General features: G+C 39.2%; 3 protein-coding genes across 4 annotated transcripts; 2 read left to right on the top strand and 1 right to left on the bottom strand.

Moving 5' to 3' along the window:
* The first annotated feature begins 33156 nt into the window (after window positions 1-33156).
* On the top strand, window positions 33157-47427 carry si:dkey-79d12.5 (maternal B9.15 protein). Of its 2 annotated transcripts, none has more exons than XM_017702064.2 (5): window positions 33157-33324; window positions 40345-40521; window positions 41087-41224; window positions 42627-42942; window positions 43599-47427. In XM_017702064.2, exons 2-5 carry the CDS (start codon window positions 40349-40351, stop codon window positions 43791-43793), a joined length of 822 nt encoding a protein of 273 aa, XP_017557553.1. In that variant the 5' UTR covers window positions 33157-33324; window positions 40345-40348; the 3' UTR covers window positions 43794-47427. The 2 variants fall into 2 exon arrangements, with proteins under 2 accessions (XP_017557553.1, XP_017557552.1); XM_017702063.2 differs by having other exon boundaries at window positions 40342-40521.
* Window positions 47428-49890: 2463 nt separating this feature from the next.
* On the top strand, window positions 49891-125394 carry kcnn4 (potassium intermediate/small conductance calcium-activated channel, subfamily N, member 4). The gene is made up of 9 exons (XM_017702062.2): window positions 49891-50448; window positions 78202-78297; window positions 87110-87564; window positions 93926-94061; window positions 103171-103281; window positions 111658-111779; window positions 119972-120041; window positions 121052-121218; window positions 124854-125394. The coding sequence occupies exons 1-9, from the start codon at window positions 50155-50157 to the stop codon at window positions 124855-124857; spliced, it is 1455 nt and encodes a 484-aa protein (XP_017557551.1). The 5' UTR covers window positions 49891-50154; the 3' UTR covers window positions 124858-125394.
* Window positions 125395-130993: 5599 nt separating this feature from the next.
* On the bottom strand, window positions 130994-142015 carry si:dkey-79d12.4. Its single transcript, XM_017702061.2, has 3 exons — window positions 141629-142015; window positions 139525-139641; window positions 130994-134567 (listed from the first exon to the last, which is right to left on the bottom strand). The coding sequence occupies exons 2-3, from the start codon at window positions 139630-139632 to the stop codon at window positions 131223-131225; spliced, it is 3453 nt and encodes a 1150-aa protein (XP_017557550.2). The 5' UTR covers window positions 139633-139641; window positions 141629-142015; the 3' UTR covers window positions 130994-131222.
* Window positions 142016-144179: the final 2164 nt, after the last annotated feature.

Genomic DNA, 144179 nt, shown 5'->3' with positions numbered 1-144179 from the left:
CAGCATATTCATATCCATTTCATGTAATAATTTCCTGTGATATATTTAATAGACATTAAACTCTTTAGACGTCAGGTTCCCATCACCACAACTGCCTTTCACTTCTGACTTTCCAGGTTTTTTTTTATAACTTTAACATTATGTTGAGCTTCTTGACAGTCCAAAAAGAATCTTCATGCTCACAATTTCATTTTGCAACTGGTGTTTTTTAAAGAACCATCCAGTAAAAGTTTCTATAAGAAAGTAAAATGGCTCTTCTATGGAGTCAGTCCTTTTGGGCACCTTTATTTAAGTGCACTTCAATTATGCATATTGAGCAATGAGCATTAATTATCTTCATTATGATTTTTATCTCTTTGCCAATTCTCCCAGCTCTAGCCAACTGCTAATAGCTTCGACCTTGTTGCAAGCACTGTCACAGCCAAGAACGAATCAAAGTTTATTTTGATGCTTTTATATATAGCAACTTTCAGGGTTTTGTAAGTCAAATGTAAAAACATTGAGCTGAGATAATTTGATATAAATATATAAATGGGCTTTTCTGGTCAGAAAAAAATTGACCAGCAGGGATGTTTCAGAACACTTGCTTTAAAACCCTACATACGCATGAGATCCTCTGGTGCTTTGGCGACCAAAGAAACCGCTTGTGTTGCCTAGTCAAATTAACAATGAAAGAAATGTGACTTGTATTCACAGCAGATGATTCTCATCCCTCTCCTTCCGCTCCTCATTGCTCACTAGCAGATCAACATAGAGTCACAAAGAGAGCTAACAGGATCGTAGTGCTATGAGATAACGTTCCACCAAATCCCTGAATGAAGATCTAAGAAAAATCATGAGTCACTGTTCTAAATTCTCCAATACCTCTAAGGTAGATCTACCTTTCTAGTATTCCATACTCCACAAAGGTGTGGACCACTTGATATGTATAGAATGCTAAGCTACAACTATCAGGATTTTGTCTGTTGCATTCTGACTGGCTAGCCACAGTGCCAGGTTTTAATCTGTCCAATGGAAAACAGTTTTGCAAATGATTGTCCACTCTGCCTGCCATGATGAGTCTTCTGGAGCAAGATGTAATTGATAGTGGACTGATAAACATGTGTAAAGTTCACTGCATCACATCTTTAAAAGTGTTCAGCAGTTTTCTTTTGTTTCTTGCGGGTGTGTTTTTGCTGTAGCTCCATTTTGAAAATGATCTTCCCCTACGCGTCACACAAATACTGCACTCAATCAAATGCACTCAATCATCCAATCATAATAAATTTTTGCTGTTATCTTGATTATTCAAATGGTCATGTAAACACCATACTCTGATCTAGAAATCCGATTGAGAAATCCAATAAAGAGAGCTGGATGTTAGATGAGTAATCAGATTTCTCAGTGCATGTAAACTCTTACTCTGATGTCTTTTGAATTTCTCAGTCTGCTCATGCGCTAGAATAGACAGCGAAATACCAGAAATAAGCAAGCAGCGTTGTCGCGAGATGGCAGCAAACGCTTTTTGAGCGGCAATGAAAACAAACACAAAATAAAAGAGTTAAATATTCTTCATCTTCAAGATGATGTATGTTCATATTTTCAGATAAAGTGTTTAAAAAAGGCCACGGCATTAAGTTTGAGTTTTACGTTATGTTTGTATCCTGTCTTCTTCTGTGAGTTTATTGGCTGGTTGCAAAGCAGAAATCTGATTACTGGCTGACTTATGTAGACTCAGAGTTTCCCCATTTCTCAAGTCTATGTAAACTTGTTGATCGTATTACTAACAAAATCTGTTTTCCTTCAGTTATCAGTTTATAAAGTGCATGTAAACATACTCAATGAGATGAGATGGTGGTTCCTCATCATGATAAAACGCACCATACTCTCTGGTGATAGGCACCCGGTCCAGCTTGTGAGACAAGGTAAACAGTCTAATCTAGTTACTTGGTTTTGGTAGTATCTTGTCTGAACAATGTAGCTAACTGTTCCTCCCAACTTAGGTTGCCTAGTGCCAAATGGAAGCCATCTACATTTCAAGTGCACTAGAACAGGATTGATAACAAATGTTTTTTGCCAATGGTAACTTAGTTTGTAGATAAGGTGTATTTTTTACTGTGGTGATCTGTGACTATTAGAATTAGGCCAAGAAAGCCAAAAAAGGTGAAACATCTATATGGTAAAGACAATGTCTGCCAGCGCCACTATAGGATTTCTAATTCTATGTTAGCACTATACATCTTTTGGCCATTGTAAAATAAACAAGGATATTTTAAGCTTGTAACATATATTAAATTAAATTATATAGCTGTTGTCAATTTCTGACAACTACCTCAAATCTGGTTAGCCTACCACACATATTCACCATCAAGCATGAATCTAAAAATTTCCAGAAGGCCTAGAGTGAGATTTTTCTTAAGAATATTTCTCCCATCCCTTGAAAACCAAAATGTGACTGGTTGATTCTCAGTTCCTAATTATACTGTAAGTTAAGCTCCTGATGGCCTGATCAATGGGAAATCTTGCTTGTATTTACTTAAATACCACAGAGAAAAAAAGTTCTCGTTGGACAATCTTTTGTTTCAGATTTTCATCTTTTCATTTCCAATCAAAACTTCACAATGGAATGAGAGGTGTACTACATTACTTCATGGAGTTTAAATACAAGTATATAGATTATATTATATAAATGTGAACTCAAAATACAGAAATGCATTTTCTATTTCACAGAAATTATTAGGACCTCTCTAGTTTCTTAATGCCCCTGGCTAGGATGCTAATGAATTCAATTAGATGAATGTAAACATTCACTTGATGTTTGTTAACAGGATATGAATGTAAAAAAAGCATTTTAATTTTACCATTTGAACCTGTGCAGCATCTGTTGTTTGCTGTGTCCATATGTTACATTTTGCCAATAGATGATGTTTTACAGTGTAAGCATCAATCTTTATACTTAGATACTATAAAACATTGTATTTACAATTCACACATTTGGTGTCATTTTAGATTTCCCTCAAGGTTTAGCTCTTATAGTCACAATGTGTCACTGCTAGACACATCCCCAGGCAGAGACCCACCAGACTTGTCATCGATCCTTGAGTGCACAACCTGAGACGTGAACATCTGTCCCCCAGTTTTCGGAGACGACAGCACATGGCACTCTTCTGCAACTGACGTGGAAACAGAACTGTGCACTATCTCAGCCAAATGCTGCACACTGGATCAACAACTACACTCCATACAAACTAATAGCTATCTTGTAAATGTTTAATAGCGCTGCAACTGACAACTATTTCTTTAATTGATTAACTTACAAGCATATGCAAACGTTTGAATAACCCAGATCCATTGATTTTCCAAGTGAAAAAAAGTTTACATATTCTCTGCAGAGAACAAACTTGAATACAGCATTTACCTGTGAATTTTGATGCATAATTTCTATTTTTAGATTTTAACATATTGAAAAGTCATAAAATAGAAAATGTTTCCGAACTTTTGAACAGACTAGTACAATTAATTTAGCAAATAAACAGTAATAATGCTTTAAACTTCGCAGAGGTGTGTCGAAGACATGTAGAGGATGTTTACTTACTTATTTTCACATGAAATTTAACCATGGCTCCCAAATTTTTGCATACAGCTATTTTGACTGTTACTGGATTAATCATTCAGTCTCGATTAATCTACTGACCATTAATCAACTAATCTAAATATTAGTTCAGTAAGATTTCTTTTCCAAATATTAGAGCTGCATCTAATGACTATTTCTAGAATCCAGGAAATTTAGCACCTGTCTTTTGGTTAGTTGACTAATTGAACAGTTACCATTGTTATTTCAGCATTGGGGCCGCAACTAATATTTTTTTAAATCAGTTAATCTATTGGCCCCTATTCGATTAATCGACTAACCTAAGTATTCTTTCAGTTATTACTCTTCTTCAAGCGTTAGATCTACAACTAGTGACCATTTTTTAATTGATTAACCTATTGACTACTGTTAGATTAATTGACTATTTCAGTAGTTCAGTAAGCTTTCTTCGCCAAGTATTAGGGCTACATAATTATTTCTATAATCCATTAAATCTAAAAACTACTATTTGGATAATTAACTAACAGTTATGTCAGTTTGCCCTGTTATTTGAGCATTAGGGCTCCAACTAATACTTTTTTCAAATGATTAATCTATTGACCACTACTCAATTAAACGACTAACCTAAATATTATTTCAGTAAGTTTCAGTTTTCCTTAATCATTTAAACTATTGACTACTGTTTAGAATAACTGGCTAATCTATTATTTTATTCCACATTCTTTTCCAATCATTAGAAATGCATCTCATAATGATTTTGATTGTTTTTTAAACCTATCTACTAATATTTGGCTAATTGAGTGCTCTAACAGTTAGTGCTCTTATGTAAGCACTAGTGTGGTGATAGCTTAACCAATCAACTATTATTCAGTTAATCTAAGGTGACTTTTATGATGTCTTTGGTTCCTCACCCTTTCTTGCCACCATTATTCAAACTCTATTCTAAAAGAGATTTTTTGGTTCTTTTTGGTGGTGCAATGGAAAAATAAAAGCCATATCGCGCCCAGTGTTTCCAGTAGTGTATTGCAATCTACAGAATCAGAAAAACTTGACTTTTTTCGTAATCGATACCATGTCAGCTAATATTTACAGGATGTAATACGTTGGTATGTAATAAGTCTCTAAACACACACAGCAGCACCCAAAATCAAGGAAAACAGTTTGAAAAAGTGGGATATAAGTTTTATGCCGTGTTGCTCTTTTGGAACCTGAATAATTACCACAAGGGTTCTAGTCATTTATCATTTGTTCAATTCATTCATCAGTGTGGCATCAACAGCTTGGGTGTGAGAATTTGGTGCCTCTACCAAAAAGTGTCCTGCTTTTGTTTACATCATATTACCCATCACTTCCTACCCTGCATTTACGGTTTACATAGAATTACGGACAGCACTTTTTGAGAAAGTCCAATCTCACACATTTGATGATGAATCTTGAAGCTACACTATGTACATTTTGAAGATCTCGAGACCTCTCTGGTGGAACTGTGTAATTGCATGCAACATATGGAAGAACATTTTGTAACATGGGTTGTGCTTCAGATCTCTTCTCCAAGCAGATGAATCTAATTGTTGAAAGAGTACTCAAAGAAAACCCAAAACTTGGTGAAGGTCATGTTTTCTGAGGATATATGTGAATTACCTACTATTGTCATCATCAAACATCAAACATCAGACCTTCTTTATAAGGCTGTGCATGTGACATTGATGTCTAAACATGTATCACATGGGCTGTAAAAATGCACATCATATTTTAGTGTGCATCTTCTGACTCAGTAATGCTACTTTTTACAATTTTAACCACAAAACAAATGGTCGAGATTACATCAAACTTCTTTTTGATTTTGGTATTGCTGATCGTAAACAGGATTAGAGAAGAAACCACAAGATAAGTCAAGGAAATGAGTGAGCTGAAGCTGACCCTGAGGCATGGATGGAACTGAGACAAGTCAAACAGAGGCAGAAAAGATGAGGTGTATTCATAAGCAGAGACAGCAACATGTGACAAGGAATACAGCCTGAAGGTCTAGTGGATTTCACACATGTAACAGAACACTCAAAGGCCGATACAAGACATGGAGGGAAAACATATCCATCTGTAAACAAGCAACCATGCAATTAAGGGTTCTAGATGAGACAATGAGTCAAAGGGACAGCCTTTAGAGGGTGTGCGGATCAACCCCACACAACTTGACAAAGAAAACTTAATATATTTATAAAAACATTTCCTTGTTACTTTTATATACACACTATATGAACAAAAGTGTTGGGACACCTACACATTACTCCTACATGAGCTTTTATGACAACCCATTCTAAATCCATAGGCATTAATAAGAAATTTGCTTCCAGAAAGAAAATAGCTTCCAGTTTTCTGGGAAGCTTTCAACAAGATTTTGGAGCCTTTCTGGAAATTTTTGCCCATTCATCCAGAAGAGCATATGTGAGGTCAGACACTGATGTTTGACGAGACATCTAGCTCGCAGTCATTATTCTAGCTTATCCCAAAGGTGTTCGATGGGGTTAAGGTCAGGGCTCTGTGCAGCCAATCAAGTTCTTCCACACCAAACTCACCCAGCCATGCCTTTATGGGCCTTGCTTTGTGCATAGTCATGCTGTAACAGAAAAGGTTCTTCCCCAAACTGTTCCCACAAAAGTTGGAAGCATACAAATGTCGAAAATGTCTTGGTATAATGAAGCATGAAGATTTCCCTTCACTGGAACTAAGGGGTCTAGGCCAAACCCTGAAAAACAACCTCATAGCGTTATCCCTCCTCCACCAAACTTTACAATTGGTACAATGCTGTCAAGAAGGTAATGTTCTCTTAGCATTTGCCAAACCCAGACTCGTCCATCAGACTGCCAGATAGAGAAGCGTGATTCATCACTTCACAAAATATGCTTCCACAACTCCAGAGTCCAGTGACAGCATGTGTTTCACCACTCCATCGGACACCTGGCATTTTGTTTGGTGATGTAAGGCTTGTATGCAGCTGTCCAGCCGTGGAAACCCATTGTCTGCCACTTCATGGCTCAGTTGCTGTGTTTTCTAAATGCTTCCACTTTTGTATAATACCACTCACAGTTGATCATGGAATATCTAGGGGGCAAGGAATTTGCAAATAGACCTGTTGGTACCATGGCATCTCTTTAGAGTACCACACTTGAATTCAGTGAGCTCTTTAGAACGACCCATTCCATCACAAGTGTTTGTAACGGCAGACTGCAGGCCTAGGTAAGAGGTTTGCCCCAATACTTTAGTCCATACGATGTATTTATCTTTATATATATTTAAATGCTGATACTGCAAATTTCAAATTTCACTCTAGCACATTTTTGCCTCCATGCTTCCACTTTTTAAAAAGTAAGATTTTTACACAAAATTCTTTCACTTAAGCCTACTCCTCTGTCTTTTTTCCATCCCTGATTAATTAAATTATTGACTATTATTTAACTGATCCAAGCCATCTAGGTATTATAGCATCTTCAGTTCGTCTATGTTTGCCACCAACATTATTCAATGTTTGCTCTGTGCAACAAGGGATTTCTTGATATTCCCACCTGTGCTTCCTGTAGTGTATTGCACTCTGTCAGGTTAGACTACTGAGGTTGGCATCATTTCGCAGTTGCTGTCATGTCCAAATAACAAACTCCAGGCTTAACTAGAGCAACGTATGCTGCCTTTTAGATGCCGTCTTTTTCAGGAATGTCCATGCTTAATTAAACATAACAACACCAAGCCACAATGTGCATAACTGAAGAATAGAAACAATTCCCCTTTCAAATCTCAGTCAGTTTGTTTCTGTAGTCCCCAAACGATTGTTAAATGTTGTTAAAAGGAAAGGTAATGTAACCCAGTGGTAAACACGTTCCTGTCCCTACTTTTTTGGAATGTAATGCAGGTATTAAATTTGGAACAAACACTTTCTTACAAAAAAAATAGTAAAAGTTTCTAAGGTAAAACCTAAAATATTGTGTTTTTGTACCGTTTTTAATTTAATACATGTCACACCAAATTTACTAATCTTCTGTTTATATTATCATTTCACATACTGTCCCAACCTTGGGTATGTAGCAATATTCTATCTGTTTTATTTACTTAATAACCTCATATTTCAAAAGACAGAGTGATATCTGGGGAGAAATGCAGGCAAAACTAAACATCCAGGCTTCGGAACTTGTTGGTCAACCACAGACTTCGATGGAGTGATTTTTAAAATTCCTTTTTCCCATAGACAAACATTTAAAAGGCTTGTGAACATGACGCAAAAACCTAAACGCTAATGTGAAATATTTTAATGTTAATTTTTCACCATCAGAGAAATCACAATTAATGTGCAAGATATTATCAGTTATACAACCATTTAAATTAATTAATTGACATTTGTTAAAATCACAGGAACAAGTCACAATTGTTGGTAAAGACCTTAAGACCCAGGACTCATCCAAATGCAAACGGCATACAAAAAGACAACACACAACCTTGAGTGTTCTATTACAAAATACATTTGAAAAAGTAAAGCAAATGTGCTTTAACTCTCTGGGGTCTAAGAGCCTTTTCTCAATTTTTACATATTTTCTTAAATTCATCTTTAAAGGTGCTTGCATATTGCATGATATGCATAAGTTTCATATCAAAATGCTCTGTTATCTGTTGCACCATTTCACATGTGTCTCTGATATCTACTGAATAAAGAATTAAGGGTTTCTGGTGTAATGGGTAGGTGTTCAGTGATTTCCTGAGTGCCCATTGGTCAGGTTCATGCAAAATGTAGATGGGCCCACAAATCCATCAGTTACACATGGCAAGAGACATGTATCTCAGCCCCTCTTCACAGCCTCATAACTCCAGATATGAATCGCATACTATTTACAATAAGATGGAATTGAAAGGGCGACTCCACAGATTCAGAAGTTTGAACTGTATTTCTGTGCTGTATTTTAACAAAGATAAAGAAACATATATAGAAACATTGAATTTGATATCCAGGCAATTTGTGGATCCCAGCGATAATACTGACAATTCATAGTTATCTCAAAAGTTATCTGATATATTAGTTTTATGTTTTTATATGTATACCTTACTGTGCAAAAGTCAGAGACCTCCCTTCATTTATTTAATTTCCAGTCAAAAGTTAAAGTTTTTAAGTATGAGTTATTCATTTTTCATTTTATTTGTGATATACATATAATAAGATAAAATAACCCACTTGCAAAAATGATACAGAGAAAATGGAATTCCTAACAACCATGCAAGACCAGGTAGACCACCAAAACTACCACCATCAGATAAACAGTACTTAAAGCTTTCATCTTGGAAAGAGAGGAGAAAACAAGCTCCACTCTTGCCTCAAATTTGAAGATATCCACTGGTGCTTCTGTCCATCCTTCACTGTGAGAAAGGTTTGAAAGGATGTGTTGCTGCCAAAAAGCTTTTAATGAGAGAAGGAAGAAGCTACTGGTATTCTCAGAACAATGGACTGGCCAATCCAGATCCCAGACCTCAACATCATCAAATGCAACCAACTTTTAAGACTGAACTTTGGGAGGTTTGGAAAAATTCCCCTGCAGATTTCTTCGAAAAACTGAAAGCAAGTCACCCCGAACAGAATAGTAGATGACACATGAACATGAGTCCACATGGACACTTTTTTCATCACTATGCTCAACTTTGTTTGGCTAATCAGTGCTCAGTGTAAAGACTAGCATTGTCAGTAAGTCTACAGTGAGCAGACTGAGTGAGGGAATTCCTCTGCTTCAGCAAGAACGCGACACTGATGGGTAAAATAATCTTTCCAATGCAGGCTAGCGGCACTGTGTGGCTGCTGACTTTTAAGCCTCTCTCAGTGTAGTCCTTGGCATCCTGCTGGGCCAGATTACTATATCAAAACGATGAAAATAGGCAGGCTCTGTTGACAAGAGCGGCCCTAAATTTAAAGTTACACCACGGCATAAATCATACATAAAGAGGCGCCTGACAGCGAGGATGAGCCATGCATGGGGCTGCATTTATAACACACACAGGAGCATGTACGTGTGCTCTTCCCTTTCACACCCAACCCCCAGCACCTCGCGCCTTTAAATATCTGAGCAGGAGAAAGGGGATCAGAAGAAGAAAAAAGAATAAAGGACGGAAATGAAGAAGGGGTGGTGTATGGGGTGAAAGCGCGAAGGGGTGAGGAGGCAAGGGAGACAGACAAAAGAGAGCGAGAGCAAGGCGGCCAAAACGTTCGTCGAGGCAGAGCTGTGACCTATTAATGACGGGCTGAGGAATTCTCCGTCCTGACCCGAAACACATTCCATTGGACTGCAGACGTTAACCCCTACTGTACCACTGTACGTTGGCATTCATACGTTTTATACCTTGTCATACACATGCAGAAACATGGGGGGGGTAACACGTTACATAGCAACGAGGGTAACATGCTACAAAGTGTTACAAGCCCCACCATCCCCAGCAACAGATCACAGTGTTTTATTCAGCCAATCTATAGAAATGTTAGCAAGTATTTGTCTTCATTAAAAGAACTAAAATCTGCAATTTCTTAGCATTTTAATTTAATTCATTACATAGTAGTAAATATGTTACAAAACTGATACTGTTCTATGGACACTTTTACCCCCAAGTGTCACTGGATCTTCCGAACAACAAGCTCATTAAGTTGTCAAAACGCCAAGATTGCTACATACATGCTATAAACTAAGCTAACCCCTGAAGAGTTAATTTGCATGAATAAGCTGAAATTAAGACTTTGACTACATAAACCAATGTTGTGGTCAAGACCTTGTGGTAAGGTGTTGCTAGGTTGTTGATATGTTATCCCAGGTGGTTGTCTAGGTGTTGCTAAGCCATTGCTATGTTATATCAGATGGTTGCTAAGGTGCTGCTAGACAATTGCTATGTTATCCCAGGTGGTTGCTAAGTTGATGCTAGGCCATTGCTATGGTTTCTCAGGTGGTTGCTAAGGTGTTGCTAGGACATTGCTATGTTATCCCAGGTGGTTGCGAAAGTGTTGCTAGGTCATCGCTACCCGTGTTATCCCAGGTGGTTGCTAGATTGATGATAGGCCTTTGCTATGGAATCCCAGGTGGTTGCTAAGGTGTTGCCAGGCCATTGCTATGGTATCGCAGGTAGTTGCTAAGGTGTTGCTAGGCCATTGCTATGGTATCCCAGGTGGCTGCTTAGGTGTTGCTAGACTATTGCTACATTATCCCAGGTGGGTGCTAAGGTGTTGCTAGGCCATAACTATGTTATTCCAGGTGGTTGCTAGAGTATTGCTAGGCTGTTGTAAATGTATGCAGAATGTTGTTAAGGCGTTGCTAACCCATTGTGGCATCTGGCAAAGAAGGAGATTTGGAGAACATAGCGGTTTCAAGCAAGGCTCTTTTACTGAACCGGCAGCAGTGGAGCACCCCCACCCAGTGTTAACTGAAGCGCACAGGAAGCAGGCAGGACACCAAGAGCCACACATCTCCAGTACAAGGTTGACACTAACAGTGCCAACAAACCCCACAGAATGACATGGTCAACCCTACTGCCACACATAATGTCCACAACGTCTCACTTGCTGCCCTGGTGCTTTCCCAGGAGGCTCTGCATGTCCATGGCCAAACAAACCAACAGCAAACACTACACTCTGTTATTCCAGGTGGTTGCTCAGGTGTTGCTAGGCCTTTGCTAAGGTAACCCAGGTGGTTTCTAATGTATTGTTGCTGCATAGCAGGCTGCTGCTATGGTATCCCAGGTTCTTGCTAATGTGTTACTGGGCCTTTGCTACATTAATCAAGGTGCTTATATGCGTTCAAATACACTGATTGGCCAATTCAAGTACACTTAGCTTGTATCTACACTCTTTGTCCATATTGTCAGCTCCACTGACCATATAGGGGCATTTTGTAGTTCTACAATTACAGCCTGTAGTCCATCTGTTTCTCTGCATAATTTGTTGAAACCCACCCCCCCTTACCCTGGATCATTCTCAGCAATGTAGTGTCATTGACACGGTGGTTGCATGTTAATGTGTTGCACTGGTCTGAGTGGGTCATGCACAGAAATGTTGCTGAAGAACACTGTGCCCACTCACCGTCCGCTCTATTAGACACTCCTACCTTGTTGGTCCACCTTGTAGATAGATTGATAGCAGACGATAGCTCATCTGTAGCTGTACTGTTTATGTTAGTCATCCTTTAGTCTTTCATCAGTGGTCACAGGACGCTGCTCACAGGACACTGTTGGCTGCATATTTTTGATTAGTGGACTATTCTCAGCCTAGCAGTGATACTGAGGTGTTAAGAAACTCAACTCTTATCAGCACAACACACACTAACACACCACCACCACATCAGTTCACTGCGATGTGGAGAATGATCCACTACCCAAATAGTACCTGTTTTGTGGTGGTCCGGTGGGGGTCCTGACCATCCAAGAACTATGAAACTATTCCCAAAAGCGCAAGCCCATTATTCCTAAATAGCCAGGTATTTTCCCTGTGGTTTAGTCTCTGAGCATTTAGTCTCAGTGTACCAAAATATTTCCTTTTCCACTTAAAATCACTCAGATTTTCCTTGTCTTGGTTTCTGAACTTGATACCGCAGTTCCTTCCGCCAAATTATAGTTCCATAAAAGCGGCTTATTGCTATGTCAGAGTAATGAACTCTGCTCACTCGCTGCACAGATTGCTGTAAGCCTCGCCTTTTGAAGTACAGACTGAGAAATAAAACTGCCGCAATATCAAGTTTAGCTCAGTGTTGCCTTTTTTGCCACATCAATACTAATGTTGTTTTGTTCCAGCCAGTCTGTAAAGCATCTTACAGTCCATTGTGTTTGGCGAATGGTATTAGGTTCATTTTTGGCTGGTTCCAGGTGTTTTAGCTGTTCTTCTGTCACAGCTGCCAACTGAAAAGCTGCTCAGTGGTGATGACAGTTTGGAAATTTAGTGTAGTCTCATTTTCAGTTTATTACCATAACTTAAGCCAATGGTCAAGCCTGTCCAACATAAAGGAACATGGATAGTTCTCATTTTGTGTTATTAAATAAGCTACCAAAAAAGGTATTTGAGTGGTGCCATAGAATAACCACATTTGGTTCCCTAAAGAACCATACTTGAAAAAGAGAAGGTCAGTGAGATGTGTGGTTGTGAAGAGCCTTTTCAAGGTTTAAAGGACTTTCGGATAATTCAAAGGTATATAGCAATTTAAGAGTTCCTCCTAGAACCCTACATTATGTGTTGGTTCTCTAAACCTTTAAAACGTTTTTTTTTTCACACATGGGCGTTTCAGCGTCTGAAGTGGACCGCTGAGTCATGGTGTCTTTAGCATATATGAACACGTAAAACAAACTCAGACCCCTCTAAACCGCCCCAAAAATGTTTGTAGTTCGTTTTGTGGTTCCATTAATTTGTGCATTGTGAAAACAAAACGGCCCCGGTCCGCTTTAGCTTTACTTTATGGTGAAGAGCTGGAGGCTCACCGTACACACAGCCACAGTCTTTAGCACTTTAGCAGGTAAAACAGACCAAGGATCATTTATAAGTTTCTACTCAGGATAAAGTCTGTCCGTGGTCTGAGACAGACAGCAGTGCCGACATAGTAAAGTGATCAGATGAGCTCGCGTGATTTTACCGTGTTAGAGGCTCGAGCTGGGCACCCAATGCAATTTCCAGCTGCTTTCACTCTGAATGCTGAATGAATGAAAATTCGCTGGGTGGAGCTTCAGTGAGGCGCACAGATGAAAACGGAGCCCACCACGGCAGACCCCCAGGGCCATTTTTCCAATTATGCTCAATGCACTTCGGCCAATCGTTTCAGCGAGGCCAATAGGAGAGCAGCAGGTGGGTCTGGTGGTTCTTCTCATCATTTCATAGGTCGGATTTATCAGAAAATGCTGCCCATTTGGCAAGCGCTGTGCTCACCGTGAGTGCTGTGAAAGGGGTCTGAGTTCTAATGGAACTGTGGTCTGAACAAGAAGTGGTCAGAGATCAAAGGACCAGAAAGGCAACTCCTCTTTAGAGCTCACTTACATTGTGAACACAAAAAGAACTGAGGTCATTTGCAGTTGGTTCTCTTCCGCGATCACTTCAACAGAACTTGGTTTGGTTCTTTTAAAATGAACTATATGTGCAAACACTGTTAGAGAACCATTTTTCAAGGTTTATAGACCCATCAGATAAAATAAAGGTTCTATACCAATTTCAGGGTTTATTCTGGAATTGTCCATGTAGAGGTTCTTTAAACATTAAAGAAGAGTTTATAGATGTTTATAAATGAGATGTGTGAGTAAGAAAAACTTTTTCAATGGCAAATATGTGAGAGAAGCTAGAGGGAAATTTATCCAATATAAAATTCTGGTATTATTGGACACCTTGTAGGCTCTTCAAAATAGGACTAACAAATAGTAGTTCATGTTGGAAGTGTAAAAAAAAAATGGGAGCCTTTTTGCATCTTATATGGGAATGCCCCATGGTTGAACCATTTTGGCACAGTGTACTGAAATTTTTGGAGACATGGGCAGGAGTAGCCCTGCCAGTATCTCCCCGTTTATGTCTTTTGGGAGATAAAACAGAAACTCCAACTCTAACAAAAAGGGCATGTTCAGTTCTGATGGTGGGGATAACCACAGCCGCCAGAGTCATATTAAGATATTGGAAATCACCCACATGTCCAACACTCCAAGAGTGGAAAATCCTAACGAGTGAGACCACATCATATGAAGAATAACGGGCAAAGGGCCTGTAGAACTGGGAATTTGGGATTATTTTATGGAATATCTCACTTCTGACTAACAGCATGATTGTGAGACAGGAACTAAGAGATGTTTGTATCTTTTTGATGGCTGGCCTTCCTTCCTCTGTTTTCTGTGTGATGTACCATACAAGCTTTTGTTTGCTGTGTTTAAATAAAAAACTTTAATTACAAAAAAAAAAGAGAAAAACTTTTTCAAAATTTAAAGAACCTTCAGATAATGCACAGGTTCCACAGCAATTTAAGGGTTCCTCCAATAACCCTACATTATGTAGAGGTTCATTAAACTTTTAAACAGTTTCTTAGAAAGGCATGTTTGTAAATGAGATGTGTGAGTGTAAAGTGCTTTTTCAAAGTTTAAAGAACCATCAGATAATGTAAAGGTTCTATACCAATTTAAGGGTTATTCCTAGAACCGTAACATTGTGTAGAGGTTCTCTGAACTTAAAGAAACTTTTTTAGAGAGCCATGTTTGCACAAGAGATGTGTGAGTGTGAAGAGCTTTTTCACAGTTTAAAGAACCATCAGATAATGTAAAGTTTCTGTACCAACTCAACAGTTATTTCTAGAACCTTAGCATTATATGGGAACAAGTCTCTTAGAGATCCATATTGTAAACGAGAGTTTGAAGAACCTTTTACAGGTTTAACGAACCTTTATACAGTTAACTATATGAAGCTTCTAAATCAACTGAAGGCTTTTTAAAAGAAGCTTAACATTATTTGGAGGTTTTTGAAACAAAAGGTTTCTTAGAGAACAATGTGTGTAAATGACATGTGTGAGTGTGAAGAACCTTTTAAAGGTTTGAAGGACCTTCCGATAGTGTAAAGGTTCAATACCAATTTAAGGGTTCTTCCTAGAACCCTAAAGTTATAACTTATTAATTTATTAAACAAGGTTCATACAAAACTGGTTCTCTAAAGAGCCATCATTGATACAAACAATACAAGGCGATTCTTCTATGGCAGTGCACAAAAAACCTACTGCATATCTGCAAAACAAACCTACACATGTACACGTACAAAGCATCCCAATCCCAATCTGCACAAACATATGTGTCAACATGAAAGTGAAAGAATTATTTTCTAATACCACCAACACACCCATATCTTCTGGCTATATGTATCACCAACCACCACAGAAAATCTGTGAAAAAAAGATCTTATGCTCAATAAACTAAAGGTCACAAAGATGGCTGTGAATATCTGCAAGCGTCTTACTGTGAAGAGTGTGAAACCTGTCGATGCAACTTTTAGACCAACCAGCTTTGCACTATTGTTGAGCAGCTCACACGTGGAGGAGGATCTCGCCTGGTGTTTGTGTATACAAGATATAGAAGACCCTCACGTCGCCTACGCTGACACTCATGCTCACAGATATTTAAGTTTGTTCCCTGAAAAGGATTACTTTAACTTAAATAAAATAATGCATTTCCACATGTTGCATGCAATTACACATTTCCACCAGGAGGGTCTCCAAATCCTAACAATTTATTGAATGTAGCTTTAGGTTCCAAGCTAAAAAATGGCACAACTAATCATTACTGATCATAGTGGTCACCAGAAAGGCTTACCTTCGAAGAAAATATGACCAGTGATGTTGCTGGAAGCACACACTTACATTTCAATACAGCTTTAGCAAGATTAAAGCTAGACTAGCCCAGAAATAATTGAGATCTGATGCAAATTCCAATTTAAATCGGAGAAAATGGCAGATAAAGCTGACTAAAAGCCAGAGAAATACTTGAAATTCCAAAACGGTTTTTAGGCTTAGGCTTAGGCTTTTGCCAGGTCTGAGAAACTGGTTCTAGATTTGCTGGGCTGGGCAGCAAAACTACTTCATTGCATACTATGACACTGCATTACTAGTGCTAGTTAGCAAGCTAAGACCTACAGCTACAAGTACATTTCTCATTGTAAAAGCCTAAACAGACAAACCAGTTATTCACAAAGTTTGTGCTTTTTAGTTTTTGCCTTGTCTTTAGCAAACAGACAGGCGTCATCATCATTATTTTCCTGTCTCTGATACATACTAGGCTTCACACCTCTATTCAAATAAACGAGGTTCTGTTTAATATGAGGGTGATGATGACCTGGGTCATTAACGTTTAAATGTGGGAATAAGTGAAGTGAAGTAACATCTCAGCTTAATTGGTCGGGCAGTTGTACTAAATAAGCAGCAAGGGTACTTAAAAAAGAAGTGATTAGTGATTAGTGGAGAACTTTGGCTATTAGAGCCAGGGCTTCGCTTTGGGCCATAAATGTCAAAACTCAGTCATAAAATGAGAAGAAGCACACTTTTACAATAAAGTTCCACTAGCACCTCTATGGGATTTCTGATTATATGTTAGCACAAAGCAAATTCCACACACATAAACATTTTACATTTATGGCATTTGGCTGACGCTCTTATCCAGAACGACTTACAATTTGAGCATTTTTATTTTCCGGGCATTCTAGATTAAACAAGGACATTTGAAGCTTGTAAAAGACACTCCATATGTTTTATCTGAAGCTTGTAACAAACACTGACATATGTTTTACCTTGCACATAATTGTTTTGCAGTGATTTTTACTGAAGATATTTGGCACAGAGCTACTGCTGCTGTTTTCCATTTCTAATAACTGGAACATGGTTAAACTCTGGGTCATATCCGCAGTCATATTCGCCCTTGCTCATCATGTTGCATAAGAACAGAGTTTTACAAACTACTCTGCGTCTGATGAAACTCTTTTTTTTACAATGTGGAAACAAGCAGAGACTCATGCGCAAATGATGAATCAACTTTACTGCATCCAGTACGTCATTTGCATATTATGTGCATGACGCATGCAGATGATTCGATAACCAATAAACTGAAAGCATTTAGTGGCTCATGAGACATCGGCTCTGCTTACAGTCCCAGAATGAGGGCACTGACCAAATTTTGAAGTGTCATAGTTTTGACGACTGGAAAAAATAAAATGCAAAATAAACAAAACGTCTTAGGTCTTTAAAATGGGAAAATGACATAATTGTGTAGTGTGATTGTTTTCCAAAATAACATATTTGAAAGCTGTGTTACTGCAGAGGATGGCATACTTCTACACTAGAAACATATGAATCATGAAACAAAAGCACACACTTTTATTTTGGATTGTCTCGTGCACAATTTGTTAGCATTATTATTTTTTGGTTATATTCTTATCAATGGATTTATAGATAATATTGACAATATAGTTGATATTGATAATATAGTTGTGGTTAGTTAAAGACAAACCAAGCCATTTTTTTAGGTTGTCAAACTATTAAACCCAGATTTACAATCACCCCTGCCAGATGTGAGATTGATTGTACATATACACCAAAGATGAAACTGAATATCAAAAATGCACGCTTTTAATTTAAGAACAAATCTAACAAATTTGATGTAATTCAAAATGTGATTGGTTGATTCCACATTCACTTCCTAATTATGCTGGTAATTCATCAGAGTGTAAGGCCTTCAGTCCAGCTGCTGAAGGCCTCACCAATCAGAGAGCCAGCTTGACTCTTTCTACTTAGATACCACAAGGAAATCCTGATTGGACAGTTTTCTTTTTTATAAGCATTTCAATACTGTTTTAGCAAGACTAAAGCTAGACTATCCCAGAAATATTTGAGTTCTGACAAAAATTGCTCTTTAAATCTGAAAAAATGGCAGATAAAGGTCATTAAAAGGCTGAGATATACATGATATTACAAAACTGTGATATATTTTAGGCTTAGGCTAGATCTGGGAAACTAGTTCTACATTTGCTGTGTTTTAGGTAGCAATTTATTTCATTGCATACACTGGCATGACTATTGCTAGTTAGCAAGCTAAGAGCTAACTAGCAACAGCATAAAAGAAAGACATTTCTCTGTAAAAGCCGTAAAACAGACAAACCAACTATTCACAAAGTTTATGATGTATAGTCGTTGACTTATTAAAATTGGCTTAGCTAGCCAATTAGCTCACTTAGGCTAGCCAAGGCAAGAGATTCCACATTCATTTCCTAATTATGCTGTTAATTCATCACAGTGTAAAGCCTTCAGTCCAGCTCCTGAAGGCCTAACCAATGGGAGGGCTCGCTTGACTCTATCTACCTAGACACCACAAGGAAATCCTAATTGGCCAGACTTTCCAACCAAAATATAACAACGAATTACAGATTGTACTACAATACTTAAAAGCATCACTGCTGAGAATGGTCAACCACCCAAGAAAGTGTGGTCAACAAAAGTCCTTTTGACAGAAAATGACTGATGATGAATGGGCTAGAGGACAGCCATAACAGATGGGCTACCATCTGTAATTGTACACCCAAATAGTGGATCTATAAGGTCAGTGGAGCTCATAAAGTGAGTGGAAGATGAAGGTTGATGCTTCTAATAATGGACGGTGAGTATACCCTTTACAGTTTTCTTTGGTGCATTGCTTGGCGTTGCCACATCTCCGAGTAACAGATACTTTTTTGGAATGAATGTGAAATGCTATTCTATGATCACTATAGCTCTCTGAAGAGGGAGTCAAGATTGAGCTTCTTTAATAAAGCAGCCCATTTGAAGGCTCAGTGCCACTGACGCAACTGGAACATCCATTCCTGTGGGATTTGCTTAACACGGACCATGAGAGCGTGAGTGCATCAAGCATGGTCACATGACAGTGGCCTTCCATGACGACTGCCATAGCCTTGAACACAAGCACCCTTTCTCCCCCCTCTGCCTTCCTTTCTTTCCTTTCTGAGGCACAACGAAACATCTTTGCCGTGCTCTACATAATTGATAGCCATTGCTGAGTAATGTTTTATAGAGTGAGAGACTGAAAGCATCCCTCGTTGCACTGCCACCTTGGTTCGCTCTGAATATTTTGCGTTGTGCCACGTACCGAAAAAGATTTTATGCTGTGGAATACTGAATAGGAATCCTTTCCATTCATCTTCATCAGTATTTAACTCTTTATCTCTGACTAATCCTGGCTTAGGCTTTAGTCCGAACAAAAAAGGAACCCAAGTTAGCAGACAGCAAAGAAGTTTATGGTTAAGTTTAGCGTTCAGGGAAACTGCATCGCTCAGGCCGAATTGGTTTTAAAATGCATCCATAAACAAGCCCAAGGCTGATCTTGTGCTACTGCAATTAGACAACTGCAGCAAACAGTAATCTGTTTATACGCCAACAGTGATGCTAATCTAGCATTAAAACCACAGCATGCAAACCAATCCGCTCTCCAGCAGATTAATATTAACCATGACGAAAAAGCTTCCCTCGCTCATAACAAACATGCACATGTTAATGCTGTGGAGCAGAAAACACGAGGTCCCTGCCAGCGTAGCATGGGAGTGGATCACCGTGGAGACAGGCCGATGGACAACAGAACGCTAAAAGAATGGTTTGGAAGCCGTCCACCTGTCCGGGTACGGAGAATCAGAATGATGGGAAGAGTGCAGGCAAGGGGAAATGGAATGAGAAGAGAGGGATAAAAGGATGGGGGGGGGGGGGGGAGAAGGCACAACGGATTTCTATGGCGGGAACCCCAGCTCAACAAACAACAAAAAGCGATGCAGACAGATTTGGCTGCTTTAAGTTCGAAGCGGAGCTGATTTTAACATCTTGCAGAAGGGTCACAGGGAAAGACGGGAATGAGCAGAAGAGTGTGGAGTTGAGGACGCCTCGAAGGGACCTAAAAAAAAAAATCAAATGCGCGTAGAAGTCAGTTCAGAAAGCTTCAACCTCCTTGCGAGTGCGCACGAAAACAAGCTCTTGAGAAACGAAGCTGACATACAGGGGTGAAAGTAAACCCTAATGTACGCCATCGCACTTTCCTTGCATCCTTTTTCCGGCCGTCTTAGTTTCACGGAACATTGAACTCAGTAAATATGTGTCGTTTATCGCTGACGTCTAGATCAGGACCTTTGAAAGATGCTGTCAAAGCTATTGCGCCATGGAGAGAAAAAGCAGAGCTTGTTCTTTCCTCTTTCCACGCTTGGGGCATAGGTGAAAGTGGGAGAGTAGAAAAGGAAGAAAGGGGGGAAGAGATAAAGAATGAGGCTCCCATGTATCCCATGTATCGTTTCATTTGCATGCTGTTAGGGATACAACATGCACCATGCTGCAACAGAGAGGGATAAGGGAGAAGCATGATGAAAGAGAAGAGGGGTAAGGGGGAAAAAGCAGAGAACAACATAGTATTGGTGAACAACAAATGGCTAAAAACAAGGCAAATAAATGGGACAAATACCATCCAGTATTGAAGCTGGCACCAAAAGATTGCGGCCAGTCGTTCCTCGTCGTTCCCCTTCTCTCGGTTCATTCTCCTTCATCTTGCTCGCTCATTAGTGACAGTTCTCTTCTCTGGCTCACCCTCTTTTTCTCTCCATCATCCGTTCTCGACAGACACCTCTCTTTCTCTGTTCGGCTTCCTTCCTTCCTTTACGGAAAGGGGGGGGGGGGGGGTGGATTTGGAGGGGCCGCAAGAGCAGGAGGAAATTTACAGTGAAAAAAAGAGAGAGAGAGACACGAGAGAGCTCTGAATGAGAAGCAGACTTCCCTGGTGTGGGGAAGATTGGGCAGAGAGAAAAAGAGGTATAGTGAGAGAGAGAGAGAGAGAGAGAGAGAGAGAGAGAGAGAGAGAGAGAGAGAGAGATTTGTTAATGTGAGAGCAGGACAGGAGAGAGAAAAAAGGGGGTGGTGGCTTCGGAAGAAATATCTTGGTGGGAGGAAAAGAGGAGGAGTGTAGCAGAGAGGAGGGGTGTCCACCCCCCCCCCATGCATGCTCACACACTTTTGCCATTCATTCGTTTCCCCACCCCAAATTTCCAGTGTTTTTAACCAGTTCTCATGTACTATGAGGATTACTCTGCCGTGTAAATGGCTCTAATTTCAGTCAAGATGTTTTATTGCATGTCCTTGAAACTGATACGTACATAGATGCGTAATAAATCCATAATGTGCAGTATGTAAAAGTTCTGACTGTGTGTATTTGGACCGGAAACCCTCTTCGGGGTCTGCCGCCCTGTGCTGCCCCCCCCCTTCCCGCCCTCCCTCTCTCTCTCTCTCTCTGCCACAATATCTCCAGCAGCAGACACAGTAAAAGCAAAAGAAAGAGCCTTTGGATCAGAATATGTATGAATATTTAGAGGAGAAAAGCTTTTTTAAAACATTTTTTATTAACAGTAAGGTTGGCTGGGCAGAATGCTTCGAAAAAGTAGTAATGGCTGAATGCTGAATCCACTGTTCTAAATGTATTCAGGAGCATATTCAGAACACATTTAGAATGCAAACTGATAAGGAAAAGATATAGGAAAACTCTGCTTTTGTCATTTTTATTTAATTTATACTGTTCCTCGCTGTTTCTGGTGAGCAGTTTTCTACATGTAATTCTTATGGTAATATGTTTCATGTAAATAGCACATCATCACATTGATTAATAGTCTACTCGGGCTTTAGCAGAACTCCGTAACACTGATATTAATCACTGATCATCACATTGATTTATCAGTCTACTCAGACTTTAGCAGAGCTCAGTAACACTGAGATTAATATCTGATCATAACTGATTTATCAGTCTACTCAGGCTTTAGCAGAGCTCAGTAACACTGAGATTAATAACTGATCCTCACATTGATTTATCAGTCTACGCAGGCTTTAGCAGAGCTCAGTAACGCTGAGATTAATAACCGATCACATTGATTTATCAGTCTACTCAGGCTTTAGCAGAGCTCAGTAACACTGAGATTAATATCTGATCATAACTGATTTATCAGTCTACTCAGGCTTTAGCAGAGCTCAGTAACACTGAGATTAATAACTGATCCTCACATTGATTTATCAGAGCTCAGTAACATGGAAATTAATGACTGATCATCACATAAATATATTCAGAGTATTGTCTTCACTAAATGTAACTTGGACTTAGTACAAATAGTTCATTTCTGCATTTTGAAGACAAATCCTCAATACTTGTATTTTGCTATAGCCAAACCCTGACTCAGAGTGGCTTAAATCAAATTTTTCTGCTCAAGGCAGTGTTTTCTCGTCATGCATTTTTGAGTTCTGCTTACAGCGAACATTGTCACTACCGAAACGTTTGGTAAAGTATAGGTGGTGCAATAATTGTTTTGTAGTGACAAAATGGAATGTTTAATTATTGCTTTAATAAAATGAACATAATTAAGGTACAGACAAAAAATTATTTTAGTCCAGAGTTCGAGCCAGGCAAAAGGGTCTTCAACTCTTTTAACCAATTCGACAGCATGATACATTTATTTTCATAATGAAAAATGACAAAAGAAAAATGTTATGGTAAAGCAAATTTTTACTTTTGTAAATTTTGTAACAGTCCTATTTTCCAATAAAAGTTGATTAATATCATTATAACAGCAATTTTAATGATATTCAAAACAAAATATGTATATAATAACATATCGCTGCTGTCGAAAAAAATGCATCTCCATTTTTAATGTTTTTTAGTTTTTGTTATAATTTGAAAATTCCTGTTGACCTTTATATTGTCTGTAAATTTCATGATGAATGGACCAAAAGAAACTGTCCAGAATTACTTGGAAAACTTCTGGTTACATTTAAAGTAAAGTATGTCTTTTTCTTCTCCTGTAAAGTTACCTTTTTAGAGATGCAATGTTTTGTTCCGCAGCGATATAAGTAAAAAGCTAGATTGTAAAACAACAAATTTATTGAAGAAATTTTAAAGACAATTTAAAATATCAAATCAAATCCCAAATCTTTCATTTAGGCTATTCAAATTGACTGTCAATTAAAGAGTGCAAAGAAATTGTAAACTAAAAATAATGTAGTTATTTCCAGCACAGTTTGACTGCACCCCCCAATTTATAAAAAGACTTTAAAGCCGCAGCTTCATCACACTCAGTTTTGTTTTGTTTTTGTTTTTTTGCCTTTCAGTTTATGTCACATAAACATCAGCACCAACTTCAGACCTCGCAATAGCATTAGCTTACAATTCAAATTTCGTAACTTGCTAACTGCAATCACACAGTGTTTATGCACTTTTTATTTATTTATTTATTGTTTATGTCAGTTTTCCATGTACATGTTTTAACAGCACGCCAAGAGAGTCTATCATAGCCACCTAGCCACAGTGCTATACTTTAGCAAATGCTACTGGTGTTTGGATGACAAATTCCTCCTGTGTTAGTCACAAACATACATACAACCACAGTTACCACAGTCACTTCCAGTTGAACAGCTCTATACAGCCTATCTTGCTTCAAATCATGGTCCGATCTCTGCCAGAAAATAAACGTTTAAGAAGAAAACAACAAAAGAATGAAAAGAAAAATGTTTGCTGCCATGGGGTTGGTGCTGTGGTTTACATCTTGTGCAGTCTGAATCTCACAGATTGACTTCTGATCATCAAGTTGCATATCTTTAGTGTTATTGAAAAAGTTTTGATATTTACAGTCAAGTTCCCAGCATTTTTCACAAGCTGACTCCAAAGGACAGAACAGATAGAAAAGGTGAAGGCATAGTTTTCTGTTTCTTGATAATACCACTCTTACTACTACTACTACTACTAATGATAATAATAATAATACTCTGTGGGATGAAAAATAGACTTGTTTTGCAAATTTCCCCAGGTCAACAGATGAATAAGTAGCAGGTGATCTGGGTATAAAAGGAGCATCTATCATGACTGGGTATAAAAGGAGCATCCACACAAGGAGGCTCACACAAGGAATTTATAGATTTCATCATCTGCTGTCCATTACATTATTAAAAGATTTTAAAAATCCCAAGAAATCTCATAAGGGGCAAGGCTGAAACCAGTACTGAATGTCTATGACTGCTCAGATGGCACTGCATTAAAAGCTGAAAATGATTCTGTAATTAATTAACCCCATGGGCCATGCAATACTTGTCTTGTAAGAACTGTTAGTTGCTACATCTACAAATACAAGTTAACCCCTTAAAATCCCAAGCTAATTGCCTATTAAGGCCTGTTATTCAGCAACTACAGGGACTGGCTGAGCTATTCTTAGGTTATAGAAGTATGTCACAAAACTTTGGGCCTGCTGGTGGGCCCTGGCCATTTAAACAGTTACGACTAGACTATGCAAAGTGGAAACTATACATCAGGAATGTCCAGAAACGCCGCCAGTTTCTCTGGGTTAAAGCTCATCTGAGATGGACTGAAGTGAAGTGAAAACGTGTGCTGTGATCTGGGCAATCTCAGATGAAAAGGACCTTCCTGACTGTTACCAGCGCAAAGTTCACAAGCCAGTCTTTGTCATGGTATGTGGGTGTGTTAGTGGGTAACTTGCATGTCGATGAAGGCATCATTAATACTGAGGAGATGCATTTTGGGGCAACATATGCTGCCATCTAAATGTCTTTTTCAGAGACTACCCAGCTTGTTTCAGCAAGACAATGCCAAGCCACATCCTGCAAATGAAATGACAGCATAACTGAGTCATAAAAGAGTGCAAGTAACTAGACTGCCCTGCCTGCAGTCCAGGTCTGTCTCCCACAAAAAAATGTTTTGCGCTTTATGAAGCATAATGTACGATTCTGGACCATTGAGCAGCTCAAGTGACAAATCAAGTAAGAATGGGGAAAAATCCACTTTTTAACTACCACTACTGGTGACCGCAATTCCCAAATGATTACTGAACATTTTTAAATGGAAAGGTGATGCAACACAGCGGTAAGCATGCAACTTATTTTGGAACACGTTGCAGGCCTCAAATGTTTTCAGTTGAATACAGGTCAAAAAAACTGTTATTATTTACATTTTCCCTACCGTCCCAACTGGATTTAGGTTTGTAATGAAACTCTGCATATAGAATACCATAATATTACATGAACTTTATCTGCAATATTTTTATTTACTGAAAAAAATCCTGTTATAAGCTCAACTGACTTCCCACAAAATGCCGTTTTAAACATCTCAGCCCCTGCCCTCACCAAAATGATGGTTATTTCCGACTCTATTTCAGCATGGTGTTCCACATGTTTATACAAGGCGTTTATTTATATGATGAAACCAATTACATGTAAGCAGACCGGAGGAGCGCTTAGCAAAGGAGCAACCTTGCACTTGAACCTCAAAATCAATTTGCCCGTTTCAGTCTCTCCTTGACTGCACTTAAACAAACTGGCAAGGACACAGGCCAGCCGTATTATCTCTGCTACCCACGCGAGCAAAGATGCAGATGCTCCAGCAGACTGGAAATACAAACAGCTATTGATCGGCATTAGAGGCACTAGCGGTGTATATGTAGAGAAGGGGTACAAACAAAAGGGATTAGAAAAAAGAGGTCAAAAGAAATGCGTGCTACAATCTCCTCCACCTTGCATAAAAACACCAAACTGGCCTTTACATACATAACCATATTACCCAGAGTGCACAAACAATCCCTTTAGACTCACTTCACTCCTAATGCAGACAAACTGCTCTCCAGCCCAAGGACAACTATTACCTGGGGATGGGGGTGAGAGAAAGAGAGACACAGAGAGAAAGGTGGAGAGAGGGAGAGAGGGTAAGACAGACAGAAAGAGGGTGAAGGTTCCTTCATTTTTCACTTTTTGATATAATTTGAAAATAGCTGCCCTTCACATTGCGTGAAAATTTCCAGTCCAACATTATTTACACCCATTTAAAGTTAAGATCTGTTTTTTCTTCTCCTGAAAAGTGGTTAAGTTTTTGGCAATATATGCGACGATATCAGTATTTACATTTATAGACTACATACAACATGTTAATGCATGTACATACAGTGCAAAAATCAGAGATCCTTCCTTTTATTTATTATTAATGTTATTATTATTATTATGTGACCCCTATTGGTCACATAACAGGGAAGTTTCACCTCCCCATTCTAACCCATCTGTGCAGTGAAACACCACACACACACTAGGGGGGGCAGTGGGCACACTTGGGTGGGTAGCCCTATCCATGGTGCCTGGAGAGCAGTTGGGGGTTAGGTATCTTGCTCAAGGGCACCTCAGTCATGTACTGTCAGCTCAGGGAAGCAGAATCAGCGACCATCTGGTCACGAGGCTGGTCCAGCCCATGACTGCTCTTTCAGTCAAAGCAACCATTTCTTTTTCAGCTTCAGGAAAAAGCAGACAATAAATGCTGTGGGTAACACTGTCACCTCGCAGCAAGAAGGGCCAGGGTTCGGTTCCCCAGCTGGGCAAAAAGGGTCCTTTCCATGTGAAGTTTGCATGTTCTCCTTGTATCTGTATCAGATTTCCTCCCACAGTCCCAAGACATGCAGTCAGGCCACCTGAACATGCTAAACAGTCCTTGCGTGTGAATGTATATGTCTGCCCTGCAACAGACTGGCGACCTGTCCCGGGTGTATCCTGCCCTCCACCCACTGACTGCTGTGGATGGGCTCCACTCCCCCGTGACCCAGAAGGATGAGCACCTTGTAAAATGTGTAGTGTGTCCACACAAGCTTTGTTACAGCTTCCATTCTTCTCAAGAGACTTATTTTCAATATGAAAGAAATCTGCAGGGATATTTTTCCACATTTCCAAATTTCGGTCTTAGACGTTGGTTGCATTTTCTGCTTCTCACGATCCAAATAATCCCAGACACATTCCCTGATTTTGTGGTCTGCACTCCCAGGTGGTCAGTCCATAGTTCTTAGAACACCAGGAGCTTCTTTGTTTGGTTTGCAAAGTTTCTTCTTTTTTGCCTGTTTCCTTTTTTCTCAGTAGGGGCCTCTTAACAGCTAGACATCCTTTCAGACTCACAGCGTTGTGTTGTCATCTCACAGTGGAAGGTTTGACACATGGAGCTCGTTTTCCCCTCTCTCAAAGATGAAAGTACTGTTCATCTGATGGGGACAATTTGGGTGGTCTACCAGACATTGCAGGTGGTTGTTAGGAGTCCCATTTTCTCTGTATCTTTTAACCATTTTTTGAACTCTAGTTTTGACTGTTCCCCTTCTTGTACAGTTAGGTCTAACCTCCTCACAAAATCTCCTGATAAATGAATAACTTGCCCTTAATGGCTGTTTTGGCCAGGAATTAAATAAATGACACACCCCACATTGTGGGGCACTGTATAAAACCAGAGTGTGTGTATGTATATGTGTGTGCGCGAGAGAGAGAGTGTCAGACAGAGGGCGTCTGTGTGTGTGGGAGAGTGTCTGCATGTATGTGTGTGTGTAAGTAGAGGTAAGTGTGTGAGAGGATGGTCCGCTTATCCTGGTGCTGATCTTGAAAGGGCATGACTATCGATCGCATTAAGCTCGCTGCAAACCCAGGAAATCAATATGTTTTTAAAGGCGAAGTGGGCTGCATGTGGTGCTAGCACGCGCAGGCTTTATTGATACAAGGATCCAGAAGTGGCCCATTTTGCTTGATAAAAAGAAGCACCATGCAAATAACAGAAATATGAGGTAGAACCAGCAATATGAGACTGCAAAGGCCTTCTTTAACTTATAGACCACAAATGCTAATATTATCTCAATAATAAAAAGCTTCCAAATCTTCTTTTGGTCAAATCATCAGTGGCTCACAGTAACTAAGTAAATGTAATTAGTTACTGTACTTAAGTAGTTTTTTCATGTATCTGTACTACAGGTTTTCCCATTTGGATGACTTTTTACTTTCACTCCACTACATTTCAAAGTCTAATAGTCGTTCCTTTTGGTTTCTGTGTGTATAAAAACGTAACATATCAAAACAAAAGAAGCGCAAAGCCAGAGCACCAATCAGGGCACAGCGGTCACTTTGTTTAGAGCTTGTTTTGACCTGTTGGTCATTCTGACACAGTGCAGCACACGGCACAGCGAGTGTCTGTTCAACATAAATGATGACCTGACCTAACTTTGTGTAAATAGAGCACAATATAGAAATATGTCCACATATGCAGTCGTGACTGACGCGGCTTTTTTCTGAATTTCTACAAACACCATTTCATTTTATAGTAAATTAGTTTGGGCTGGTTTATGTTTATGAACAGAGGCCTACAGATCAACATAGTAAAGGAGCTCATTTGTGATCCTGAGTTTAAAGCCAGTTTTTATTAAACTTAAACTTGGAACTAAGTTGTAAATAAATCTTAAACTGAAACTTTGCTTGTGTGTAAAAAGTGATGTCAGAGCCACTCGGTTCTCCCTGATGGAAACTGTTTGCCTTCAGTATTTTGTGCTTATGATCATTTTAATAGACATCAGTGTCAGGCTAATTAATGATATTCTATTAAACAATGGAGCAGTATTCTACCTTGGGCATCCCTACTTTAACTCAAGTACATGATTTGTGTACTTCACCCACCACTGCAAATCATATTTATTAAGTAAAAATAAGTCAGCATATCCTCTACAGGGAACAAGCCTAAATATATCTTTTGTCTGCAAAGTTTAGTGCAGCACTTCTGCATTTTCACTTATATATGAAAAAACATCAAATATAAAAAGGGCCATAGCATTTTATGTTTTATTTTTTTCCCAGTGTGTTAAATTCAGCAAATACAGATATCCATTAAAGATTTGCTATTGTTGGAACAAAACCTAACTTCACAGGAGAAGGAGAAAACATACTTTACTTTTAATGTAAGTCAGTGGAACCAGACTTTTTTCAAGGTCATTTTGAGCCATTTCTTTGGGTCTATTCATCATGAAATTTGCTTGTAAAGCACAACAATTTTCAAATTATGTCAAAAACTGAAAAATGGAGATGCAACAATATGTATATTTTCACATCAACGGTCAGGGGCGCCTATAACTTTTGCACACGACCATAGCTATAATTTCTAAAGCAAGTCATTCAAATAACCACTTGCAACTGTTCTTCTATCTGAAAAAAATGTTTTTAGGAGCTCCTTAAAAGGTCTTTCGTAAATGGCTACTTTACAAAGAACAAGCGATGGTGACATTGATAGTGAACGTTTTTTATAGTAATGCATGAACAGTTACATCAAGAACAAGTAAGTAGTTATTGTCAGGGAAATTAACTGAATATTACTGCAAAGAATTGTTTTATTTCTATTTTAAGGACAAGGGAAGCTAAGAACGAACACTGTTTACATACATAAACAACTTAACAATTCACATTAGCTAATGCTAACAACTCACCCAGAGCTAAAAAACAACACAATTCATCTAAAAGTAAATCTCCTTTTTGTGTTTAGAAAGTAACGTGAAGGTAGAAGATGGCATTTCTGAAAGTTTATGGCCTCACTGAGGTAAAAACTTTTGTTTTCAGACTGAAGAATATAGTGAGGCAGCTAAGTCACCACTAGGTAGCTAGCTGGCTATATCAGAGGATCCTTATAAGCTCTGTAACATTTGTAAACAAATAAATTTCACTTATTTAAACGAACATACCAAAAGAAATCCCACAGACCTGTGAGTACAAAACCACCTGAGTGGTGAGAGGATAAAACTAGCAACATTGCTACCTGCCACACCGCTAGCTTTCTGAGGTAAAAGAAAGCTAAGCTAACATCCCTGCTGAAAATATAGTCATTTTTGATGGTTTCTCGTGGTGTCCAATAGCCAGTAATTGTATTTTGTGCTTCCTTGATGGGCTGATATAACCGTGTAAAGGACTAACTGATTACAGATGTATTCGATGATTTCTTAATGGGATTTAAAGGTGTCCTACTGGAAACTAGTGGTCTTTAAGGATAGTCATTAAGTCAATTCCCATTAGAATGCAAGACCATCAGATTTTAATCCTAATGCTCCTGTCTTTTGTTCAGCAAGGACTACCTAGTTAGCTACTGTTCAAAAAATTTGGAATCACTTTTTATACATACTTTTTTGGATATTTTATGTACAGCATATCATTTCTGTTGGGACAAAACCTTGTATTTCCAAAATTATAATATTACAGAAGAAGGAAAAAGCCTACTTTACTTTTAATGTTTTTTTGCAAGTCATTTTTAGCTATTCCTGTTTGTCCATTCATCATGAAATTTACACACCATATAAAGGGCAACAGGTACTTTCAAATTGTCAAAAACTGAAAAACTTCAAAAATTGTGATATGAGGTATTTGCTCCAAAAGCAGCGAAATCCAGTTTGTTCTACTCTAAACCAGACAACAAAAGGTAATATTATATACCTTTCAGTATTTTAAGGTCTCAAATCACCATTAAACCAATGAAGATATGATGACAATAATAGATAATTCACTTATATCCCCAGAAGATGTGTCCTTCAACAATTTTAACCATGTTCTGTTTAAAACTAATTTAATGCACCCTCAATCATCGGATTCATCCATTCAGGGAAGGGGTCCAAAACTCAACCAGTGTTAAAATATGTTCTTCCACTTGTTGTGCGCAATTACACATTTGCACCAGAGAGGTCTCCAAATCCCCACAACTTACATAGTATAGCCTTAACAACAGAAAATACTCAGTAGGAAAGGGACACTATGAATAACTGTAGCAAAGAGGGGTGGGTGCCTGGCCACCTTCCAGCCCTAAAGCAGCATCATGCTCCTTCAGCCTCAATTGAAAAAAGCAGGCCAAATCATTTATTGCCCTTTGCCCAAATTAATTGCTTGTTCAAAGGCATCCAGGAAAATGCAATCTGTCTGCCTACTGAAGACAAGAAATGCACACCAACAAGAGATAAAAAGCCAAAGTATTATCAGGTTATGGTGGAAGATGAGGAAAAACATATAAGGTTAGACTTTTTAACTACATCAAAGGTGCAGATTATAGACTACATTTAGCAGAAATGTGAATCAGTCTGCATTTTATCAGGAACTAAGGTGTAAAAGGCTCCTCCAACCACCTCGGTGGCATCAGTTCCCCTTGACTTGGCATCTGGGACGTGGTCTGCGCTCTGCATGTGTGTTGTGAGGGTATCAAATGACAGACTGTTCATTATTGAGCTCTTGAGGTCATATACAGGATCTGTTGTGCCATCTGCTGTTCATTTGAAAGCATGCACCACATAGCAGTGTGGACTGACTTGAGGCCTGTTTTTGGCAGGGAAAGCATATAATGTGTATGCTGTCACAACACTAGATCATTAAGAAAGACAAAATTCACCATGTGTCCAAAAACATGTGGATTGATCATCACATCTACTTGCTAGGCATCCCATTCCAAAAACATGGACATCACTATGGTGTACCATAATTACCAGAATGACTTTCTGGTTTCATTGACTTACATTGAAAGTAAAGTAAGTTTTTTCCTTCTCCTGTAAAGTTACCTACCAATCTGGAGATATGAGATTATAGATAGATAGATACATTCTCCATCAATCTGAACAACCTTTTCACCCTGTAGAGCCAAGTAATCATGAAATTATTCTATTTAGCACTCATGAATCTATTGGGGCAAATGAGGCAGTCACAGACTGGAGGTTAGGGAACCGGCCCTGTGACTGGAAGGTTGCCAGTTAGATCCCCAGAGCTGACAGTATATGACTGAAGTGTTCTTGAGCAAGGCACCTAACACCAAACTGCTCCCTGGGTGCTATGGATAGGGCTGCCCTCCGCGCTGGGCAAGTGTGCTCACTGCCCCCTAGTGTGTTTGCTCACTAGTGTGTATGTGGTGTTTAACTTCATGGATTGGTTAAATGCGGATGTGAAATTTCCCCATTGTGGGACTAATAAGGGTCACTTAATCTTTATTAAGTAGGGAGGCCTCAGAAAGCAAGTGAAAAGCACATAAATAAACAATGGCTAACTGATGACCAGTCTGATATTATTTTGTCAGTGGATATCAGGTTCAAATAATTGGATATTTTACTAGTTGTATTTGTTTATTTGTAACTGAATTATGTGGAAGAATAAAACTTTTTGTAGCAACTTGCTCCCCCAAGTTCAATTACAAGCTCTTCACACAAATTTTGAAATTTGTGATCACTTTTGTGTCAGTGGGAGAAGCATGGCCCTGTTTATAGCACTTCCTTACTGTGCCCATATTTGGTATATTGCCTGTTGTGCATGTGGTCTAAGAGATTCGTCATCCTGCTATCTGCTCTAGCACAAGTGAAACAACCAACGCAGGTCATTGTTTGTTTTTCCCACCCGTACTCAGGCAAACCCCGCCTCCTGCGTTGAGACTGACAAATATATCAGCTGTTGGGACTGCGCTGAATACTGAAACTCTGGTTGGGCTGAAAATGTTCATTAGGATATATATATTTTTGGCCATTTATGCTTATATATCAGACGAATCAACCATATATTTCAAAATACATGTACATATATGTACATAGTATAAAATAACAAATATATATGTATAAATATGGATTATACATTATACTGTGTGTCTGATATATGTCTGAAACAAACACCAAAAGGATTTATAGATAAACTCGAAAATGAAATACACCTTAAATACACAACAACTTTATATTATAAAATATGAAGCTGGGAATAGGAATAATGCATTTTTTTATATATTGTTAAATATATATGTTACACGTATATGTTTATAGATGTTGATACATGTCTGAAAAATATGTCCTAAAATAGAAAATAGCCAACTTCAAATAAGTTGGCATATATATGTCTTATATGTCCGTATGTGTCTAATATTAGTTGGATGCAAGGGAAACCCATATATGCTGATACATGTCATATATTTGAAATTCATTTAGTGCCATATATCAGATTTCAGTATGAGCCTGTATCTTCATCATCATCATCATCATCATTGTTATTGTTATAATTATTACCATAATTATTATTAGAGGAGTCTTCACTATTCCCAGCAGTCGACCCGGTTTCCAGTAAGGTAAAGCGGTTCTCCGAGTTTCGCCAATCGGCTCACGAGTAGCCAATCCCAGCGCAAGTGGGCGGGGCTTCACCCCCAATACGGGTGGGTAACAATACCACGTTGTTCAGAAACTCGCACAAGGAAGTGAGTCACATGTTAATCACTGACGGGAAAGTAATGACCAACTTTTCTCAACACGAGTCAAACACGCACTGTAGACGAGGAAACGGTGTCGAACAATAAGATTTCAGGTGTCTGAAGAGTTGGAGGAGGAACGACAGGCATCAAAACAGCTGGGATTTAACACTAAAGACGGACGAGTGCTGTAGGTGAGTTGAGTCACTTTGATTCAAAGTAAAACAGCCTAGACTAAGTGTTAAATAAGTGAGGATGGATTACTGAATAAATGGTCAACAGAGCTGGATCCATTCAGCCTAAAAATATAATTATGTACGAAGTTTGTCTGTCTTAGAAAGTGTGCAGGTCAGTCCGAGTTAGGCTGGACTGTAGGACCTCGTGTGTTCTCACATAGCCAAGTCCACGTCAGTTCTATAAACGCATCTAGTGGTTTGGCTGCTATAATTGGAACCTCCATACATCATTAAGACTCCAGTTAAAGTGACAGAATGTAAGCAGAATGATATAATATGGGAAGAAAAGAAGAAAACATGGAATTTCTTTAGTTTGTCCTGCTGTAGAATTTGGATAGACCACACAAAAAAACAGCCAAAGTCCCATTCAGTCGAAAGTTTCTGTCTACATTTGGGTGATTCCTTTAAGGGAATTTCCTCTGACTAGGCGGAAAGTGTGCGGACGGAGTCAGACACAAAGAAGCGTGTAACCATAACGGCTTTTCTTTTACCTTTCTTCAAAGGACACATGTCGTTTTGAAGAATATTCATATATGTGTTCACCAAAAACTAGTCTAGTCGATATTTGTCAAGTAGACCCCGCTTTCAAGTGAATTTCTCCACAGCTGCTGTAGCCACATGTAGCAGTTTGTCAGCGTAGCTGAAGCGCCATGTGTTCGTGTTCCTCAGGTCTTTGTCACGGTCATGACGAGAAATGAGGAATAGAGCTGAAAGCAGGGTGATATATTGGTCACAGGGGTGGTCAGAAAAATAACTTTGACCTCAGTGAACTTTACTGAACAGTAGAAGTAAAAGTGGCCTCCAGAAACTTGGGTTCAAAAAGAGTTCAACACTGGAAGTTCATAGCATGTAGCACCTATCAGCATAGAAACTGAAGTCTGTCGTGCTATTTTTCCTGTTTTTGGGATTCTTTTGGTCCAAAACTGAAATGAAAAAGGCTCAAAGATGAGAGCTGAGCATTAGCAAAGCCGTCCAGGGTCTAAACCAATAGAAAAGGATGAAATAAAACACAAAAAAAAGAGACAACATATGAGTGAAGTTCTTTTCCTCACAAATATACTTGTTTTGATTAATGTTAGCATTGGAAAATCCTATAGCGTTGGAAAAGCAGAAATCCATTCAAATGTACTTCAGTACATGGAACAGAGTGCAGGAGCCTGAAACATCCTCAGGTAAAGTTATTTCAGTGAAATAATGAGTAAAAGTAGCCACCAGAAACCAACTTAAGTCCAAAAGTACCAGTGAAGAAAACTCTTTTGGTGACAAGCTTCAGAACTGGAAGTACGTCCACCATTTATAAGCATAGGAAATGAAGTTTGTCAGGTGCTGTTTTACTTTTTTGGGATCCATTTGGTCTAAAACACAGTGCGAAAGCTCAAAAGTGAGACGTGAGCATTAGCAAAGCAGTCCTGGAGCTAAATTACCTCAGTGTTATTGACTAAAATATGGCTGACTATAAAGGATCCTAGGGGGAATCCTAGCATTACAAACCAAAAATGTTATTTAAGTGCATGGACCTGAGTAAATGGAGCAAGTTGCTCACTTATAACTGAAACTGGTGACACGGTTGGTACAAGGCTGTAAACATGTTCAGTCAGGACAAATCCCCTTTTGTTGAACTGCTTAAAGTTACTGAAAGCCAGCCATCTGTGGCCTAAAACCGTTAAACGCATCTAATTCTGTTCCGTAGCTTTGCCTATGGCGAACCTTTCCGCTTGGTGCTAATCTGTCCCACTTAGTACAATCTGCTTCCTAATCGTCTTCTTATTTAAAGAGCTTTCAGTTTGGGATGAGAATGATAGTTTTCTTCTCATTTATAATAAAGATTAGCACTGAAGACACTCTACTGAGCTAAAGCTTTACTTCTGGGTTTGGGTAATAGCCCCTCAAATCCTGAGGTCACAGCTGTCTTATAACTTCAATTGAATGATATACACTTGTTACGTTGGCCTCCTGCAATGCAAATTACATGAATAAAGTCATCTGTCTGTTTTCTTTCTTCTTGTTCTTATACTTTCTTGCACAAATTTCAGGTGCAGACATGTGAGTCACGATAGTGTCATTCAAGGCTGTTCTCTGACTGAGGACTGACGCTTGCATACACTTTCATGGAGTTACTGCAATATTACATCATTTAGAGCAACTGCTAACAGTTGTTCTCAAATGTCTGGCTGGTGTGGACTGAAAGCGAGCCATGCATTCATAAGTGCTGTGTATTGTGAAGTCTATGTATCACATTAGATTTAAGTTAAATCCCATTTTTATTGCATTATAATGCTTATTATTCAATAACTACATGGAGTACCGTGCAAACTTGCTGAGTTATGCTTAAGTTATAGAGGTGTGTAATAGAGGTTTGGATCCGCTGGCAGGCCTTGGGGATTTCAGCAGTTCATTCAACTTAAATATTCAAAGAAACATGAAACAAATGTTGGGGCAAAACCTTTTATCATTTCACCTTTTTTTGCCCTTTGCGATGTGCCAAATAACAGTAACAATATAATAAATATTATCCCCTTAAAATGGCTAGGGGTAATTCTGCCAGTTTACATTATAGTCAATGTAGTTATTGGATAATAAGCCTTAGAATGTAATAAGGAAGGTGTACTTAAATATTCAAAATATTATAAATATTAATAAAGCTAAAGAACTGCAATTTTCAGAGCGCTGGCGCTAAAACAACATCTTACAGAAGTCTCTTCTGTTCTGTTTCTCTTAAAACTGCACCAAAAGGAGTTTACAAAGCTTTGTCAATATTAAAGGGATTTCCACGGATTTCTGTCTTGCATAATTCAGTGGTTGAGATGTAAACAGAGTCATTCAGCATGGTTTGATGTGGAGTAATTAATCGTAGATTAAGGGTTGCGGTGTCTACAACTTAAATATAGCCATTTTAGCTTTCAGAGGCTTTTCACTTGTTAGACGTCTGGTTCTTATCATGGTTCCCCTTTAACCAGACAGGAATGAGGGTTTGTTTTGAAAAGCAATATGCTATTGATTTTTATCTTTCAAAACAAGCCGCAAATGATCGATTTCTTTTCATTTTATGTTATTTATCAACAGTTCTAAACCTAAAAATCAGTGGTGTTGTTGTCAACTTGTATACCAGTATTTATGATATATGTACTATGCCCTGCACTATTTAATATACTATATTTAATACACACACATACACACACACCTTGTACCAAAACCTGCTATATCCTTTGTAGGAGAAAAAAAAACTTTAAATGTAAGTCAATGGAACCAGACTTTAAGTAATTTTGGGTCGTTTCTTTTGGTCCATTCTTCATGAAATATACACACAATGTAAGGGGCGCCTGGTATTTTCAAATTACATCAAAAACTGAAAAACCAACAAAATTGGAGAGATTTTGTTGAGATAGCAGCGATATATTACATTTTCATATTCCATAGCTATATTTAGGGTGTTATAAAAGGTTGTATCAAGTCTTTTAACAAAGTTCACAGTTGACTCATGATTTGCTTCTTGAAGCATGGTTTAAGTAAGTTCATGCCTCTCACGTATGACCATTCTAGTACGATCAAGTTACAGCGACTTGATCATCTCGGCCTCAGACTGATGTAAACACGCTTGCTGCAGTGCAAGAGGGCGAGGTTGGATAACACAACATGTTCTTGAGTTTTTTACAAAGTTTTTTTTTTTTACATTTTACAAATGTAGCTCATTTGTAAAAGCTGTAGTGCCCAATATGTTATGATCTAGCTGTAGCAGTCGAATGGGATCAGTATCGCCTGAGGTGGTGTTGTAATATGTTGCACAACCCTGCAAGCGAACGCACCATTCAAAACAAAAACATTTGCTATTGAAAATGTCCTGGAGGCAGAAATGAAGTTGATATGGAGCTGGGTGTGTCACGAATCAGAAGCAAAGTCTGAGACGCCAGTTTGCTATTTCCTGATGAACTAGCAAAACTTATAAGGCTTTATTTAAAGGGGTGGGTCTACCACATGGCTAACTTGCATAATAACAATAGTGTAATAAAAGGGTCATTTTAGCACATTTCTCAAACCAAAATCACTTCACAATAGAAGTGTGATGCAATCTAACTAAAGCTAAATCAGAGCTCGACTGATTTGACTGTTAAACTCAAATATTCTTAGATAAATGCACAATTTTTACAATTTAAACATGATTTTTAAAAGTATTTCATTTTATATACATAAAAAGTATACATATTTTTATATTTAAAATTTTTATTTTATGTTAATGTAACTCTTCTGGATTTAACATATTGGGCGGAAAACTAAACTGTGGATTGTGCAAAAGTTATGGCACATTTTCCATTTTGTTTTTTCCAAGAACCTACCTAAAACCTGTGCTCTAAAATTTGCACAAAAATTGTCATACGTATTGTTTTTCCCTGTAAAAGACATATTTTAGAGACATTTTTCACATAGAAAACCAACAAAATATGTCATTTGATGGAAGGTATTCAAACTGTTGCATACATTATACCATATTATACATATGGTACTTTATACCATAATAGAATTTTTTGGCCATACCACCCACTTCTCTGCTCTAAACTTGCAGTTTTAGAAAAACTATGCTTTACTGACAAATAAGATTGTCTCTTCTTAATGGTCAAACTTCTTAAACTCAAATAACCAACAGTAACTCTAAAAAATATTTAAGCATTGAGCATTGAGGGTAAACCTACTCAGAATTCTTTTTTTTTTTTCGTAATTCTTGTCATATGTTATTATGTTTTTCATGTTTGGTTTTCCAGTGTTTTATTCATGTTTTTCCAGCATGTTTTTGTTTTTCTAACTATGATGGTGGTTTGTCCCCAGATTCACCAGTTCAGCCTGCATTGCCATTATAAAGTTTCAAATTGGGTTCTAATCATTCCAGGTTTTGTTGTACCAATTATTGGTTTGATATCTGTAGTATTTTGTCCTCTACCGATAAAACCACAGGTCTTATATATGCTTATATATTACTCGGTCCCTACACAACCTATGAGGCAAACATGCTAAATAAATTCCATATTCAGTATATAAAACAAACAAATCTGCTAAGTAACAAAAAGAACCGCATGCTAAGTTCCAAGAATACACAGTAACTCTAATAATGATCCAGTTACCATTATCTGTTTAACAGTAATGCTTCCTGCACCTCAGAGTCATTGTTTCAGTTACAAGTCTTACTTATCTAGTGTTGTGTCTGTTGGTGAATGGCATTGATAGGGTATGTTGCCTGATATAGGATAAGGAATTCTTTGGAACATTTTGTAATGCGGTCATTCCTATGTTCTGTTCTGCTGTAAGGATAGAACAGGTCTGTTGTGTTGCCAACATATGAAGAAAACAAAACAACCTGGAACAGATTGCTTGCCGTGCTGTATTTGTTCTAATCTTGTGACCTCTGTCTTCCATGGCAATCCGTGTTGATTTCCATATTGTTCGCTCTTCATGTAAATTATGTCTGCACGCACATATTTAAGGACACCGCTACTTCCTCATGACAAAAGAAAAATTTAAAAGTGTTAATGGAAAACTTGAACAAGTTTGCTTTTTCGACAAGAGAGAGATTTCTCGACACACATAAATGGCTTAAAGGCCAATAATATAAAGAGACAGATAGATTGAATACATTTGGTGTACACTATGGGGCCAAAAGTATGTGGTCACCTGACCATCACACATATATGAGCTTATTGGACATCCCATTCCAAAAACAATAGACGTTCATACAAAGTTGGCAGGTATAACAACCTCCGCTCTTCTGGAAAGGCTTTCCACAAGGATTTGGAATGGGAGTTTGTGTCCATTCAGTCAAAAAGAGCATTTATGAGGTCAGGCGCTGATGTTGGACGAGAAGGCCTTTGCCTGCTGTGCTTCGTGGCTGAGCTGCTGTTGTTCTTACATGCCTCCATTTCTCAAAAATTGCACTTAAAGTTGAACGAGGCATAAATTTCATGACGTGATGTGACAGAGGTGGCATCACGTTCTATTAAACTCATGGAGTTCTTCAGTATGATCCATTCTAATGCCAGTGTCTGTGCTGTATAGTGCAATTATTAGCCACAATTACTCAGTTAAGCAGTTAAAAAATCTCTCAAATCAGATGCCAATTTGCATGATGAGAATGCATGTTTTAAATTCTCCTGTTGGTCTTTCTTACAGCAAGAAGCAGAGCCTAATGCACATAGTCTTTTATATGCATTTATGCAAGTCTCTTTAAAGCAGAATTCCTTCAATTTTTCAGAAGATCAGGATGATTTATTAAAATGTAAACACAGTCATTCAGAGTGGTTTGGTGAAAAATGGTCCATTCAGAATCGTTCTTAGAAAGTTATTACATGAGATTGTTACAAATACACCATCTGAATCCCAAGACATCGTTTTACAATAGTTGTGAGATAAGCTTCTGGCCCACAATATGTTTTATTTAAAATAGTCCCAAGCAAAAGCATAGCATATGCTTTCGGACTTATCCCTGTTTTACCATCATGAACGTTACATGGTAAAAACTCAGAAAACATATTTAATTTCACTGGTCGTTTCAGATAGTAAATAAAATGGTTAGTTTGCCATTGTGCACATTGTGGCTCCTGAGTCTTAGCACCACCACTGTAAAGAAATCAGTAAGTAATTTTCTACAATGAACCATCACACACCAAATCACTCGCAATGACAATTTGTAGCTCAATCACTGAATTATGCATGACAAAAATCATGCATGTGGAATTCCCCATTAATATTTACAATGACTTTGTTATCTAAACTCAACTGATTCATGTTGAAATGTTGAAAAGTCTGGAATTCCCATTTAATGGCTTCTTTTTAAACCTTTTCCAGGAAAGTAATTTGCTTTATTGTTTTTCAGTTAAGTGTAAAACTGACCTATACTATCAGGTCCTTGCATGTCATTTTATTAATCAGAAATTGCAATTAGATGGCAAGCAAAAAAAAAAAGTTGAATCCTTAATGCTTTTTTACCCCCAGCAGGGAGATGAAGAGGGAAGTGAGTGCTGGGGTCAACTTCCTGAAACGCTTGGCCTTGGAGCGAGGAGGCATTAATGAAACCAAAGCCACACTGTTCGCTGCAAAACTACAAGAGCTCCTGTGCAAGAAGTACATGGACCACTGGTATCCTGACAATCCAAACAAGGGACAGGCATACAGGTACCTAATCAACATTTAACATTTTTCTAACGTTAGATCACGATGCAGGCTGACAAAGCCATCCTAGAAAACCAGATGAAACGTAAAGATTTTTTTCACTGAGATATAAACAGGCAATCCGAATGGCTTGATCTGAAATTGTTCATTGAAGGGAAACCTACTCAACTTTAATGTGGTGGTGACAGGAACCAGAGTCTGCAGCACAAAAACAGTCATATGCAAAACACCCCCAAAGTTGTCCTGTACTAGACCCTAAATATGGCATTTTTCTGCTAATTTTGATGCAATCATTTTTATTTATTTGCTGAGTTTAACATTTTAGGAGTAAAAATAAAACATGAAATTTAGAATTTGATCAGGGGCACCCAAAATTTTGCACATGACTGTGGAGCCATTGCATTCACTATCCAAAGCAGCCAGACGACCTAGACACTGAGTTTCTCTAGAACGGAGCATTTTACATCAAACCATTTCAGATTACTTTTTGTACATCCTGACAATTATGCAGAAATGTTAAAAACTGTAGGATGTCATATCATTCTTCACACCCCTTGCCCTGTAACAGATGCATCAGAATAAATGAAGGTACGCCATGCGATGATTCAGTGCTCCGAGCATGTGAGGAAAGTGAACTGAGGGTGTCTGAGTTGGGCCTCCCCCGCGAGATCACACTATGGATTGATCCGCTGGAGGTGTCTGTTCGGTAAGTAGCTTCTTCACACAGGCATCCTTTTGTAGTAGAAACCAGCATCTACACTGTTAGAGAAGGTATTTAACATGCATAAAATACAAGACTGTAATAATGATTAAGTTACTGTTATCTGTTTAACAGTTTAACTACAGTATGGCAGTATTTCATCATATTGATGAATTTTGATGAAAAATTACTAATAGTTACTTACATCAGAACTGTAAACACATTCTAGCCAGCACTGCAACATGGATTTGTTATACAGTCTATGCATTTGCACACAACTTAAGAGATTAGCATGACATTTTAAGCATATTTACAGTTTGAAATTGACCCTTACACCTCTGTATTCGACACATCTTGGTAGGGAAAACATTACAGCAGTGGCAGCATTGATGAATGAGAATGTAAGGGACTCACATACATTCTTATTTAAGTATTTACTCATTTTTTCCATAAAAGATGTGATTCGTTTGGTTAGGTTCATTAGATGTGGTTCGCAAGCTACTGACGATGCTGCTTCAGCACTGGACACTCACACAGGACAACTGTGGATGTTGTACAAAACAACAATAATTGTTTGATGGAAATAAGTAAAAATGTAAGTTTAAATAATATAATATCACCAAAAGACAAAGAAGTATGACTGACTAGGTTATAAACAAAAAAACTAAGTAAATAAAGACATAGAATTTATGAAATAATACAAAAGCAAATTAACATGAACATTAGTGAATAACTAGTGTTTTGTGGACAAACTTTAAGTTGGCTTGACAAAGGTGTTGGTAGGCTGTTGCTACAGTGTCCCAAGTGGTTGTTAAGTTTTTGCCAAGCTATTACTGGTGTCCCAGGTGGCTTGCTAGGCCATTGCTATGGAATCTCTGGTGTTTGCTAAGCTGTTGCTGGGATATCCCAGGTGGTTGCCTTGGTGTTGTTAGTCTGTTGCTACACTACCCCATAATGTTGGCCAGATTTTGCAGGGCCATTGCTATGATATCCCAGGTGGCTGTTAAGATGTTGCTAGTATGTTGCAACACACCCCAAAGGGTTGCTAAGTTTCTGCTAGACCATCGCTATAATATCTGAGGTAGTAGTGGTGTTGCTAGGCTGTTGCTATGTTATTCCAGGTGGTTGCTACTATGCGTGTATCTACATGAGCTAATATTTATGCGAGTGTATTTGTGATGTGATGGTGAGTGTGAGAGATGACCAGTGTGATATCAATGGTGGCAGAATTTAACTTCTCAATATTCCCCCATTCATTTCCTTTGGGGAAAAAAGGGGTTAGAATGAATTCTGTACAGAAACTGTACATGTGATCGGATCAAAAAGCACAATGTTTAAGTGGTTTAAAACAGAAGAAAAGTAGAAAGATAACAAAGAACAGTGATAATGGAAACAATGTCACCAACAGATCAGGTGAGAGCTGCAGGCATTTCACAGTGGCTCGTTTCAGCGAGGCAGAGAAGGAGGATGAAGATAAGGAGGCAGGCCAGAGTCAAGACAGCTCTGATTCTGTGAACCTGGACACTTCGGACTACCACTCAGCCAGCTCCTCTGACTGTGGCTCGGCCGTGTCCAGTGACACAGAGGAGGAGGCGAGAGATGGCGAGACGAAGAAAGTAAAAGGGAAAGCAGAAGAGGAGAAGAAGGAGAAGGACAAAGCTTTCGTCATCGCAATGAGACCAAGACTGAGGGAGCCGAAGCCACGGAAAATTCCCAAGTCTCAGGTATGAGTCATCGCATCAAGGGGCTTTTGGTTCTTATCAGTGTTTTTACAGTAAACACACACACACACACACACACACACACACACACACGTGCAGAAATTCATTCTGTCTGTCTGGAGTGCATGTTATTCCACAAGTCTGGGAAAAGTGATAAATGTACTATAGTACTGCACGAAAATCAGAGACCACCCTTCATTTGTTCAATTTCCCGTCAAAATGCCCATCAAGAACAAGTTATTTATTTTTCAGCATCATAAAAGAAACAGTACATGTTTATTTAAAAGAAAATTACGGAGAAGAACTTAACAAAATATCAAATGTTTCTGTTTCAGCTGCTTAAAGACATTTACAGGGATATTTTTTCATACTTCCAAAGTTCAGTCTTAGAAGTTGGTTGCTTTTTCAGCTTCTCACAATTCTAACAATCCCAAATACATGCTATAAATATTTTATAAGAGACTTCAGATTATTATTATTCAGATCATTTAAACAATTATTTTCAAAAGCTTTGTTTTCTTTGCGAGTGAAGCCGTTAAATTGATAAAATCAATCAAACAAATCAGCCATCAAAGCAATTGGAACAATTCCTAAAAAGCTTTGGAAATGAAAGCCTTTGGAGTAATATCATTAACTGTACTGTGTGTTTCTTTTTAAAGCTCCCTGGGCTCCAGTACTTCTACCACCCAACACCAATGTGGCCTCAGTACAAGAAGAAAGGCCCGGTACTGCTCACCACCATTTGTACCCCTCCACCAGCCCCTGTGCTCGGCTACTACGTGCTCCCCAAACCTCCCCCTCAGTTCATCGTCCCCCATGCAGCCCTCCAGCCGTGGGGTGTCGCCAAAGGATAGACTAAAACCAACGGAGGTGACCTCCTGGTAGATTCTGAGTTTGTCTCTTGTTGAATCGTTCTCAATATTTAATCATTGAAATACTCGTAAATGATGAATTGTTGTATTTAAGTTTTACACTTGATCTAAAGGGAACATTGACCACTGATACCTTCACTGAACCAAGCAATACTGAACTACAGTCTTAAGCAAAGGTTTGGGCAACCCTGGTCAGATGACATGTTTTGCTTCTTTTCTAAGTAAAATAAAGTGCACATTGTCTGCTACAGTTATACAGTTGTGTGCAGAAGTATGTACACCCCTGGTCAAACGACAAGTGAAAATGTGTTAACACTTTCTCTACAGAGAGCACATTTTAAAGCACAGTTAATGTGTATTTGCTGAATTTAATGTATTGTGAGTAGGAGGGGCATTTATGGCTCATTTTGAATGCAATATTTAAGGGTTTAAGTGTTCTAGAGGATGTGTTCATCCTTGTAAGGATGTGTTTGACCTTGCAAATTAAACACACAACTGTATATTTGTTAAATTTAATCCACTGGAAAAAAAGGAAAGCCATGTTTTATGTTTTTTTCCCCATTATGTTACATTCAGAAGATTATGACAGTGTTTTAGGGCCACTGTTAATAAAAATAAAAATAGACTTTGAGAATAAAGTGGTAATATTTTCAGAAAAAAAGTCACAATATTTTGAGAAAAAGTTAAGATAAAGTGGTCGAACTGTAGAGTGGCTGTCATAACATGTTGGGTTCTCAGTTGCTGTACTGGGGCCGGAGATCCACGCACTCCTGTCTGCTTGTGGATCAATCATTTTGAAACTACATGCCCTCTCTGAATGGTACAGAGATGTAGTCAATACCAATAGCTGTGTAGACGGTCACTGCCTGTCATTCTCCTTCAACAAAACAGACAGACGGTTTCCTCCGAGTCCATCTGGTGCTTTATTCTAGATAAACACAGTTTCCTGCACAGCCGTTTCTTATACTAATAACAGGCTGGTGCTGATGTGCCAGGAGAGACAGGTAGACTGAGTATTTCTTTATGGCTGAAATCGATATGAAAGTATAGCTCCACCAACTCAACGCGCCTCATTTAACACAAGGAGGTGCTGCCTCCGTACGACTTTTGTCTCTAAATATTGTGACTTTATTCTCAATATAAATAGTAGCATATAAATAGAACTGATGCACTACATTTTCATTAAAACTGAGGTTGTGTCAACTTTTTTTTTTTTTTGACACAACACGTCATTTCATCAGGGGTGCCCAAACCTTTGCACAACACTGTACATGCAGCTCAAATCTTCTATTCAGGAACCACGTGATCTGGTGCAAATATCGCAGCTATGAAGCCATTCTGTGTCATTAAGAGATGGTCAGCGATCACTATTTAACTAGCAAAACATCTCGGAACTTGCATTTAATGGCGGTTTCTATAAGAAAGACAGGTAGACGTTTATTGATGATAAAAACATCACTGGACAAGGGAAACATTCCCCAGTCATCACCTTCTTGACTCAGGTATGTCGTTTTTTGTGTCATAAGTGGCTGTGACGCTTTATACAAAGTTGATTTCACGTTTTGAATCACAAGAGTGGGGACTCAAAATACTGTGATCTTTGTTGAAAGTGTAGCATAGTTAGCACTTCACTGTGACAAAACATTTCTCAGGATACTGATTTGACTGCATTCCTATGAAAAAGACATCACATCTGGTTATGAATCTTCCTAATTCTCGCATCGTTTTCTCTGAGTTTGTTCATGAGTGTCATTCGTTTCAAAGCCAGTAGATGATGCTATACAGCAAAAGCCACTGTGTTCTGTGTTTAGGGCCTGACCGATGTGAAAGCTTTGGGGCCAATACTGATATTAAGGGGCAAAAAATTCTGATAACCGATTATATTGGCTGATATGATTTTAAATGTGTTTTAATTAAACAGTGCTTTGTTGACATTTTATAACTATATACATACAAAAACTCTGTTACATCATGATATATAATACCAGTCAAAAGTTTAGACTTAGTCAAAGACAATTTGATGCATAGATTTGTGATCAAACACATAAAAAGTTGTTACCAACACAAATGGACAGTCATTTGGGCACCACTGGTCAAATGACATATTTTGTTGCATCTTTAGGTGGAATCCTTTGTGGGTATTTTCTCTTTTTTTTCCCAATATGTGGAACTGAAATTTTGCAGAAAACAATTTGAGTTTGTTCCCTGCTGATGATGATTTAACTTATTTTCAATATAACTTTAACCACAGGTGTTCAAACATTTGCATACAGCTGTAAATAGTGCATGTCATGCAGACACTTTCAGAAAAAAGGCTGTGAACTGTCTCTGGGGCAGTACCTCTCTTGTCACTGGGGTGTACCTTCAAGGTACCTTCAAGGGTACACCTCAGTACCTTTAGTCAGGGAATGTAATTGTCCCATAATCCACTGAAATTAGAAGTTCCACACACCCCGTGTTGTTCCGTTTTAAAAACATTTGGTTATGAAAAGGAACAAATACAGACTTTCCACCTGGAAAAACTCATTTAAGGTATACAATAAGACCTTAAAACCGTTGTTGTACTTTTGAGGGAACATTTACATTGTTTGTTCTTTAATGAGTGAAAAATCTACCTGTGCAGAACTTTTATTTCTTTATATATTTATATCTTTATATTAACAGAGTGTTTACAGCTGTATGCAAACATTCATATATGTGTATGCATTTATTTATTTCAAAACTGAACAGTTTTGCCCTCCAAGTAGCAGTGGCAAGCTCTCAGCGTATTTGGCCATATGTCAGGCCTGTTGTGAAAGCATTTCAGGCCACATGCTCGAGAGAATGCTCAATGAAGTTGACAAGGCAAGCCAGTCTCTTGTATTTCTTATTTTTCATTCATTCTTATCGTAAAAAAAAGGTCTTATCCATCATCATCTCATTAGGTTTGGACACATTTTACATTGTTGTTGTACATTATGTATTTAAACAGGGGTTGGTTTACACCAGTGGCACAACTGTCCGAAGTGTTGCCCTGTTGTCAGCAGGTTGTGAGCTCAAATCCCAGCAATGCCGTGACCAAAACAGGCTCTGTCGTTTTATTTCTAACACCGCAAGTCATCTAAACCATCGGCCTGCTGATATATTGGTTGGGCTCTAGTTCTGCGCTATGCTTATACTTCAGTGCTAAATTATTTATATTTGCAACACAACTTTTGTCTTGAAAATTGTGCTTTTTTTCACTGTGCTTTTTACCTACAAAGAACATTGCTTAGCTTTATATGAAAACCTGAGCTAAAATCAAGTTTTGATTTTCTGAAAACTTCTATTTTTATAATCACAAATGGCGCACTTTACAAATGTAGATAGCTTTTGACACTGGAATTGTAAACTTGTCTTTTTTATTGTTAGCGTTCCTCACTTTCCTGCTTTCACTGACATTTAATTCTTATTTGCTTTTTAATGTGGAAACCCTATTTATTTCTGGTTATTATTTACTTTACATACCAGTCACATCAAGTGATGCAAATCCTGTAAATATTTTTGCCTCAGTCTAACAGTTTTTGAGTGTTATTGTGATGTTTTGTTATATATTTCTCTGTGGGCATATATTTTATTAAAATAATACCAATAATAATACTAATCATTGTCATTTTTATATTATTTTTGTCCTTAAATTTCTTAAAGGGGGAACTTTGTGAATGTGCAGAGTTCAGTATGCCTGTCCAAATTCACAGGTACATGTATTTTGTAGTTTTGTTGTAGTTACTTAAATGTGATACAGATACAGGTGTAATAGGTTGAAATTGGCAATTCAGCTAGCCACAGCTGCCCTGTCCATGGTTTTTTGTAAGTGGGCAGACAGACCCATAGCTTTTTTGGAGACTTGAGTAGTAAATGTTAAAGGACCCATATTGTGACTGAATTTTCCTCACTTTCTTGAAATGAAAGACTTTGATGCCAAAATTTTAAAACATACCATTCACAGCCCAGTCCATAGAAAGAGCTTCAAGCTGCAAAAACAGCCTGTTTTGAATTCACTGTTTTTGTGACATCACAAACACCCCATCTATTCAAGCTTAAGTTATAAGATGTCTTTCAGCCCCGACTACTTTTTGAAGGTGGCATCATTCAGGGCAGCCGATCAGAACAGAGCTCATCTACATACAGAATATCACTCTTAAATGCACAGAAACAAAAAAAACAGCCTACATTTATTTCCAGAGCTATTGGGATAGACAGTAGGATTTAGGTTAGGTGTTGGGAACCCAAATATTAAGAAGACCCATTTTGTCCGTTCAACAAAAAATGACAAAAACAACATTTATGTCATGTAACGTTAAATGCATGCTGTATGTCTCAGTATGTGCTAATAGTGTAGGCTAAAAAATAATAATAACAAAAGACTTACTTTGCTTTTCTCCTATCTCCGTCAGGAAAGTTTTCCACAAAAGTAGACTAGTTTCTTGTAGAAATGTCATTTACGAGGGTGAAGTCGTTTCTCATTCACCAGCTTGTTGTTCGAATTTTCCTGCTCCACCTTAAATGCTGCCAGAGGCGCCAGAATGAAGCTACTGCACCATTTAAGGTGGAAGCTTCGCGACTTGTAATTGTTTCACAGGGTTTTTTTGCAGATTGAACGCACCAGGAAACCAGCTGGAGTGCTTATAAACGCCAATAAGTCGATTCGTCTCCAAATTATCGATGCTCGTCTTAAATCTTTCGACGTCTTTTCGTTAGCTTCTAGCTAGGCGTTTGTCTGCGTTGCTATGGTGACCAGCGGTCTGCGCGCCAAATTTGAGGGTTAAAGGTCAGTGAATTACCAGTTTAGTCCAACGTTTAAGACTATTTTTTTTGTTTGGTTTTGTTAAAAGTGAGTTTGAACGATCAGCAGAGCTTTATGTTCGTGCAAAAAAAATATTTTATTAGATTTTTTTTAAAACTAAAAATCTAATTGTGCTGAGGAGCCGCAGCAGGACAGTTAGACTTAGAGATGTAGTTCTGCGTTAGAGTTGAGAGTGGGCCAAAGAGCAGTTCACACAGTCTTTAAATAGGCATGCATGCCCATATTTCTAAAAGAGGAAATCCAATGTTTTTTTCCCTGCAGAATGAAATGGTTAAGATGTATAGAAAGTCATTCAGAGTGGTCTAATGTGAAATGCGACGTCTTTCTAAGGCAGTGAGGTTTTTTTCAGTGAAACAATGCAAAGCAAACGTGCAGTTTAAGTGAACAAAACCGAGATTTTCCATCAGCTCAACCTTAAAAACACTTCAAATCAGACCTGCCCTTATGTCGTTTGCACTTATGCTGATTTAACAGCGTTGTATTGCTTTATAATATCTATTAAGTTTATATTAACAACGTTTAACAGTTATATTTACCTACAGCTATTGAAAAGACTAGGGAATTATAGTTAACGTATATGAGGTGCGCGGATGTTTGGGTGGAGGTTCCTAAGAAGGCACCCTATACTCGCCTATTCAGAAGAGAAACCGGCAGCGTGGCGGTTTTGTTTTTGCTGCTTTTTGTATCTCCAGAGGGGGAAAATTGCTGATGTTTGCCCAAATGACCGCCAGGTGGCGGTACGTACAGCTGTTAATGCTCGGTATCTTGGCAATGTTGCGACGTGTGTTGCCTTGGAAACCGGTCTCAAACCAAACCACTTTAGAGGGTCCTTCGTTATTAGACAGCGCCCGAAAGCGCTGCCTTACAAGAGGCTGTTTCGTTGGACACTATTAAAAAAGTCTTGTCAGAGCCGTTCGCAGTGGTTTTGTGTGAAATGCTCCGTTCTAGAGAAACTTATAAGCCAGAATTGTTCACAGTAGTGGAAACACTTAATTACAGAGAATTTTTTTTAAAATGGGTGGAACACCCCTTTAACCCAGCAAGACGGCAGGCGGCCTCCTTTCCGTTTGACTCAAAACCTCGGAGTTTCCCGCGAGAATCCGAACTCCCCTACACAACGCCTGGCGTACTAAAGCCCTACCTAGTGCACTAGTCTTCCAGTTCGAAGCGGTTTGGAACGCGCCCTTACTACGACCGCCGTCTGGAGTGTTTTTAAAGAGGACTGCGGGGAGGCGGAGCAGCGCGAGCGAGGAAAGTCCGCTAAACTTCAGCGCGCGCGGACAGCCGTGAGCTGGCGGAGGGCTCGCGAGGGTTCGAGAACAGATGCGAACCACAGCTGTCTGCACAGGCAGACTCGGAGTGGACAGTGCACTGAACGGCGCGCTCTCACGCGCCAGTTTGCTCTCGTTCACCGCTCGACTCGTTCGTTTGTTCTGAGGACGGTGGGCGAGCAGTGGACGCGCGTGCTCCCCGTGCTATGTCCCGCTCTCGCGCTCGGCCAGCCGGAGGCAGGGCAGCATGGAGCTGAATGCGCGCGAGCCGCGGCCGCCCGAGCCCAAGACGGACGGGCTGGCGGTGAACTGCGACGGGCTCGCGAGCCGCAACGGCGAGCCCGCGGAGATCACCGTGTCGCTCTCGCACCCGGGCAAGCGCGTGAGCCCCATCGAGGGCAGCAACCTGTACCGCCTGCGCGACAGAAAGTTTCTGCTGGAGGACAAGCGGCGGCTGTGCGCGTGGGCGCTGGGCGCGGCAATGTTGGGCATCCTGCTGATGATCGCGCACGCGGAGCTCTGCCCAGCGGTGTACCAGCCGGTAAGGGACACGCACGCGGGCGCGAGCCAAACGCGCGCGCACGCAAAGGGGAGCGACATGGGGGGCGAATATTTCAAAAAAATGTCAGTAGATTATTTTGAAAGATGGAATTTATCGATATATGACGACTTTTATGTTTACATGTTTATTATATTGTTGTTTTAGTGTACTTAGAATTTGTATTGCGCGCGCGCGCGCACACACACACACACACACACACACACACACACGTATATATAAATATATATATATATATATTAACTGCTTCAACGGTTTGGGCAATATATACATATATGTGTGTGTGTGTGTGTGTGTGTGTGTGTTTGAACTGAAAATATAAATATTATAAACAAAGGTAATTTTACATGTTGCATTCAAAATTTGAAATCAGCAAGAATGTATTAAGTAATAAACATAATACTGTAACCCATTATAGTCATTTTCCTACCTTAAGATTTGATCAGCACTTTTTTTTACTTATTATTATTATTATTACTGTTTATTTTTTACCTCATTCGTGATGCTATACAGATTTCACTCCGAGTCATTTCAGAATGATCTACAACTCTGCGTACACCTTGATTTCAGTTTATAGCTTTGTAATTCTATGGCACGTATTTCAAATGTGTGAAATCGTGACAATGTGTGAAATAATCACACACCGTCACGCGCAAAGCTGGGAAAGTTTGAAAGAAATAGCAAAACATAGAAAATAAAGGGTGCCATAACTTTTGCACAGGTCAACATATCGCCGTTGTCGGAACTGAACGTCGAATCTCCAAAATGAGAACTTCAGAGCAGAAGCAAATAAACCTGTTTACCTTTACTGGAAGGCAATGGAACCAGACGGTTTTCCAAGTCATCTGGGCCGTTTCTTTTGGTCCGTTCATCATGAAATTTATACACAACATGAAGGGCAACGGGTACTTTGAAATTATGTTGAAATATATATATATATATATATATATATATATATATATATATATATATATATATGTATATGTATATATATATATCGCTGTGGTTGGGACAAAACCTCATATTTTTCAGTTTGTGATGTAATTTGAAAATACCTGTTTCCCTTTACATTGTTTGTAAATTTCATGCTGAATGGACTAAAAGAAATGACCCAAAATGTCTTGGTGGGGAAAAAAATTCTAGTTCCATTGACTTACATTAAAAGTAAATGAAGTTTTCTCCTTCTCCTCTAAAGTATCATTTTGGAGATAAGTGGTTTTGTTCTGACTGCAGCGAGATATATATATATATATATATATATATATATATATATTAGTTATACACTCACCTGCCACTTTATTAGGTATTACTAGTAAAAGGTTGGACCCCCCTTTGCCTTCAGAACTGCCTTAATTCTTCGTGGCAGACTTTCAACAAGGTGTTGGAAACGTTCCTCAGAGATTTTGGTTGGTTATTTGAGTTCCTGTTGCCTTTCTATCATCTGGAACCAGTCTGCCCATTCTCCTCTGACCTCTCACATCAACAAGGCATTTTCATCCACACAACTGACCGCTCACTGGACATTTCCTCTTTTTTGGACCGTTCTCTGTAAACCCTAGAGATGGTTGTGTGTGAAAATCCCAGTAGATCAGCAGTTTCTGAAACTCTCAGACCAGCCCGTCTGGCACCAACAACCACGCCACGTTCAAAGTCCCTTAAATCCCCTTTCTTCCCTGTTCTGATGCTCAGTCTGCACTTCAGCAAGTCGTCTTGACCACCTCTACACGCCTAAATGCACTGAGTTGCAGCCGTGTGATTGACTGATTAGCTATTTGTGTTAACAAGCAATTGAACGTGTACCTAATAAAGTGGCCAGTGAGTGTATGTAGTTGCTGTTGGAAGAAAATCTCGCACCTCCATTTTTGTCGTTTTTCTTTTTTTTTATACATATTTTGAAAAGGCCTGTTGTCCTTTATATTGTTGGTAAATTTCATGCTGAATTGACTAAAAGTAACGGCCCAAAATGATTGGAAAAAATTCTGGTTCCGTTGACTTACAATAAAGTAAAGTAAGTTTTCTCCTTCTCCTGTAAAGTTATCATTTTGGAGATACGAGCGATTTCTATATACATATATAGTTACTTATTTGTAACGAGAGACAGAGAAACAAACTCGACAATATCACTTTCAAGAATGTTTATTTCATGTGTTTGAAATAACAAACAACAAAAACAATGCATCATTTTACTCGGCTGGCACATCTTATTCGAAAACACATTATTTAAAATGGAAATAAATCAATATTCTTTGGTTAGCTGTTCTTTGCTTTGTAGTAAACAGTCTCCAGACCTCAAAGCCTCTGTGAAGCGTACCGTGTCGTCAAAAAACCTGCGGAAAGTGCCAGACAGGGTTCAAGCTGTGATTAAAGCAGATGGTTTGTCGATCCAAAAAAACCAAGCCATTCTGACCCGTAGTAAATGTTGGTGAAGAACGATGGCATCTTGTTTCGACAAAGACTGTATTCGTTTTCCATAACTGATGAAATGAAAACAGTTCTACAGCACATCTGATGAGCCAAGCAACTGCGCTATTGAGGCTGTTCCTAGAATAATAGATGGTAGCCTACTTTGTTGTTTTCTCCTCATTTTACGGGGCTCAAATTGATCGACTTGTAGCAGATATTTCAGCCAGTGCCCAGAGTCGAGTTCCTTCTCAGAGTGTTTATTTAGGTCCAGCTCGAATGGATATGAGTGCTTCATTGAACCATAGGTCTTTATTCAAGACTCTTTTCCATCGCTGTAGACCTTTGTTTAACACTTTAGATCTTTATTCAACCCTTTTAGGTTTTTATTCAACACTGTAGGTGTTTATACAAAACTTATGACTTCATTCATCATTTGAAGTCTTTATGTACCCCTTTAGGTCATCACTGAACACTTTATGTCTTTAGTTTTTTCTTAAACACTTTAGGTCTTCATTCAACATTTTAGGTCTTTTTTCAACAGTTTAAATGGATGAAGACCTCAGGTCTTCATCCATGGTTTTAGTTATACATTCAACACCTCAGGCCTTCATCCATGACTTTAGTTATTCATTCAACACCTCAGGTCTTCATGCACGGCTTTAGTTATTCATTCAACAACTCAGGTCTTCATCCATGGTTTTAGTTATACATTCAACACCTCAGGCCTTCATCCATGACTTTAGTTATTCATTCAACACCTCAGGTCTTCATCCACGGCTTTAGTTATTCATTCAACAACTCAGGTCTTCATCCATGGCTTTAGTTATACATTCAACACCTCAGGTCTTCATCCATGGTTTTACTTATACATTCAACACCTTCATTTTACACTTTTTAGATCTTCATTCTCCAATTTAAGTTGTTTCCAACACTTTAGATCTTTTCCAACCATTTCTTCATTCGACACTCTTCATTCACAACAGAGATTTTGCTGTCCAGTTTATATGTGGGGGTACAAAAGCATAATCCTATAGTATGTATAGCAAGTCTCAACCTCTGGTCCATGTAAGTTAGTCTTTTGCCTGCACCTGATTCAGCTGTTGATGGGATCAATAGTTTTGTGATTCATGATTTGTATTAAGGCAGAGAAAACTATGATGGCCAGATGACACAGCCCTACTTTAAAGTTGCCCTCAGATCAGAACTAACTAGAGGAAAACTGAGAAGTTGATTGATAGTGCCAGTGGAGGCTTCCAATAGTGAAACCTAAACTGTGTTTTCAAAGCCAAAAGCCAGAACCTCTTGGGAAGGAAAGAAGTTTTTCCGAGGTTTACCACAATGTGTTGTTTATCTTGTGGCGTGCGGGTGCCGAAAGTGATTTGTTTATGAAAGCGATTGGGAACAAAAACGCAGTGCCAAGAGATCGAGCCAAAGTCACTTGACCTTGCCGGGATCTGACCAACGATATAACGACCAGCCGCTGCAACCCTCAGCATTCTGTGCAACTCAACCTTATGCACACAAACTGATCTGCTGTCTACAGTGGCAGTCCAGCGAACAGTGGCTAACTCAGGAAACCAGATATCCTGAGGGCTGCACGTGTGTGTGTGTGTCTGTGTGTGTGCGTGTGCGTGTGTGTGTGTGTGTGTGTGTGTGTGTGTGTGTGTGTGTGTGTGTGTCTATGCAGGGGTTGTAAACATTTGTCCTTGTGATTGTTTGGCCAGGAATTAAATGGTTAGAGACGAAGAGTGGGTGATAGGGCAGAAATATAACATCCCAATACTTGTCACGATATTTGGTTTTCCTGAGGTTTGTTAACAAGTTGGAACAAACAAAATGCACCAGCAAAACAGCAGAACCACATTCAGAAAAGCCTAAAAAAAATTAGGGTATTGCTTTTTTTCTTGTTTTTTCAGTTTTTAAATCAACGTTTGCAAAAATGAGCGACAGAAATAAGAAGAAATACTGGGCTGACATCTGATTGGCTACTGGTGTTCTGTAGGCGACCCAGCCCGTCTTCAGTGATAGCAGAGAAAAGTTCAGCTCCTCACTGCTGGCCTTTAGTTACATTTAGGGCATCATACGCCTTCAAAGAGGGGCAATTATTTATTATCACCCACCCCTAATTCTTCAGTGATATGAAGCTGAAGTCAGATGTTCACCAGCTTCTTCTTTGAATTTTCCTGTTCCACCTTAAATGGTGCAGCAGTTACATTCTGAAAAACCTCTGTTTGGAGGGCCATGTAGCCCAAACACTTCGTCCTACCACTCTGTCTCAACAGATATTGGGACACCCTAACTCTAGACATCAACATGCAAAACAGAGGGCTAAGAGCTAAGTGGTAGGGTCAAGGGGTGAAATGGGATTGGGCCATAGTGTACCTCATTTCAGCTACACAAATAGACCTTAAGTATCAATATACCTTTAATGGCATATTTACATTGTGCTGTTGGGGACCTGTCCAGTACCCTTTTCTGACAGTATGCAGTTTATTAGGTTGCTATTCGTTGGTTGTTGTTGTTATTTACAGACTCTATAATCGGTGTATATCTGTTTTTTTATGATGCATACAGTTATTCAGTGTTCTGGAAGTTCTGAAACTACCCATCGTACATTCAGAAAAGGGTATCATGGTGTAATTTATCACTACAGATGCCACTTCTTTCCTTCCGATACAGTTCATGAAAATGAATGTCTTAACAAGCTTGCATTTCAACCACTACTACTGCCTTCCCACAAATACTGGCATTACAGAAGAAGTGTGGGATGAGCAGGTGTCTACAAATTTTTGGACATATAAGGGTACACCAGTGTTTAAATGTTGTTCAAAGTAGCATCATATTCCTGACTGTGCTTTTAGAAAAACTAAATATGTCATTAAATATGTCAAATTGAGCAAATAAACAGTAATTGTGCATTAACCCATTTCTGCGCAATTTTTAAAAATATATATTCAGTTCACTTTTCTTGCATAAAATTACATCTGATTATTAAACAAAAAAGTTTTAATAATTTGTCCATGGGTCCTTTTTGCAGTGTGTTGCCTGGAGGCAACATTGTGTGACAATGGGAAGAAATGATATAGAGTCATGCTACTTGAAGTGGTGAAACCTGGTTTGTGACTGGTTAAATTCATTCCACTGTTGCAAAATGTTGCTTCTAGGCAACAAACGTATTTTTGCAAATTCTCATAAAAAAAAATAAGAGTGTTAAAAGTGTCCGCTAAGAAATAGTAAGATCAAATCCCTGCTTTTTCTTGACTTGACTTGAACTCTTCCTTTTATTGTTAACCCTGTCATTGTTGTTAAATATGTATAACGTTATTGTAAAGTGAGGAAAGTGGGTGTGTTGCCCTGAGGCAACATCGTGCATTAGAGGGTGAAGATATGCATACGTGTGTTCCTTATAGAGGATGTACACTTACTTTTCACTTAGACAAACAAAACAAGTCATTTGACCAGGTTGTGCCTCAACTTTTGCATATGATTGTAATAAGAGATATAATAATAAGAGCATTTATAGCTCATATATTTGTTGTACCTTCATTTTGAAGTAGGCCCTAGTATAAATATCTCCTTCATTTGCAAAAAGGAGAGATGAGAAACATTGGGAGGCCAAGATGAATGTAGAAAAAACTAAAAGACTTGTCCTAAACCTTCCACCTGAACACAGTGTTTAGGTTGGGCTCATTCTTTCCCTATTGAATTATAAGTTAGGAGCTAGCTGAGAGATAAACTACATTTTAAAATACTTCGACTGTTTGTGATAATTATAACGTCTTCAGAGGTTGAAACAACGGGCAAACCAAGGATAGGAAAAGTTTTGGGTTGAAGAAGTGCCGCTGAAGGTGAACCATTGTGAATTATCAACACAACCTGATGGTAGGTTTAAGAAATTTGTAACAAAAGAAACACCTGCAAGGAGATAATAGTCATTCTTGGGATTACTAACAGTAAAAGGAATCTAACATCATCAATGCAAATAGTTCCCAGATATGAACCTAGCAATAAAGTTTTTTCCTCACAACACTCTGTTTGGAGTGTGCCTCTGAAAAACCTCCGTTTGGAGGCAAGCACAAAGAGTTTCTTATTTGGAAAATGTAGGGAATTCAGATGGAGATTTAAACAGATAGGATAGTTTGGTAGTTCTGAATTAGAATGCTAATGCTATTGCTGAAGTAGTTCATGCAAACTTGAGCCTCTCTTTCTGAAGATATATCCAAAGGAAGTCAATCCATATGGCGATATCCAGATTTCAAATATATGACATACCTGAGCATGTATGGATTTTCTCTTATATCATTTATATTAATCACATGCAGACATATCTTGACATACATCGCTTCTGTCGGAAGAAAACCTCGTATCTCCATTTTTGTCGTTTTTCAGTTTTTCACATAATTTGAAAGTACCTGTTTTCCTTTACATTGTCTGTAAATTTCACGATGAATGGACCAAAAGAAACAGCCCAAAACTACTTGGAAAAAAGTCTGGTTCCATTGACTTACAAAAACAAAGTAGGTTTTTTCCTTCTCCTGTAAATTTTGGAGATACGAGGTTTTCTTCCGATTACAGTGACATGCCAACTTATTTGAAATTGCCCATTTTAAAATGTGGGATATATATTTCAGTCATACATCAGAAAATGTGAGCATATATGTGTAGCACATCTGTTTAACAATATATGATAGAAAGTATTTTCCCTACTTGGATGATGTATATTACTCGTATATGTCAGCTTCATGTTCTTGTTGCATGCATGTTACTGGTGTATTTCACTTTAATTTTCTACTTTAAAACATCTTTGAGTCTTTGTATTAAACCTATATATCAGACAGATAATGCATATGTGTTCACCCACCTATCACATAAGCATGATATATGGATCACATATATACACCATATATATATACCGTCCATTTATTATGCATATATGTCCAGTATTCTATATTTCATAGTTGGATGAGCAGGTATTAAACTCTGCTGTTTGTCTTGGCTTTCAAGCCGCTCAACGTGCACATATGTTCAGCAGATATGTTTTTCTAAGATCCCAGTGATTGGCAGCCAATCAGCGGTCGCAGTGCGCTATAAGTTATCTTGATTTATCTTTTTTGAAGTTTCCAGCAATTACATATATCTTCTGAGCAGTTTAGAGCAAGTATCCATCTGCATGCTGAATGAACAGATATCTCCTCTCGCCCCTCCAGTTATAATCGCACATCTCCAGGAAGGCAGATTATGCAGGAAAATGAACAACATCCCACCCCCAGCCCCCACCAAAAAAAAAAAAGTTATAGAAGTTTTTCCACATTTAGCCTCCCCCCTTTGTGTCAGACTGCCTGCGGTCATATTGCGTCTTTCCACATCATTTAATGTATAATTAGTACTTGTTTGAATAATGGATCTGAAGGTTGACCTTCAGTGGTACATGAGCATAATGCTAAGTTTTCAGGTGTTGTCCTCTCCACCGCATACCACGGTAATTGAAGCGGGCAGAATTCTCCTGGAAACCTGTTTATGCAGGCAAATTGACTATTTATGGATGTTTTTCCACATTTCGCCCCCCCCCTTCACGTTCCTCAGGCTGCCTACGGTCATATTGCATCTTTCCACATCATTTAATGTATAATTAGCGCTTGTTTGAATAATGGGTTTCACAGGATGACCTTCAGTGGTACAGGCTGATTTTTTGGGTGTTGTGCTCTTGGTTTCTATGGCGATTGAAGTGGGTGAAACGGACCTGAAGGAAGGAATAGCTCGACCTGGCACGCCAAGGTGGCTAACAGCAAGTGGACGCTAAGAGGCTGTCTCTTGCATAATGCTACTCGGTGACTCCTTGCTTTCATTTATCATTAGCAACATCAGCATTTTTGACTGAAATTTTCCTTATCTTGCTTACCTGATTGTGTGATTGTATGATCTTAGTACATCAAGTTTGCATGCGCAAAACTGCTGTACAGACAAACCGGCTTTTGATGTCTGAAGAAGTTTTGAAGTCTTTGAAGTTGGCTATACAATCAACGCCCACTTTATTAGAAACAGCTGCACAATTTGGAGTAGTTAACCCTTGGCCTTTCACCAGTGGCCAGTAGTTGACCACAGAGCTGCTCTTGGCAAGAGAGTCTTGGTCACACTTTCTCTTAGTGGGCACTTTAAAACCTCTTTTTTAACATTCTGTATCAATTTTTTTGTTATGGGAATTTCTAGAAATATAGTTGTTGGCTAGAAGCAACATTGTGTGACAGTGAAATGGAATTGATCAATCACAAGCCAGGTCTCACCACTTCAGGGGGACATGGCCCTATATAATTTCTTCCCATTGATGCACAATGTTGCCTCAAGGCAACATACCCCAAAATGACTGCACAAATCATTTTATGGACCAAGAAAAGTGAATATATTTTTATTGCTCTCATAAAACATGCAGTAGGGGGTTAATTGCCATATAAATAATTGGGATTGCCAGTTTAATTGTCCTTGTTCATTGTATGCAACTATTAAAGTATAAACCCAAAGTGATGTAGGCCTAAAATTAACTAGTCTGCTTTTTAGCTATTGAAACCCTGTCAAAAACTGGAAAAAGACAAAGTTAGAGCTGAAATAAACAAAGCATTTTATAGATATTGTAATACCAATCAGAAGATAGAACGTTTGTTTTTTGTCACTATGACATAATCATAGATACATATATGTATATTGCTGAGATAGGGTCTATGTAAGTGTTTGCCATAGACTAGCATGAGATTTTAGCTAGATTTTTAGATAACGTTTTTTTTCTTAGATATGCATCAAATTCAGATGTAATTGTTTTCTCCATAGCACATCTGGTCTTTCATAATGTAATGCACTTTTCCTTTGAAAAGGCTTTGTTTTACTTGATTTCTGTTGTTACAGTAATGTAATTTTTACTAGTGTTTCCATGAAAAGTGCTATTAGTATTATTAGTACTATTATTATCTTTATTATGGGAATCAGTACCAAAGCTAACTGGTGTTAAACGAGGACATCTGAAGCTGGTAGGCCATGAATATGATGCTTTTCACATCGTATTGCAGTTTTTATTCATAAATTCTTTGGAACATATTTTAACTTGCTGCTTTATATACAGTGTTTATGATAGCACAACTTTGCCTGTTCATCTTCTGAGATATCTGCCTAGTTGGTCAGCCAAGACATAATTGAACTAAACCATATAGGTCAGATTATTAAGTGTAGTTTTTAGACATTTTACTTCATATACATGCAGTTTGTATCATTATTGTGATAAATTGTACACCAATATATCTCGGAAACTATCAAGGGTATGATCAATATTTCTACATTAAAGCTATACGCTAGAAGAGGGCGTACATTACAGTGATTTTATTGCAGGTAAGGGTTATTAAGCAAGGTGCAAAGCAGAGTAAAAGCCACTTACCCCTGATAACATCACTGTGACACACAATCTCAAGTGGCCTTTACAAACAGTTGACAGCATGAAATATAATAAAATACACAGTTTTGCAGTACATAATATATATTATGAATGATCAAGAAAAACGAGTATTCTGCCAAGAAATGCCAAGCAGCATCCATCCATGTCGTGGCCATTTCATTAACTTTTTAACCTTTTGTCATAGATCATAATATAATACTTTTTAATGCTTTATAAGTGCTTGCTGACCAAGTCAAGTCAAGTCAAATCAGTTTTTATTGTCAATACTACAATATGTACAGGACATACAGTGTATTGAAATTGCGTTACTCTCAGACCCCATGGTGTGGCAAAAGCATTAAATAGATGGTAAACAGGAAGCTAGAATTACAAAGCTTACATAACACACTGTTCAGCCAGGGTTTGAGGCTACATAATGTGCATACGACTGAAAAATGAATGTGTAAGACATTCAAGTGACACACTCTTTTATATATTGTTGGTTTTACAGTGCTTCATACAGTATGCACTTAAATTCAATGCCTGTGATATTAATGATGGAGTTGTTTAGCTATGTATTGTTTGCTGCTTATTAGCCTGTTAGCTAGCTGAGTAGCCTAGTTCTAGTTAAGAAAATAAGTTGTCAGCCACTTAGTTGAAACACATCTTCATAAATGCATTGAAGTATTGGTGTATTAGGTATCATAAATGCATTCGGGTGTCTGCTGACCCACTGGTGGTTAACAGTGGCACTTCCAGCCAATTTTCCAAGGTGTGGCAAAAGGTTGGCATTAAGTTTCAGCAGATATAATGCCACTGCGAGCACAGGGGTGGCGGTGGGGTTTGAAGGGAAGTATTTTATAAGGCTGGGAAGCTGTTCTGCCGATCACCAATAGACAAACGGCTCAACTCTTAGAGGCAAAGCCTGACAGATGAGACGATGTGAAAGTGTGAATGAGGTAGATGGCAAGGCGCCGGGGGATGGTGAAGTGTCAGAGAGGTTGACCAGTTGTTCTGCCGACCAGCAATAGCCAAGCTGCTCTCCCCTTAAAGGCAAATGTGAAAGTAAAAGTGCAACCAAGTGGGGGGTGGAGTGGAGTTTTGCCAGAGGGGGTCACTGGGGTGCCAACGATTGGTTAATTGTTTGTAATATTTGATTTGGTATGTTTTCCTTGATGAAAGGCTTTGTGCATTTTAAAAAATCTGTTTGAGGAAATTAAAATCTAGTTAAACCTTGCATGCAGGACAATTACCTAGGTGGTCTGAGGGGGGAACGGCAGTAGCAAACATTTAGCAGGGTGCTGACCTTATCATGCCAGCGGACCAATATATTCTTGCTTGCAGGGACGAGGATTTTTCGTGACTTTGTGCAGTAATGTAGAATTCAGTTGTTGTGAATGGCTCTGCCAATCAGATTTTAGGACCAGAACTATTCATTTTATAACACTGAACAACTGCACATGTAAAAACAGTTTTAATGAAGTCTCCGTGTAGCATAGCATTGTGTCACAGTGCAAAGCATAGTAAATTTCTAGCCATATGTGCCTTCCTGTACTCACAGTATGGCTTTAATTTAAAGCAGGGGTGGAAATGGCCAGGTTTTACTAGTAAAACCATAATTTTGAAAAAACTTAAATGCCTGTTGGAATATACCTTAAAATAACCTTTCCATTCTTTGATTTTTATAATAAGCCAGTAAATCTTAAATCTAGTGCACTTACTGCATTAAAAATACTAGGAAATTTTATAAGCTCATGGCTTGAGTGTTTTTTTTTTTAAATTTACTCACTTACATATACTTTTGACAAGCTGTTCCAAATAATCATCAATGCTTTGAATAAACACCAGAAATGTACTCATTCAAAACAGGTTAATTACAACTAAAACCTAAGTCCTTAAACTTTTTTATTTAAACTTTATTATTTTTAAATCTGTTTCTATAGTAAATCTCTATGGAAGCAGGACAGTGAACAGTCAGGAAAAGAAAACAAAATCTAGCTGTTTGAATGTAAAAAGAGGTATAGACATTTTTTGAAAATGAAACAGCATAACAAACACAACAAATATGCCCTAAACGTTAATAATTTTCATTCCAACCACTTTTAACTAGCAATACAACACGCAAGAATCCAAACATGCTTTTTACCAAGGCAGAGACTACAAAGAGTAAGTCAAACAGTTGTTGAAACAGCCACTACTACAACTTCATCTTTCTTCATGTGACATAGACTGTCAACAATATTCAGTCACTTTTATCTTAAATATACACTTTTATCTTAAATATAAAATGAATTTATATTTAGATACCTAGCAAGCTCAAAATAAAGGGCTGACATTAGCAGGCTAGTTAGCTCAATAGCAGTGATTACCTTCCACTCAACCCGCATTGGCTGATGTCAGTTTATTGCTAATTCAATGTGCTGACTTAGCTCACTCACTTAAATGTTCTATAATAAACATGTGAATCGTCAAAAAATGTCAATTAGACTAGACATCCAAACAAATGCCACCAAATTTTGATGAAGTCGGAAAGCGAACCACAATTTTCACGCCAACTGTACAGTTCATCCACTGTACAGTGCATCCATGTTCCAAACACATTGCATGGAGAATAGCATTTTGTCCCAATTCAGGGGCTGAGTCCATCGGCGGCTGCATTTGAAGGCCAACCGCATCACAGCGGCGTGGTTAGACCGTTTAGACCCATTTCAAAGGTGTCTTCATATGTACCAGAGAATTGTGTCATCCTTTTCCATGGCAAGAAAGGATCCATTGGGTAGATCCTTCGGCAGCCGACATATCCCGAGGTTCATTGTATGCCAGCAAGGATTCGAGAACATGGCGGCTTCTCAACAGTAAAGAGAAAAGCTTTTAAATATAGGTATTGGGTTTAAACTGAGGCGACTACCTAACCAGGCCGAAGGCTTGAAGGATCCACCCCTGAACTGAGACTCACTGTAGGTAGTTTCCCTTGGTTCAATGAGCAGTAGGTTGAAAAACTTCACTTCATGCACACACACTTTAGAATAGTGTGAAAATGCTAGATGTGGTCTGCCTGTTAAATACACTAGTCCATCCTGGCTTTTACTTCTAGAATGTGGTTCCATTGCATTGCAACCCGTTTCTACTAATTTAAAGTAGCAATAACAAAATGCAGGCAGTGTGGCAGGGAAATTGAGGAGTGCTTGGAGTTGCAGATCAACTTGGTGATCTTGGTGCCCATATGTATGTACGGTGTGTATAGAGGCCTTAACCATGAAGAATATGTAAATAACAACAAACTTCACATGAAGCACAAAACAAATGGGCCGAATGTCTTCAAGTGCAAATAAGGAGACCCTCCAATCTATGACACTGGTCTACCACCTATAACTCAAGATATTTGTAGACCATTTCGAGCCCCTTTGAGATACTGACCCTTTTGTTGTTTATGAAACAGTTTCTGTCGCTGGTACACAGCCAATTCATCATCTTGGTTGTCGCCATGCCAACACTAGAGACGGCCATGATTGGTCAGTGAGTTCATGTTGCTAGTAAAATGGTGAAAGTCAAATAAAATATTGCTGTTTGGTGCACAAGAAGTTATGAACATGTTCAAATTAATTTTTTGTCATCTGAATAAATTGTGCTCGGTGCACAAAGACCTAATCAGTTAGTTGATTACATGCCCATTATGACACCATCCTGTTTAGTTCAATTAATTTCAGTTGTTTAAATTATATACTTTTGTTTATGTTCCTGCTTAAATTGTTTGTTTGTATCAAAATACTAAATAGCCTCTTTCATGATGTGATCCACACTGTGAAAAACACCCAGTGTCCAGTTACTTTTCCATTATGTACATTTTTATTTATAAACCTAGCTAGTTCATAATGAATGACTGACCTTAGTGGACTAGTTGGTCGTGTATCAATCATTACCTTCCACTGGAAGCACATTGGGCCTCTTCTTAATTTATTGATTGACATGTTCAACAACACATATGAATCACTGAAAAAAATGATCTTTAGTGTCTTCTTAAACTGCTTCTTTTTTGCAAAGCATTCATTTAAATATCACAGTATTCATAGTTTCTCATGAGAAACCAGTGTAAGGATGCCAAAAATAGGAGTAATGTAGTTTTTCTTTGCCTGTGAGAAGGCAAGCTGCCACATTTTGACCTAACTGCACACAAGCTATTGAGGGCTTACTGACACCCAAATACAAGCTGTTGAAGTGGTCTAAGTGAGATGTAATAAAACACTTTCTAGGTCTTGGCATGACAGCAATGCCTTAATCTTGGCGGCTGATCTCAGTTGGTAAAAGAAGTGCCCTAACAATAGAGTTAACTTGTTTTTCAACCCAGACCTCAGGTTTGATAAACAAATAAATCTGTGTTCTCTGTTCTCAGTTATCTGTGTACCTTGGAATACTGAATAAAACATCTTGAAATGTAAAACATCTGGTATCTAACTTGTAGTACAGGGTTGCACCAATATTGGTGATGGGGCTATCAATACCTACTAATTTTTGTGCATGCACACCAGAACACTTGTACAGTGTGGGATGAAAACCAACCAATGGCAAAATCTATAATGACAGTCTTTTGTGGAAAGGCAGTAGTAGGGTAGTGGGTAAAATACCCAAATTCGTCCTAAGCTATTAGTTTTGCATATATGTCACAAATACACCAGGTAGTGCAACATATAAACAGTGTAAAACATGCCAACCTTAGTAACTCAACAGCTGAGCCATTGGTCTTTCTATGATCCCTCATCCCCTGCTGTGAACTCAGTTACAGTCTTTATATACAGCAAAACACAATATTTAAAAAGTGGAACTTTATAAATATCAGGGCTTATAAGCTAGTTACACTAGTTAGAGTTGGTATCGGCTAATACCTAAAGATCAAGTATCAATATTGGAAAGGAAAAAGTGGTATTGGAACATCCCTAATCTCAATCTGCACTGTATAACTTACTACTGAATAGAATAACAGCGCATATTAATATGACAAGTGTGTCATATGACAATAGAGGTGGTACAGTTTAGCAGCTCAGGTTGATAGAAGATGTAGGCTGCCCACCTCTGTCTTCATATGGATGTGAGCATGGAAGGAGTTACGTATCAGTAATCCAATAGCAGTATGGCACATTACATAAGACCAAACAGTGCCAAAGTGCTACTCAGTGCTACACAACACTGTTCAAGTGATGAAACTAGCGAAACGCTTAAATGGGGCTCGAATAAAACCAGACACAGATACAGAGGGAGAAATTGTGGAAAACAACCCAAAACAACACAGGTTGCCAATGCGCTCACACCAGTGAACGCCTGCTTCTTGAAGATTTTCCTAATTGTGCTTTACATCTGTTGTCCAACCCCTCAAACTATTAGCGGCTAAATTAATTCATTAAAACTTCCATTTACATCATCTCCGCTGCACCAGTAGGTCAGCCTGCGATCGCCTTACCTACACACTATAGCATTGAGCACATGGAAAACTGTTTTGCTGATACTGAATGAGTAAGTGTGGTTAAATTTAGCAGGTTCTGGTGTGGCTCTGGCTTGAAGCATTAGTCATTCTTTAATCACTGATTGTGATACTTCAATTGCATCTACAGATACATTTCAAATGTGCAGACAGGTTTGTTCCAAGCTGCTTTGACTTGACCATTGCATTTCACGTATACAAAAAATGCCTTCTTGATGCCAGATGATTAAGGAAAGGTTGGTTAACCCCTAAAGTGACCACGACTCAAAGTTGTATTAAATACTTCTTGAATGTAAGAAGAACCAGCCAGTTTGTACTGGAGTTCTTGTATTTAGTGAGTAATAAGCACACAATAATTATAGAATGGAGTAAATCTGGGATTTTAAGAAATTAACATCCACATTATCCACTTTAGTCTGAATGTGAAGTCAATGTGAAAATGCATCATTCATTCTGAATTGAAATAGACGTTCTTCATAGTTGCTATTTCTACCATTATAATTTGAGATTTATTACAATAATATTCTTATGCTATCAAAGTGTAAGCATTTAACTGTGTATTTAAGTACGTACTGAGTTATGAAATTAGTTGTATGTACATTTGTAAGACTGAAAATCACAAGAAATGTGTCCTTTTTGAGAGTCTTAACTAGCCTTTAACTGCTCTGGTCTTCTCAAATTGTCATTGAAAAGTAAGTTATACCCCCAGATTCACTTGTATTCGATTTGTCCAGTGACGGTCGGATCCAATGATGCAGCAAAAACAGATGCAACGATTTGGTTTTGAGTTGCTTAGTGTGGTGACAGTTAAAAGAGGTAAAATACATATAAATACATTAATGTTTTTGATACTAGTTGGTCTCTGTCAAGACCAGAGAATAAATTTGGTGAGACCAAAACAAATCTGAGTACAAATACTATCGAGTCCATGAAAAGTCAGAGGACAAACACTGTCAAGTCCAAGACAAGTCAAAGTATGAACACTATAAGAGTGCAAGCACTATAGAGTCGAAAACAAATCTGACTATAGATACTATAGAGTCCAAGACAAGTCCAAGTACAAATAATGTAGTAGTCCGAGTCAAATTCTAGTACAAATAATAAAGTAGTCCAAGACAAATCCAAGTATAAATACTATAGAGTCCAAGACAAGTCCAAGTACAAATAGTGCAGTAGTCCAAGACAAACCCAAATCCAAATACTATATAAAGACAAGTCCAAGTACAAACAAACAGTGTGGTAGTCCAACAGTATAGAGTTCAAGACAAGTCCAAGTACAAATACTATAGAGTCTAAGAGAAGTCCAAATACAAATAATATACAGTCCAAGACAAGTTAGAGTACAAATAATATAGAATTCACAACAAATCCAAGTACAAACAATGTAGTAGTCCAAGACGAGTCAGAGTACAAACAGTATAGAGTTCAAGACAAGTCTGAGTACAAATACTAGAGTCTAAGAGAAGGCCAAATAAAAATAATATACAGTCCAAGACAAGTCAGAGTACAAATAATACAGAATAAACAACAAATCCAAGTATAAATACTATAGAGGCCAAGAAAAGTCCAAGTACAAATAGTGCAGTAGTCCAAGACAAACACAAATCCAAGTACTGTACAAAGACAAGTCCAACTACAAACAATGTAGTAGTCCAGGACGAGTCAGAGTACAAACAGTATAGAGTTCAAGACAAGTCCAAGTACAAATACTAGAGTCTAAGAGAAGTCCAAATAAAAATGATATACAGTCCAAGACAAGTCAGAGTACAAATAATATAGAATTCACAACAAATCCAAGTACAAACAATGTAGTTGTCCAAGACAAATTCAAATACTACTATACAGTCCAAGACAAGTACAAGTACAAACAATGTAGTAGTCCAAGACAAGCACAAATACTATAGAGTCTAAGGGAAGTCCAGATACAAATACTATACAGTCCAAGACAAATCGAACTACAAATAATGTAGCAGTCTAAGACAAGCCCACTACAAATACTATAGAGTCTTAAGAAGTTCCAAGCACATTTTGCCGCTGTCCAAAGAAAAACAAGTATCTCCAAAATAATAATTTTACAGGAGACAGCAAAAATATTCTTAATGTTTAATAGAAGTTAATGTAAAAAGTTATGGATTTCACAGCCAGACATCAAAAATTCAACTACTGGGGTTATTTCTGTCACATTACATTACAGTATTTGATGTCAGTGATGTATGCCAGTACGTATGAGCTATAATTTGACTGTAGAGAATACAGATGCTTTCAGAAGAGCCTCTATAGAAGAAAATGAAGTTTATTTCTTTCTTATAAGAATATTTAATTACATGCCAATTCAGACGGGACCACACAGATTAATACTAGTCCATATTAGAGAGGTTTTTTTTTTTGCCAATTTTAGGTTCTAGATTTGTTTAAGTCTGCCTAGGGGCAATGTGCACTGTAAAATACTAAATATAAACAAAATAGAATTTTTATTGAGCAGTAATAATGTTACCTTGTTCATCCTTTAGCATTACAATAGTAGTATTGTCACACTGTAGATTGGTGATATTGCACCTAAACCAACCAAACCACCACTTCACCATGTGGTTAACGGTTAAGGTTAAGTGGGAGCTTTTATCTGTGTGAAAACGTCTGGTTTCTTTTATCAGTTATATACACAGTCTTGTTTAAGTGTCTGTTTAAGCTGCTGAAGTTGAATCAAAGCTTGGGTTAACTTCAAGGCTGCTAATTGGCTCTTAATTACATTCCATATTCATGTTATTAACATTGGCACCTCATTATTAGTCTGCAGTCCATTGCAGACCATGAAAATACCCTCAAACCCATTTCTGGTATCAGAAAAGGTTTTGTTCAGGAACTAAAGACAAAGTGTTGAATTGATGTTATCAGTGTTGAAACATTTTGAATGACACTCAGGTCTGTTCAAAACTGTAGAATCTTATATTTTTAATACAAACAGAAAGTAATGTAAAATGTACTGTGATTTTAAGATGTGCTACCTTTTGGATGCCTTCTTTTAACACCATTTGAAAATATCAGTTGCCCTTTACATTATATAAATATTTCAAATCTATAGAAATTACCTAAATTTACTATAGTTAAAACCTTGCTACATAAATGAATGTTAACCAGGAATTCCACAGATTTTTTTTCCAGTGGAATTCCCAGTTCCTTGTTTTGTGGAATTTGACAGATTTCTGTGTAGTTGTTGCATTTTCACCCATTTCTCATTGGATGGTAGATGTGCTTTTTGGTAGCCTAGGGCTCGTAGAGGTGAGCCAGCAATCGGAGGGTCATTTAAATCCTAAGACAAATCATCAGACTGAATGGAAGCAACCAGAAGGTTTTGTGTACAAATCCTAAGACTGAATGGAAGCAACCAGAAGGTTCTGGGTTCAAATCCTAAAACCGACTGGGATTAACTGGAAGGCTGTGGTTTCAAATCCCAAGACTGACTGGCTTGTGCCCTTGGCTTTCCAGTCCGGAGATACACACATTTCCCTAGCAGGATTTCTGCATTGGATGGCAGATCTGCTTTCTGGTAGCCTAGTGTTAGAAGAGGTGAGCCAGCAACCGGAGGGTTGAAATCCCAAGATGGACTGGTTATAACTGGAAGGTTTTGGGTTCAAATCCAAAGACTGACTAGAAGCAACCAGAAGGTTGTGGGTTGAAATCCCAAGATGGACTGGGTGTAACTGGAAGGCTGTGGGTTCAAATCCCAAGGCTGACTGAGTTGGCTTGCCAGCACAGGAATACGCACATTTCCCTAGCAGGATCCAAGACATTGTAATAGTTACTTAAAAATATATTTATTTAGATATCTTACTATTTTAAAATGGTTGCCTGGTCATTTTGATTAGTTTATGTAACGGCTAGATTTGCGTCATGGACACCCTTGGTTCCTATCACAACTGTAAAGAAACTTGAGTTTATAAGTTTCCCCACTGTGAACCATTAAACATCAAATCACTCTGGATTGCATTGTTTACATCTCAACAAGTGAATTATGGAGAAATTCTGAGAACAAGAAACTGTTTGTGAAAACAACATTGTGCTTGTGTATCTCAGCCTAAGTCTATTCTGAGGTTTTTACAGTTGAAGTAATGAGAGGTGTGCACTATTGAGTCCAGTTAAACATTAGCCAGCTCATTTCCATCAAACAGCTTTCAGTCATGCCATTTGATATTAGTAGGGCTGCCAGCTCGATATCTGATGATGTGCAGTGTAACATGAGCGTCATTCTGACAGTCTTGCATTTGACTTATCTTGATAAGGTGGAGTGGCTATTACAAGACACCAAACAGAAGCCGGTGTTGTTTTTTTTGTCTTTTTACTTTTTACTGACTGGGGATTCATGGAAACAATTTACACACAAGAAGTAGTTTTAATTTTTTGGTAAAATAGTAAAATGGCCTCTTTTGTTGGACCTTTACTCACCTTCAGTTTGTTAATTGCTCATTCCCACTTGCAGGTTGGGATCCCACTATATATGAACATACCATAAAGGTTCAAGTATAGTTAAAAATGTTTTTTTTTTGTTACTTGTTTGCTTCCAAATATTAAAATTATCTTATTGTGTCAAAAATAATACTTTTACTGATTTCATTGCACAGCTTGCCAAGTTTTTAGTGTTTAGTTATGTAGCTATTATAGTAATTCTCACTTCATTAGGATGTACTAAATATTCTTAATAATAAATTGATGTTGGGTTATTTATTCATTACGTATATATATAATATTTAAACATAGTCTTTATTTTTTCTACATACATCCTAATGAAGTGAAAATTACTATATATAAATACACACTTTCTTGCTAAAAGTATTTGCTCGTCTGCCTTCACTCGTATATGAACTTGAGTGACATCCCATTCTTAATCCATAGGGTTTAATATGATGTTGGCCCACCCTTTGCAGTTGTAACAGCTTCAACTCCTCTGGGAAGGCTTTCCACAAGGGTTAGGAGTGTGCTTATGGGAATTTCTGACCATTCTTCCAGAAGCGCATTTGTGAGATAAGACACTGACGCTTTCCTGGTTCCCCAGGAAAGCGTTACTTGGATTTATCACTGTTTTTGCCTTATCAACATTTAAAGCTCAGAAGACTTACTATACATTTACCGGTCAGTCTGGACAGTAAATTAAAGGGACACATTTGCGCCGTAGACATCGGAACTTGGTTCCTGTCACCATCACTGAAAAGAAAAAAGTCAATTAGTGAATTGTGCCACAATTTAAATAATCCCTGGAATTCCAAATGAATTCTTAGAAGTCGTAGTCACTAGTGATTACGAAAGCATGTGATTTTTTATTTTGTATTTTTATGTAATTCTGTTATTTCTTATTAATTGTTTCTCACTCCCAGCTTATAAAACCAGCATAGAAAATGTGTTGCAAATGCAGATTCTACACTTTCAATCCAGACCACATTTGTGTTGCTAACAAATGTGGAAATATTTATATTGATTTTAATTAGATGAAAGATGTTACTGGTAATGTTCTTGTTTTGCAGAAAGAAAAAAAACATTGTTACATTTTTGCCATTTTCTTTGTCATTTTTTAACATATGTAAGAAAAAATTGAAGGTGCAGTCTCAAAGTGATCAACACATATAAATTGAATGTAAATGTAATTAGTTATGTGAACAAACTGTATAATAGATGTGTAATTACATGTAATAGTGATGCAAACTGGCCGTAATAAGTCTAATGACTGTAATATAGTTCTAAGCGATAGAGAAACTGATAAGATCACCAAAGTGTTTATCTAAAGCAGACATAGAACATGAGAATATAAACCTGATTATGAGTGACAGACTGAATAGACATGAATCTCATAAATAGTAGCCATTACTAATGGCTCATTCCAGTTGTAAGCAGAATTGGGTAGTAACTGGTTCCATTTACTCATGCACATGTATTTAAGTAACATTTTGATGGATTACGTTCATTTTTTAGTAGATCTGAATGTTAATTGTATCTATGAGCAAGTACAGAACTGTGAAATGGAATCATTTAGTTCCTTATTCCTTCTTAGACTTTAATTCCATTCTCTTCCATTGGTTCAGCTTCTAGGCTGCTTTGCTATTGCTCACAACTGTTCAGTACTTTCCTTCAGACCAAAAGAATCCGAAAAGAGAAGAATAGAACTTAACAAACTTCAGTTCCTCTGCTAATAAATGATCTAAGGAGTTCCACTGCAGTTCTATAGGCAACTCAGCTCTTGAGAAGCATTTGGACCTGGACCAGCTTCTGGATTGCTTTGCTAAAGCTCACCTCACATTCTATGGAGCTTTAGCTCTTTATTTCAGACCAAAGGAATCCAAAACACGAAGAATACAAAGTAACCAACTTCAGTTTTTATGTTGATGGATGAACTTAGAAGTTCCACTGGAGTTCTATAGGCACATGAGCACTTGTGGACCTGCTGCTTGTTACTCAGTTAGTTGCTAGGCTATTTTTCTTTTTACACGGGTCATTACTTCTACTATTCTTTGACTTTAGGATGGGTTTAGGCTACTTTCCCCACCTCTAGTTGTGATAAGTTGTGAGCATTACCAGGAACTCTCAAATCAAGTCCAGTTTTCCAGAAGCACCACAGCATGTAGATCATTTTAACTGCCTTCAACGTGATATTCACTCGGCTAACTCTGCCATCTTTATGATAATCTTTGTGCTGTGACGCTTTTTGGGAAACTGGACCCCAGGCAAACCCCTCATTTCTCAGAATTTTCCTTCCACTGGTTTTCTATGGCTGCTGAAACGGGCGTAAATGCATCTGCATCTAGCACTCCATCATACGAGTTAATGACAAGCCAACAGGGAACAAGGAAAGAACATGAAAAAGGGCCAAAGGGGTGATTAGTAACACAACAGCATGGATCAATAAACTTAATTATGCATTACATATTAGCAAGTGTTTGAAGTTCATTCGTTTAAAAGTTTCTTCCAGCTTTAATATGTAGTGACAGTTTAATGTAACAGAATGTGCTTCAATATAAAAAACAGCCTTTGGTGGCACACCTAGCACATTTCACTCTCTAACGGGTCTAAAGTTGTTTACTGTACAGTTTTATGAACAAAAAGTACTGATACTAGTCCACAGTGATATAGTGTCTGTGAAACACTGATATTTTATCTGTAACTGCAGTGTTGGGAGTGGGGAACTCCCAGGGCCTTCTAGGCGTTCAGAGAAGACCTAATGGTTTCTATGAAACACAAAAAAAACTCTTTTTTTCGTTCATTTTTTTATAGAATCATTATAGTTGTTGTATTTAAGCCCTGCAAGTATTTTAATAATGGGTTAAAGGCGCAATGGAAAGATGTCCAATCAGAAGTAGTCTAGGTAGATACGGCCAAGCAAGCTCTCTCACTGGCTAGGACTTCAGAAGCTGAAGTGAAGGCCTAACGTAGTATCCACTGACATGATTAGGAACTAAGAGTTGAATCAACCAGCCACTGTTTGATTTCCAATGAGAGCAATTTCATGAAAACAAAAATCACTCTAGGACTTTTCAATCAAAACAGTGGTAACAGTTTTGACTGAGTTTTGACATTAATGACCTGAACTAATGATCTAGCTTGAGTAGTCACAGTTCACCACTGTGTATTAGGAAGTAGCACTGATTCTAACATCATAAACCATCACAATCCACCACATCTTTCTCTGTAATTTCCACACACTGCCATGCACCACACTTTCACTCTGAGAATATGAATGATATAAATGTCTGTCATATTTCTTTCTTTCGATATGGTACATTACTGTAGAGAACCAATTTCGTGAAGAAACAATGTCACTCAATCTCCTTGATACTGGTCCCTCACACTGCGAGGGCGGCTCTCCCATTAGCTTGGACTTGAGAAACTGAATTGCAGGCCTAACGTGCCAGATTATCTTTTCACATTATTAGGAACTGAGAGTAGAATCAACCAGTCACTATTTGATTTCCAATGGGAACAATTTCATGAAAACTATTCTCTCTTGGACTTATGAAAGCCTTAGATACATCACAGGTAGTCTGACCAATACAGTGCAATCATGTTTTAAATGGAAACAGTGGTGGAATCTGTCTGCCTTTTATCTAAGAGTTACTGTGAAACGGCTACAAAACAGTATCACGGTTGTCGAACGAAAACTTCATATCTCAATTTTTTACATTTTTCAGTTTTTGACATATTTTGAAAAAAAAACTGTTGCCCTTCACATTGTCTGTAAATTTCATCATAAATGGAGTAAAATAAACAGGCCAAAATGAAAATATTCTGGTTCCACTGACCTACATTAAAAGTAAAGTAGCTTTTTTGCTTTTCCTGTAAAGTTATCATTTTGGATACTAATGTACACTAATGTACCATATCGAAAGAAAGAAATATGAAAGGCATGCATTTAATTCATATTCTCAGAGAGAAAGCGTGATGCATGGCAGTGTGTGGAAATCACATGAACTTACAAAATTACAGAGAAAGATGTGGTGGATTGTGATGGTTTATGGTGTTAGCACCGGTGCTCCTGACAAATACACAGTGGTGATCTGTGACTTTTCAAACTAGATCATTAGTTCAGGTCATAAATGTCAAAACTCAAGTCAAAAACAAGGAAGAAATTTAATTTTACTGACCTCTGCTAAGAAACCAGCAGTATGTTAGCACTAAGCTAACAGCGTTTCACATAAACATTGTTCGCCTTTCTAGATTAATCATTATTTGAATCTTGAATCTTGCCGAAAGTATTGGCTCGTCTGCCTTCACTCACATATGAATTTAAGTGACATCCCAGTCTTAATACATAGGGTTTATTATGATATCAGCCCACCCTTTGCAGCTATAACAGCTTCAACTCTTCTGGGAAGGCTTTCCAAAAGGGTTAGGAATGTGTTTACAGGAATTTCTGACCATTCTTTCAGAAGCGCATTTCTGAGGTCAGACACTGATGTTGGACAAGAAGGCCTGGCTCACAGTCTCCGCTCTAATTCATCCCAAGGTGTTCTGTCGGGTTGAGGTCAGGACTCTGTGCAGGCCAGTCAAGTTCTTCCACACCAAGCTCACTCATCCATGTCTTTATGGACCTGCTTTGTGCACTGGTGCACAGTCATGTTGGAACAGAAAGGTTCCCACAAAGTTGGGAATGTGAAATTGTCCAAAATCTCTTGGTCTGTTGAAGCATTAAGAGTTCCTTTCGCTGGAGCTAAGGGGCCGAGCCCAACCCCTTAAAAACAACCCCACACCATAATCCCCCCTCCACCAAACTTTACACGTGGCACAATGCAGTCAGACAAGTCCCGTTCTCCTGGCAACCGTCAAACCCAGACTCGTCCATCGGATTGCCAGATGGAGAAGCGCGATTCATCACTCCAGAGAACACATCTCTACTGCTCTAGAGTCCAGTGGCGGCACTTTACACCACTGCATTCAATGCTTTGCATTGCGCTTGGTGATGTAAGGCTTGGATGCAGCTGCTCAGCCATGGAAACCCATTCCATGAAGCTCTCTACGCTGTTCTAGAGCTGATCTGAAGGCCACATGAAGTTTGGAGGTCTGTAGTGATTGACTCTGCAGAAAGTCTGTGCACTATGCGCCTCAGCATCTGCTGACTCTGCTCTGTCATTTTACATGGCCGACCACTTCGTGGCTGAATTGCTGTCGTTCCCACTTGCTTCCACTTTGTTATAATACCACTGACAGTTGCCTGTGGAATATTTAGTAGTGAGGAAATTTCACGACTGGACTTTTTGCATAGGTGGCATCCTATCACGGTACCACGCTGGAAATTGCTGAGCTCCTGAGAGCGATCCATTCTTTCACTAATGTCTGTAGAAGCAGTCTGCAGGCCTAGGGGCTCGGCTTTATACACCTGTGGCCATGAAATGATTGGAACACCTGAATTCAATGATTTGAATGGGTGAGTGAAAACTTTTGGAAATGTAGTGTATATATTGTCTTGTAGCCATTTTAGAGTGAAAGTGTGAAATTGTCTACCAGTTGTTATTAGCAAAGTTGAAAAGAGCCCCAAATGCCATGACCAGGGCTAGCTTCGGCTCAGTGTACCTCAGTAGTTTGCAAAAAGCATCACAATCCACCACATCTTTCTCTGTAATTTTGCACATTCATGTGATTTCCTCACACTGACATGCACCACACTTTCACTCTGAGAATATGGATAAAATAAATGTCTGTCGTGTTTCTTTCTTTCGCTATGGTACCTTAGTGTAGAGAACCAATTTCGTGAAGAAACAGTGTCACTCAATCTCCTTCATACTGGTAAATCCCCTTGAAGTCCTAGATACACCACTGAACTGAGAGGACGAGTGGTAGCTTGACTCATTTGTTTCAGTTAGGTGTTAGGAAAGGAGCAGAGCAGCAGCTAAGTTTACTGAAAGAGTCACTGTGAAACTGCTGCAAGTTAAATTAAATGGCAAAAATGACTGATACAGGTTTCAGATAAAACCTATGGAATGTCTTTGATGAGCACTAATAAGATCAGATATCCACATTTAATCCAAAGCAGCAGAAATGTGTATGTGAATCGCTGTTAGCTGAGTGCTAACATGCTAATGTCCTAGCTGAGTAAAGGGCAGTAGAGGTTTCTTCCAGTTAATATTTATGAACTGAGGTAAATGTCTAGCTACAATAGTCATGGTTTGGCACTCGGTATTAGGGAGGTGCACTGGTGTTGGATAATGTGCTAATAATGCTAGTTTAACACTGTTTTCATTGTTTTTGGGCCTTGCTAACAACAGCGAGAGTAGTTAGCATAGTTAGCGAAAAAGGTTCAGAATTGCTGGCTTCTCTGTCACATCCAGGTCTGTAATAGTGGCAAAGTACAATATTGTGGTAATCTCCATTCTTGTTTTTAACTTTTTTTGGGTAGCTTTAAAAATCCAGTTTGTATTGTGTTAAAATTTTATGATAAATGTACCAACAGAAATGCTACAAAATTACCTGGAAAGAAATACAGAAATACAGAAATACAAGTTTTTTTCTCCATTTTAGTGATACAATGTTTTGTTCCCAAGGTGATGATATAATACACTTACACGAGCAATAATAATACATTTTACAGAGCATAAAAATGCATGTTATGAATATCTGGGTAGTGGCTTCAGTATTCAAAAACTGGTTCCTCATGCTGTTCATGATATCAGTGGTTAAACGGACACATCAGGCGCTTGAAGAATTTAACCCCTTTTGTTTCCAACCAAATCATTATCAACGATATACGAAAATTACCGCAATATTTTAAAGTATAAATGGGTCATTCTACAGAAACGTCCATTTTTTTTGTCCCTAGCGCTTACAGATACAGTATAATACACTTGAAAAACACATTAGGGTTACAATTTATTTATATTTTAAAGTTAAACAATGCATTATATTAACAATTACACCTTCTTGAACCGTCAATTTAGCAATATTGTTTTATAAATCAAATATATAGAATAGAATAGAAGTGCTCATCCTTACGGTCATGTGTGAAGGGCGATGCCGTATTTTAAGGTGTTTCTGCCATTTTAACTGCAATAATCTATTCATGACTATGAAGTACATGAATTAAATGACACAAAGAAAACAAATGCCAAATAAAAATTATGAAATAATTTTTAGATTATGAAAGTTGTTGTCCCCAGGAGTCGTGTCGCTGGTGTTACAGTGTAACAAAAAAATCTCTTATTTTGAAATAAAAATCACACTGATGACATCACTTGACTTCTTTTTACTTATTTTCTGAGGATCTATGAAAAAAGCACATATTAAGTCCACTGTGTCGTTTCAGTTATCAGACATTTTGTCAGTTAGCTCATGATTTCATATGAAGTCACTGGTGTGACCTACTTACCATAATGGTAGCTTATGGTGAAAACATGGAATACAAATGGATTAAATTCCATATTTTAGTGGATATTCCATGATTGACATCATGTGGTCTGACGCTCTGTAGCAGACATTTCGTTAAATGCATTTTTTATTAAAAACGTTACCGGTGTTGCTGTCTCTGGTGTTCCCTTTCTTATTTGTAACACCAATGATGATAGGTAACACCGGTGACACCTGTGGACAAACAAAAAAGTGAGCGTTTCTGTAGAATGACCTAAATACACCAAGCATTAAGTAAAAATGAAAAAATGAAACTCTGAAGGACTTTAGAGCGTTCGTATTTGCCCTGTTGGTGAACTCTGGCCTATAGACTTTGTTTATCAGAGATCAGAGCAAAACTGAAAAAGCGAGCTGCTTACACTAAATGAAAAAGTGATTTTTTTAGTGAACCATTGCTTTTTGTCATTACAGTCAGTATTTTTTGTCTTTTTCTGGCAAATGTACAATACCGCCAGTGGAAAAATAGACAAAAAATGTGGAAAATGATACAAGCTTAGCTCATATCTCCCACCCTGGCTGTATTTCTTTAATAACATATTATTTCCTCTCCCTCCTTTGTGTTTTTCGTCAGGGTTCCATCTACGCCCTCTCCATAAACGGCCTCATCAGTGTCTCCACCGGCTGTCTGCTCATCCTCATCATCGCCTTCCATTATAAAGACATCCGGGTGAGTTCTCCCATTGGCTCTTAATCATGAAAGTAAAAAAAAACACAGGTTTAACCTCCTTTAATGATATACAAACTACTCTGTGTGTGATTCACAAACTTTTGTGTGACGTGAAAACAAATTTCAGTGTGTGAAATCAAGCGCCAGCCTACCTATACCTTATTTAGATATCATTTACATGAAGCACGTCCTAATTCCTGCAGGTGTTTCGCTGTTTGTGTGAGGCTGTGCTGACTCTGGGGGTATAAAACACTTTTATGGTTCTTCCAAAAAAAAAGCGAAAGCATGCAAAGGTGGAATTGCTTCAATGTAGGTCGTAAAGGGGTAACTGGCAAACCTAAAATCAGCTATGAAAGTCATAATTCCAATTCTGAAATCTGCCTGGCTGAGCTGCTTTTAAAGCCATTATTAAATACTTGAGATCTGAGCACTCATATCTGAGCAAATAAATTCTGTATTAATGCACCAAGATATTAAAATCAGGCACAACGTGTATCTGAAGTAAATGACCTGAAACCATATTAACCATACCCTGTTTAAGAACCTGGTTTTGTTTAAATTCATTGCCTGAAATTATAACATGTTCAAGATTATATAACCAAATGGTAAAAAGCTGACAAATGCAAAACTGATGGGTGACAAGCATGTATGAACCATTCTACTGGAATTAGTTTAAACCACAGTTTAAAACAAAAGTATTGTTAGATATTTAAAATTATGCTGTGATCTATTTAAAACCCAAGACATTAACAGAGATAGTAATAAGCTAAATATATACAAAATCATCATTTATAATGTACTTCCTGTTGGGAGGTGTCTGTCCCAAACCCTAAGCGCTAAATTTCAACTTGTGAAAAATTATTTTTACATTTTGTTGCATTTTGTTAAAAGTTGTTTTTAACATAGGTCGTTTTGGATTCAAGTGAAGTTGAACGTTTTCATGTCACTAGTGCAACAGAAAGCATTTTAGTCCATAAGCAGAGCCTTATTTTACTGTGGAGGATGAAATGCCTAAAGTCCTTGCAAAAACAGGCTGAGGATTCTGGAACATGTTGGATTCTAAGCTAATATTTGGCAGGTAACATGCTAACCTTCTATAGCAGAAGTCATTAATAGGCGGACCACGGTCTGAGTCCGGACCAAGATACTGTCCTATGCGGACCTGGACCTATAACCTACAAACTATGGATAATTATTTCATTTCCACTGGATGGTTCTATTTTAATCAGCATAACTTTCCTAGTCATTATGGTACTGGTTTAGCAGCCCAGGAAACTCACAGACCAATTGCGTGCTTTATAAATATCACATGTGACACTGCTCAGCCAATCAGATCTGTGCATAACAATGCGCACTGTGACATACACACCGGGAAAGGACGAGGCGAGACACAGCAGTCAGAGGAGAAAGTGAGCGAGATTATTTTACATGTCGTGCTCTAAAAAGAGAAAAATGACAAATGTTATTGAAAAATTACTGAATTGTACTTTATTTGATTTGATATTCAGTTGTTGACTGCATAAGATGTTGATATAACTACTAGGCTACTTCAGTTTACAGTATTGGGCACTGAAAAATAATGCAAGTTAGACATGATGTTCAGACCTTTGCTTGAGGAAATTTTCTTTAACTGGATTTTATTGAATTTTAATGAAATACCCCTGTTCTGTAGCATCAGCAGGAAGAGCACATCAGCGGGATTAACCACTTTCTAGCCCACATCATCAAACACATGCATGTACTCAGCTGTTAGGAGTATTTAGCTAACGTGATAAATGATAGTAAATGTTAGTTGCTAAAATTTTGATTGTTTTTTTTTTTCGTTCACTTACATTCATATAACATACTTTGTATAATGTAGCTCATAGCTCCTGTGAAATATGCCAATTTTGGATTGCAGCATTAGATCATAACTGACTAGGAACCACCACATTGGCAGATTTTTAGGAAAAATGTTAACACAATGTAGCAGAACTTTTCTAAAGTGACTACTTAAATGATGAAGAATTACTGTCACACTTCTGTCACCTCTTGGCTATTTACCTGCAGACCCTACAGACACAATCTTTTGTACACAATTATTTTTAATGACCTTTGTTTGTTAATGTTGATATAAACTCAAGATAAAATATTGCAGTGATGGCGTTAAATAATGAAGAGGCAAAGCTGAATGTAACGCGGAGTGAGGAGTGCTGAGATAAGCGACTTTTATTATGGGCAAATCCAGGGTCATGGTCAAAATGGTCCAGGTTCATATAGCCAACACGGATCAAATGGGAGACAGACGTGATGAAATAAACAAGAATCAAACAATAAACAATATCCCAAACAACAAACAATCAGCATGATCAAACATACAAACAAAGACCAACACAGACCAGGGCAAACTCAGGGCTTATATAACAGAGCCAAGACTAGGGACAGGTGGGAAACAGGTGGTAACAATCACGGGTGGAGTCAAGAAAACAAGGGGGCCAGACTGGGAGGAAACCAAATAAAGAAGCACATGGACATGTAAACAGACGCACATGCAAGACCAAAACGCAAAGCACATGGAGGAGTGGGAGGAGCCAATCGTGACCCTGAACATGTGGCTGTTTATTAGGAGGAAAATAGCATGGACCCCAACCCAGGCTAAAGTGCTTGGGAAATGGAAACTGAAACTGGAGAGCAGTGATGCTGTGATAAACAGAATAGGCCTCTGTCACAATATCCCTAACCTCCAATATCCCTATAACTCCAGTTAGTTTCGGCTTGATCTTTTTCACATTGATCACATTTCCTAACTTGAGATAAGATGCTCTAATTTGTGTTTCCTAAATTATGATAAAATTGGCTTCTACTACGAATTTGTAAAAATTTTATCTGGACATTGTCAGATCTTAAATTAGGACAAAAGATAATACATTTCAGCAATAGGGCCCAGGTTGCTAGGCTAAATGCTGAAACGCAGCTATACTACAGTCCCAAATCGTGTCAACTTTGAACATTTGTATTCAAGTGTGAGAAGTTGATGTTGTCAAAAGCGGCCATGAAACTCTATATACTCTATACTCTCCATATTATTATTTGTTACTATATTAATATATTTATATAGTATTTACATAATGTATGAATATATTTTTATTTAAATTGAGTGGCGAATGACTATTATAAGTGATTATAGGACCAAAATCTACAAATTTCACCAAATGACTGGAGTATATAATGATGATCTACTGAAGTCCTATATTCTCAATTTCTAAAATACAATTGCTTTGGCTCAGTGGACCTTAGTACCTCTTGAAAGCCGTCGCCATACTCCACATCCTTCTCTGTAACTTGCACACCAATATTAATTTGCTCACCCGCCACATATCACATTTTCTCTCGTAGAATATGGAGAAAATAGGCCTCTGCTTTGGACATTGTTTGGACAGTGCTTCATTGTAGTTACAGTTGCTACACTATACACTATATAAAAAGATACATGCATTTTTTCTCACTGTCTGACATGAAGTCAGTGTAAACTTTTCCCGTTGTAGGTCAATTAGGGTTACCAAAATTATTTCTATTTGCTAAATACCAGAATAATGAAAGAGGGAATGTTTAAGGCAATTTTTATTACTTTCTTCAAAGTCAAAAGTTTAAATACACTAAGATTACTATGCCTTTTAACAAATTGGGACAGCCCTTATGATGATGTCGTGTCTTTGGAAGCTTCTGATAGGGTTATTGGCAACATCTGAGTTAATTAGAGACACACCTGTGGATGTATTTTAAGGCACACCTGAAACACACTGCTTCTTTGTGTAACATTGAAAGAAATCAGCCAAGATATCAGGAAGAGAATTGTGGACTTGCACAAGTCTGGTTCATCCTTGGCTGCAATTCCAGATGCCTGAAAATGCCTCATTCATCTTTACAAACAATTATACGCAAGTACAAACAAGATGGGAATGTCCAGCCATCATATCGCTCAGGAAGGAGGCAGGTTCTGTGTCCCAGAGATGAACGTGCTTTGGTCCAAAATGTGCATATCAACCCAAGAACAAAAGCAAGAGACCTTGTGAAGATGCTGGCTGAAGCTGGTAAGAGTGTGTCATTATCCACAGTGAAGCGAGTACTGTATTAACATGGGCTGAAAGGCCACTCTGCCAGGAGGAAGCCATTACTCCAAAAGAAACATAAAAAAGCTATATTAATGTTTGCAAATGCACACAGGGACAAAGACCTTAATTTTTGGAGACATGTCCTGTGGTCTGACAAAACTAAAATTGAACTGTTTGGCCATAAGGACCATCGTTATGTTTGGAGGAAAAAGGGGGAAGCTTGCAAGCCTGAGAATACCATCCCAGTGGCAGCATCATGTTGTGGGGTTGTTTTGCTGCAGGAGGGACTGGTGCACTTCACAAAATAGATGGCATCATGAGAAAAGAACATTATGTGGAAATACTGAAGGAACATCTCAAGACATCAGCCAGGAAGTTAAAGCTTGTGCGCAAATGGGTCTTCCAAATGGACAATGACCCGAAGCATACTGCCAAACTGGTTACAAAGTGGCTTAAGGATAACAAAGTCAATTTGGAGTGGCCATCACAAAGCCCTGATCTCAATCCTATTGAAAATGTATGGGCAATGCTGAAAAGGCATGTGCGAGCAAGGCGGCCTACAAACATGGCTCAGTTACACCAGTTCTGTCAGGAGGAATGGGCCAAAATTCCTGCCAACTGTTGTGAGAAGCTTGTGGAAGGATATCCAAAATGTTTGACCCAAGTCATACAGTTTAAGGGCAATGTTACCAAATACAAATGAAATGTATTTAAACTTTTGACTTTGAAGAAAGTAATAAAAATTATTCTGGCATTTAGCAAATAGAAATAATTTTGGTAATCCTTATTGACCTAAAATGGGAAAAGTTTATTCTGATTTCATGTCAGACAGTGAGAAAAAATGCATGTGTGTCTTTTTATATAGTGTATGTAAACTTTTGCTTTCAACTGTATGCTCTCTCAAAAAGTGGTCACTGTTTTTAGCTGCATGCTTCATTTTTAGTGCCATCTTGAAGAACCAATTGCTTTTTGCGCCAAGAAATGTTGCTCAACTTAAATAATAAACCTGTCTAGTCACATAGGAACTGTTGTTTATTGGAAATGAAGCATTTCTTTCAACAAAGCATTGGTCAAACTTTCGGTTGTTGGCTAATCATTTATATAATTATGGGCCATTACACCCTTTAAAAATTAGACTTGAGATGCTGTTCATTTGTTAGCCAGGTGCTAACCAAGCTTGAAACTGAGTGGCTGGTATTTTTGCAGGGATATTCCATTACATCTTCTGTAAGGCTTCCCTTGTCCATTTGGTATGTTACAAGAAGAAACTAATCAAGTATGAGCACCAGTTAAGAAGCTGTATATTGATGCTGACCTATTACATGTGGGCAAACACTTGAAGTATGTTTATTGCCCATGAATATCATGCGTACTTGAAAAGCCATCTCTGCTAGCTGGGACTAGGTCTTAGTGGGACATTAGTGATATGGTCATTTTATTTTTGTCAGCTGAGTAGCGGCCAGGCAGTGCACAGATAGATGTGGAAAAGTGAGCGTAACATTATACCTCAGGCTGTGTCTCCAAGTCCAATAGTGCCTCTCACTTTAGTATTAAATATCACTGCTGATGCATAGAGGCTTCAGGCTAGCTTTAGCATGAAATTTCCATGCAACTTTATTTGCTTGAAACCAACATGAAACCTAATTGCCCGACTTGCTGTGCTTCTGGCATAGGACAAGCCAGGCATCTGGTAGGCTACCTGTACACAGAGCACAGTAAAAACCTACATTATTTTAACTGCAGTCTCTAAAAAATCAGTTTTGAAAGAAGTAAGAATTCAGATCTGGTATATTTACAAGGATTATGTTATGAAATATTTAACTACACCATAGGCATTATTGGAGATAGTAATGAGTTCAATAGATCCCAACCCATAACTACTAAATTTCATTCAAAAATAATTTCCTTTTTAAAAAAAAATCAGTGTTGTTTTTTAAATTATATTTATGATTCTTTTTAAAGTTAAGTTGAAAGCTGTATCATGAGTTTTATTTTTAAATTTAAAAATGGCTTATTTTAGCCAAACCGCTGCAGTTTAGAGCAGGAGGTGAGACTACATCCCTGTCACTCATGGCCATATGGTGAGCAGTTAAATCCCATTGTTTTGAAGTAAATATATCCCAGAGTCTGAAAATCAGTGAAAATAAAGAATTGTCACTAACGAAACACATATTTTTCTGTGGTTAAGTAAAAATTTTGTGTTTTATTGAAAAATATTACAGCTTTATATGTGCATAGCACTAGTAAGGTACTGGTGAGCATTTTTGAGTTATGCCCAAAATGAGCTAAAATCGTCACTACCGAAACAGTTACTGCCAAAAAAGTCACTGCCGAAACATATCGGAAAGTTCTGGCAGGGATTTGATTGTTTTGGCAGTGAAAAAATCGAATGTTCAAACATTTATTTTAATAACATAAACGTAAATAAGGTATAGGGTCAATCAAAGCAAAATAATTATTGATCTAAAATCTAATTGTTTTTTAACTTTGACTTTGAATCTATTCCGTATAATGATCCATATAGTAAAGAACTCTAAATAGATTTGGCAAACCAGTAGATGACCTTGATTGGTTTTGAATTGCTTTGTTGTCAGGTTGCTCTGAAATGATGTAGCAGGCAATTATTATGTTAGAAACATAAAAATGCAAAATGATTCAGTTTAGATCACCATGATTCAGTTCAGATCAAATTTCACTGAATGCACAAGTGTGACTGGAGGAACTATTTATATAATAATAATATAATAGCAATCTAATCAATATAATGCTATATATTATATGAAACAATTTATATAACAACAATAATAATAATAATAACAATAGCAATATTAACAACACATCAAGCTTTTTGGGCAAACAAACAAGAATAAGACTTTATTGAATATTATTATCATTGATTGTAACAATACAATATCATACACTTATAGATCAAGCTTCAGGAGATGTAGAGAAGCTTGGACGGTTTGCAGAGACTTTTCAACCAAAAAATGAGTAGATTTCAGGAAGTCTATCAGAGCAAAATGATCTGCAAGTGCAGCACAGAGATAACAGCCATGAGGTTAAGCATGGGAGGCTTATCTCACCTCTTGAAGCAGTGGATGGCCTCCATGCAGTAAGCAGCATGTTGCTAACATTTGCTTTAACATTTGTAGAATTGCTACAAACCAGTGCAAAAACTGACACGTCATCTTCCTTATATCTCCTACGTACTAATCACAAATCTGCAGCTTTGCCTGACCTTTATTTCAAGTAAAAGAGAGTGAGAGAAAAGTGGTATAAAAAGGGGAAGGTAATATTTAAATTCACTAAAAAGTTGAAGACAGAGAGGCACACTGTCAATAGGGCTTCTCAGTGCAGTGGAACATTACAAAATGGTGTCTTGCTTGTCATCTGAACGGCATGCTTAAGAGACCCGGGCAGTTGGCTCTGTGCCTCATGCTCATCTTGAGTACCTAAGCACATGTCGCCTCTGGCCAGTCCTGCCAAGATATCATCTGCTTTTACTCGATCCCACCCCAACTCTCAGCTTGTCTTGCACCCCCTTCGCCTGATCCACCTTTCTACCCACTTACCCTCCCCCTCATTAACAACTGCTTCTCATTGCTTGATCCATTCCCATGGGGATCATGTAACCCTTGAATAGGTAAACAACAATGCCAACTCTTCAGGATAATTACAAAAACAAAGCCAAATCAACTCTTAGAAGTCTAAAGTTGGAGACAAGGAGGTGTAAAGTTTGTTCATTAGACACCAGTTCATAAGCCGGAGTCAGAGAACAAGCCAACAAGGAGGAGCTACAGTCAAAACACCAATGACGAAAGACTAAAAGGGATTCCGGAGAGGACAAGCGGAGACGGAGCCAGGATGAGGAAGAAGTAAGATGGGGAGAAATGAGGCCAGGGATATCACGACCAAATCCTCACACTGTGCAGCTCCAAGGCATGGAAATTAGCTCAACTGAGGGAGGCCTATAGGCTGAGGTGGGAGCCATTAAAGTGGGATGGCGTGATGCAGGACTGGTGGCAGGGGAAGGGAAAAAGATATAATGTGGTTAGTAGACTGGGGTTCAGTCCTCTGCTGGGCAAGCACACTACACTATACCAATAAGAGTCCTTGGGCAAAACTCCTAACACTACCTTCACCCACCTGTGTAAAATATAAAATTGTAAGTCGCTCTGGATAAGAGCGTCTTTCAAAAGCTGTTAATGTAATAGGAACCGGGACAAAGACAAAGCACTACTGTCGACTGGGGGCTTCACTTGGGACAAGACTGGGAGCTTAGTGCAGAACAGGAGCCATTTGTGGGACAGGGAAAGAGACTGGGTCAAGGCAATGGACCAGGACAGGCCCAGTGAGAAATGGGGATGGCTCAGCATTCAAAATGGAAATGAGGCAGGATGCACATACTTTATTCTTTAGATTCCAAGCCTACTGCCTATAATTTAATCTATTTGAGGGGAAATTTTGACCTATTTTTCAAAATTTGTGCAAGCTGAGATGTAAACAAAGTCATTCTCAAACCACTCACATCTTAACATTCAAAAATCATTGGAACTCTTTTTAACTCCTTGATGAGGCAATGTTGGCCTCATTATCCTCACAGCTAGCTCAAACTCTAGAAGCAGACTTCAGACACTGGGATCGGCTACATTTAGAGTAAGGTTAAATTTGTCTAAAGTACAATCACTTGCTTTAATATGGTGTTCTTCTCTCTTGCCTAGCTCTTCATCATAGACCACAACCAGGTGGACTGGCGCATCGCCATGACAACCAACCGGGTACTTGGCATCTCTCTGGAACTGCTGGTCTGCGCCATCCACCCAGTAGCCTCGTACCTGGGGCCCGATGTTGGGGTGCCATCGCCCGTCCTCACATGGAACTCCTCCGTCCCACCCATCTGCCTATGCCAGAGCCAGAGGCATACATGGATGGAAGTGGAGCTTCTACTATCGGGCCTGATGTTCCTGCGCTTGTACCTTGTGCATAGAGCCATCCTCCTTCACAGCAAAGTCCTTCTCAGCGCCTCCTACAGGAGCATCGGCTCTCTCAACAACATCAACTTCACGTTCCGCTTTGTGCTCAAGGTGCTCATGAACAAGTACCCAGCGCGCACCCTGCTGGTCTTCATCATGTTCTTCTGGCTCTCTGCTGCTTGGATGCTAAGGCTGTGCGAGAGGTATAATGCATTCATTCATGCAAACATAATAATTGTTTTATTTATAGGAGCACTTTTCATACCAGTCACAACTCAAAATGATTTACAGACAGGTGACAAGGTATAACAGTAAACTTTATTAATTTTTTTGGTTTATTAATGTGTGTTACATCACTTTTCCTTTTAACAGCACTTAATAAACATTTGGAGACTGAAGAAACCAATCAGTCCAGTTCTGATTGTGAACTTTTTTGCAATTCTTTAGTTATACAAGCCTTCAATTTCACAAACTCCATAATGCGCCACACAGTCTAGAACCCTTTTTTCCTGATTATGCAGCCATGCTGTTGTAACTTAAAAAAGGCAGCGACTAAAATGTATAATCATTAGTGGTGCTTTTACAGATGTGCAGGTTACCTATGACATAAGTTCTAATATACCACAACAGACCTTTAACTTTATTCTGGTAACAATCTAGATGGTTCTTTACTTTTTTGGCCAGAGAACATGAGATCCAGTATTTCATAAACAGTCTGAGAGATGTCCACTGTGCATCAGCCCATTTTAGAGGAGCTCAAGTCCTGAGTCAGACGTTATGGCTTCCACTAACTTGAGTTTATGGCGGGTAGCGATGAACAGTGTTTACTGACAACAGTTTGTCAGAGGTTTCCTGAGCCAGTGTGGTGATGTTCATCACAGAAGCATGCTGCTTTTTCATGCAGTGGAGTCTGAGTGATCGAAAATGACAAAGACTTGTTTTTTTTCCAGGCTTCCTGAATATTTTGATGAGATTCAAAGATTCACATGCACTGTAAAGGGTGAAATACCTAAAATCCTTACAAGTGCTCATTGAGGAACATAGTTCTTAAGCAGCTGGACTGTGTGCTGATGTACTTTTTGGTGAAATAATGAGCCTCAACCTGTCCTCAGTCATAAAGAATTAGACCTTTCCTGGATGCTCGTTTAAATCGGAGTGAATACATCACCGGTTACCAGCATATTTTGTTAGGATACTTGCTGCTGCATTTTGTACAAGTTGGGAAGTCCAGTAAAAAGAGAATTACAGTTATTAGCTTTGCTTGTTACAAATGCATGAACGTTTTTCTACATCACTCTAAGAAAAAAACAAACTTTTGCGTATGATAAAAAGCTGCTTTAGTGACTAGAGTTTAGAATCAAAGACTATGCTCACTGTCAAACTTCAGGTTTGGTACACAAAGTAAAAATGTATAGTTTCTCATAAAGTATTTTTATTTAGTTGTAGGAAATGTTTTCTATAAATTTTCTATAAAATGTCTTATATACAACTGACAAGCCTGTCAACAGATTCTTGATATTAAGAAGAAATGGAAATGTAATGATGACATAAACTAGAGGCAACATGTACAAAGAGAAAAGCAAAGGCCCTAAAATAGAGCCTTGTGGCACTCTACAAGAAATATTAATTTGATTAACATTTTTACTGAATCCTGTTTCAGAAACTACAGGAAATATACAGTATAATAAATATTGATGTGTCCCATAGTACAATTTTTGACAATTTGGTTTCTTTTTACTGGGAAATATATCACATTAACAAAGAAAAATGCCTTCTGATTTCCAATTCACATTGACTTTAATGGATATATTCCCAAATGTTCCCTTTGTGTCTTGAATGGTTTATGTATATTGTTTTGCATTATTTTTTCTTTGCATGTGTTTATTTCTGTAGGTACCACCTCTACTGTAAGTAGAACTGCATAAACTGGCCACTTCATTAAGTACACCTCCTTCAGATGCTATTTGTTGCATAACTGTTGTATTACTGCTCCTTCATTGGTAACTATAGCTGTGACATGATAACCAACTGACCAATACCTATAGGTTCCTTGCATATACTGTCCATTATTTATGAAGAGCTTTGAAAAAAAAAAAAATCAGGGAGCCAAGAAAAGAAAAGGTGTATACAATTCAAGATATATCTGAAATTTTTGACTTGTCGGGCAAAATGTATAAAAATCTAATGATGTAATTTACGTAAAGCATGTTTATCTCTGTACGTCAAAATGTAAAGGAAACGAGCTGCCAGTAGCATAATTTTATCACTTCAAATTGCCAGCTGAATACACATCTGTACGTGTTTCCACTTAGAAGCACGCAACCACCAGGCGCTGATTCGTTTTACCATCACCGTTGATGGTCAATTTGAAGTCTTAATTTGGAAAATATATTTAGTAACAGATTTGTTATAAATAGGTCCATTTCTGGAAGTCTGACAAATATTCCTTTATTTCTTGCCAACTGGACATAGCGTGTGAAATTGAGCACCATATGCTTCCGTTTGTTTTCGGGAAACTTCTTTATTGCGGCCCAGAGAGGAAAAGGTCATTTCCATCAAATACATGCAACGTGTAGTAAGTTTTAGTGGGTGGTCGAAAGCACTTAAATAAGCAGGGTGAATCTAGGAATGTAGTGAAAAGTCATTTGTAATCGGAGTTGAGTAAACTGGGGTAAGTGTGTGCTTGTTGTTTTCAGGAATTAGAATTGTGTTTAGAATTTATTTATTAAGTTATTTCATATTGAATATTTCATATTGAATGTGAGCTCGACCTGCATACTTTTAGCTTTAATTTGAGGATGTTTACATCCAAGTGAGTTTGACACTGTAGCAGTCACATCCATTTTCACACACAGCCTGTACATAGAATGTTATTCCTTCTTTATTTTACTGTAAAAAGACAATGAAAACTGCTCAGATGATTCATATGTGGCTGCCAGAGTCTCACTAGGAGTAAAAGTTGGGAACATAGAGTCACAGAATAGACTTTAAGTTACTATCACTGGTCTATAATCGTTTCATGGTACAGGACCAGCACATTTATCTGATGTGCTACAGCGATATAAGCCAAACAGATCTCTCAGATCATCAGGAGCTGGTCAGTTAGTCCTGCTGAAGGTAAAGACTGAACATGGAGGAGCAGTGTTTAGCTACCATGCTGGTCTTAAATGGAACTAGCTGACAGACAGCATTAAAAGAGGCACCAGCATTTGTGAATCCAGGCTGAAAACATTGCCATTCGAACAGCTTTCAGCTCAGTTTAAAACTTTATGAGCTCTGCTGTACTTCTCTCCTTAAAGGGAATGTTGAATCATGTTTCATATTTCTATTTTCCTACATCTTTTTACAGTTTAATTTGAATTATTTTTGCATTTTCTCATTTGTAAAGCACTTCGAATGACCGCAATGTGTGAAAAGCGCTACATACATAAAATTCCTTTGCCTTACAGTCAGACAGATACCAACCAATTCCAAATGCCACACTTGAAATCAAGACCTTGTAAGTGAAATAATGAGGGACTGACACACACCTGGCCATGGAACAGCTGAGCAGCCCATTGTCCAATTACTTTAAGTCCCTGAAAAAATAAATGTAAAATAGCAGTCTATGTCCAAATGCTTATGGACCTGACTGCATGTACAATGCATAGCTTGTGGCTTTGTTGGCCTATTTGATAACACTTTATAATTATTGCATTATTAGTCATAGCATTCTGTTCTTAATAAGTACAAATGATTTAAAAGGGTTAACTGTTCATTAACATTTATACATTTATGACTTAGTAAGATTTGATGTATTTAGTAATTAGTAATTGGGTATTCTGTTGAATGATTAAGATTAACTGTGTACTAATGGTGTATTACACCATTAATGAGATGACTAATGTGCTTATATAAAGAAGTAACATGAGAACTTATGAGTTATGATAATTACGGATTTATTGTTATTAATTAAATACTACTTTGTGTCCCTCCCAGTAATGAACTCCCACTATGAATTCATCATTAAGTCATGGGCCGGAGGTTAGGGAACCAGCCTTGTGACTGGAAGGTTGCCGGTTCGATCCCCTGAACCAACAGTTGAGCAAGGCATCTAACCCCCAACTGCTCCCCGGGCACTATCGATAGGGCTGCCCGTTGCTCTGGGCAAGTGTGCTCACTGCCCCCTAGTGTGTGTGTGGTGTTTCACTGCAAGGATGAGTTAGATTGTGGAGGTGTAATTTCCCTGTTGTGGGACTAACAAGGGTCACTTAATCTTAATTAAATAATCGTAATTTTAAGACTTGAATAGTTCCAGTATTTTAATGTTTCTCTACTTATGTTTGTGTTTCTCAAGTAAAGTGGAAAAAAACACTGACATTATTAACGTTTATTCTAATTAACTCTATAATTATTCTAATTAACTCTATACTACAAGAAACCAAACAGGAAATAAGAGAAATTAAGTTTTTATTATACTAAAATGAGTCCTTCACACATCTCCTTCAATGACAGCTTGTTCAGTGACAAGAGTGGGTTTTCCATGGTATCACTCCAAAAAGAACCACTTTGGCATCTTGAACTTTAAGATAACAAGATAATATTATGACAGATACTGTAAATATGTGCATATTTTATTTCATTCTTTGAGTAAGCAGCATGTATCGTATTTTATTTTATCACATCTCTCAAGTGCCATATCGCTGCTGTTGGGGGAAAAAAACAGTTCAGTTTTTGACATAACTTGAAAAAGCCTGTTGTCCTTTATATTGTGTGTAAATTTCATAATAAACGGACTAAAAGTAATGACATAAAATTACTTGGAAAAACGTCTGACTTGACTTACATTACAAATAAAGTAGGTTTTTTCCTTGTTCTGTTAAGTTACGATTTTGGAGATACAAGGTTTTACTCCGACAGCGATAAGTGGCTGTTCTATATCTCCCAAGATCCATACATCGACTGTACAGTGGATATTAATTATATGAGTTAACACACATGCAATAAGCAGCAGTTAATGTGTAAATAATGCTTGCATTACATGACTTATTAATGATGCAATCAATCTTTAATTTGCTACCCTTAATGTAGTATTTAGCAACTTCATAATTCATGCATAAACAGGCTCACGTATTGAAAATCAGTAATTGAATATTAATGAACGGCTTATGTCAGCATTCACAAGATGACATAAGATGTTTTATGAGTGGAATACATTGACGTAGAGGCTCTTAAACTAAAGTGAGGGACATTTCTTTCTTTTAAATAATGCTGTTGTGAGGCAGGTAATAGAACTTACAGAGCAGAGTTCTGAAAGTGTATCTGTAAGAATATCAGTTCTATATGTTTCTACTGGAATTAAAGCCCCTATAAACATGGTTTTAAGTGTTTAAACAGTAACGATACACTGCGTTAAAAGCATTTACCAGGTTTATAGTCAAGAAATGTATCGTCACCGTCTCCATATTTGGTTTCGATTTTTATTTCTTCTATTTGATTTGAGTTCAGCAGCTTCCCGTTACAATGTCTGAAAATTTCATGATGACATAAATGCTGCCTACTCATCAGTGGTGGGCAAAGTACACAAATCATGTACTTGAGTTAAAGTAGAGACACCCAAAGTAAAACATTACTCCAGTATTTAGTATTTGCCTTCAAATGTACTTAAATATCAAAAGTAAAAGTACTGAAAGATGTATTATGGCTCTAATGTCCTATTACTGTTTTCTGTAACAAGACTCTTACTTACTGAACTCATTTTAGGTGAAAGTCCTCCAGCGTCTCTCTTGGTAAACCAGTCTTTTAATAGAATGTCATTAATTATTTTGACACTGACGTCTGTTACAGACATTGACAGCTGAAGATTGGAAAAACATATCCGGTTCTAATGAATAACAATTTCTGCTTAGGCACACAGATAGTAGGGTCAACATTTGGCACCAATAGCTTGAATCCATGGACCCAAACTGTTTTGTATCAACAGTCCAGGCTGGTGGAGGTGGTGTAATGGTGTGTGGAATGTTTTCTTGGCACACTTTGGGACCCGTTAATATCAATTAATCATCTCTTGGATGCCGCAGCCTATTTGAGTATTGTTGCTGACCATGTGCATCACTTCATGGCCAAAATTTACCTCTCTCTTAATGGCTACTTCTGATAATGCACCACGCTTCAGCTCGGTGAAGTATTTGAACTGCACAAAGCAGAAAATACAAATTAACTTTGGAGATAGAGAAAAATATCTTCAAAGGTTTCTTTGAACAGACAAGTCGCCTGAAAAAGAACAGAAGCTGTAATAAAGGCCAAGACTGGACACATTAAATACTGATTGTTTTTGCAGAATGCTGAAAATACAAACAACTCAATGGCTGTTTTGCTTGGAAGTTAAAAGTAAAAGTAAAATCTCTGACTTATACACAGTATTGTATAACAGTAAACTATTGGTAAACATATTAATACTTTTGTTGGTGAACTGGAAAGAAAATGTGGCATCAATTATCTTTATAATGTAGGCCGATCTGTTTGAACCTATTTCTTCTTGTGCTCTCTAACTCAGCCCCCTCGTCTGTGTGTCTCCCCCTGTAGGCAGGAAGAAGTGAACACAGGAGACATGGGCACAGCACTTTGGCTCATCGCCATCACCTTCCTCACTGTGGGCTACGGAGATGTGGCCCCCCAAACCAGCTGTGGCAAAGTGGTCTGCCTCTTTACAGGCGTCATGGTAAATATGATTCTGCCATGGTCGTTTGCACTGGTTAGCTGTGAATGTTTGCTGTCGACTACCTTTCCAATGTTTGGAATCACAGCTCAGTAGTTTGCAATGACCATTTTCATGAATACAAAACCAGTTGTTGCAGATAGGTCTAGCTAAATAAGGCAAAGTGTGCAAAGACCTGCTTACTAACTTAACTGTGCTGGTTTAAAGGTGCAGCAGTCACTAATTGCAGGGGCTGGTTGCCCCAGCTGTACATAAGTTCAACTGCTAAAACACTTTTTTTTATTATTATTATTTTAAAAAGTTACACAAAGAAATAATAGAGAATAAACAAACAATGGCTCCAAGTTTGATTCAATTCAGCTTGTACACAGTATTAAAGTATTAAAGCTAATAAAGTATGCAGAGAAACAGACGGGCTACAGACTATGTAGATGGTTATAGATGCACCACGCTAACATATCAAACCCTATGTACACAGGGAAAAAGAGCCAAACAGACCAATGCTAAGCATCAGTTGTCACTTTAGCTAACATTACTGGCCTAGTTACATTGTGATTTATCTCACCTCGTAGCTTTTGGCTGGAAAACAGCAATTTGTGAATAGTTAGTTATCTAGAACCTGCTGTGATGTTGAAAGTTTTATTCCATCAAATCAAAGAGTACAGTGTGAAATGAGATTGATCTTGTTGTTTACCAGCACTTTTCTTCAGTGTTCCTGTGGAGAATCTTAGCTGCCCGGTGCTTCCCGTCCAGTGTGTGTTAGCATTTAGCCAGCTGCAGTAGTCTTTTTACGTTTCTTTCATTGGAATAAGCAACAGGAAACGTTAAGGCCTAATCCCATTTCACCCCTTCCCCCTACCACTTAGCCCTTACCCCTCACATCTAGGGCTAGGGTGTCCCAATTTTTGTTGAGATAGAGGGGTAGGGAGAAGGGTTTGGGCTACATGGCCCTCTAAACAGAGTGGTATGAAAAAAAGAAAAAAACGGTAAGAAACTGAATATTTTCTCTGTCAGAAAATGACATTAACCATTGTTTTATCTTAGTTTAATGTCATTTCAATGTATTATGGTTGTTTTATTCATTAGAAGCATTAAAAAAAAATTAATCGCTATTAGCATGCTAATAGCTAGCTAGCTAACTTTCCCGCTCCACCTTAAAACAGTCCAATAGCTGAATTCAGCTTTATATCACCAAAGAAATAGGAGTGGGTGATAATAAATAATGATCCCCTAAATGTAACTAAAGCCCAGCAGTGAGGAGCTGAACTTTTCCCTCCTCTGCGGTCACTGAAGCCGGGCCGGCTCACCTACAGAGCAGCGCTAGTAGCTGTTAATGAAGTAATGTTTATTTTATTTTATTTGAGGGTCCCATTTCGTAAGACAAGATTTCAACCACTACCCCTTGTAACTCATTTCCAAGGGTTTAGGGTGACACTTGAAAATGGGTAAGGGGTAAAAAGAAGAAATGGGATTGGGCCTTAAACAAAACATAGGCCCTTCACTGCCGTCTGGGCAAGAACATCTATAATTTAGATATAATTAAAGTGGTTTTTATTGTTAGACATGCTAATTTGCTTATTTGTTCATCAAAAATCCCAATTTACTCTTCTGGTTTTGAAAATGGACTCGCTCGTGTGCCGGTTTTGTACACAAGCTCTGTGCATTTTGGGTTGAACGCATTCTATTTGCACCTGAGACTTGGCACAAAAGACAACATCTGGTCCTCAGTCTTTAGCCACGTGTATGCGTGCGAACTCCGAGCTGCCGGCTCTCCTCCGTCCATCCCTGGTTTTCTGATCGTAGCAGATAAACGACAGGAGCGCAGGGCCTGAGCCAGGCGCAGACACCTCCCTGAAACTGACACAGTGGAAAATAATCTTTCACTCCACTCACTCTCCCGCGGACGGTGTTTTTATAAGCTTTCCGCCTTTTTTTTTTTTTTCTTTTTCCACCACTTTCCACCATTGCCATTTTTAGGTGGTTTATAGCATTTGGCACCGGTGAATCCAGAGGGTGTGCCAACCTGCCAACCAAGTCTTGGAAAAAAGGAAAAAAAAGTTTCCTAATCCAGTTGGAACAATACAGTGGGCTTGTTTTATAGAGGTGAGGGATCGCCCTCTCACCTGTAACAGAATCACACTATTCAGCTACTGCCATCATCCTACATACGCCCTGTCAGATTTACCTCAGGCCCACTCCAGCCTCAGAACATAGGCTGGGGTGGATTTAATGATTCTGGGGCTCGAGGCAAAAGACAGTAATGGGATCCCCTGGTTGCACATGTTTAAATTAGCTGAGGCTCTGTGCTAAACATGTATCTAAGCAATTCACTTTAAAAGCAGATCATTTATACACAGATCAGGCATAACGTTATGACCACCTCCTTGTTTCTACGCTCAGTGTCCATTTTATCAGCTCCACTTACTGTATAGCTGCACTTTGTAGTTCTACAGTTACAGACTGTAGTCCATCTGTTTCTCTGATACTTTGTTAGCCCCCTTTTACCCTGTTCAGTGGTCAGGACCCCATGGACCCTCACAGAGCTGGTACTGTTTGGGTGGTGGATCATTCTCAGCACTGCAGTAACACTGACATGGTGGTGGTGTGTTAGTGGGTGTTGTGCTGGTACGAGTGGATCAGACACAACAGTGCTGCTGGAGTTTTTAAACACTGTGTCCACTCACTGCCCACTCTATTAGAGACTCCTACATTGTCAATCTACCTTGTAGATTTAAAGCCAGAGGCGATAGCTTATCTGCTGCTGCACAGTTCGTGTTGGTCATCTTCTAGTCCTTCAGTGGTCACAGGACACTTCCCACAGGACATTGTTGGCTGGATATTTTTGGTTGGTGGACCATTCTCAGTCCAGCAGTGACTCTGAGGTGTTCTAAAAGTACAGTTTGTGGGGCACTTCTGGATAAACTGAAAGCAGGATTTTTTTTTTTTAAATGTGAAAAGACTTAAACTAAGTGTCTTATTGAATAAACAGTCATAATGTAATATTGATGCACTTTAACCAATGATCATATTAAGCTCATCAGTAAAATTATTATTATTACCCAGTTTGTAAAAGGTCCTGGCAACTTGACTGTACATATCAAAACGTTCTTAAAAATCCTAAAGATATGTGACTTGATCATTAACCAACGAGATATCAATAAATATTCAAATGGAGCTAAAAGCTTTAAAAAAACTCCACTTCTCTGCCTGATTAGGACTGTGAGCGCATTTCAGTCAACATAGCAACATAAACACTGCATGACAGCAGCATGTTTGTGCCACAAGTAGGAATGCCAGGCAAAGGCCAGGAAAGTGTTGGTCAAACTTGGGTATAATACATTTTAAAATGCTATGAAAGGGGCTTATGCCCCTGCCCCCTCTTTGAGCACTTACCGCTGATGGATGATATGGAAAATGATACAGCAACCTGAGCAAATCTTTTATAATGAAATAATAAATGCTAGATGCTAATAATAGATTTAGGCTATACAGATGTGTGTGTGTGTGTGTGTGTGTGTGTGTGTGTGCGTGCGTGCACATGTACACAGACTGTAGTCCATCTCTTTCTGTGCGTACTTTGTTTGCCCCCTTTTACCCTGTTCTTCAGTGGTCAGGAGTCCCACGTGGCAGCGCTGCTGGAGTTTTTAAATACCTCCTGCTGGACCACCAAACAAAAATATCCAGCCAATGGCGTCCTGTGGGCAGCGTCCTGTGACCAATGAAGAAGGACTAGAGGACGACCAACACAAACTGTGCAGCAGCAGATGAGCTATTGTCTCTGACTTTACATCTACAAAGGTAGGAGGGGCTAATAGAGAGGACAGTGAGAGACACAGTGTTTAAAAACTCCAGCAGCACTGCTGTGTCTCATCCACTCAGACCAGCGCAACACACACTAACACACCACCACCATGTCAGTGTCACTGCAGTGCTGAGAATGATCCACCTCTGTGGTGGTCCTGAGCACTGAAGAACAGGGTAAAAGGGGGCTACAAAAGTATGCAGAGAAACAGATGGTCTATAATCTGTAACTGTAGAAATATAAACCTGAATGGACCTGAAAAAATGGACAGTGTTGATAAAAGGAGGTGTACTTAGTGAAATAGCCGGCCAGTATCATACGCAAAATGACATTTTGATCGCCGCGTAACATGTTTTTTTGATCTTCCAAGAGAAAATAAGTGAACAGGTCCTCTACAAAAACACACTTCTGCACATTTGAATGCACAATTACTGTTTGTTGAATTGAACATATTGGGGGAAAATGTATAAATAAACATAAAATGCCTTATGGCATAATATGTATTTTCTGGGTTTTTTTTGTCTAATATGTTAACTGTCATATTCACGTTAGTTCTCTGTAGAGGGTGTTTTAACTTATTTATGTATTTATTTATGTAGAAATACAAAAAATTGTTTGAGCAGGAGTGTTCAAACTTTTGCATATATGTGTATATTTAAAACATTAAACATAAAAAGTAATAGTAAATCCATAGTCAAGGAAGCTCCAGAGTGGTTTGATGGCAAATGCTCCATTCTGGAGAAATTTAGAGTCAGAAATAGAAGAAAACCTCGTATCTCCATTTTTGAGGTTCTTAGGTTTTTGACATAATTCGAAAATATCCGTTACCCTTTACATTGTATGGAAATTTTATGATGAATGGACCAAAAGAAATGGCCCAAAACGACTTGGAAAAAAGTCTGGTTCCATTGACCTACATTAAAAGAAAAGTATGTTTTTTCCTTCTCCTGTAAAGTTCCCATTTTGGAGATACAAGGATTTCTTCAACAGCGATATGTAGATAGACTTTTTAGAATCATTTTTTGTCAGTCTTATCACAGCGCAAAAAAAACTAAATAAAATCATCTGTGCTACAACACTTGCAACTTTTATAGCACCAGCGCTAAATGCTCAAAAAATGTACATACGGCCCTGATTGGATAGCTGTCTGGTTAGATCAAGGAACATGAGGCAGCAAAGCCTAAATAGGCCTCAGTTGTCTATCGGGTCAAAGAACAGGAGCATGTGTGATCTATTTTCTTGCCTGCATGTGCCATCTGTTTTGGGGAGGTGCTCACACGACTCATATCCTCTCCATGGGGCGTGGACAGATCCCAGGAAGGATGTGTTTCCTCCTGAGCCTGTTTCTTATACAGAGGAATCCGCGCTGGCCACCACCTCTTAACCTGCAAGCAACAGAGGTTTTAGGAACTACTGTCTGAGACACAGGGCCGTTCTGAAAGATTACTCATGATTTTAGATCTGGAAGCTTTTGTGTAGGCTGAAAGCTTGGTGGATTTGGAGGCTGCCAATGTATATACCAATGTATGTTAGAGTGAATACAAAAATAAACAATTTAAGGAACAGTTTGATGCAAGCTATGCGTTTCCCCCTCATCCCAGCTGTAGTCTATCAGCCAAGACTTGTTTGGTGTCTGGCGTGTGCTTCTTCAGCTTTGCACTGGAGCCATGAGGCCAATCTAGCATCAGGTAAACTTCCCTAAGGCAGTCAACTTGGTACATAATCACAAATAGACTTGCTTAAGTAGTTTCTGACACTGAAATGGACACGTATTGACAGGCTTAATGGTGGCTGCTCTTAATATTTTGAACTATGTGATGAACTGTTGCCTGTTTTTGTAGGTGATATATATGTGTGTGTACAGACTGTAGTCCATCTATTTCTGTGCATACTTTGTTAGCCCCCTTTTACACTGTAATTCGGTGGTCAGGACCCCCACATGGTAGTGCTGATGGAGGTTTTAAACACCTCAGTGTCACCGCTGGACTGAGAATTGTCCACCAAACAAATTATGCAGCCCACAGCGTCCTGTGAGCACTTATTCAGGACTAGAGGATGACCAGCGCAAACTGTGCGTCTCTACTTTACATCTGCAGGAATGTCTAACAGAGTGGACAGTGAGTGGACACAGTATTTAAAAACTCCAGCAGCACTGCTGTGTGTCATACCACGAGAATGATCCACCACCCAAATAATTCCTGCTCAGTGGTGGTCCTGTGAGGGTCCTGACTATTGAAGAACAGGGTAAAAGTGGCTAACAAAGGAACAAATAGACTACAGTCTGTAATTGTAGAAATACAAAGTGGACCTGATATAATGGACAGTGTTGATAAAAGGAGGTGCACTTAATTAAATAGCTGGTCGATGTCGTATGCAAAAATCTGGGCGCTTTGGTCAAATAGCATGTTTTGATCGTTTTCTATAAATGAAAATAAAGTTTGTGGTAAAAAACAAGAAATGCGGTTTCACTTGAAAAGGGTTTGATAAGGTTCGTGGTCGGTGAACAGGCATAGGTCAAATCCAAAAGAGCAAAAAGCCACCAAAGGGCAAAGTCAATAAGTTCCAAAAGGGCGAAGAACAAAAGGCCGTCAGAAAATCCAGCAAAAGGGTCAAATACACACAAAAAAATGCTCAGTAGCTCTGCAATGAGAAGCAACACCTGAGTCATTCTATGGAAACGTCCATTTATTCCAACAATTACACCTTCTTGATCCGTCAATTTAGCAATATTGATTTTGAAATCAATTATCTAGAATTCCAAGCACCACAGACGAGCTCATCCTCGTTCATGTGTAAAGGGTGAGGCCATATTTTGAGGTAAAAAACACATTTTTCTGCTATTTTAACTGCAATAATCTATACATGACTATGAAATCTATAAATTAAATGGCATAAAAGAAACAAATGCCAAATAAATGTTCTAGAATATATAATGAAAATCGTGGTCCCCAGGGGTTGCATCACTGGTGTCACTGCATAATATAACATCTCTTATTTTGAAATAAAAATCACACTGATGACATCACTTGACTTCCTTTTACCTGTTTTCTGAGGATCTATGAAGAAAAGCACACGGTGAGTCCGCTGTGTCTTTTCAGTTTTCACGAAGTTTCTCATTTAGCTCATGATTTCATATGAAGCTTTTAGCTGACGTCACTGGTGTGACCTGCTTTATTCTGAGGTAATGGTGAAAAAGTAGAATACAAATGGATTAAATATCAGATTTTTGTGGATGTTCCATGAGTGACAGCATGTGGTTTGACGCTCTGTAGCAGCCACTTTGTAAAATGCATTTTCCATTAAAAGTGTCACTGGTGTTACCTTTCTTATGTGTAACACCAGTGACGATCAGTAACACCAGTGACTCCTATGGCGAGATAGGAAAGTGGACATTTCTGTAGAACGACCCATCTCACGACTAACCTAATTCAATGTTCAGGCTTATTAACTAAACCAGACAGCTCATATGACACGTAGAGCAGTGCGAAACATCAGTGTTCTGGTGATTGTGAGGGATGATTGGTGGATTGAGGAATTTTAACACTCACGTGATCTGCCACAAGGTTCTGGGAAGTGGAGTCCATCTGTGAGTCAGAGCCAGAGGGATGCATCACACAGATCCTCTACAGAAACACACTTCTGTACAATTTCATGCACAGTACCTTAAGAATTGCCTGCCTTCACAGCACTAACTGAATGTTTCTTTTCCTTCTTTTGCTAATCCAAGCTGTTGAGGAGAGCAGGTAACCATGTCCTGTATTACTGCTGAAACAGAAATGCCCTTTTTAAGATACTACAGGGAGATTCACTTGAAAGAGGCCCCAAATATTCTGTTGTAACTCCCGTTATGATGAAGTAATCTGAACCAAAAAATACATAACTGGACATGTGTGTAATCGATTGCATTACATGCGATGCTGGAAGTGATCTCTGTTTTCTGCCAGACACATGAAGGGGTACAGGGGTATGCATCCGGAAACTGCAAACGGAGGTTAACCGTTGTGACGGCTGTCCTGCACCTACCTCATCGCCGCGACGCAGGGGCATCCCAGCTCGTTCAAAGCTCCATATACTGACAAGCTCATTGCATGTTTTTTCATTCAGATTTCATCATCTTAGAGAGAGTTATTACAGAATATTCGGGGCCTCTTTCAAGTGAATCTCCCTGTAGATTGTGAATGGAGGTAGCATGACTTTCATGAACTATCAAGCGATGTCTAATGAATGTCTTCTTGGTATTACTTATCAGTACTCAACCCTGTCATATCAAAACCTAGAAACTGAGCTTTTTACACCATTTAAAGACCCCATTTGTTTTGTTTAAATGATCAACAGACCAACAGAAATTGCTCAGAAGAAAATCTCCTTATATTAAATTGCAAAAAAGGCCAAAATGTAAATGAAATGGTTAAGACGTTAACAAAGTCAGAGTGTTTTGGTGTGAAATGCTTCGTTCTAAGAAACTTCCCTAGTCAGAGTTGTTCACAGCAGTGGGGGTTCAGAACCAGACGTTCAAAACGTTTAATGCCTCTAAAAACTCACCTCACTAAAGTTAGTACATGAATATGCTGTATGATGCTTGAAACATTGTGTTTGGATACCTTTGAGAAAAAAATTGGCCTGAAATGTAATTTTTTAAGAGTCTACAGCAGAGAGGTACACGCAGGGCGTTAAGTCTAAATATTTTTCCTGGTTTTCCACTGTTTTACATCGTCAGCATTACATATAAAAAGCCAAAAGACACGACCCTTGGTTTCCATCACCACCGCTGTAAACAACTGATCCACTTCACATCAAACCTTTGAGTGGTTTTTACGAATTGGGTCACATTTTAAAACTAGTCCAGGGATAAATACCCAGTATTTTTTTTATGGTCAGTGGCCAGGGTTTTTTTGACATCACAAGAATAATTTATTTGCATAATTCGACTTTTTTGCAGCTAAATTTAGATGTAAAGACTATAACGACTGGGGAAAAAGAGAACAATGATGTTTATGTAATACATCAAACTCATTCAAAAAAGCAGAGAATTCTCATTTCTTTGATATCTGCCAAATTAGACAAAGTTTTGTCATTATAGTGATATAGAAGTTAATTTTACACATTTTCCTGCAAATCCTGTATGTATGTATGTATGTCTTCTAGAAGAATATCATCGTTAAGTAAACAGGACAGTCATTGTGTAATCTTATCGTACACCACGGAACTGTTCATGGGCTCTTATATGTTGTAAAAGATTATTGTAGAAGTTAATATTGGTTGGCCAGGGAAAGCAGGAGAGATGATGATCTTTTTGTGTGTGCTTGGCAGGGTGTGGCATGCACTGCTATGTTGGTCGCAGTTGTGACGAAGAAGCTAGCGCTAAACAAAGGAGAGAAGCATGTGCACTTCTTCATGATGGACATCCAGATTTCCAAAGAGGTGAGGAGCATAAGCTGCCACATAAAGAGCCATCTGGAACTGTGATTGGCCAGGATGATCACAAAACACAGTAAACCACACCTAATTGGTATATTAATTAATTAGTAATAATATATTTATAGTTCAGACACACCAGTTTGGTGCGTGTGGTACAAATTTGCTTTCATCAAAAACAGCCATTAAGTACCCATTAAAATCCCAGGCTTATTAGATATTAAGGCTTATTATTCAGTAACTACAGTAGCTTCAGTGCAAACTGGATGAACTATTTTTAGGTTATTGAAGTGTGTAATTCAATTTTGAGCCCTGACTATTTAAGAGGTTAGGACCAAAGCAGATTGGCCCGACGAAGACCGTAGTGGCCGGTCGAACGTTGCTATAACAAATCAGGGAGCTTTGTTAAAACAGGGTGCACACCTTCATCTTTATTGACAAAAATTAAGCAAAACATAAAATGTGCCATAACTTTTTCACAGCAGCACTTGCTGTTTGTTTTACAGGGAACGCTTTACATGACAGCTTGCAAATTCATTGATAGTTGTATGTAATTGAATTATAATTATAATTTTTACATAAATAAATGAATAATTAAATGCTCATTATTTGTACAGAAAGTTAACTGTATTGAAACATCCCTCTGTTGTTGGTTTTAATCAGTTTTAATCATGTGGGTCAGTGAAACTTTGTTTGTAGTGAAATTGAGCTGTCAGATTTACTTGATAAGTATTTGTTTGATCAGTGTAATCTCAACATCTTTCCCTACGGCTCCTGCATTTGCATTTGCATATTCTTCTTGTTTTGCTCGCCCTCTTTGTGTTGTCTTTGCCTCTGGCCTACCTTCCATTGTGTGTGCACTTTTCTTATAGGGTTAACCGCCTAGCCTAAGGTGTTGTACACTATGTATCGCTGCTGTCGGAAGGAAACCTTGTATATCCATTTTTGTCGTTTTTAAGTTTTTGACATCACTTGAAAAAACCTCTTACCCATTACATTGCGTGTAAATTTCATGATGAATGGACCAAAGGAAACAGCCCAAAATTACCTGGAAATAATTCTGGTTCCATTGACTTACATTAAAAGTAGAGTATGTTTTTTCCTTCTCCTGTAAAGTTACCATTTTGGAGATACAAGGTTTCCTTTCAACAACAGTGATATGCAGGTTATAGTGTACCTCACCGCTGGGTGTAATTCTACAGCAGCGCAATAAGTCGTAATAACTTGACAAAATGATGTAGCTTTACATTGTTTTATGTACCAGCGTTTACTACACAAATCAATGAATAACTATGCTATGAATTAATAGCAAGCTAAACATTGTTAACCGTGTACTCAATTACTAAGTATGTACTAAGTATCAGTCACTAAGTAATATGTAATGCTAAAAGAACTCATTACTATATCATTTACATTTACAGCATTTAGCAGACGCTCTTATCCAGAGCCACTTAAAAGAAGTGCTTTGTCAATCTAGAGAAAGTATCTTTGCTAGTTACCAATAGCTTAGAGAAAAAGACAGTCCTGAGCTCAGATACTGCTAGAAACTAAAAGTCACTGTAGATACCGAGAGAAAAAGGAACAGAGTTGAACACAGAACTCTGTGCCATTCAATGCAATACAATACAATAAACTACAATACAAAGTGCAATACAATAAAATATAATACAACCCCAATTCCAATGAAGTTGGGACGTTGTGTAAAACATGAATGAAAACAGAACACGATGATTTGCAAATCCTTTTCAACCTACATTCAATTGAACACACTACAAAGACAAGATATTTAATGTTCAAACGGATAAACTTTATTGTTTTTTGCAAATATTCACTCATTTTGAATTTGATGCCTGCAACACGTACCAAAGAAGCTGGGACAGGGGCGTGTTTACCACTGTGTTACATCACCTTTCCTTTTAACAACACTCAATAAGTGTTTGGGAACTGAGGACATTAATTGTTGGAGCTTTGTAGGTGTAATTCTTTCCCATTCTTGCTTGAGGTACAACATCAGTTGCTCAACAGTCCGGGGTCTCCGGTGTCGTATTTTGCGCTTCATAATGCACCACACATTTTCAGTGGGAGACAGGTCTGGACTGCAGGCAGGCCAGTCTAGTACCCGCACTCTTTTACTATGAAGCCACACTGTTGTAACACGTGCGGAATGTGGCTTGGCATCGTCTTGCTGAAATAAGCAGGACGTCCCTGAAAAAGACGTAGCTTGGATGGCAGCAGATGTTGCTCCAAAACCTGTATGTACCTTTCAGCATTAATGGTGCCTTCACAGATGTGCAAGTTACCCCTGCCATGGGCACTAACACACCCCCACACCATCAGAGATGCTGGCTTTTGAACTTTGCACTGAAAACAATCCGGACAGTCCTTTTCCTCTTTGGCCCAGAGGACACGACATCCATGATTTCCAAAAACAATTTGAAATGTGGACTCTTTTCCACTCTGCGTCAGTCCATCTCAGATGAGCTCAGGCCCAGAGAAGCCGGCGGCGTTTCTGGGTGGTGTTGATATGTGGCTTCGCTTTGCATGGCAGAGTTTTAACTTGCACTTGTAGATGGAGCGACAAACTGTGTTCACTGACAGTGGTTTTCTGAAGTGTTCCTGAGCCCATGTGGGAATATCCGTTACAGAATGATGTGGGTTTTTAATGCAGTGCCGCCTGAGGGATCGAAGGTCGCGGGCATTCACTGTTGGTTTTCTGCCTTGCTGCTTACTTGCAGAGATTTCTCCAGATTCTCTGAATCTTTTGATGATATTATGGACTGTAGATGATGAAACCCCTAAATTCCTTGCACTTAAACTTCCTTAAACTGTTGGACTATTTGCTCACACAGTTGTTCACAAACTGGTGAACCTCGCCCCGTCCTTGCTTGTGAATGACTGAGCCTTTCAGGGATGCTCCATTTATACCCAATCATGACACTCACCTGTTTCCAATTAACCTGTTCACCTGTGGAATGTTCCAAACGGGTGTTTTTTGAGCATTCCTCAACTTTCCCGGTCTTTTGTTGCCCCTGTCCCAACTTCTTTGGTACGTGTTGCAGGCATCAAATTCAAAATGAGTGAATATTTGCAAAAAACTATAAAATTTATCAGTTTGAACATTAAATATCTTGTCTTTGTAGTGTATTCAATTGAATGTAGGTTGAAAAGGATTTGCAAATCATCGTATTCTGTTTTTATTTGTTTTACACAACGTCCCAACTTCACTGGAATTGGGGTTGTATATAAGTGCAGCTTATAATTCAATGCTCATCTAAGTGCTGTGTAAAGAGATGTGTCTTCAGTCTGCATTTGAAGTCTATATCGCTGTTGTCAGAACAAAACCTTGTATCTCCAAAATGGTAACTTTACAAGAGAAGGAAAAAAACATAGTTCACTTTTCATGTAAGTCAATGGAACCAGACGGTTTTCAATCTAATTTTGAGACACTTCTTTTACTCCATTTCTCATAAAAATTCACATACAAGGCCAATACGCATTTTCTAATTATGCCAAAAACTATGAAAAAACTAAGTGAAAAATGGAGATACAAGGTTATGTTCCGACATAAGTGATATAAATAATATGCTGTTAATGAAAATCTTGCATTTGTGACCCTAAATGTGAAGCATGACTATAAACAGTATTTGTGCATTCACACATGCAGGAGTGTGTCCTCTAAAGACAATGCATTAAACGTGTTTTCATCCAGAAAATCAACAAAGCATGTAACTTTTGCGCACGACTGTATTTGTTACATTCCTAAGTATGGACTTCAAACCAAAATGGTAAACATTCTGAAAAAGCGCACCGGCCCAAGGGACGTAGCAGCACGGGCGGAGGTGGCGTTATTTTCCGCGCTGCACGCGTGTTATGGTTTCTAGGGCTTTTTATAATATTATTTTTTCCTTAAATAGGGCATTCCAAAGGGCAGCACAGTGTGGGAAAACGGCCTAAGAGTGGGCAGGCGAAAAAAATTAAAAAAACCTGCCGATCTCTTAATGGTCTCCAAAAGGCGTCAAAGGGAGGAAACAATCAGGTCCCTGTCAGGAAAAGGACTTGTGTCAGTCCAAGAATGCTTTTGGGCATGGACAGGAAACGGTGTGCATGCTGATGTGCGCGTCCTGTGAGCACGCGAGCACAAGTGGGGGGTTGTAACAGTGGACAGGAGGCAGAGGGGGGGATATGGATGCTGAAAGGATGGGAGCGTTTGGCACCGCGTTAAGCCCCTCTAACAGGATCCATCTGTTTGCTTATCAGAGGGAAGGAGAAGCCCGAAAATAAACGCTCTTGGCGGAAGACGCTACAAGAGTTTCCATAGATGAAAACGGAGAGATAAAAAAGGGGGGAAGTGTTGTTTTTTTTTTTTTTTTTTGCTTTGAGTGGGCATCTGTTGTTGGTGGTCAGGTGTTCCTTGCGCACAAGTTGCATAAGACAGTTTCCCATCACCGCTGATGTCCTCACATGTCACCGTAGGCTTGTGTTACATCCTGTCACAGTCTGCATCCTCGCATCTGCTGCCATATGGGCTCTGTTTGGGTGCGTCCCATTGACCTTAACCTCTTAAAGGAATACTACAGCATGTTTCAGCCTAATCTCTGTCTGCTGGATATGTATCATATTCAGAACTGGCATAGGCACCAACTTTGGATGGACACTGGATCATTGGCCATCTCAAAACTAAAGAGGGGGCAACGCCCTCCCAATCTTAGCACTATGGTGGTGAAACCACACAGAACAGCGTGAAACCAGCTGCTGTAGTGAAACTGGAATTAACAGTAGGGATTTTAAGCATGCAGGTTCTCTAGGGCAGCTCACGACAAGCAAGGTAGCCAAATTCATGGTTGTCTCATCAAATCGGGCTAGTTTGAAAGTGTAGTGCCAATGGAAATTATATAGTTGCTGGGTATGTTTGTGCTTGAGCTACTTCTTAAAGGAAATGCAACCATTTCATTTAAAATGTGCATGTAATTTTAAAGTCAATTTAAGGGGAGTCTGGCCACTTCCTATTTCTCCCATTAGATCATAAGAAGGACTCCAAAATGCCAGAGAGCACACAGGAGTCCTCAAAGAATGGGGTTGTATGGAGCTAAACGGCTAAAAACTGAAAGCCTTCCTTTAATTTTGGAAAGGATAAGGAGTTTTTCCATTAAAATGAAAGAAAACGTGCCTCTTTCTAATTTTCTATGGAAAACAGGTTTTCCGTTTCAGAAGGACACTAGCATTACTGTTTCTGAGGGTTGACTGGTTGGCAAGCTGAGCTCATTGGCTCATTGGCTAATTGAACTGGTTTGCAATCACTAATGTCATTAATGTACATCAGGCAGTGTTAGAACATTCCATAACTGGAAAATGCTCAAGGATTTGTGGTGTTGAAATATTGTATTCTGTTCTGTGTTGAGAAAATGATAAAAATGTTTACACTATTACAAACTATGATTTTGCACTAAATTTCCATAGGAACTCATTCATTTCATACTCGCTCAGTTGTGCCTTCACTTCATTCTCTGATATCACTTAAGGAGTTGTCACTGTCTGAATTCGGAACATTATACAATTATACAGCGATGGCACAGAGTCATACAGTATTTGATTAAGTCATTAAGAACGCCACAATTTTTAGTAGGCAAGCTGTAACTCAGACTGTGCTCTGTTGGAGCTCAACACCATTGCTACAACTACAACCCTGCAGGTGAATGAAGACCAAGGAAAATAGACCGGAATGACGGCAAAAAAGAGGAAGATATGTGGACAATTTGGAAGCAGTCTCCTGGAAAGTCTACGGTTAGAAGATTATCTTCATTGATGGACTGGATCCGTATAACCCGCACGTTTCTCAAGATCAGAAAACCCCAATGCATGATATTTTACAAATCTAATATGTATGGCTTCAAAAACTTTGCGTTCTTTTATCACAATATAAGCATAACAGTAGGCATGCTAGGCTAAAACTACTCAATTATTCTGTCAACCACACAGGAAGAACAGGATAAATTTGTTATAGAAGTGGATCAAATTCATTCTTTTTTTTTATCCACCAATATAATTTTATGCTGATATCAGCCCGATACCAGTACCCATCTATAAGCCTAATTCCAAAAATAGTTGGGACAGTATGTGAAATGCTAATAATAGAGTTTTGATTACCAAGTTCTTTTTGAAAATGCCACAAAAACACAATATTCAATGTTTTATTTGCTTCGGCAACATGTTCCAAAAAGTTTTGAACAAATTGATCCAGTTTAGATCAAAGTAGATTCATAAGTCACTGCTTTTTTTTGCATTTTACCTACTGTCCCAACTTTTTTGGAGTTGGATTTGTGTATATCAATTTGCCTTCTCTTTTTGTAGTTATTGGAGTATGTAATGAAATTCTGGACTAATGGGTTGTGAAAAATTATGGTTTTAACTGTCAGTATCTTGGCTTGATAGACTTAAAGGAAAACATCTGGACACAGCCCCTGACGGGTGCCCTAATAATAACCACCATCACACTGCCAGAGAGGGTGTGACATCATCAAAAAGATCCTGAGTTATAACTACTGTCAGCAGGATGACATCAAGACAGGAATAGAATCAAAGACACCAGAAACAGTATTAAAAAAGAAAGCTCAGGAATGCCTGTGGGAAAGTATTCAGACCCTTTTGTTTTTGTTTTGTAATATTTATATTTTGATTTCATATTTCCAGTGCATATATCCACCTCAAATTTACAGTGTCTTGATTTCTTTATACCTAATATGAGCAAAAAAGTATGCAATCATAAGCATAAACAAAATGACATTGATAGGGTAAAAAATATACAGACAGCAACATAACAATAGTACTTTCTTGTAGAGCCATTGTTGGCAATTATAGCTCTGAGATGTATTTCAATCTCAAAGTAATTGTGTTTTGTTGCATTGTGGTCGAGTTTCTTTTGGCAAACAAATCTTAAATTTTTCTTCTCTTTAAGAAATCAGGCTTGGGCTTTTTTGGTTTGTTTGGGATCATCGTCTTCTCGCTTTTCTTGGCGGATGAAATCAAAATCTCTCCTAATATTTCCATGTTTTCTTCCATGATGTGTGTAATGTCCCAGTGCTGTTTGCAGAAAAGTAGCCCCATTTCACGATTCTCCCACCTTCGTACTTCATTGAAGGTGTTCTTAGAATCATACGCGCAACGCTTCTTCCTTCAAACAGGACGAGCTGAATTAATGCCAGACAGCTGTTTTTGTTTTGTCTGTCCAGAGTTCATTGTACTTTTGTCCAATCACAACGTTTTGTCTGCACTAGACATGTAAATCTGTGAAGTGCTTTCAAATGGAAGAATGCAGCTTCTACACTTCGTGCCAGGAAGCCTCAGTCTCAGCAGTCTCCACCCACATGTAGGCGGACTTGGACTAAAATCTTAGGTTAAAATCTTTTTGTTTTAAGGGACCCTATACCTTAATGTGGTTTATTTTATTAAAACAAATGATTGAACATTCCATTTAGTCACTAATACAATCATGCATGACGGCATTGCCACCGTCTTTGGATGTGTATAGTACAGTCTTTACTTGCATTAACAGATGCAGTGGTGAAAGATGTTTATTAACAACATTTTGTCCCAATATTCCCAAGCCGATTCCCTGATATCCATCACAGAAGGTCTCGGAGAGATTAAAGATCATGGCATTCAGTTATGGTTTTTGGCCTTGCACTGTACAAGATCTCACTGGATTCCCTGAGTCTTTTGATGATATTGTGCACTGTAGAGGGTGAAGTACCTAAAGCCTGTGCTAACGCTAATCGACGAAGGTTGTTCTTAAACTAAGGCGTGTCTCAACCCTGCACATAAAGGACTAGACCTTTCCTGGATGCTCCATGTATACCTATGCATGATTTCATCAACCGTTTAAAATGTTTTTCCACAACGTTCCTGGTCTTAAATTGCTTAATTAAACCATTAATTTCAGAATGATCGTGCATTTATAAAAACCTATGAAAGAAGATGAAAGTTGACATCAAATATCTTGTCTTTGGACCGTTTTTGTTTAGGTCAAAGTATGTTTAAAAATATAACTGCTTTGTTTTTATTTGTATTTCATTTTTTTTCAGAATCAAGCTTTGCATATCACTTCACATTTATTTGGCTACATCTCAGGAGAAACTACTTGTACATGTGGGTCTTGGCATGGAAGTGTTTGGGAACCCTTGGATTAATGGACTTAATGATCTTGGTTCCTCTTAAGTGCTCTTAGGGGGTTTGTCATGCCGCTGTCATTCTTGGCTTGTTCATTAGGGGGTTTTTAACCCACATTTTTGTAAGACTGCACTGTGATGTTTGTGAAAATTACTGTACAAAAGGAACTGAGTTGACATGATTAAATGGAGAATTGACTAATTGATCTCTATGCTACAGATCCGTAACGCTGCTGCTAACGTGCTGAGAGAATGCTGGCTGCTCCACCGGACCACCCAGGCCAAGAATAACAATGGTGAGCACCGGCACCACCAAAGATGCCTGCTGGAAGCCATCCGTGTGTAAGTAACCTGCTGTGTGCCATCACCTGCCTGTTACGTGTAACACTCATGTAATTTCAGCCACAGTTATTGTCCATACAAGCTTTTTACATGTTGTAAGTGAATGCAATATTTGTAAAAAATATTTGGATGCAATTTTTTACATCAAAACCATACACAATGTGTACATCACAGGTTTTGCTGTGTTTGCATTGTTACAAAAATGAAAAAGTGTGTCATTAAACCTATCCTTTGCTTCTTATTAAATGGGTAAACACTGGTTGGGCTGCTTTCCATTTTTGAAAAGGAAGCAGCATGAAGAGCTTCATCACTTCTTTCAGATGATGAAGCTTTTTGAGCAAAACTGTTGAGCTGTTTCTGGACATGCTAACACATTTTTCAGTGGCTAAAACAAAGCTCAGCCATCAGCTTGGTTGTCACCATGCCAACACCAGAGATGACAATGAGTAGTCATATCACCAATGAAAGTTAATAAAAGTTGAATAGAGGAAGAATGAAATAATGCAGCATTTTGGTTATCGGAAACATCGCATTTGATGTGCGAGATATCATTTATACACACTACCATTTATTTTATTGTGTTAATGCCTTGACGCTGGTGGAATGTGATCAAAGGCACAGAACCGTTAAGGCTAGATAGGTTTGTTACTAACTAAATGATTAGCTAAATTTATGCATTGTAATTTGTAAGATATTTGACTGGCTAAATGGTATGGGATAAAATACCTGTGTAATTTCCTCAAGTCTCCTCAAATAACCCAAATGCTCAATAATCCACAAGTATGTACTGTAAGAATTTTTAGTTCTCTACAGATTCATGCTGGATTAAAAATTATTATACAGTGGTTACTGCAAGACTAAGTCACTCTACAAATATGACTGTCACACTGAAAACAGCATGCATTGTAGATTCATACAGGATTGAAACAACTCCACAATTATTGTTGTAAAAACATAAAAAATACAAACTACAGATTCACACTGAATTGAAATCACTCCACAATTATTACTGCCAAACTGTGAAAACTATACACATACTGCAGATTCATATCAGATTCATACTGGATTAAAATCACTGTACAATATCTGATTTGTATATAGATATTGTATTATATGATACATAATAAATAAGCATCTGCAATTAATTATCTACTTTTCCAACCTGAAGAAGCAACTGACCTGCAACCTAACCTAGCTAGCTAAATTAGCTGTTGCATTCTTTTTCTGTTTTCGTTTATGATTTTATGTTTCAGAGTAACAAGCACATCAGCTCTTTTTAAACAAGGTCGCTGTTGTCAGAAGAAAACCTCATATCTCCATTTTTGACATTTCAGTTTTTGATTATTGACAGTTTTTAATTTGAAAATGCCTCTTACCCTTTACATTGTGTGTAAATTTCATGATGAATGGACCAAAAGAAATGTCCCAAATTTACTTGTAAAAAAAAAGTCTGGTTCCGTTGACTTACTATTGACGTTAACAGTAAAGGTTTTTTCTTTCTGTAAAGTTATCATTTTGGAAATACAAGGTTTTCTTCCAACAACAGCAATAGGTCATTTAAAGTGCCTGTAGACTAATTAAGTTAATGTAAGCATTTGACATTCAAAGTAAGCTATTAGTTACCATTGTCTTGAGTACTGAAGGCAAGTATGAACTTAGTGTTCTACTAATTCTACTGTAAAACTACCTAGTTCGTTCTTCATTGAACAGTATTTACTCTTAAGTTGCTTTTTGTTAATAAGTCCAGTGAAGAAACTTCCTCGCTACTAAATATTCCACAGTAAACTTTCAGTGGAATTATAACAAAGTGGAAGCGATTGGGAACGACAGCAACTCAGCCATGAAGTGGTCGGCCACGTAAAATGACAGAGCGGGGTCAGCGGATGCTGAGGCACATGGTGCAGAGGTCGCCAACTTTCTGCAGAGTCAATCGCTACAGACCTCCAAACTTAATGTGGCCTCCACATTCTTAGCTCAAGAACAGCGTAGAGAGCTTCATGGAATGGGTTTCCATGGCTGAGCAGCTGCATCCAAGTCTTACATCACCAAGCACAATTCAAAGCGTTGAATGCAGTGGTGTAAAGCGCTGCCACTGGACTCTACAGCAGTGGAGACGTGTTCTCTGCAGTGACGAATCACGCTTCTCCATCTGACAATCCATTGGATGATTCTGGATTTGGAGGTTGACAGGAGAACGGTACTTGTCTGACTGCATTGTGCCAAGTGTAAAGTTTGGTGGAGGGGGGATTATGGTGTGGGGTTGTTCAGGAGTTGGGCTTGGCCCCTTAGTTCCAGTGAAAGGAACTCTTAATGCTTCAGCAGAACAAAAGAATTTGGACAATTTCATGCTCCCAACTTTGTGGGAACAGTTTGGGGACGGCCCCTTTCTGTTCCAACAAGATTGCGTACCAGTGCACAAAGCAAGGTCCATAAAGACACAGATGAGCGAGTTTGGTGTGGAAGAACTTGACTGGCCTGCACAGAGTCCTGACCTCAACCCGATAGAAGACCTTGGGGATGAATTAGAGCAGAGATTGCGAGCCCACTTTTGGAAATATAGCGTTTGTGAGCTAGGAGAGAGACTTGAGATGGGCAGCAAACGAGCTGTTAGAGAAAAACTCCATTCATGCATGGTGTGGTTGTGGCCGACAACAACTAGAAAATAAAACGCCACAACTTGTGCAAAAGCAGTGACACTTAAAGCAGTGAACTCTAAAATAGACTAAAATACTTTGATACTTTTAATACACTTGTAATGAACCTTGAGACCACCAGTGGTTCCAAAACGCACTTCATCATATTCTTCATAACTTCAATATTTCATAAGCTATATTCAATACGTGGGTGTTGTATGAGAGCTGGAACTGTCTTCTTTCCAGTCATATAGATGGTGATGTCATTTTAAACCCTTATAATAAAAGAAGCTGAACTCACTTTTTTTCTACTGAAAGTCGACCCATTTTTCCACAGATATGGGCTGTAAACTATAAACTCCGTAAAAATTATTTTTATAAAATACAAAGAGCATCTAAGTTTCAGCAGTAAATTAGAAGCATATAGCAATATATGCTATAGTTCATAAAACACATTCTGTTAAATTTGATGGGAGCTTTTTTTTTTTTAAAAAAAAAATCAAATATAAATTTACATGTATTTCATGCAGTTACTGAAAAATTAGCTTTACAGTTTGATCATGTAAATTCAGAACAAAATATACCCTAAATTATCACTTCAGTAGCAGTTATGTACTCTTATAAGTAGGGATTTTCATTAGACTTTCCCTGATTTTTGCAAACTGAAAGTAAATTTGCTCATTAAATCATTTTGAAAAGCCAGGTAACAGGCAGTGTATCAATCTTCATTATCACTGGACCACTACCAAGTCCACTGGTTTCGCCATCTCCCTGTCGATTGTTGTCCAGGATCTATTGTTTACAATCTGCAACTCGCACCTTCCTGTAGATAAGGAAAAGATTGGGAGAGGAGGTGTGCAGTTGGCCGGCCTCGCGCTCACACTAAGCACAGGAAGTTCAGATGTGTGAATTTCTGCGTAAGCTTTTAACAGCGTTACTGAAGGAATCTGGCCTTCACAGTGTTCCACGTTGTGTGTGAGAACGAGCAGCCGAATGAGCGTGTGTCTGAGGGCGTCTGTGAGGGTGGAGGGATTTTGGCCTTTCCTGTTTTACAGTTAGCAGGACCACTAAAAATATTCGGGAAAGCTGCAACAGTAGCTTCCAATAGCTCACAGTACTTTTAATACACAAAGTCAGTCATTATTCATACCGGATTAAATCACTCTACAGATCTTAAGTTTAGACTGGAAATACCACACACACACACACACTTCAGATTCATACTGGGTTTAAACACTCCACAATTATTAATGGCAGATAGTGGTAGAAAGAACACTCACTGCAGATTCATAATGGGTTAAGAAGACACTCCAAAATTATTACCGTCAGACTGTAAAACCTACACGCATTGCTGATTCATACTGGATTAAAATCCCTTCAAACCCATTACAGTCAGACTGTAAAACCTACATGCATTACTGACTCATACTGGATTAAAATCCCTTCACACCATTACCGTTGGACTGTAAAACCTACACACATTGCTGACTCATACTGGATTAAAATTAGTACTTTAAATACACAAAAAGTACACAATTCATTACTGTATTTAAGTACTTTCCTAGGTATCTAAGGGGCATTCCAGCTTAAAACTAGAATTTGATGTAATTTGTTATATTATGTAGTATTCTGCAACGCAACACTGCATCACTCAGTCTCCTCAGTTTGACAGAATTCATGATTTTGTACCAATTTTCAGATTCTCACTACAAAACCCAGCATGCACCATACAAATATGCCAAACAACCATTGAGAATCCCTTCCCATGGTGAGGGACCATCAGCATAACCGCTGACATAGAGGCTAATACAGACATAATATTCAGTTTGCTAATAGTAACATTCTGTCTTCCTTCATTTGACATGGTGTTTCAACTGGAAAAACTCACTCTAAAAACAATGAATCACCACTGTGAGAGGTGAGAAGGCATGTTTACAATGGATTTTGATTCATCACTCCATTTTGTTCATTTTAGCTGGAGTGCCCCTTTAAAGTTTGCATTTTATTTTTTGTTTTGTTTTTTTGGGGAAGACTTTACTGTTATTTCACTGCATTTCAAAGTAAAAATACTTTTTACTCCACTACTTTGCGCAGCATATGTCAAAACCTTTCCATCAAGTTGAAGAAAACAAGACTGTTTAAAGCAGGGAATGAAGGCCAACAGGAAAACAAAAACCTGGAAATCTTTTGAGAAAACTTTCAACACAGTGATATTTGGGTGTCACAGTATACACTGAACATAAAATATGAACAGATTAGACTTAAAGCTTGTTTTAAACCTGACATCAGGCAGAATGCTGTCAAATTAAAATTCTGCAGCCACACAAAAGTCCTGATTAGTAATTACTTGTTAAAATAATATAACATGGGGACTCCTGAGTTGGCCCAATCATCAGGTGGTTGTGAGTTCAAGAGTCCTAGAGAGCACAATTGACCTCACTCTGGTGGGTAGGATGGCCCCCCATCACTCAACGCGATGCTAGTAAGCACAGGCGTCTGTTAGCCGACATAACAGATCTGGCAGTTGCCGCTTTCCTCCAAGCGCATTCAGCTGTCCAGTGACGTTGCGTGTGTAGCAGTTTGAAAAGATGCAGTAGCTGGTTTCGCAGGTCTCAGAGGAAGTAGTGGTGGTTGGGATGGTGTAGTGGTTAACTCCTTCGCCTTCTACGCTGTAGACTGGGGTTCAATCCCGCAGCAGGGCAAGTACCCTACACTATACCAATAAGAGTCCTTGGGCAAGACTCCTAACACCACCTTTGCCTTCCTGTGTAAAATGATCAAATTGTAAGTCGCTCTGGATAAGAGCGTCAGCAAAATGCCAGAAATGTAAATGTAAGCCTGGGTTAGCCTTCACCCTCCTAGCATTGATGGTATTGTGTGATTGGGGGAGTCCTAACTAGTGGGTGGAATTGGAGACCACTAAATTGTGGAGAAAACTGGGTAACAGCAAGAAATAACTCATTTTCCTTTTGAGGGAAACGCACTATCAGGGAGGGTCTCTAAACTAGCTGAACATTTTCCCTCAATAGGCAGAAGTGGTGGGAGAGAGTGGTTATGATTTTATTGGTTAATATTATTTTCCTCCACTCTCTGGTATGTGGTGATAAGTACTCAGGAGACGTATAGGTTCACTGGTAATTTTGGATGGAAAATGAAATGTCCATATTTACATTGTGAAGATCATGACCCTGGTTCCCATCAACACCATTTTACAGGCAGGGTTCTCTATGATGCACATTTTTTTATGAAACCACTCTGAATAATGTGTTTTACTTCTTTCTCACCAGTTGAATTCTGCAGAAATATTGAAAAAATTGGTGGACTTCAACTTTAAGAGGTCATTTTGTTGCCCATTCTTTCCTTAGCTTCATTTGGTATCTTTTGACTCCTTTCCTTTTTTCATAGGCTACCATTTCAGTGACACGCAGACACTGGCCATTTCTGCATGCTTCAGCAGTTACTGCCTGTGCTTCACCCCTGCAATATTGGTTTCCGTTCTGCTTTTTTGGAGCAGCAAATTTTCATCTAAAGTTAGGCCAGCCTCAAAGCCACTATGTCAAGCAATGTCAAGCAATAGATCGGCTGTGTTACCCAACCATACAACTCCTTCCAAAACAGTATTTATACATTATGAAACTGAGAGCGTGTCCACTTTACTTAGCACCAGTTTAGTGGATCATAGTCTGGCAAACAAAAATAAGGGGCTCCACTGAGTAGCATATCATCAATGCCTTGTGAAAACGAAAAAGGTAACTTTATCCAAGAAGGAAAAAAACTAACATGTTAATGTAACTTGCAAGTTGGACCATTCTCAAAAAAAAAAAAAAAAAGTATGTGGACTAATGTGGACCCTGCTAATTATTAGGTTCAGGTGTTTTAGCAAGCAAAGGAGTCTCCATAGACAAACACTGGCAGTACAAAAAGGTATATCTGGCATGGTCATAGGTTACCACCATGGCCACAAGTCTGTTGTGTGCCCTGCTGAAATGGAAGTGCAACACTGCAGACCACTCAAACTTCACCAATCCTCTGGTGCATCACAGACCACGGAGTTCAAAACTACCTCTGGAAGCAACATCACTAGAAGAACTGTGTTTCGGGTGTTACGGGATGGCAGGAACAATGATGTGTGAATTTGGCACATTGGGAAACGTATATGACAATGGGTAAAACATCTTGAGGAATGGGAAATGAAAAGGCGGGAAAACTGGCACATGTGCTCAAACAAAGGCTGAACTAGAAACGTGAAATAAAAGACAATGAGAAAACAAAAGACTCTTCCACTGTAATTATGAAAAGAAGGTAGACTTTATGTTCCACTTGTTTGCTCTTAGTGGAGAAAAGACCTTTTGTATGGCTTGGAGCAGCTTGGAGCGGCTTGTAACTCAAGCCTTCTTGTGTCTTTTTTGTTCTGTTTGAGTAATTTCAGGATGATCACTCTTGTTTTGTTTTGTTTTTTGTTTTTTTTTTTTTTTGTTTAAACACCCACCTGAGCTGCATACCATACTGGTCACTCCTCTACAAAGGGCTGCTGTTTGCCACAGCCTTAAGTAGAGGAGTCCACAGGTGTGTCAGTTTGGGCCTAATCAGCCTACGGGCTTCTGGGAATTGGAGTTCCCTGAAGTTATGGCATTTTGCCACCATCACGCTCATGAAATAGGTTTTCCTGGCCTAGCAATTGCACACAAGCCTAAGACCACTGTGTCATAAGTCAACTGGAGTGGTGTAAAGCAGTGCAAATGTGTTCTCCCGAGTGATGAATCACATTTAATTACCTAGCAGTCTGATGGACACAATGGAGTCAGGTGGATGCCAAGTGAACACTACTCCCCAGAATGCCTAGTGCCAGCAGTAAAGTTTGGTGGAGGTGGGATGATCTGGAGCTGTTTTTCAGCTCCCTTAGTTCCGGTTAAGGGTGATGTTAATGCTACAACATACAAAGATTAGACAATTATATGCAAGAAAATGCAAGTTTGGTCAGGAGGAACTCCAGCAGCCTGCCCAGAGCCATGACCTCCACCCTGCTGAACAGAGATGAATTGGAACCTTAATTGTCAGCCACACCTTCTTGTCCAACATCAGTGTCTGACCTCACAAAATCTTGTACAGTGCTTCCCAGGACAGTGGAGGCTGTTAAAACCTCAGAGTGCAACTCCATATTATTGCTTATAGTTTTGGAATGAGACATCCAGCAAGCTCATATTGGTGTGGTGGTCAGTTGTCCACAAACAGTTGTCCATATAGTGTAAATGGGGCTCCCAAGTGGCACAGTTTAGCATATCATGTCTGTCATATGAAAACCTCCTATAACCTTACAGGTGAAGGAAATATGTGAATGTAACTTGCAAGATTGTTTTCCAAGTAACTGTGGGCCTTTTCTGTTGGTTCATTCATCATGAATTACTCACCCAAACTTTTTGTTATGATGGCAATGATAAATTTCATCAAAGCATATCAAGATGAAAGTACGTCATTTACGGGCTATTTTTAAGAAGCACGTTTACTGCTGACCTTTGAGTGCAGTAATACTTAGTGACATATGTTTTATTCTTTCCCTAGATTTCGCCACCTGCGGCTGAAGCAGAGGAAGCTGAGAGACTACACCAGTGAGATGGTGGACCTCTCCAAGGTAGAAATTTACACTGAATGAATTAGATTTAGAATTAAGCTCAAATTGTGACAAATTAAAGGAAAAACTGACGTAAAGTACCACAAGGTACCAGAACAGCTTCGTTATGCCTTCCATAGATTCTATAGGTGTCTGGAGCTGTAATGAAGGGTCACGACACCTCAGATAGTGTTTTAATGATGGTGTGGTGAGCGCGTGTTCAGTTAGGTAGATATCTGGTGACTGTGAAGGTCATAGCGTATGTTTAGGTCTTGGACATGCTGATGTTTAACAGAGTGTGGTGAGGGATGACTCATCTGCCCATATCACTTTTTTCCCCCACTGAGCTTCCAGATGTGCATTCATCTGTAATGTAGTCAGACTGTTCTTGTTGAGGCAGTTTGATCACGTCTTGGATTGACGTTCTCAGTCACCTGAGGGACAGCAATTCTGTTTTCCCTTGTGTGAGCATTGTGGTCACCAAATATGCACTTTTAACCACAGTTTCCAGCACTGGTTACTGATGTCTCTCCCTTAGATATAAATGCAAATGTCACTTTAGTCAGTGTTCCTGTTGCACTAGCCAGTTGAGCAGTCTTTGGCTACGTTTACACAGCAGGTAAAAGTGGCCCAAATCTGATCTTTCTCCATATGTGACACAGATGTGTACCTGTGTGTCACTGTGAACAGCAAAAAAGCATTGAATCTGACATTTTCAATTCCGATTTGAGACGCTTTCATATGTAGTACTGAAATCCGATCCGTATCCGATCTGTGGCAATCGGAATTCATGCGACTTTTACGTCAGTCCAACTCATATTATTAAATTACTTAGTATCACTAATAAATATTCAAATGGCTTTACCCAATATGGTCATAGTATCTGAGTGGAGCACCAAAACACATAACTGTCACCTACATCAGTGATTGCAACCTTCTTTTCACCCTTTTTCAACTAGAAAAGGTGGGACCTCCTTTTACACTAGACGAAAAAAAAGCATAACCAGGGGTCTCTGTCACACCACCAACAGATGCAGATGATCATGTGTGACCTGAGTGCAAACTGGAACAATTCTTATCGCGAGCTGGAGCAGCGGATCATCTCCATGGAGCAGAAGCTAGATGAGCTGGGCCAGTCTTTTCAGAGCACCTCTCAGCTGCTGAGCCAGGCCCTGCATCGCCGCCGTCTTGACCACAGGTACCATTCCAGCCATAATAAAGAGTGTGATTAATTGGAATAGGGGGCAAAAGATATTACCAAGAGGGGCTAATATCATTTGTCAAACTGGGTTATCTGTTTCTTAGGGCTGTTAAAGTCAAAGGATTATTGTAAATGTGCTAAATAATTTGTCTTTTAAAGCATCTACAGAAGCAACATCATATCTAACATGGTTTTATATTAACATGGCTACTACGTTTTGAGGCAGAAGGACTTTTGCATTACGGATGGAGCCATGAAAGTGTTGCAATATCAGGTTCAGCTCAGATTTTCAGTATGTGGTTTCGTTCCAGTCAGTCTGTAAAGAAGTGTAACAATGAAGATGATGGGATGCAAGTGTGAGTCCAAGGTTTTATTGCACTCCAAGAAAAGGGAGAACTAAGAAAGAACATGCTAGAATTCGAGATACTAAACTGAAAGAAAACAAAGGACCAGGGAGAGCAAAAAAGACTAACACAGGATAGGGCCTGTAAACACAAAGACTACTAGACAACAACCAGAGGAAGGAATACAAGGAGAAACAGAACAAGAAAGTTATATATCACAGTTATAGACAGGCAAAACAGACAAGAGACAGGTGAGGGGAAGGATGAAAAGGTGGAGCAATGGAGGAACAAGAAAACATGGCGAAGGGATATGAGAAGGAAGGCCAACCTAAAAGGAAATAAAAACATCGCTAAGATGGAAATATTATAGCAACCCATCTTGAACTGTATTCTGTTTCTTCCTGGCTATTCCCAGCTTGTTATCAACCAATCAGATTGTGCCATCAGAACTAAATGTATACACTCATTGGTTGGAACATGTAGCCTCCATTGCTCTCACTGAACGTTGGTGATGAAAATTAGAAACTGTGTTCACTCCATAAAAATTGTGATTTTTCATGTAAATCCTGCCTGTGCACAATGAAAATAATATTACTGAAAAACCGTAATAAGCACATTCTAATGAAGCTTATTTTGAAGTATAGTTACAATGAATGCACACCTTTTTAAATGGAAAACTCTTTAAACTGAAAATCAAGCACATAAATATGATTAATCATGATTAACTGCACAAAATAATGCGATGAATCGTGATCAATTACTTGAATCATTTGACAGCCTTATGGTTTTTGACAACAGTCTTTCTTAAGGCATTATGATTACTGTAGGGGCTTTAATAGCCTGACAATATTATAGCCTAGCCAAATAGAAAAGTTTGCCAAAATAAAAGCAAACTTACGGAGGTCTCCAAAATATGCAGTGTAGCTTTTTTATATATTGTTGCTGGTGGAATGAAACATTCTACACTGTTAGAAATAAAGGTGCCATGCAGGTACATGATTCGTTCATCAAGGTACAATCCCTCAAAAGGTACAGCAGTGGTTTTAAGGTCCTATTGTGTACCTTAAATAAGTTTTTCCTAGTGGAAAAGTGGACATTTGTATCTTTTTATAAACAAATGTTTTAAAACAGAACCATTTAATAAAAAGCCTAGAGGCGAGACAGGGTGTGTGGAGTCAGTGGATTATGTTACAGTTATGTTCCCTGGCTAAAGGTACTGGGATGTACCCCTGAGGATACCACCCTAGTGACAAGAAGGGTACTGCCCCAGTAACAGTGTCGTACCTTTTTTTCTGAGTGTATCTCCAAAATGGTCACTACAGAAGGAAAAAAACATTCCTAACTTTAAAGGAAGTAAACCATGTGGGGTTGACAAACGTGCTGTCGCGTCAAATTAAGTGTTTTTCGATGTTTCTGTTAATATGTTTGCAATAATACAGCACAGAAATAAGGTTCAAACAGTTTCTGAATCTGCGGAGTTTGCCTCTTACTGTAGGCAATTGGTGGATTTCAATGTCGGTCTATATTTCGCTCGAAACTGGCCGACAGATGTTGAGGAAATCACTAAGGACTTACCCATCACATGGAACACCCTTCGTTCTTTGTTCACTCGCCTCAGACACAGTTGTGAAGTGGTCTGTTAAAATGATTGCAGCAGCTGAAGTTGCTGTATCGGTTTTGAAAAGCAGCGCAAGGATAACATGTTTTTACTATTGGATTCATACATTCCACTACTTTTGTGAACTTTTGACTTTGGTAAACCCTTTTCAAGCACCAAACAATTTATCCACATGAGTAAAGCTACACTGATCAGGCATAACATTATGGCCACCTGCTTGTTTTTACGCTCATTGTCCATTTTATCAGCTCCACTTACTCTAGAGCTGCACTTTGTAGTTCTACAGTTACAGGCCGCAGTCCATCTGTTTCTCTGATACTTTGTTAGCCCCCTTTTACCCTGTTCTTCACTGGTCAGGACCACTATGGACCCTCACAGAGCAGGTACTATTTGGGTGGTGGATCATTCTCAGCACTGCAGTAACACTGACATGGTGCTGCTATGAGTAGATCAGACGCAGCAGTGCTGCTGGAGGTTTTAAACACTGTGTCTACTCACTGTCCACTCTATTAGACACTCCTACCTTGTCAGTCCACCTTGTAGGTGTAAAGTCAGAGACGACAGCTCATCTGCTACTGCACAATTCCTGTTGGTCATCCTCTAGTCCTTCATCAGTGGTCACAGGACACTTGCCACAGGACGCTGTTGGCTGGATATTTTTGGTTGGCGGGCAATTCTCAGTCCAGCAGTGACACTGAGGTGTTTAAAATCTCCAGCAACACTTCTGTGTCTGATCCACTCTGGCCAGCGCAACGCACACTAACACACCACCACCACATAAGCATTACTGCAGTGCTGAGAATGATCCACCACCCAAAATAGTACCTGCTCTGTCAGGGTCCAAGGGGGTCCTGACCACTGAAGAACAGGGTAAAAGGGGGCTAATAAAGCATCAGAGAAACAGATGGACTGCAGTCTGTAACTGTAGAACTACAAAGTGCAGCTATACAGTAAGTGGAGCTGATAAAATGGACAATGAAGATAGAAACAAGGAGGTGGTCGTAATGTTATGCCTGATCGGTTTATGATTTCACAAGAGATACTAAGAATTTCCAAAACTTCAGTTTTTGAGCTCTAGGGCCAAATTATCCGGGTCAAAAGGGCCTCATTATAGAGAGCTGAGATTGTTCCAAACATTGTGATATATAATATGTAGGTATTATGTCATATGCAAATGTATTTAAATGTGCATTTATGAGTATATGCAGAAATCAAGAAAATGCCTTTAGACCCCAGAGGACTCATGAAAAATCATTTTTCCCATGTACTCTTTGATGAATTCTCTTTGTCCTTTGGTCATTAAATTTTGAAACAATATAAAGGCAGCTGGCAAATTTGAATCACGTCAAAAAATGAAAAACAACAAAAATGGAGATGCAAGGTTTTGTCCCGACACTGAGGATATACTTCTCATTCGTAATAGCACAGTCCATCCCAAAATTCAAGTCTCATCTAAAGCCTGGTAAACGGCGTATGGCCTCCTTAAAGGTTCCACTGGCATTAGCATACCTGAGATTTAAAGTCTTGAGGTGGTAGGTGTGACAGCCGTAACAATTTGCTTAAAATTCCCAGACAAATTGTTTACTGCCTGCCTTTCTATTTAGGTTAGATGCAAGTCAAAAGAAAAAGGTAATTGCTGAGTTCATGTCTTACTTTCTTTATCCAAACAGGTGACCTGGGGCAAATTTCTCCTCTGAGACGCCACAGCGGAGGCCGCTGTCCTCTCTGTGTCCTTCGCTGATTAAAACTGCACAAGCCACTTACAGCGCGGTGTAAATGGAGGACTTCCATGATACGTGCACATAATTTTTTCCACGGACCTCAAGCTGCATTGACTTTCTGTGAAAAAGAAAGAATATCCCTATATCACACCGGGGTATGGGACAATGGGATAAGGACGACTCAAATGTATTTATGACAATATTTATGTTTATCTCTTCTCTGCGACACTGAAAAAAAGAAAATAGAGAGCGGCTTCGGTGTTGGTTTGCTTTAAAGGTATGAAATCCTCTTAGGAGGATCGTGAAACTGTTAGGATGCAATTTCCACTATTGCTTTGAATGCTGATTTCCCTAATGTTATTTTGAACGCTGTCTAGCCGGTCCATGACTTAAAACGAAACTGTCCATTTTAGCGGCGATGCAATCGACCCAGGCTGATGTATGTTAATAATGGTGTACTGCTCCCTCTGATAAATAACTATTGCCCTGATGTGCCCCTGTTGCTTTCGACACTGCGGCTAAGGTGATTCCTCAGCATCTGTAATTCAGACTTTTGTATTTACTGCATTTATACTTCAGTCTTGCACTCAAAGCAGATTGGACACCGATCAGGAATACCACCTCCCATTTTCTACACTCACTGTCCATTTTATCAGCTCCACTTACTGTATAGCTGCACTTTGTAGTTCTACAGTTACAGACTGTAGTCCATCTGTTTCTCTGATACTTTGTTAGCCCCCTTTTACCCTGTTCAGTGGTCAGGACTACCATGGAGAGAGCAGGTACTATTTGGGTGGTGGATTCTGACATGGTGGTGGTGTGTTAGTGTGTGTTGTGCTGGTACGAGTGGATCAGTCACAGTACTTCTGCTTGAGTTTTTAAACATCTGTGTTGCTGCTGGACTGAGAATAGTCCACCAACCAAAAATATCCAGCCAACAGTGTCCTCTGGACAGCGTGTCTGACCACTGATAAAGGACCAGAGGATGACCAACACAAACCAGGCAGCAGCAGATGAGCTATCAGAAGAAGTTTTATTGCCATTGTCAATGAACAGGATTCACAGACTAGGAATTTGCTTTGGCATGAAGGTGCAACATAAAAAGGGGGCTAATAAAGTATCAGAGAAACAGATGGACTACAGTCTGTAACTGTAGAACTACAAAGTGCAGCTATACAGTAAGTGGAGCTGATAAAATGGACAATGAGCATAGAAACAAGGTGGTGGTCATAATGTTATGCCTGATCATTGTATGTTTTCACAAGAGATATTAAGAATTTCCAAGACCGGACTTCATTATTGTTACGCCCGATTGGTGAATGCTCTAAACACGTTTTGCCAAAGTAGTGAAAACCTCAGAATGTCTGGGTAGATGTGTCCATTTCTTTTTTGCTCATTATAATGCACAGATTATAAGCCCAAATGTTCTTTTGCACATTTTTTTCCTCTACAGCAACCACCAACCCTCCTCCAGGATGATCTACAGGTCCTTCTCAAAAAATTAGCATATTGTGATAAAGTTCATTCTTTTCCATAATGTAATGATAAAAATTAAACTTTCATATATTTTAGATTCATTGCACACCAACTGAAATATTTCAGGTCTTTTATTGTTTTAATACTGATGATTTTGGCATACAGCTCATGAAAACCCAAAATTCCTATCTCACAAAATTAGCATATCATGAAAAGGTTCTCTAAACGAGCTATTAACCTAATCATCTGAATCAACGATTTAACTCTAAACACCTGCAAAAGATTCCTGAGGCTTTTAAAAACTCCCAGCCTGGTTCATTACTCAAAACCACAATCATGGGTAAGACTGCCGACCTGACTACTGTCCAGAAGGCCATCATTGACACCCTCAAGCAAGAGGGTAAGACACAGAAAGAAATTTCTGAACGAATAGGCTGTTCCCAGAGTGCTGCATCAAGGCACCTCAGTGGGAAGTCTGTGGGAAGGAAAAAGTGTGGCAGAAAACGCTGCACAACGAGAAGAGGTGACCGGTCCCTGAGGAAGATTGTGGAGAAGGGCCGATTCCAGACCTTGGGGGACCTGCGGAAGCAGTGGACTGAGTCTGGATTAGAAACAGGTGCCGCATTCCCCAGGTGTCATTCGGAAATCAAGGTGCCAGAGTCTGGAGGAAGACTGGGGAGAAGGAAATGCCAAAATGCCTGAAGTCCAGTGTCAACTACCCACAGTCAGTGATGGTCTGGGGTGCCATGTCAGCTGCTGGTGTTGGTCCACTGTGTTTTATCAAGGGCAGGGTCAATGTAGCTAGCTATCAGGAGATTTTGGAGCACTTCATGCTTCCATCTGCTGAAAAGCTTTATGGAGATGAAGATTTCATTTTTCAGCACGACCTGGCACCTGCTCACGGTGCCAAAACCACTGGTAAATGGTTTACTGACCATTACTGTGCTCAATTGGCCTGCCAACTCTCCTGACCTGAACCCCATAGAGAATCTGTGGGATATTGTGAAGAGAAAGTTGAGAGACGCAAGACCCAACACTCTGGATGAGCTTAAGGCCGTTATCGAACCATCCTGGGCCTCCATAACACTTCAGCAGTGCCACAGGCTGATTGCCTCCATGCCACGCTGCACTGAAGCAGTCATTTCTGCAAAAGGATTCCCGACCAAGTATTGAGTGCATAACTGAACATAATTATTTGAAGGTTGACTTTTTTTGTATTAAAAACACTTTTCTTTTATTGGTCGGATGAAATATGCTAATTTTTTGAGATGCCAAAATCATCCATATTAAAAAAATAAAAGGCTTGAACAACTTCAGTTGTGTGTAATGAATCTAAAATATATGAAAGTCTAATGTTTATCAGTACATTATAGAAAATAATGAACTTTATCACAATATGCTAATTTTTTGAGAAGGACCTGTACTTTCCCACAGAGTTCACCTGCAAGCAGCATCACCAAAAACACAGCTGTGAACCGAAACTTTCAGTTGTCCTTAACTAAGATGGCCTGCGCTGAGTGACTGCTTGTACAGATATTACAGTTCTTTTTCAGTTCCATAAACATACAAACTTCCCAGATTTCCCCCCCAGCAGTCTTCACATTTTCAAAAAGGCTCAAGTTTCTTAGTTTTGCTTTGCAAATCAACACACTTTACATCCCATTGCAAAATATCGTTAAAGACGTGACCATCTGTTGCTTAGCAGTTCAGTCTACAATATGCAAAACAGCTTTCCATTTTTTCTAATGCACACAGACAAAACAATACTTTGTCCATTTACATATATAGATTTTGATTTTACTTTTCACTTTTGTAGATCTGTGTTACAACTTCAACTTGTTTTCTCAAACTGTAGCACCTTGTTCAGTAACATGCGGTTCTGATGTTGAGTTTTAAAGTGATCCAGTTCACCCAAATCTTACTCAGAGGCTGTTTATTTAAGTGCAATTGATTATCAGCTGCAGATAAAAAAGGTATTTCAAAGCATTTTCTTGATTACTGAATTTATGAAGAAGAATGCATATACTGTCATGTAAATTCAACTATTTCAACGGGGTTCACATTTCAAAAGCAAATGGGGAAAAACTGATTATGCTGTGAAAAGGCCTCACGTCTGATCGTCTCAAGGACACTGGTGTATCGGAAAAAAGCTCTTTACTGCCTGATCCTATTTTCAAGTTCACTATTTTCAAGTTCTCAGAGGTAGAAACGAACCCGTCTCATTAGGTCATAACTCCCTCAAGTGGTTAAACGTGTATATTGCACTACACCAAGCAGGTGTAAACATTGTGCCTCATTCACCAACTGTTCTAAAGAAGAACTTAAGAAGATCAGTGGACCTCATTCATTCAAGTTATTTCTTAAATTTGTTCTTGAGAAAGGTTCTAAGAAAAAGTTCATGTTGGATTCATGACGTGTTCTTAAAGCGCAGACTTGTTTGCACCTTTGTGCTCAAGTGTGTGTAGATTCTGTTCTTACCTAAGAACAAATCCCAAATAAGAAAACATCGGTCAATGTCAGAATCTTCATAAAAACTGCTGGGTTTAAGAAGAAATTTCTTCTTAAGAACAGCTGGTAACTTTCACCAGTGTTTGTTCTTAGGAAAGAACAGAATCTCCACAAACTCAAGTGCACAAAGGAGAGCACAAAAAAAGATTTTGTGCCTTAAGACTCTGATGTAGAGGTCCTTAGGATCTTCTCGAGGACAAACTTGAATGAGGCCCACTGTTCCCAGAATAATAAAATCTTTAACATTTTGTGGTTATAATCAAGAGCCTGAGACAGATATACACATTTAAAGCCTCCGATACTAAAGCAAACATAAAGCTGATAAATATATTGGATGTTATTCAGTTTTAGATCCTTTGCAAAGACTGGACTCTGGAGACAAAAGTGGGTTCTCTAGAACATGAGGTTTTCCTTTTCCTTACACTAAAAACCAGCTGTTTGTTATATCTCTTGATCTACTGTATGCCTCAGCAATGTGGCAGCCCAATTGGTGGACGCTGTACGGCTTGCCTATAACAAAGAATTTTACACATAACGTAGAACGATTTTTATTTAGTGAAGGATTGGTCAGGTTTTTCTCAACTCTATGAACAAGCTACCTGACATACACTTACTGGCCACTATCCTAGGTACTCCAATCTTGTATTCAGTGTCTTTATCCATTTGATCAGGCCCACTTACCAAACAGGTATTGTTCAAGAACAATTGTAGTCCATCTGTTACTCTGCACGTGTGCAGCAACAGAACTGTTGTATCTAACTTTACATCTACAAGGTGGAACAACGATGTAGATGCATCGAATGCCATTTTCGACCAGGCAGTAGAGCATGATACGGTTACACATCTGAAAATTAAACTATCCATACCCTGTATGAGGATCCGTGTTCATCTCCCATCACATAAAAGAACCCTAACAGTAGGTGGTACTCTCTTTAGCTTGTGTAATTTACCATTTAGTCTGTATTTGGGTTTATGTGAGCGTCACAGTGAGAGATTCCGGCTGGCTCGAGTTTTTCTTTTTTGAAATAAATGTTCATCTTTTTCCACCGACAGTGATGATGGTGTTTAACCGATCCGTGGGTTGTACCATTACCAGCACCACTCATATGTTTCTGCTCAATAGATGGAATTGTAACAAAACTTAGCATGTGTACGATACGGAAGTGACATCAAAATGGGTGATCTCAGATTTGTAAGCACACTATACCACACTTTCTGGTGGAAATACACCATAACAACTCTATGAACTCCAAGTCATAACGGTTTTCCACTAGGCAGCATAATACAGAATGGTTGCAAATCTGAGATTGCATATTTTTGTCATTTTTCCAAAGCCAAGTGAGCCATTCTGTACCCATGTACCCATGCTGAATTTAATTCCCCTTCCTGATGGGATACCAAGTGGGCAGAAGCAAATCGTATGAGTGGAGCTAGAAATAGAGCAGACCATTGACTGGCCAAACAGAGTCTACTGTAGTGGCACAGAAGTTAGATGACCGTTCTTATAAAACCAAAAAGAACAGTAGCAAATCAAAATGACTGACTCTACACCTAAAACTAAAAGGCAAGTAAAAAGTAAATGAGAACTTGAGAAAAGGTCCTCGATTGTCATTACTGTTGTTTTAGTTGACTGTTAGAGCCAGATTTGTGTGAGATATCGAGCCACAAACTAAAGACTCTACTTCCAGGGTTTCTGCGAAACAAACATGGGTTTTCAACAAGGTGCGGCAAGTTTTGGATTCAGTTTAGAATACGCTTGGTGTACAAAGCGTTGAGAAAGTTCCAGTGTCTGATCCGCTTGTACCAACACAACATCCACTAACCGAACCCACTAAGTGCTGAGAATGCTTTGCTAAATTTCCTTTGAGGTCAATAAATTATCCATCCATCCATCCACACTGGATGTGTGAGTCCTGACCATTGGTAAAAGGGGTATAAGATGGTCTAACAAATTGAGGTAAACACTTGGACTATCTGTAATTGTTGAACTATAATGGTACGTAGACCTGATAAAATTGACAATGAGAGTAGATAGGGGTGCTTAATAAAATGCACCAGCAAATGCCCATAGCATGTACTACTTGAGAAGCACTTGTCAAGTACAATTTTGTTTAAAAACCTGTTTTAATTTCAGAGTAATACATGAGTCAGACCCACCACCAATATGATCATACAAATCTAGGTCTATATATCACAGCATTAACTCTTCAAACAAAATATCTAGTTAGTCTTAATCCAACAGAAAAAACAGTTGCAGTGCTCAGTAGGCCTTTCACTACTTTAATGTCCTTTTACTAAATAAACATCCCTGAAAATCCATGTTTAGCTAGGTGGCTAAATCAGCAACAATTTTTTAAAGCGTTTGCTGGATTTGGAGTTTTTAAGCATATGCCACAGTAAGGCAGAAGATCTCGCAAAAGCCTGTCCACAGTCACAATGAAACACGTTCCTGCATTCTCGTCTGGTACCCTTTTTCATGTCTGATGGCCTAAACCTAAAGAACACCTTCCGCTTGTGGCTGGCCAAATGATGAGTCCCTTGGAATGTTTGTCCACAAGCTGCACACACATACCGCATGGCTTCGGCATGCTGCACCTGATGACGCAGCAAATGCAGCTGCCGCTGGAAGGTCCTTCCACACTGGCACCTATGCAAGCGTGGCCCCCGGTGCTGATAGCGGTGCCGGATGCCCAGTGAAGGCTGTCTGGCAATGGCACCACAGTGACGGCACGGGAAGATGGTCTTGGAGTGCCAGCTCTGCCGTAGACGCTTCTGAATCACCAGCTCCTGGCTTTGATTAACAAACATGGCAACTATCTTTACGTGGTTTTCAGAAGATGGGGGGACTTGGACTGGGGAAGAGGTGCTGCATGATCCCTCAAGGTTAATACTGGATTGTATGGGGGCCATGACATGGGCTTGGGTGGATGCTGCACTAGCGACAGGAGCAGGAACAGACTGGGTTAAAGGGACTGTGACAGGTCTGACATTTCCTGGAAGTCTCTGGCTTGTAGAAAGAGGTAGTGTCTTCATACTGCTAGCCGAAACAAGTGCAGGTGTAGGAAACTGGACAGGCGTAGGGGAGAAAGATACAGTAACGTTTGTAGAAGTAGTGGGATATGTAGGGATACGGAGAGCAACCTTGGACTGATTAGATGCCGAGAGAGATACAGGTGAGGATGTACAGACAGGAACACGAACTGGGCGTTGCTGAGGCAGGACAACGCCTTGTAAAACAACTTCTCTTGGCTTCATGCTGGCTGAAGAGGAAGCAGGGATCAACACCTGCACTGGTCCAGTCTTGTCCTGAGTAGAAGTAGTAAAAGAACTTGCAGGGTCCTGCCCCTTTAAAACCAAACTCTTCACCTTCTGTTCACTGTTTAACATCATAGTGGCACTCACCTGCACTGGAGCTGTTTGGGTATAGGATGGCTTGTCAGGCAACACAGGTATCGTGGAAGCAGACAAGGTGCCATGTTTCTGCGATGTGTCAACAACGTTAATGAGGTTGTTGGAGTAGATGACATTCAGGGAGGAAACGGCCTGACTACAGCCATTGTTGAGGGGTTGCTTAGAAGGCACTCCAACAGCAGGTGAAGGCACAAATTTTAGAATCATCGTCGAGGGACTTTTGACCGTGTTTGCAATCTTGGCCGGAGTAGGGATCTGGCCGCTGGGCACCCTGGTACAACAAGCATGCTTTGTGAAAGAGGTCTGGTTGGGAAACACTAAGAGGCAGGCTGAGCAGACATACTTCGTTAAGGGGTGGATCTCAGCCTGATGTTTCTGCAGCAACTGATCACTCCCACATGTTACCCCGCACATGTAACATGTGAACAAACTACAAATCTGAGAGCCTTTAATTGAACTGGGTTCTGGACCTGCAATGAATTTCACAGAACTGAGTGGTTTCTCAGTAGATGTGCTGGGTTCAGAACCTGCAACGACTTTAAAAGAACCAAATGGTTTCTCAATAGATGTGTTGGGTTCAGGACCTGTACTGACGTTTCCAGAACTGAGTAGTTTCTCATTAGATGAGCCAAGTTCAGGACCTACAATGACTTCTACAGAACTGACTGGCTTCTCATTAGTGTTTGTAAAAGTTTGTCTCTGTTGGGCATTCCTGGTCCTTAAACCTTTTGATTTGCCAAGTAATCTTTGTAAAATATTCGTTGGGACAGTGACATTGTTGTCTGAGGTTATGCAAGATGCTGCATCTGAATCTGAATCAGAGTTCATATCTTTCTCTGGGGAATATACTGAATCATCTAGAAGCGAAGAGTCACTTTCTTCCTTGATTTCAACATTTTCCTCATCCTCTTCCTTTAGAATATCCTCCTCAATGGGCGCACACTCCCAAAGGTTATCCTCACTGTCATCCTCCACCTTGATGTCAAGCTCCAGCTGCGCCAGCTCCAATGCAGCTGAGGTAGAGGAAGAAACTGAGGACCTGCGAGGGGGTTCTTGTTCTGTGTTACTGGGCATATTCCCCAGCTTTTGGATTTTGAACACCTTTTCATATGTTGCCTGCAATATGGCTCTACCTTTATGATTTGTGTCCTCTCTCCGTGGCATAGTGCGAAGCACCACAACTTCAACCTTCTCCTGCTGGTCGTCCTTACAATCCATAGTGTCTTCTTCATTATTAAATGCATGTAAAGTTGCGTTGCTAATGTTTTTAGCACTGTCTGTATTGAACCTGGCAGAACTGCGAGTGTTGTATGCAGGTGCTTGATCTGAACCACAGGGATTTCCGAGGCTGTGTGTGCAAAAGTAATTATGATCCCTCAAGATTGTGTACGCTATTTGATCCTCCTCTGTGGTCTTTGTAGTGCTGGTTTCCTTCGTCTCCCTTGGCTTCTCATTAGTGTTTGTACAAGTCTGCCTCTGTTGGATGCTCCTGGTCCTTAAACCCTGTGATTTGCGAAGTAATCTTGGCAAACCATTCACTGGGGCGTCGCTATTGCTGTCTGAGGACATGCAAAATGCTGCATCTGTATCTGAATCCAAGTTCAGATACCTCGCAGGGGAGTATACTGAATCATCTAAGAGAGAAGAGTCACTTTCCTCCTTGATCTCAACATTTTCCTCATCTTCTTCCTTTATTATATCTTCCTCAATAGGTGCACACTCCCAAAGGTTAGCCTCACTGTCATCTTCCTTTGTCTCCTGCATCTTCCTCAATACAACCTCCTTCTCTTCCTCTTCCTCCTTCAAGTACATTATTTCCACCTCCTCTTTCTCAATGACGACCTCCTCCACATCCTCATCCACAGACTTATGTTTCATTGAGCAAGATGACATCAGATCGTCAGGTTCCTCAACTTTGCAGTTTTGAAACATTTCAAGATGTTTTTCCATGTGTTGGTTCATATGCCACGTATTAAGAAAACTGATTTTGCAGCTTTTACAGTAAAGATGGTACTTAGGATGGGCATTTTCCAGGTGCAAAGCCAATGAGATTACGCGAGTGAACGTCACCTGACACAAGTGACAGCGCACCTCATCTTTGTGCACACTGAAGTGCTCAATAAGGTTGTTGAGGAAAGCGAAAGTTTCACCACACACACAGCACATACAATCTCCGGAGCCTTCCTGAAGAGTGTGTCCTGGGGTGAGATCATCCTCCTCACTGGAATCCTCTTGAAGGTTGTAATGCTTTGGAACAATACAGGTGCCCTAAGACAAAATGATTATGATTACAAGACAAAAAAAAAAAAAAGATGAACTAACATGTTCAAAAGTTTGGAAACACTTGTAAATACAGTTGCTGTTATTTCATTTCAACATATCGCTGTTGTCGGAAGAAAAATTACCAATTTACAGGAGAAAGAAAAACCTACTTTTAATGTAAGTTAATGGAACCAGACTTTTGCCCTGCGATGGACTGGCGACCTGTCCAGGGTGTAGCCTGCCTTCCGCACAAAGACTGCAGGGATAGGCTCCAGCACCCCAGCATCCCCCCACCCCCCGCGACCCTGATGGGGAAGCGGCTTAGATAATGAATGGATGGATGGATGGATGGAACCAGACTTTTTACCAAGTCATTGTGGGTCATTTCTTTTGGTCCATTCTTCATGAAATTTACACACAATGTAAAGGTCAATAGGCATTTTCAAATTATGTCAAAAACTAAAAAAAAGGACAAAAATTGAGATGAGGTTTTCTTCCGACATCAGCGATATACAGTACAGACTGATATACTATAAGCTAGACACCACAACGATTTAAATGTTTTATTTAATATGTCAAGTCCATTGTTCTTAGAAAGTTATTAAATGATGATGACGCTTTTTTAAACTTACAGGTAAAACAAAACTGGCTCTCCAAAGAAACTTTTGAAAGGTTTTAGGGAACCAAGTTCATCTATGACACTGAGCAAGTAACCCTAAAGCTTTGAGCAATGGCACATTTATTTTCAGAAGTGTAGTATAACTTCTCAATACTCTACAGATTTCTCAGACATTATATAATAATCAACAGTTCTGCTCATTATTTCATACATCTTTGCGCACAGAGACGTTGAGTTGTGCGGTAAGACTCGAGGTGGAGGCCTGTATGTTTACATCAATACTGAATGGTGTAAAAACGCAGCTCTAGTCTCCAGTCACTGCTCACCGCTGGTGGAGTTTGCGATTGTCAGAGCAAGGCCATTTCATTTGCCTAGAGAGCTGAGTTTGCTGTATATAATAGCGGTGTATAGCTCCCAGTGCTAATACTAACACCACACTCATCGAGCTGTACAGCGCTATCAGCAATCTGCAAAACAGCACCCAGACAGACTGTTTATTGTTGCTGGTGATTTCAATCATGCCAATCTGAAGTCAGTACTCCCCAAATTTCATCAGTATGTGGACTTTGCAACCTGTGGGGCTAACATGCTGGATCTTGTTTACACAAACATCCCCGGCACATCCAGGGCCGAGCCCCGCCCCCACTACGGCTACTCGGACCACATCTCTCTGATGCTCATTCCAGCATACAGACCGCTCATCAGACGTGCCAAACCACACTAGAAGCAAGTGAGAACCTGGCCGCCAGGAGCTATGTCTGCTCTCCAGGACTGTTTTGAGCACACTGACTGGGAGATGTTCAGAGTAGCAAAAACTACCGGTGACTCCATCAACCTGGAGGAGTACCCAGAATCAGTAACTGGCTACATCAGCAAGTGGATTGATGACGTTACTGTCTCCAAACACGCCACAACTCACCACAACCAGAAACCATGGATGACTGCAGAGGTGTGCATGCTGCTGAGAACCCGCGACAAGGCTTTCAAGTCAAGGGACAAAGCAAGCCATGGGATGGCAAGAGCCAAGCTCTCCCTGGCCATCAAAGAGGCTAAGCGTGCCTACTCAAAGAAAATCCATGATCATTTTCAAAACACTGCTGACACGTGGCGCACGTGGCAGGGCATCCAGGCCATCACCAACTACAAGTCACCTCCACCTGCTTGTGACAGTGATGCCTCCCTTCCAGACATGCTTAACAACTTCTATGCTCGGTTTGAGGCACAGAACGGCACAACGGTGAGGAAAACCACACCTCCTCCAAGTGAACAGGTACTGTGTCTGTCCACTGCTGATATGCGGAGAACTCCACACAGTCAACCCATGAAAAGCACCAGGATCCGACAGCATACTAGGCAGAGTGCTCAGAGAATGCGCTGAACAGTTAGCTGATGTTCTCACGGACATATTCAACATCTCTCTGAGCACTGCAGTCGTTCCAGTGTGCTTCAAGTCCACCATCATCATCCCTGTGCCGAAGAAGTCTCCAGCGTCCTGCCTCAATGACTACTGGCTTGTCATGAAGCACATTAAAGACCAGCTTCCTCCTTCACTGGACCCACTGCAATTTGCATATCGCCCCAACCGCTCAACAGACGACGCCATCTCCACCACACTCCACCTGGCTCTCTCACACCTAGACAATAAAGACACCTACGTCAGAATGCTGTTCATAGACTTCAGTTTAGCATTCAACACCATCATTCCTCAGCAGCTTATTGGAAAACTGAACCTGATTTCCTATCTGAGAGACCTCAGTTAGTCAGGATAGGAAATAACATCTCCAGCACCACCACACTGAGCAGGGCTGCGCGCTTAGTCCACTGCTGTTCACTCTACTGACTCACGACTGTACTGCAAAGCACAGCTCAAATCACATCATCAAGTTCGCTGATGACACGACTGTGGTGGGTCTGATCAGCAAGAACGACGAGTCAGCGTATAGAGAGGAGGTGCAGCAGCTAACGGACTGGTGTGGAGCCAACAGCCTCTCTCTGAATGTGGACAAAACTAAGGAGATGGTTGTTGTTGACTTCCGAAGAGTGCGAGGTGACCACCCCTTACTGAACATCACTGGCTCTGCTGCGGAAATCGTCAGGAGCACCAAGTTCCTCGGCGTCCACATCACAGAGAACCTCACCTGGTCCCCCAACACCAACACCATAGCCAAGAGAGCCCAGCAGTGCCTCTATTTCCTGCGGAGACTAAAGAAGGTTCATCTCCCCCCTCCCATCCTCACCATGTTCTACAGGGGGACTGTGGAGAGCATCCTGAGCAGCTGCATCATTGCTTGGTTTGGGAATTGCACCGCCTCAGACCGCAACACCCTACAGCGTATGGTGAGGACATCAGGGTCTCTCTCCCCTCCATCATAGACATCTACACCACACATTGTATCCGGAAAGCCACTAGCATTGTGGACGACCCCATCCATCCCTCACATGGACTTTTTTCACTGCTGCCATCTGGCACAAGGTACCGGAGCATCTGTGCCATCACTGCCAGACTCTGCAACAGCTTTATTCCTCAAGCAATTCTTAAACTCACAAGGATTGAGCTACCCCCCCTCCACCCGCCCTCTCTTTTACTCAGGTTTTTCTACCTCAGTAACTGCTGTGTTTATGTCGGTCATCTGACTGCGTGACTCACAGATCACAGCATGTTAAATATCTCTGCACCTTATTCCACTACCTCATGTCCAAAATGAGTGCTGGGTCGGTGCTGCACTATCCTGTCCGTTTACTGTGTCTGTCTGTATTTATTGTGTCTAGTTTAATTTTTTGTTTGCACACTCTGTCTGCACGTTCGCACTTTGTACTTTTTATTCCTTGTTGCACCGTGATGCTCCTGGAGGAACGTAATTTCACTCCACTGTGTACTTGTACATAGATGGAATGAAAATAAAAGCCTCTTGACTTTGTACAAGGCAAGTGGCTAAAATGTCATAATCGTGACAGACCTAACACCCACTGCTTTAACAGAAACACTGACCTTGCAAAACACTGAAATGGTTAAAAAAATAATTTAAAAACAGCAAAACACTTTGTGGGTGAGAAACGACAGCACCAAGCACACTGCTACGTCCGTGTTACTGCTGGGTTGAGAATGGCCCACCACCTGAAATATCAGGTCAACAGAAACGATGAATGGAAAGTAGGTAGGCTGACAAATATCAAGATTGTGCATATCAACAGAAGGCCTACAGCGTGTTTGTACACCCAAATACTGGGCCTATAAAGCTATAAGGTAGGTGGAGCTTGTAAAGTGGCAAGTACAAAGTAAGCCAGGCTGTTTCTAATACAGAGCATGATAAGTATAAGAGATATGCACACATGTTGAAACAAAAACAGATGTCCAATGTGTTCTAAAGCTCCCTCACAGAAGGTTACTGTATTAAAATGGTTATGAATATGCCACGCCTCAGGCATTGTATTATGATAGATTTCAGATGAGCTTTAGGCCTAAAATGTGCATTTTTACTCATTTATTAGTCTGACAGAAAACTTTTTTTCCCCTTTATTTACCAATATTTTAACCATCATAAACATTACATATAACAAGTCAAAAGACATGTAGGTCCACCGGTCATTTTGGATAGTATTATATTGCATTTTATGTACAATGGACTTGCATACATAAACATTCGGCTGTTGTCGGAAGGAAACCTCGTATTCTCATTTTTGTTGTTTTTCAGTTTTTGACATTATCTGAAAATGCCTGTCTCCCTTTACATTGTGTCCAAGTTTCATGGCGAATGGACCAAAAGAAATGACCCAAAATTGCTTGACAGAACGTCCGGTTCCATTGACTTACATTAAAAGTAAAGTAAATTCCTTCCTTCTCCTGTAAAGTTACCACTTTGGAGACACAAGGTTTTCCTCTGATAACAGCGATTTATAGAACGTAGATGTTAAAACAATATCCACCTGAAACAGCACCACAGACAAGTGCAACACCCCCTTGTACAAATGCAGCTATTTTACTGCAGTCTCACCTAAACATTCTGCTATTCCAGAGTGTCATAATTCGTCAAAAATCAGTTCGCAGCGTAAAGTCATATGTAAACATCTGCCCAATGTGGCTATTTTGTTTTGCTTTTAAGCAAATAGCAGTTACTGCGTTATATGTGTGCTATGGACATTGAGTCCCCTGGTCGCCATCACTACCATTAGAAAGAAATTAGTGATAGTTTTTCTACAATAAACCATTTCACATCACACCACTCTGAATGACTTCGTTCACATCTCAGCGTCTTAATTGTGCAGAAATTTTGAAAAAAATCACTGGACTGTCCCTTTGACCTGGGACTTTTGCTGTTTAGATTTCACAGAGATAAGGTCACTCACTTGAGTCCGTTGCGTAATAGCGTTCACAACTTGCTGTAGCTCCAGTTCAGCATCAACCTCGTTCCCCACTGTCTTCTCAAACACAATTTCCATGGCAACCTTCCTCATATAGGACACCTGTGAAACATCATATAGAAACGTGAACAGGTTTAAAGGGGAGTTCCACCCGTTTTTTGAAAATTCTACATAATTCAGTGGTTAAGATGTGACCAAAGTTGTTCAGAGTGATTTAGTTCATTATAGAGAAACTGACTGACTCTGATTTCGTTACAGTGGTGGTGAATGGAACCAGGGGTCGCAATGTCTACAACAGTAATGGTATTTAAGCTATTTAATTTACTATCCAAAACTACCTGTTAACATACAGAGCTTTTATATGTAGAAGTTGATGGTAAATCTGAAAAAGCAAGTTTTCGTTCGGGACTTCACAACACTCTACAGGTACCTCTCCACCATGAACGTGGCTGCGAGGCCAAAATATTATCTCGCAGCCAACATCCAACGGTGCTTCTGGATTCCGGTGCATGCATCTGTAAGCATTTCATGTAAAAACTTCTTTGAAGGGTCTTTGATCATCTGGTTCCTATCACCACCACTATCAACAGTTCTGACTCAGAATTTCATATCAAACCACTCTAAATGACCTGGTTTACATCCTAACCATTTGATCATGCAGGAATTGAGAATAAATCGGTGGAATTACTCTTTACACAACATTGAAACTCAGCTTTATAGCTTTAACATATGACCCCAGATGCATAGACATCTTCCAGTGTTTTTGGGAATTTCTCATGAACAAGCGCTGCAATAAGAAGCGCCTGCTCTCAGGGGTTTTAACAAAGAGTTGAAAAGACTATTTCAACCAGCATATGAAATCTCTGAGTGGATTAAAGCAGATGTTGGCTTTAAATAATAAACATAATAGTACCGCTGCGGTCATTATTCCATGATAATGCAGTCTGTATTGACACCCTACAAAAACCCCTGCAGGCTGCTATTGCTAAGAATTAGTGAACTTAAAAGTGCCCAACACTAAATTGTGCAAGACATAAAGTTTTTTTCAAATATTTTGCATAATTCTGTGGCTGAGAAGCAAATAAAGTCATTTAGAGTGGTGTGATCTGAAATGCTCTGTTCTTTACAGTGGTGGTGAATGGAACCAGGGGTTGCAACATCTACAACACAAATATAGCCATTTTATTCACTATCAAAAACCACATGAGAATCAACAGGTGTCTAAGTTTTTATACGTAATGTTGACAATTGTCAAAATCTAAAAAGATATTTCGTTTGGGGAATATTACGCCCTATGACACCCTGCACGTACCCCTCCACCATGAACGGATTCAAATAAAATTACTGAAATACATTTTAAGCCAAAACTTTATCACAAAACTATCATAAAATACTGCCTTAAGACATTAGGCTGCTTATATCTAACCACTTCACGACTGTATGGCTTTCTTTTAGAGGTGGACGTCTGGTTCCCATCATCGATGTGAACAGTTCTGACTCTGTAAGGTTCACTTAAAGTTCACTTAAAAAAACTTGCATTTTGGGGAAAAAAAATTGGACGATTTTAATTTCTTCTTTTTAAACTGCAACTAAGCACCAGGACTTACTCGCTAACGGAAACCCAGATAACTAGGTTAGCTAAGCTACTACGCCGCGTATATACGACAAAAAAAATAATACATTAAAATTAAAAGTGACGAAGCTGAATTTCCCCGTTCCACCTTAAATGGCGCAGCTGTTCGATTCATGCGCCTGTAACTGAGGCGCCAGAACGCGACCTGCAGCACCATTTAAGGTGGAACGGGGGAATTCGAACAAGCCAGTGGCTTCAGCCTCGTGAGGAGCGCATCCTTACTAACGTATCCTCCTTCAGGTGTCCTCTCAGAGGGAGGCTCGCCACAAAATCGTAGGCAACTTTAACTGGAGTTGTTTTTTTTTGGTTCTTAAGTTAAGATGACGCCCATTCTTCGCTAGCATTTCAGTCAGAAAGGTGTTAAGTGAGAGCCGCCCACCTCATGTTTTTAAACTTCAGCCAGCGAAACAAATGAGCACACGGAGCCAGCAAGTTCCCCCACTGCTCCCCACTTACCTGCCAAACACATTAAACTACATTCTGGGACACACCGTCAGACTCCAGCCACTGAGACACCTGGCAGCACGCCGTCCTGCTCAAATCCGCACAAATTATCAGCTCATTTTCCTCTGTTTTCCTCCAAAACGTGTTTTTATTTACGACATCTCCTGCGCATGCGGGGTTTTTAATCGGTTAGCACTGCGCATGCGTCAGTCCGTCTGTCAACTCGGTCCTGTTTCCACAAGTGTGCTCATCAGTTCCCGCAGTTTGTTTGTTTGTTTGTTTGTTTGGACTCGTATGCAATGTGCTATTCGACTTCGCCTTTTTTTTATGTACCACAAACATACTTCGCTTATAACCCTTTAATAAGCCAGTAAGTGGAGAAGGAAAGTGGCCAGACCGCCTGCTATGTTTTGCAAGTTTACAGTGAAACGGAGGTGACGTCAGTTATACAAAGTTCAACGTGACGCCCCTATTTCTGCGCGATGTGACGCCATGTCAATAAATAAAATGCAAAGAAATACGAAAATAAAGTTATGTGAAGTATGAAACGGGTGTTTCCTCAAAACGGACTACAAAGCCTGTCGCGCGGATGACGTCACTTCTCGGACGGCCTACGAAGCGGCGCCGGCACAGAGCTGTGGGATTTGTAGTTCACAGCTGTAGTCTTAATTCTTCACCGTCATACGGTTCGGCCGAATGTTCTGCTGTTGTGTTGTGCGCGTAGCTGCCGTGCTGGTAGGCTCACAAAATGGCCGGTTCCCAAAAGTTTCGGCTTTAAGTGATTTTTGAACCGTTATCAAAATAAAATGCCCCCACGGCGAAATGAACGGCGTGGCAATTAATTTTGAATGCGACCAGCAGATGGCGTAGGTCTGCACTTTTGCACCAAATTTTGAAGAAGGCTTGCTGCAGACTAAGAAGGCACGGTCGGTTAAATGAGAGACATCGCCATAATACTTGGGATTCCTCCCATCACACCAAAACCGTTCTTTCTTAACGCTAGAGGGCGCGCCAAGCGAGCGCACACTGAACGGGGAGGATGAGGATTTTTTTTAGATTTTTGGAGAGAAGAATAATTATTTAATTATGTTATCAAATATAATATAAAAGTAGAAAGTATTTCTTAAACAATCAGTGACTAAACCTAATACCACCATAATGTGGTATTGGGGAAAATGTGGTAGCCTATTGCTCACTGTGCTTTTGCATATTGGAGAAATGGGGTAGGGCGCTGATTCGCTGTGGTACTCCCGAATCAACAATCACTGAAAACCTTCCAGCACCGAACTGGTTTCTGCAGCGAACCGGTTTTGGTCGATTAAGCTCCAGCGGTTACTTCTACGTAGTGATGGGGAATCGATTCCAAAAGAATCGATTCCAACAGGTCTGGGAGTCGGGGTCGACTCTTGGCCAGTGACTCAGTGAGTCGAAATGCAGGGAGGCGACTCTTCAACATTTAATGCAGGAAATAGCCTCAGTAGAGAGTTTGTTTGTTTGCCAAATCGGATCACCAGCCATTCTAAGCACAAACTCTACTATAATTCACAGCTACTCTGGTAGCTGGGTAGATGTTTAATCAGGTTTCATCTCTGCTGTACAGCTTTATCACGCTATTCTGAAGTGGATTCGACTCCATCGAATCGAGAGTCGTGCGTCAATACTGAGCTCTGATTGGTTGGCGAGCTGATCAGGAGGTTTCTCAAACGCTAGAGGGCGCTCCCGAGCGAGTCCAGATTGAATGGGTTAAGATGGAGCATTTGAGGTTTATAAATAGCATAAACGTTTTAACACCGCTGTTATATTTTGAAGAGCTTTTGAACTAAAGTTACTGAAGCCTAAAGCAGTATCTGGTATATGTTCATGACCTTAGTGAGCACTAACATCCTGTGAGCTGCTCCTCTCACCAACCAATCAGCGCTAATTAGCAGTATTGCTAGCATTTGCGGCCAAAAACTCGTTTGCTGTAGAAAAAAGTAAAGATACAAGTGAGGTTTCTTTACTTTTTTAGTGAAATACACACTTCTTCTTTCTAAAATTAAAGGAAAGTTCGGGTAAGTGATTAAGAACTATTTTAACTTTTTGTTTTTAGCCATTTAGCTCCATTTACCCCTTTTCATTTAGGGCTCGCTCGCGGGCGCCCTCTAGCGTTTCACAGTCATGCTTTTGAAATAATGGGTGAAATAGGAAGAGGCCAGGCACCTCATTAACTGGCTTTTGTTTGTACTGATGTCATTTATGTACACAAACGTAGGTGTTGTAAAAGCTCTGAAAACACGAGAGAAGGGTCGTGAACTGTTTACTAGTTTTTCTCCACAAGTCATTCCCTTTGGGCTCCTTTGGGAGCTCTAGCATCTGGCCGACCTGAAAAACAGGACTCCAGAAATTCTCTGGTTGGGCTTGCTGCTTGATGATGGGGACAGAGCTTCACAGACCTGCTCTCTGTTCTTTCTGGACTTGCGTGATGAACTTTCAAATTAAGTAAAGGTGCACAAGCACTTAAGACCCCAAGTGTATCTTGTTTGTGGAACTAGGCGTAGGAGTTCTTGTACCTTTTCTTCCCTGA

Source organism: Pygocentrus nattereri, chromosome 3, assembly GCF_015220715.1.
Source record: "Pygocentrus nattereri isolate fPygNat1 chromosome 3, fPygNat1.pri, whole genome shotgun sequence".
Taxonomy (NCBI): domain Eukaryota; kingdom Metazoa; phylum Chordata; class Actinopteri; order Characiformes; family Serrasalmidae; genus Pygocentrus; species Pygocentrus nattereri.
The sequence above is the reverse complement of the archived record's forward strand: the minus strand, read 5'-3'. Positions and strand labels throughout refer to the sequence as shown.

Excerpts from the sequence above, each read along its gene's own strand:
- si:dkey-79d12.5 (XM_017702064.2), top strand. The coding sequence starts at position 40,349 with ATGAAGAGGGAAGTGAGTGCTGGGGTCAACTTCCTGAAACGCTTGGCC. Across the intron at positions 40,522-41,086 it reads AACAAGGGACAGGCATACAG|ATGCATCAGAATAAATGAAG; the intron begins GTACCTAATCAA and ends GCCCTGTAACAG. Across the intron at positions 41,225-42,626 it reads CCGCTGGAGGTGTCTGTTCG|ATCAGGTGAGAGCTGCAGGC; the intron begins GTAAGTAGCTTC and ends TGTCACCAACAG.
- kcnn4 (XM_017702062.2), top strand. The coding sequence starts at position 50,155 with ATGGAGCTGAATGCGCGCGAGCCGCGGCCGCCCGAGCCCAAGACGGAC. Across the intron at positions 78,298-87,109 it reads TCCATTATAAAGACATCCGG|CTCTTCATCATAGACCACAA; the intron begins GTGAGTTCTCCC and ends TCTCTTGCCTAG. Across the intron at positions 120,042-121,051 it reads AGATGGTGGACCTCTCCAAG|ATGCAGATGATCATGTGTGA; the intron begins GTAGAAATTTAC and ends CACCACCAACAG.
- si:dkey-79d12.4 (XM_017702061.2), bottom strand. The coding sequence starts at position 139,632 with ATGAGGAAGGTTGCCATGGAAATTGTGTTTGAGAAGACAGTGGGGAAC. Across the intron at positions 134,568-139,524 it reads CTATTACGCAACGGACTCAA|GGCACCTGTATTGTTCCAAA; the intron begins GTGAGTGACCTT and ends ATTTTGTCTTAG.